This window comes from Prionailurus viverrinus, chromosome A2 (genome assembly GCF_022837055.1).
Source record: "Prionailurus viverrinus isolate Anna chromosome A2, UM_Priviv_1.0, whole genome shotgun sequence".
Classification (NCBI taxonomy): Eukaryota; Metazoa; Chordata; class Mammalia; order Carnivora; family Felidae; genus Prionailurus; species Prionailurus viverrinus.
This window is the reverse complement of record NC_062562.1, coordinates 117,550,688-117,668,462: the sequence shown is the minus strand read 5'-3', so window position 1 is coordinate 117,668,462 and position 117,775 is coordinate 117,550,688. Positions and strand designations below refer to the sequence as shown.

Genomic DNA, 117,775 nt, shown 5'->3' with positions numbered 1-117,775 from the left:
ATGACAGTTTTTGTCTCATTCCAATACCCTCCTTGCCTCCAGAGGGTGACAGGAGAGTAGGAATGAAAAGCTATAGTCTCACATTTCTCTCACCTGCCATAGTGATTCAGAAAATCTGAAGATTCTTTGAAGGCAATTTCCCAGCTTCTCTTTAACCAGGAGATAAACTGTTACTCTGACAAGTTTCCCAAACTCACGACTCCTCTGTTTTCTCATCTGTAAGATGGGGCTAATAACACCTACATCACAGTGTGGTAACAATTAAATGAGATAACCTAAGTCAGTGGTTCCCACATAAGGGCCTTCAACCGGCAGTGTTGGCATCACCTGCCAGCTGGTTAGAAAGACAAAACCTTGGGACCTGCCCCAGACCTACAGAAGGAGAAACTCTGGGGTTGCCCCCTTCCATCTGTGTCTTAATAAGCTCTCCAGGGGATTCAGATGTACACTAGAGTTTGTGAACCGCTGACAGATGAACTCAATTGACACTTGTTTAGCCCTAATGTCTGCTTTTCACTTACTCATTCAGATTCACTAGCCACCCAAACCAATCCCAGCTAAACTGCAAAATTATTTCTCCTCACCACATTTGGCTGACGAGAACAATGCGTGGGAGACCTCGGAGCAGATCCTGCTCTAAACCCAAATGTAAATGCTTATTCTGGCTGTTGTTCCTCTTCTCCCCAGTTATCATAATTTGGCCAATGTTACCTAGGTGTTTATATTTCTGTCTCTCCCGGATCTTTTATATTTGTTGAGGAGTTGTTTCAGTAGACCATTTTATGCATACATGAGTGGCCCAATGGTTGCCTGAACAGGCAGGTGCTAAAAAGGCCATAACACTGGGGTGAAAGAGAGAAGAGCATGCGCTTCAGAATCAATCAGTGCTGGGCTCACACCATCCAGGGAGCACTGGACAAGTTAGCCATGGTGGAGCCTGAGTTACTCAAATGAAAAATGGGCCTAACAACAAGAAAAACCTCTATTTATTGAGGATCTCCTATATGCCAGGCACTAAGCTAGGCATCTTACATTTGTTATATATTATCTCATTTAAACCAAAACCATGAGTTATTTTTTTTCTCTCTTTAAATGTATCTTGTTTAAATACTTCCAACATTTTCAACATGATTTTGCAACATTCAGGGCCCATCAATTTCTTTTCCAATATAATCAAAAGATAATAAAGACACTTTGGGGAAACAGGACTTAATTAATAACTAGTTTTTGGGCAAACACTGTTAGAATTCCTCAATTCCATTAAGTGAGTGATATCAGTTGAAAAATGAGGCTAATTTTGCTGCAGGTTTAAAGAAAGTGGAAATAACCTCTAAATGGTAGTTTATCTGTGCTTTGCAGTAAAGGTTCTTAGTTCATACTTAATTGAAAAGGCAAGTTACAGTTGAGTTTTGAAAATCCTGAAAGAGTTTTTAAAAGTAATTTAATGTAGCATTTTATGGTTGCTTTTGTAGTTTAGAATTTGCGATGGATATCGAGGGATGTGTATGCCTTCTGATCCCTTAGATTTAATCAGACTTCTCGCTTGCTTGCATAATGGTTTATGGTACCTTTGATGATTTGCAGCCAACCTAGCTCTTTTAATAATTTACTGTAGAAGCATTTAATTTTTAATGGACAAGAATGGGTTAGAGGTAGCTTTTGCATTGGTAAGTGCTCTCCTGAAGACTGGAAAAAAGGAACAGTGTATTTAAATTCCAAACGTTATTGAAAAACACGCGTCTTTTATTACCAAAATCAAATGCATAATTGAAGAACATACCAAGCCCAAAATTATTGTTCATGCTTTATTTAACCAGAAGATAGCATTGCTTTCACGATGCTATCATGAGGACATTTTTTCAAATGGCCCCCACTTTTTTTTAACCTTCCTTGCTGCTCTTAATATTTTGTCCCACTAGATAAAGTGTATCTGCTACAGGGTGAGAATATACATCATTTTATTACATCTTGCTCATCAAGAAAAGCCTAACAAAAGAACGGTTTGTAATGTCTGGTACATAAAAAGAAATACCGTCTTATATTCATTTTCCTTAAAAGTTTTTCTAAGATCTCCATATAATGTGCATACCTAGGAATGATTTCACATCTAGTCTTAAAAATATCAGAGTTTCCATGTGGAAAGAAAAATGGGAAGATGCCAGGATAAATATTTTTTAAGACTTGATGGAGGACAAAACATATCTTGCCTTCAGAGGCACATAAAACAAAAAATGTTGCAATTGCTGAATAACCCCTTTTTCAGCTCTGCCATATGTAAAAATAAGAATGCCTTCACAGAACTACTTTCTGGGGAATCAACTGTTAGTTGCTGTTAGCACACAGCCCTGGAAACTTATTCTCTCCTCTCCTAACATTCCACAGTTGACTGTCCCCAAGCTTACCCTGAAATGGCCTACTGGGAGAACTCTGATGGTCAAGGGTCCAAGTCTGAGCTCTGTTTCTAAAGCACCTTTGGAACTCAAACATCAGAGCAGTTATGAAAATGGGAAACCATTCTCTTTGCTTTGGCCTTCAAACAATCTTGAGATTAACACCTGCTACAGAGATTGGTTCCCAAGAACCTTTGGTTCTTAGCCAAGAAGTTTGTGCTCTGTCAAAAATTGCCCGATCTAATGATGAAAGTTTGAGGATCCAGCCACCATTTCCATGAGGATCCAGCCACCATTTCCATGCTTGGTTTCCTGGGGTAAACCTGCAGGTGCAAGACTTACCTGGTTAACAAGGACTCTATCTACTGCCCACCATCTTTTGGCTTCCTAGCAGGGGTTATATATAAAACAGCTTATACAACATGTTTCTAATATTAGCCAGATTCTCATCTTGACCCCAGCTAATGAACAGAAACTTCTAGATTTAATCAATTGTCCCCCTTATTTGAGGAAGCAGGAATTACTCCTGAGCAGACAAGTTCTGGGGCATCTGACTTGGGTGACCTTATTAATCACATACATGTATATCTTTTTCTTCTCTCCAGCTCTGTTTATCTCATATCATCAACATTGACTTTTATTTGTTTGTTTTAAATATTTATTTTTGAGAGAGAGACAGAGCATAAGTGGGGGAGGGGCAGAGGGCAAGGAAGACACAGAATCTGAAGCAGGCTCCAAGCTCCTCACTGTCAGCACAGAGCCTGATGCGGGTCTCAAACTCAAGAACCAGATCATGACCTGAGCTGAACTCAAACACTTAACCTACTGAGCCACCCAGGCATCCCTCAACGTTGACTTTTAGAGGTAAAGAGTCCCTAGTGATCATCCGGCAATCCACGAACTTTTCTGTGAAGAAACTAACTTAGGTATTTGCCCAAGAACTAACTTAGGTATTTGCCCAAGGTTACACAGAAGCCAGAAACTAGAATTTTCTAAATTGAGTGCTTTCAAACTAGAGTGCTTTTTGCTTTTTGAAATCTGCTTTCTAAATTAAGTGTTTTTCCCATTACATCATAGTCTCACTCTCCCCTTCCTCTCCTCCCTCCCATCGCCTATCCCCTAACTACTGTCATCACTTTTAATTTTGTTTTAGGTCTTTCCAGGGTGCCAGGGGTACCCATGAGTGTCACTTATCTGCTGTGATAGGCTTTATTCCAAAAAAAAAAAAAAAAATTAAGGGAAGGGGAAGGGAGACCAATAGTGGGTGCTCCTGATCCCAGTCTAACAACCTGTTTTCCTCCTCTTCCAATCAAGTGTTCTGCCTCTTTTTTACATTCTGACAACATCGTAGAATGAGCCGACTTAACCTTAGCTAATTTTCCAGGCTATTCTCCATGACGGAAACATAATTAAGTTTCTTGGGCATATTAATTCTTCTTAATGTCCTTACCAGGCTGAGGCTATGTGAACCATCTTCAAAAGAGATTAAGGAGGGGCGCCTGGGTAGTTCAGTAAGTTAAGTGTCTGACTTCAGCTCAGGTCATGATCTCACAGTTCATGAGTTCAAGCTCCACGTTGGGCTCTGTGCTGACAGCTCAGAGCCTGAGGCCTCCTTCAGATTCTGTGTCTCCCTCTCTCTGCACCTTCCCCTCTGGCACCCTATCTCTTTCTGTCTCTGGAAACTGAATAAACATTAAAAAAAAATTTTTTTAAGAGATCTAGGAAATGTAGAAAAGAATGTTATAAATGTAGCCTTTTAACCTCTATCCTGCCTGGGTCCTCACCTCCCCCCCAAATTTATGCCAACCAAATACATGAAGTGATACATACACTAAAGTGTTAACATTCGTCACTCCACAGGTGTAGACCTGGAGTGGGGTAGAACCAGAGAGAGAGGTTATTATCTTCCTTCTAGTAACATCTTTTAAAAAATGAGAAAAAAAAATGAAGGAAAACATGCCTAAGCCACAGTAAAATTTGTAAGCCTGAAACCTAGAGTAACTCAGGAAAAACATTTTTTAAATATATATTACAAATAAAAAGTTTATAGGCATAATATAGTCAAATCTATCATTCTTTAAATCTATAAGGCTAGGTTTTTAATGAAAGGTGAAAAGATCTACAAATTCCATTTTTTTTTTTAGCAGTTAAAAATAGGGAAATTCTGAGTTATGGACTGATTGTGGGTAGAGAAGAAAAATGTCTCTGTTATGGCTGGGTGCTAGAATTTTATACATATACCGCCCATGTCTATATAAGGGGGAAAACAGATGGAATAACAGTCAATCTTGTATTTTTGTCAGACTAAATGATTAACCATTTCACATCTGAGTCAGTCTCAATCCAATCAACTGTATGGAAATTAGTCACTATAATGGGAAAAGTACTTAACTCAAAAGGGTTCATTCATTAATCACATACCAACACACCAGAAAGATAATTTTTCTGCCTAAGTTCCCAGACTCTACTTGTTCATTCATTCCTCCAGCAGATATTTGTTGAATTCATACAATGAGTCAGGTACTCTATAGGGCACTGAGAATAAAAACATACTCCTTAAAATAAAGGATATTGTGGACTGGAAGGGAGAAAATAAAAAATAAATAGATTAGCTCATGATCTATAAACATTAACATAGATTTTCCACACTGCCCCCCCTCAAAAAAAATCCTGTGGAGTTAGGGGGCAAAAGGGAATGAACAATTATATACCTATTCTAGGGCAAGTGGAAAAACCTTCACAGAGGAAGAGATACCTGAGCCAGGACTTAGGGAGAAGTTGGAGTTCATTGCAAATTTTCCAATGAAAATCAAAGCCTGAAACTAGAAGAGGCCAAGTTTATGAATACCTCCATTAGGCCAGCATTTCTCAATGTGTTTATAGACCTTATTTGAGAGGGGGAAAAAAAAAAAAAGGATTCCATGGTCAAAAGAAAGTTTAAGAAATTGTGGATTCTACAACATGTAAGTTTTCTTTACAGCAGGACTTCTCAGAACCTTTACACCCTCAAAATTTATGCCAACAAAATACATGAAATGATACACCCAAGTGTGAACACTGGTTACTCTATGGGTATGGAACTGGGGTGTAGTGGAGTTAGTGAGTATTACAGTAATCGAGAAAGGAGGGACATAATGCTCAATGATTCCCAGGCTGAAGGAAAGACCCCTTTTCTTTTTTTAATAAAAAAAAAATTTTTAATGTTTATTTATTTTTTGAGAGAGAGACAGAATTTGAGTGGGGGAGGGGAAAAGAGAGAGGGAGACACAGAGTCTGAAGCAGGCTCCGGGCTCTGAGCTGTCAGCACAGAGCCTGATGCAGGGCTCAAACCCACAAACCGTGAGATCATGACCTGAGCCATAGTCGGATGCTTACCTGACTGAGCCACTCAGGCACCCAGGAAAGCCCCCTTTTCTTGATAGAATTTGAGGGTCTACTTGTCTGTGTATACACTTTATATTCACAATCTGTACTAATGGATTTATTTTCATGTGTGTTTTAGCCTAAGATAAGAAAAAGTGATTGTATGCTGCACAAGTGAATGTTCAAATCCCTATTGGGTAAAGCAGCAGACAAATCTTAACATTTATTATGACTGTTATCAACACTACAATCATTCTCATTGCTGAAGGCTGTCATTGTCTTATAGAATTCTAGAGAGGCTATGCCACCATTTTGTTTGGTGTCAGTGTCAGAAGACCTGAAAACCCAGAGGAAAATGACTGAATAATACATATGCATATGATTGGTAATTATGTCTGAAATAACTAGACCAAATAGCAACCCGGAAATCACTTTTCTTCTTTGTATAATGATCAACAGATAGATTAATAATCAGATCTTCCCTTTATACTCACTGCAGGTATGTGTTGAATTATGCTTTTTCTATTTGTGAAAAAAAAGTATAATTATGTATATTTTAATAAGTAGTAAATATTAATACAAGGGGGGAGAAATGCAGATAGTCTAGACAACATAGTAAAAGATGAATGGACTCACTGGGTCACTGTTTCTGTGAACAGAACTTCAGACACTACAGATAAAGAAAGACTCCAGGACTGTTATATGACACTAGTTAAAGCATGTACCACCTGTATAATAGGCTGGGAAAGGGCTGATCCAATTGATGAAGGGAGCTTTAGATCTATGACTTACATTATCATGATGAATCCTATATTAATATTAAAGTTCTATCCATCACACTGGAAATTTCCCTAGAGAGTTTTTAACAGTTCCCTGGTGGCTGCCTTAATATGTAAATCACTGCCATCCTGGGAGACAAGTGCAGAAACTCTGCTAAAACTTCTTCTACATTACTTTTTTTTTTTCATTTTATTTCTGTGCAAACTGCGTCCTTTTGGGTTTTATTAAAAAGAAAGTCCCTCTCTCTTCAGATTACCTGAATTTGTATTACTCTTGCAAGTGCTCTCATTCAACTGTTCTGTATTATTTCCTATTTCCCTTTTGTTTGCTGATAGTAAAATCAGCAGCAGCAAGGCGTCTGCTCTGTAGGCTTAGGAAACTTGGCTCGATTTGCTAGCACAAGCAATAAATGTTGGCCAGCTTAGATTTTGTAGCCTGTAAAATGTTGGATACTCTAGCTCGGATTCTTTGGTCGGTGGCCACAGTCTGCAAATGTCACTTTGCATCAAAATCACTTCAGCAACTGTTGTTCACAGGCCTGACCAAAGGGAGAGAGGGTGATGCAATCAGATCACGTGGGAGAGGAGTTAGAGTCTCGTGGTACTAATTTGCCCTGTGTTAAGAACAGTGCTGCCACAGGTTCTCAGGTGTGACAAAAATCTGGGGGTCTCCTTGACCCTAATTACAATAAGTTCCAAATTCAACTACTTTTGAGATTTGGGATGGGGAGTGAGGGGAAAAAAAAAAAAGATAGACCCAGAATTATTCACTTGCCCCGATTCTCTCTTCCGTGCCAGAAAAAACCTTGAATATAGAAGTTCATCTTCTACCAGCCTTCCAGTTATGCTCTCCTCTCTCCCAGACCACCTCCCTCTTCCTCTTTCTTCTACCCCACAATTAACTCTAGAGGATAGGGAGAATAAAAGCAGAGCAGTAGCTGTGATCAGTAACCAATATTTTGGAGGAATTTTTGGAGCTGATGACTCAGCCAGCCCTGCTGAGCATTTGCTCAACTTTTTTCCCAAATGAGTCATTCAGAAACTTCGGGCAACTGAACAGAGAGCACATGGACACTGACTAGCTGCCCTTCACCCCACACCTTTCATTTGTTCCAGAATGTGGCCAACCCAGACCATCCTCCCTGGCTCCAACTTTTTTCAGAATCCACCCCTCAAAAGGCTTCCAGGAGGGGGGGGTGACAGAGGAGGATCCTGAACTTCCTTTACTAGTGTGTAGTTAGAGGAGAGGGGTGTAGAACCAAATGGTCCAGCCTCTTAGAAGGAGAGCACCTACTGCAAGCATTAGAAAGGAGAAATTACCTGGCAGATTTTTCATTTGAAAAACTTTATAAATTTTTTAATCTTCCTCTTTCAAAATGAGCCATAAATGGGTCAAATGATACAGAATAGTGAAATGGATGTGGTATGAATTCTTTATAATTATGGAAACGGCAGCTTCCTTATTGGTTACATGAGTCACGTAACATGTAATTCCCTGTCTTGAGTTATTAATAATAGATACACGGTTATCAAATTGTTCTAATGAACACTTCTAAAATACTTTCTGCCACTGAAAGAAAATATTTTATTGTAGACAGATATACTTGGAGGACTGAACTAGGATGTCCCATTATTACTACTTCCAATTTAATGTAAATATTGTCAAAACATTGACATAGAACAATGAAGCTAATTATCAAAAGAATATATGCTTCTAGTTGGAATAAGAGTCTTATTTTTACTATCTCCAAAATAACCCTTACCAATCTATTATTTAAGGAAAGTTCATTATTTAAGGAAAGGGAATTTTGGAGGGTTTCCAAAGATTACCCAAGTGTCAGACAGAGAATGGCAAATCTGCCAACCTAATAGAAAAATAAACTTCTTTGCTCAAAAAGCAATGAACCACTCTACTCTGGGTCATAGAATTCACTCAACCTTAGTAAACTCAGTGGGAAGAAATGAAGCAAGCCAGTATCACCACAGAAAAATAAAGGGTGTGAAACATTTAGCAAAGAGGCCCAAGTTAAAAAGAGTTTAGGACCATTTAGGGACCAAACCACCTGGTCTTGAAATTCTCAGGACAGTGCTTCAAAGCTTGTGCTGAGCATAATGGTGGAAACAGGAGCGCCTCCAAATGCCAAAGAGAAACACCTGAGCCAGGGCTCTCACCTGCCAGGGGAGAAAGGGAGTCTTACAGGCTCTCGAAGTTGGCACTGCTTTTGATGGATATATGGAGAAATAGCTGGGAATTGTGCCCTCAGCTGCCCCTGGGGAAGAAGATCTAGAATTTGTTTTGTTTTGTTTTGTTTTTACCATCAAAGCCCCACATGAGCCACAAAAATATCTCACAAGAACACCTGCTGGCAAAAACAAAGGCCCAGATGGCACAGATGAAGGCACTGTCTACTGGTATCACTGAGCCAGGATAGAGACCTCGTCAACATCTTTAAAGAAAAACAGAGAAATGCCCACCAATAGAATGGTCAAGTTGTCCTCTGACTGTAACTCAGCACCTAAGTTTTTCACCAGCTTGGGAAGCAGTTTTCCCCTGCATGGGGAACTGGTTTCAGGAAGAGAAGAGTCCAAATTCCCCCTCACACTGTATCTACCCAGCCACATTAGACACTTTTGTACTGCCTTCCCAGTAGCAACACCCACCCCCAACTCTTACACAGGTGTGCAATAGGATCTTCAATGCTGGTGCAATGTGACCCATCCCTGGCCATAAATGATTGGCTCGGGATGGGGCACCTTACCTAGACTGGGCCAATCAGAATCCTTCCCTGGTAATTTTGAATCTGGAACTGAGATAAAGCAGCTTCTCATGAGGTGGCTGAAATTGAGGATGTGTAAACTCAGAAGGCATTAACAAATGGGCGGAGAGGTGGAAAAATCAAGACAGCAGTAGGAGGGAATAATGAAACTGATGCACTAAGAGAAGAAATGAAAATCCAGGAGGAAGCCCCAAATGTGATTTGAGTCCTAGGCTCCAGATGTTCTATAGGCCCCAATCCCATTCATAAGACATCCCCATATCCTCATAATAAATTCTCCACTTTGCTTAAACACATTAGAAATTTCAGTTATGTGCAACCAAGGAGCTCTGAGTAATATATCAGGTAAAGGAGAGCCTAGTTTTGCAGCTGTACCTATATGAAAAGCTTCAACTACAAAACATTTACAAGAATAGGAAACTGCTCAATAGGCAGGGAAATCCAAAGCAAGTCTACAGTGATTTCTCTACGTTTGCATCCCTCACCATGCCCAGGATTCAAGGATTCCTTCTTCCTAGTTATTTTTATCCAAGTTAGATCAGGTTAAGATATTCATTAAGGGAAGTTTTGAAGTGGTAAATTTAAAGTAACAAATCAACCCAAAGAATATAGAAGCATAGGAAGGACAGATCTAGAGATTAGGGAATGGGGTAAGGACAGAGATGGTATTCACTGAAAGATCCACATCAGTCTCCTGGCTGGATGCTTCTAGAGTATGGATCATCGATTACCCCTTATCAATGAATCAGACAGGGCTCCAACAGGGCCCATCAGCCAAATCCCACCATCATAAAACTGCTCTGGTCATTCAAGCCTGTGTCTATGATAAAGCATTGTCCCTAGATATGATATGCCTGCTTGCACATCTAAATATGTTCTAAAACCTTTACCAGCTTTGTCTATTTTCTTTATTATTGTTTCTCAAGGGGGAAATACCGGATTTCTTCAACTCATCTGGTATAAAACCCAGTATAAAATTAAATCCATTAGGTATTTAATAGGATTACATTAACATTTATTTTGCTCATTGAATCTCAGTAAGTACAGAATTTTCTGTCTAGATCTCACCTTTTAGAATCAGGAGGTTGCCAGAAAAATCTTCTCTTAATTAAATTGATACCCCGAGTCACTACAGGTTTAAAAGTATGCTTTTAAGTGCTTCCCCCAAAGACAACTATTTGACTGAGGGTTTTTTCTGTTTGCTTGCTTGGAATTGGTTGAGTTTTATTTATCATGGAATCAGCTGAGTTTAACCAGCAGAACGCCACCCTGTAATTCCTGGCTATGTTGTAGACACATCCTTTTGAGGGTCCAATAAAACCAGTGTCGAAGGAAAGTGCAAACCACTCCTCAGTAATGAAATCCAGCCCCTGTGATCTAAGGGATACAGGTGCCCATTAGTATGAGGTACCCACATGAGCTCAGATCTAGAACAGAAAGGCAGGCAGAATGGCCAAAGCCAAACAACTGGTAACAGAAAAGAATAAAGTCAAAGTGCCAATGTGTTAATGCCAGGGCGGTCAGAGCCAGGCCAGCTTCTGCTCACAATGGCAACTACACGGCTTCTGTGGGCCTTTGAGAAACTCCTACCAATAGTACTCAGGAGCACAGAAAACACATGATCCCTAATCAAAGAGAAACAGGCAACAACCCATTCACATGTACATTTCAAGTAGCCCCCTTATCATCTCTTTTAATCAGAGATGAAAGAGCATCTAGAAAGGCCCACATTTAGCGATGACACTCATTTTTTATTAGTTACTCATCTGTCCTTATTCCTGTTTTGAGATGAGAAAACAGTTGTGCTTATAAACATCCTCCAAAACTCCTACCAATGTAGGTTTAAGTAACAAAATTTCCTCCCCAGTGAAGGTGTGTTCAGGCTAATGGAAAAATCAGGCTGGTGGATTAGGCTAGGTCCTTCCAAAACTATTAAAAGTCGTGACTTTTCTCTTCATTAAAGCAAATTATTATTAGAAGAACACATTCCACATTTTAGAGCAGAATCCTTCATAGATAAAACAAAAACAAGATACTGAAAAGGCACACACTTTGTGAAAAACTAAATTATTTTGCTCAGTTTGGAATAACAAGATGGCTGCTTGCTTATTTTAAAAATATCAAAGGCAAAACTGGCCCAAAAAAGAGAAAAAAAAAATCCCAGGAAAGGTCTTGGTTTCCATTACCTATATTTGTATAAAAGCTATGTGTTGTTTTAACTAAACATCTGGTCTTTGTCCCTCATGTAGAGAATTCTGAGTTTTCTTGACACTTTGGCAAGAGGTACCATAACCCCCTGCCAGGCCAGTAAAAATCACACATTTTTCCTGCAAGGAAAAAAATGTCAATAAAAATGAAACATTAAAAAGCGTAAAAGCTTGAATTGGAAAGCTGTGCTGTAGACAGGCCGCTTCCTAATCAGCCTTGCACAACTGCTTTAAAAATTCTTTAAAACATTACCACTCCATATCACTTGAAAGATTTAATACTGAAAAGTTTGTTCAGTACATTGTTCTAAAATATATCCTTTAGACATAGGGAACTTGCCATTTAATCAACCTTCTAGAATAAATCATTCAAATAAATCATTTGAATTAATTTTTATAATTACTTAATGTGTATTCTTGTATTGTACAAACTGATTCTTTAAGTTACTCCAACTAGAATTGAATTTCAACTGCTTTTACTACATGGAGGGATAATCTTTGTCTCATGTTCACATCAGCACCTTGCAAGGCCCTGGCATTGTAATCTGTCATAATAAAAAGCATAGAAGTAAATACAATCCTGCCATCAAAATATGACATGCTCATTATAACAAGCCGCTCATAAATCTTGAAACAAAGGCACCACCACACATTTTTAAAACAGTAATTTTATACAATTTGCATAGGACAATTTTATTTGGAACCAAGGCAGACATTTCTTTCTCTTTGTACACAATAGACTGAGATGTATTATACAGTAATACCATCACCCACCTCTAAAGGGGGCCTGAAATTCGTTAACAAATGGTTACAAAATACTTTGCAAACATGCAATGAAAATAATACGATAATGCCATAAATTCTTGTGCATAGCACAACAATTGGACTCTGCTTATATGGAAAGAAAGAAAGAAACTGTAAGAAGGTAAATAAATGCCCTGAAAATAAACTGCTTGGGTGAGGATGAGGAACAGGGTTGTATAAGAAAATTCTTCCATATATTAATATTCAATACCTCTTTGGCAGACGTCACCATGGCCTTAGGGGGCATGGATCAATGTGTGGAGGAAGGTAGCTCTTCTGTATAAAAATTGCAATAAAAACTTGCAGCCCATGGCACAAAAACAACCACGTATTTTAAATATTTTCCTAGAGGGGCAGATAAACCGGGACATTACAAAGTCCTAAACCCAACTCACATCACCTCAGTTCCTGACTGGCAGAAATGATTTGTCCCCTACTCTAACTGCCTGGCAAAGGTCAGGGACATCTATTGGGCATGGAAAAGTAACAAGTAATCAGAGAGCCCTTTTCTGCCCTCAGTCAGTGGAGCCTATGAAGTCCGCCTAATGGAAGACCCTGAAGCATGGTCAGGAAGCCCCTCTTAGGGCTGAGTAGTCCCTTTTCACACCCTTCCTGCTGTTTGGACACAGTAACACAGCAAGACCCATCAGGATATATTGAACTTATCAAACTGCATATTGCACTGTAACAGGATAAAACATACTTGCATTCAACCTACCTATACTTGACTGTCCATGTATGGGTCTCAGTCAGGGAAAGCTTTAGATGTGAACCCTCACCGGGAGAATGTTAAGATGGTAAGATTTCAGGATAAGCCAACAAACTTTAGCTCTAAAAATGTATAAGTCACACTAAAGAGGAAACTCTGGTCAACAGCCAAAACTGGGAACAACAATTAACAAGCACCTTCAGTTTTAACTCCTATTCCTAACACCAATGAAAAATATATTCATTCATTTAGAAATAAAATGTTCTGAGCATCTGTGATATAGACAATGGAAATAGCACCGTGATGTGCAAAAACAAGGCTCTGCCCTCATGTACGTTTCCAGAACAATATAGGAGGAGGGAGGCCAAGGTACAGTACAGGACAAGACAGAATGAAAAGGCCACAATTGGCTAAGAACAAAGAGCCATTTATTGGAGCTGGAAGTCAGGAGAGGCTTCTCACAACATGTAATGTCTCAGCTGAGACCCAAACAATGAGGAGGTGTAAGAAGGAGACAGGGGAAATAGACGAATATTTCATGCACAGGAAAATCATAAGCAAGAGGCCTGGAGGCAAGAGAAATCGCATCCATTTGGAAAACAGAAAGAAGTTTATCATAGAGGCTCCTGGGTGGCTGAGTAGGTTAAGCATCTGACTCTTGATCTGGGCTCACGTCATGATCTCACAGTTTGTGAGTTCAAGCCCCACATTGGGCTCTGCACTGACAGCATGGAGCCTGCTTGGAATTCTCTCTCCGTCTCTCTCTCTTTGCCCCTATCCCACTTGTGCTTTCTCTCTCTCAAAAAAAAAAAAAAAAAAAAAAGAAAAAAAAGAATAAACTTAAAAAAAAGGAAAGAAGTTTATCATAAAGCACAGAGGTGGTGGGAAAGATGATGTAGGAGAGGTAAGAGGACTACTAGCAATGAAAAGTGGGCTATCTAAGTGATTCCAAGAAAAATGGCAAACCACTGAAAGGTTTTAAAAAAGAAATCATAAATATGTTCTATTTTGTAAAAATGTTTCTGATTACTCTGTGGAGGAAGAATTGGACAGGACCAAGAAAAAGGTCTAGATAAGAGAAAATGGTGAACTGAGTAATGGCAATGGGGATGGAGAGAGGTGAACAGATTAATTAGAAGCTAGAAAAGACCAGGCTTGACTGGGTGGAGTGGCAGAATGAGAACGTGTTCGGAATGCTTGGGTTCAAATCCCAGCCCTGCCATGTACAGAGAAAATTGTTTCACCCTTCTGCACCTTAGTCCTCCTTTCTGAAAAATACAAATAATAATAGTAAATACTTATGAGATTATTGTGGAAGATAAACAAGTTAATTCACAAAGTACTTAGGACGGTTCTTGGCATGTGGTAAGTGCTCAAGAAAATACTATCTATTATTACTGAGTATAAAGCTCAAAACTAGAAACAGTTGTTCATTAACTATAGAATGGGATGAGGGAGGAACAGGGAGGAAATAGTCATGGTTCTCACAAAGGATTTAGGAGTGGTCCTATGGATGGATGACTGAGCCAGTTATCTATCTATTGCCTTTCAGCTCCAAATCCACTCCTCATTTCATGCTCTGAGATAATAGAGATGGACCCAGTAAGCATTTATCTTTTGGGGCTATAATAATTTTAGGCTTTGTTAGTAAAAGGCATTAGAAGGGTACTATGGGAGGAAGGGATTTCTCTTTCTGGCTCAAATGGGTTTCCATTTGCTTCTTTTTGTTCCTACACATGGCTGCCCGTGGTGCATGTTCGGGACATCTGGTAGCACTCATCCCCGTGGAGTTGATTCCCAGCGAGTCTCAGAGATATCCCAGAAGTTGCCTTCCCAGCCTTGGCCCATCTGCACCCTGGAAGAGTATCTCCCACTTGTGAGTGTAGACAGGATCTGGCCTGGGGTGACCCAGCAAACTTCTCTGCCATCCTTACTTTCTCCAATATGGTCTGAATCCCAATCAGCTTGCCCTTTCCTTGGATACTCTCCCTTGGCTCTAGTGTATTCTTTACCCCTTTATAGTTAATCCCCTTTATAATTAATAATGCTTTATATTAATCAAACTACTGTTCAAATTACTATGTATTTTCTATCTCCTGATTGGACCCTGACAGAAAGAATACTGTTCATTGAAATGGGAAACATAGGAGGAGAGACCGGTGTGAAAAAGATAAATTCCAATTTGGACATACAGCATTTAAGATGCCTGTGGGGCATCCCAACAGCACTGTGTGGTCGGAAGCCAAGGATGTGGGGGGTCTAAAGCTCAGAAGTGTTCAAGCTGGAGAGAGAGGCTTAGAAGTGAGTTGATTTCAGGTTCCTAAAATCTTAGTGAAGCATGTATGTAAATGCCACGTGTCCGGGAGATAGATTTTTTTCATTTTTTTATGCTCATGTCTCAGCAAGAATCCCTAAATATGCTATGTATGTGGCAGCACATTTCATCAAAAGATTTATGATGATTTCATACTGTGTATGTTAGGTCATGTTGTTTTATAGCAACACTTTCGAAGCTAACTGAAAATACGGCTGAAAAAGTGCCAAGCCCTATATTAATAAGATAATTCTAATTATACTCCAAACTTGGAAGTTTGAACCTGGTGGAGACAGGGGAGTAATTAGTCATATCGGCTACTCTAGATGCTGACTGCAATCAGAAAAACTCTAATAGATGTGTCAAAACCTCAAGTAGCAGTACTGAAAATGGATGCACTGCTAACATTTCAAACAACCAGATAACAGAACGTACTTTGAAAGAGACCCAGGTGGATCGTTTCCACTTTTTCCAGGGTGTGAACTCGGCCAACATAACTTGCTCCTTGCGTCACCCATTTCTCAAAAGTTTGGATCTACTGACCACAAAAAAAGGAAGTTCCATCAGCAGTTTGCAAAGGAACAATTTGAAAGAGAAATGCATTAAATCCTCAGGGAAATTAAACCCAAATAATCCAATAACAGTGTTACAAAATTAACCCTAGACTATGAATTGAATTAATTGCCTCCTACTGTGGGGCTTCTTGGCTAGCACAGACTAAAACAAATGAGGCCAATGATGTCAACTGCCTTTAAGAGAGGCTGCAGGCAAGTGTGACCTTGGGGTACTCAAGAGTTTAACCGTTGTTGTTTTCCTAATTTATTCTGGAGATCTATAATATAGAGAAAGGTCTTCACTTCTGCCCATCGCAAACCTCAAATCATGGTAGGTTGTGGAAGAGGCTCAAGATGGCACAATCCATGACACAAAAAGATGTGATTTTATAATTTGCTCTTTTGTGAATTCACCTCTAAGTGTCTGTATCTAGAAGTAGCTAAAAATCAATCACTATAAGGTCTTTTTTCCCTGAGAGGGCTGAATGGGCAGATGGGAATAAATAATGATTTCTCTAGAACCTAGGTAGTCTCATGATAAGACAGCTGTTTAAGAATACCAGTCATCTGCTCCAAAAGAGACTCGCTTTGGCATTTCAGTAAATAGCCATTTATTTCTATAAATTCTTTTCTTATGTCACGATGTCAGTATGCCTGTGGCAATGTGAGATTACCTAAATAATATGGGCCAGGGGACCAACAAAATTAGCATGTGTGTGACTTACCAAACCTCTGCTAGGGTTCTTAAGGGCTCTGAGGAGGAAGGTAGGGTGCAGCAGCACCACAGAAATAAAATCCCAGTGATTTATACGGTTTTGCCAAATAAGGCCCACAGGGCAAATACAAAAGGCCTGGAACTGCCTCCAGCTTCTCCTGAGACAGCCAGTTTGTCAAAACGCCTAGCACATGGTCTGATGCCCACCTTTCACGTCGCAGCTGACATTTACTCCTGAAGCTTTTTCATAACCAAACAGCATTTTACAAAAAGTTAATTAATGGCATTTATTTGGGTATTATGTGACTTAGAATTCTTTTCACATTCTTAATTTTCTTTGACATTTTGAAATTACTATGCCTAACTCTTTTGTGTGAGTAAAAAAAAAATGTGTTTTTTTTTTTGTTTAACATAGCTCGCATGTATTGAATACTATTTTTTTTTCCTTCTGAAGAATTGACGCAAACACCAAAATATTTTTTATTTGAGCTCAGAGAAATGAAGCATTCTGTTTGTTCGGACTCGTAATTACCATGGCCCCAAACTTATCTAATTAGAAACTCCTTCATAATGAGGAAAATTATTTTCAAAGTTAATGAATTTGCAAACAGGAACATAGCTGTCTTTCCAGAATGAATTACCCACATTCCTTAAATACATAGTTTAGTTAAACACTCTAATTAATATTAGTACTTAAAACATGTGGGATTGGTTTCACTGTTAAATCAATCTTTCCTTTGTTTTTAGACAGTATAAAAAGACCACGATTCCCCATCTTGCAGACATCAGGCTGCACATAGAAACTTAATTCTAGATTCTGAACAAAATGAAAGTTATTTCATCAAAATGCTTTATTTTATTGACTTTGGCCACTTCAAGCTTGTTAACATCAAGCATCTTTTGTACAGATGAATTAATGATGTCCAATTTTCACAGCAAAGAAAATTATGACAAATATTCTGAGGTAAGTTTTTTAACTCCATCTAACATGACTAGCATTAACTATATATATGTCCTAAATCTGATGCCTTTTTGTATTTGGTAAAGAGTAAGGAATAAGTTAGTTTGTGCTTTGTTGTTTGTCAAACTGCAGGCTTCCCATGACAGTGCACTGATATAGTTTGTATTTTTTAACACAACAGCAAACAGCCTGGCCTCTCTAATGACAATTTATGTACAGGGTATGATATGTAACAAGTATAAAGGTGCATTAGGAATTTTCAACGGACTCAGAAGTACACAGTTGTAATAAATAATTGCTGATATAAGATCTGGATATACTTCAGCTGAACATTTGAATGGTCTTCAACTACAAACAAAAAATACAAGGGTTGTATTTTCTACCTAGCAATTATGAGCTGATAAGTTTATGGTAAATCTACATCTAAGTAACATATTTGTCCCTAGATGGTGGAATTGCAAGTTATTTTTATTTTCTTCTTTATGCTTTTATACATTTTCCAAACTTGCTGAAATGAGTACATATTACTTTTTACAATCAGAAAAACAATCATTTAAAAATCTTAAGGGGGCACGTGGGTGGCTCAGTCGGTCAAGTGTCTGACTTCAGCTCAGGTCATGAGCCCCTTGTCAGCCTCTGTGCTGACAGCCAGTGCCTGGAGCCTGCTTCAGATTCTGTCTCCCTCCCTCTCTGCCCCTATCCCACCCTTTCTGAACTAAATAAACATTAAAAAGCAATTTTTAATCTTCTTAGGGACACATTTTCATGGGAAAGCTAAATTTAATTAAATATTTGTTGTATTTTAAGTGGTTCTTTTAATTTTTTTAATGTTTATTTAGTTTTGAGAGAGACAGAGAGAGACAGGATGCAAGTGGGGGATGAGCAGAGAGAGGAGACACAGAATCTGAAGCAGGCTCCAGGCTCTGAGCTTCAGCCCAGAGCCTGCCACAGGGCTCGAACTCATGAATGGTGAGACTGTGACTGTGCCACCCAGGCACCCCTTAAGTGGTTCCTTTAAAGTTGGTAGAGTAGTGGTGCAGTAACCCACAAACCAATCACTGCTTTAATAAAAATGTAACTTATATACTAATAAAAATGCAATCGGTTTCTTGAGCAATGCTTTTAGAGTGGAGCTCTGAATGTGAGCAGGTAAGAAAGAAATTCAGTGGAGCCTCCTCTAGCTATACCCCAAAACCTAGCTAGCATCTCTCATTGCATTTATCCACCACTTTGGCATTTAAAAAGAGGAGAAGCAAGAGACATGAAGAGGCCGTGTAAGGTTCCTCTAAAATCAAAATATAAAAATATATGAACTATTTCATAAACAGCATGAATCAAAAGCTGAAAGAGAATAACTTCAGCAAAATAAACTTTGCCTCATTTCAATACTTTATTATGTTCCTGCTGCTCAAACACATTGCTGTATTCACTATATGTTTTTTATTAATATTTTATGGTTGTCTTACAATAGTCCAGGGACAGAGAAACTAGATTGCTTTAAGAAGCCTAATGCAAACGCTTTACTTAAAAATTCTGCACATTAACACAAACTTTGTTTATAGCTTTAACAATTCTGCAAACCAAAGTCTGGACTTAAGTTAATTTGGGGTTTATACCTACTACCTAAAACAATAACTTATTTTAATATTCTTTTCTAATCGTAGCCTAAAGGAGACCCTGAGGGAGAAAAGGAAAGAAGTCTCAGTTTTGAAGAGCTCCAAGACTGGGGTCCAAAAACTGTCATTAAGATGAGTGCACCCACAGTCAACAAAATGCCACACTCAGCTGCCAATTTGCCATTGAGATTTGGGAGGACCATGGAAGAAGAAAGAAGCACTGGGGCAATGGCCAACCTGCCCCTGAGATTTGGAAGAAATATAAAGGAAAGTATCTCAAGACATGTTCCTAATCTGCCCCAAAGGTTTGGGAGAACAACGGCCAAAAGCGTCGCCAAGACACAGAGTGATTTGCTCCAACAATCCATGCTTTCACCATCTGCCAGTGAGTTACTCTACTCCATGAACTGCCAGCCCCGAGAAATCCAGAATCCTGATCAAAAACACCCATGGTAAATACCTGAAAACCAGTTAAAATGAATGGGCAGTTATATATAGCTGGTCCGGAAACATTAAAAAGGACTACCTCTTTTCAAAAGTTTCTAAGAAAGTTAAGTTTCTTAGAAGGGAAAAGGTAAAGAGACAGGGAAATGAATACCTGAACTGAGAACTATAGAAGTGCCAGATATAAACACGACCACAGGCATAAAGTAATGAGGTGGTTTCCCCTAAGCCACACGTGGGCATCGGTCTCATCATTCTATAGCCACATACTGAGTAGGAAAATCCTGATGACAGGATTGGGAATTTAAGCCTATGACATACTGTCCAACATTTAATCTCTTTAATGTAAAAGATCCCATATGAGGGAACTGTCTGCAAGTACACAGGATTCCATTTCAATACACCAGGTCTCAAATTCAGAAGGTTTTCTTCATCAACTTTAAATCAAAATTTTTTCTCTTTCTGGATCTCATTTTATAAATGAGTGCTATTACTATCATTGTATTAATAAGTATTTATGAAGTATCTACTATGCACAAATCAAAAAGCAAGAGTTTCATAAAATTAATAGGCAAGCTACCTCTTATTCCTTTTTTATTTTTATTTTTTAGTGTTTATTTATTTTTGAGAGAGACAGAGCAGGAGTTGGGGAGGGGCAGAGAGAGAGGAAGACGCAGAATCTGAAGCAGGCTCCAGGCTGTGAGCTGTCAGCATAGAGCCCTGCTTGAACCCACAAACCGGGAGATTGTGACCTGAGCCGACGTCAGACACTTAACCAACTGAGCTACCCAGGTGTCCCTCTTATTTTCTAGTAGAGAGTATATATAAAAACAAAAAAATAAATTTTTATATAGAGTAGAACATGAAACTTTAAGGCCTGTAGAAAGTCAGGTAGCAAGCTCTGACACCTTATAAGTGAGACCTTTTCAGAACATTCCTAGTTTATTTTTTATGTGGCTCTTATTACCATCTGACATATTTTCTCCTTTACTAGAATTTGGGGTCCATAAATTCCATGCTTTTTGTCCACAGCATGGCACAACAGACTGTGCCCGGCGGGGGTGGGGGTGGGGGTGCGGTGCTGGGAGTATTTCTACACATAGCACTCTGGGAAAGTTTCATCAGTTAGACTTTGAAAGGTGGCTCTGTTTTGAACATTCAGAGACAGGTGGGAAAAGAGAAGATACTTTCAGGCAAAAAGAGAAGTGTGAACAATGGTACTAAAGCAAGGGTGAGCCCCGCACAGCTAAGGTTCAGTTTGGTGAGAGAAGCAAGGGTGCAAAGAAAAGAGGAAAGAAGGAGACGAGGTTGGGCTAAGAGCTGACAGTGCAAACCCAGGGCCAAGTAAAGGACTTTGGATGTTATTCATTAAGAAAGGGATGGGGCATCTGGGTGGCTCAGTGGGTTAAGTGTCCAACTTTGGCTCAGGTCATGATCTTGCTGTTCCTGAGTTCCAGCCCCTTGTCGGGCTCTCTGCTGACAGCTTGGAGCCTGGAGTCTGCTTTGGATTCTGTGTCTCCCTCTCTCTGTCCCTCTCCTGTTGTTTATGCTCTCTCTCTCTCTCTTTCAAAAATAAGTAAACATTAAGAAAGAAAAGGAGAACTACTGACATTTCTGCTGAGGTCCTGAGATATACAGGGGTAGAATTTGGCAACTAACCAGATGTTGCGAGTGGGGCAGTGTGGAGAGAGAGAAGTGAATCCAGGGTAAGCTGGTAAGTCTGAGTACCCATTACAAATTCAGGATCTCATCAACATGTCACTCATTTGAAGTGCAACACAATTCAACTCAAGTATAATTAAGCAGTTAGGACCATGGCTTGTATTTTTATATGCACTTATGCTATTGCTATGATGGATGAGAACATGTTGTACTGCTTACATTTTAGGAGACTGGGATTCAAGAAAATAGACGATACAGAACTGAAACAAGAAAAATAAGAGATTCAGAGCTTGTCCCTAAAGATGATATAAAGCTGTGGCCTATAATCTGTAAACAACTCTACAGTGAAGACAACAATGAAGGAAGAGTCACGGTACCCTTTTGATGGGTTATCACTGACAACAATTTTTCCTTGTCACTAGAGCTGGTATCTTAAAAGTTATTTTAAAAAATTTAAAGAATATTGTAATGTAAAAATGAAATAATTTTTGTCTAAATAAAAAGAACATTGCAAATACTTAAGAAGCCTCTGGTAATGGAGAGAATGGGGGAGGCTGGGCAGGGGGAGGCTGAAGCTATACCACTATCTTATGTAAATATCATGGACACAGCCACAATGAAGTAAAAAATTAAATAGAAGAGTAACCTGACAAATATTATTATGAAATTTAAATAATTTAAGAGAGTAATATGGTTGACATATGAACCAGAATAACAAATCACTTACAAATTATGTTTTTATACACCCATTTTTTTCCATTGCATCAATTGTTTGTGACTCTATGCTAGGTTAAAATTTTTCAAAAAAGAGAGAGAAAAAGGCAATTATTAAATACCTCTTTAAGTGCCTCTCTATCTGTATCTGGAAATTTGCCTTCTGGTATGTCTCTTTTCTCATTTAATATTTCAAGTTTATTTATTTGCAGAAAAAATCTGGTCACTCCTAAACTAACAGTTTATAAACACAGTACACCACAATATAAATGCATAGTTACTCGACTTTAGTCATAATAACAGGAAGTCCTTAATCAGATATAGCTAGTTTATTGAACAGTCTCAAATCCATAGGGTGCAAATAAGAAATAGTGTTATTTTTCTCCTATGCTGCCCCCAGCTGGGCTGTTTTGAATCTCCTTTCCCTGCTGGGTAGTGATCCTTTAATGATACCCTGGACAGATTCTATAACTTCCTTGGTCACTTCCTGAGATTAAAAAACTCAGTCAACTCCACAAGAAACAGACTCTTAACTATAGAGAACAAACCGATAGTTACAAGAAGGGAGGTGGATGAGAGGATGAGTGAAATAGGTGACCGGGATTAAAGACGGCACTTGTGATGAGCACCGAGAATTGCACGGAAGTGCTGAATCACTTAACTGTATACCTGAAACTAATATTATACTGTATGTTAAGTAACTGGAATAAAAAAAAAATAACCTCAGTCAAGTCCAGTGGAAGATGCCAACCTCATACCCAAAGCAAAGTTCCCCCTCCCCCACTGCTGGCTGGGCTGGTGGCTGGAAGGACCTGAAATGGGAAATGGGCATCTTTCTGCTCTTCCTCTCTTCCTCCCCTTCCTCATCTCAGAGGTAAGGTGGTAAGAGGCAAAATGATAGCCCTCTGGAAAACAATCTCCCCTCCCATCTTCTGTCTAGCGTGTCTGAATGGGCAAAGGAGGGATGGGGGCAGGGCATCAAGGGTAGTCATTTTGTCCTCTCTATATGTTACTGCTTCCACAAGTGAGTTCTTCAGGAAACCCTATAGGGACCTTCACTTGCCCAGGTCACTGACTTTAGAGTCCTGGATGCTACTTGATCTCCTCCAACTACTGTTATCTCACCTGAACTCCCCACAGCTTCTGATTGCCAGAAAGAAAGGCTAGAGCCAGCTACCTTCTCAGTGTCCACTTGGTCCACAGAAAACGCAGCCATCCTCATATGCCAAGGGCTAGGCTGCATGCTAGCCCTCGACTGCTCCACTGCTGCCCCTGTTTGTCTCCAACCCTCTCTGCCCTGCTTAGGAGGGGCAGGGGCCGATCAGTAAGTCTACTGCCTAGGCAAACAGCCAGTCAGAAGCGAACCGCCAGTGTCCGCTTCATGACCTTGCTCTCTATGAGGGATTTTCCAGGAGCCTCTCTTGCTTGGCTTCAGGGTGAGAAGCAGCTACAGCAGGCCTCCTTCAGGCCAGCCTCTCATACACAGCTGGGTGGGGCAGGGGCCAACGCAGGGGCTGATATGGCTCCACCACCTCTTTGCAAGCCCTTGAGGGGTGTCTGCCCCCCCATCCACATTTTTCATTATATTGTTAGGTATTTTGGCACACCTTTGTACATCCAAGTTTGGCCCCTAGTTACCAATTCTGAGCAACAGAGAAAATATCATGCAACATCCTGATACACTACTAAGGAAATAACAAAAGGCCATTTGATCCTTGATACTATATGACATAGGGAAATTTCTTATTGTATAACATGGGTTCTTTACCTAAACCTTTGAAATATATGGAAAGTGTTAGGTAAATAACCAGCCATCAGCTGTCCCCTTACCTACTTGGCTTACTCTGTCTTAGCCCCTCACCACTCACCAGCCCCTTTGCCAGCTTCCACAAGAAGTAAGGGAGTGTGTGATTTTCATGTAAGGGAGTGTGTGTCTCTTTAACGGGACCACTAATAAGTTCCTTTCCTCTTCTGATCTCTTTTCCTCACCCCAGGGTAGCCTCATGGTTGGGTAACATGCAGACACAGGGCCCTCACTTGGTTAAATGCTCTGTTGGTGCCTATTTGAAATTCATAATAATTTTCAACAAGGAGCCTATATTTTTATTTTGCACTGGGCCCCTCAAATTATGTAGCATGCCCTGCTCCCCCAGACTTGGCCCTTCTGTCTCTTCTTCCCACATTCCAAGTATTCAATCCCTCCCCATGTTATTAATCAGAGGAGTTCCCACTTCCCTCTTAAGACCCAAGGGCCAGTCTGCCATGTGGGCTGGGGGGAGAAGGGGAGTAGGGTCTGCTTATGTCCTACAGTGGGTATCAATATAACGGCACAACTTGTGAGATGTGGTCAAAATGCAAATTTATTTTTGCATCCCATACCTGTGCTAAAAATGTAAGGGACAGGGAAGAGGACATACAGCAATTTTCCCCTGGCCCTGGAGGGAACTTAGACAGATGCCATGAACTTCACAGCTCTTGAGTGATGTCAGACCCCTGGCCTCTCTAAGTCAAAAAGGCAATCAATTCCATTGTAATCAGCATTTCAGTCTGTGTTTGGCCATCCATCCATTCATTCTCCACTGTTCCCGTGTGAGGCCCGAGGTCAGAATTATACTCAACTTCTGCTTTTCTTCCAGCCTCACCTGCTTCCTTACTCCCTGGCTGCTTTGTTTTGGATTGGCCTGGGGTGGAAGACCAGATGAGAAGCAAAAGGATGAGACAGTTCTTACTGGGATGGATGGATTCACGTCTGGGACCCATTGCTGGCCCTCTCCCTCCAACTTCTGTTCCCGTGATGTATTTCAATCCCCAAGCTGGCCTCAGCTCTTGTCCTAGGACACAGGCACTCACTCTAACACATGCCCATTTCTCCTCTGAGGATCCTCTTCAGTAGAGCTCGAAATGGCTCTCTCAAACTCTCTTTACCAAAGTCTGGTCACACACAGCTCACCCTCCGTGCTGGAAGCCCTCCAACATGCCTCTCTCCAGAAGCTTTAGCTTTTTGGCCTAGAGTTGAGGACCAGTCCTTTGTTTCTCTCAACCACATGGAACACATTTCTCCATCATATGGAAGCCACCCCTCACCCCCACCAATGAAGAGTAAGAAACAGTAATCTCTGACACCTGGACATGGGTAGGGGGCATTAACAATGAGGTAACAAAGCTCTCTAAAGAAATCTCTTCATAAACCCAAATCCTATCCCTTTATAGTCTCTAAGTAGGTAAGGGAATTGAAAACTGGTAGAACCTCTTTCCAGCCACTTCCTTCAGAGTCTGCAAATGGTGCTCTTGCTTTAGAATTTTATGTCTGCTAGATTTTGGTGTTTGGTTAAAACTTCATTTTTGACACCCTTTGCAAAAATGATGAATCAATCTCTCCTTATGAAGAATGCATACACCTCCTAAAAATCATACTTTCTCTGAATCACTACACATATATGTACATTTTTCTGAAGAAGAGTTCAGAGCTCTTGGATAAACTGTCAGTGGTTTTTGTGATTCCCCATAAAGTTTAAGAATCACTTCAATGGAAGATTCTTATTTCTAGAATTACTTGAAATTAATATCTAATTCGGTTTATAAGTGAATGTTGTTATCTGGTCATTTAAGTGCCGAGAACATAATGCCAAACCAATCAGAATCACCCAAGTGGTTTAACCTGATCTTCCTCCAAATTCTGACTTTTTACAGTAGCATAAAGTGGAAGTGACATGGTAATTATGCTCTCCTCCTCAATGTGTTTTCCTAGGCACAACCCCAAAACATCCCCCGTTCTATACCCCTCCTCCTCTCTTCCAACACTTCCCTTCTTTCCCAAGGATATACTATTTGGATTGGTCCTAACCTAAACCTCAGCCAGCCTGTAACAGAAAGTAAAGTATAAGAGCTTCAGAGGAAAGTTGGGGTTGACAAAGTCAACGATTTTCATGGAAGGCAACTTCCATGCGATCTGAGGTCCACATTTCATACATCATACTATGACAATGACCTTGAGAAATACAAAAAGGAAAAAAAAAAGTACTGACTCTGGGACCAATTTCTCAGGAGAAAAATGAAAGGTCAGTGTTCACCTAAGTGTGACCGACAAAATGAAATAGGCAAGAAAGGTGAGAGCACTGGCCTCCACTTACTTCATGTGTGTTTTTTTCTTTTTTTATCCTAAAGCTCCTCCTGCAGACATTATGTGACACTCTTCCTTTGAAACTTACCCTATTATTTAATGAACATACCAAACCACATGTTATTCCTAGAAACACTTTCACCTTTTCTGTACCTCTCCCCAGCATAATAATAATGACAATGTATTGTTATGGTAACTATGTCTGTTTTAACATTTAATGCTGTTTTAACTATTTCTGTGATGCTCATTTAAAAAAAATTTTTTTTAATGTTTATTTTTAAGAGAGAGAGACAGAGAGACAGAGCATGAGTAGGAGAGGGGCAGAGAGAGAGGGAGACACAGGATCCAAAGCAGGCTCCAGGCTCCAAGAGGTCAGCACAGAGCCCAACGCGGAGCTCGAACCCACAAACCACGAGATCATGACCTGAGTCAAAGTCGGATGCTTAACAGACTGAGCTACCCAGAAGCCCTGATGCTCATTTTTATGCATGAGAAGTAAGCTTAGAGAGAACTTTCTGAAGAAATGTGAGCTAACAAGTGGCCAAACCGAGATCTGTCTGACTTCAGAGTTTGTGCTCTTCCTTCTCTATCCACCATCCCGTCCACCACCACAATCACCTTCAATCCAGACCCCAAACATTGTAAGCATTCAGGAAACATTTGTAGAATTAAGCTTTAAAAAAAAAAAAAAACATGCGGGGGCGCCTGGGTGGCGCAGTCGGTTAAGCGTCCGACTTCAGCCAGGTCACGATCTCGCGGTCTGTGAGTTCGAGCCCTGCGTCGGGCTCTGGGCTGATGGCCCAGAGCCTGGAGCCTGTTTCAGATTCTGTGTCTCCCTCTCTCTCTGCCCCTCCCCCGTTCATGCTCTGTCTCTCTCTGTCCCAAAAATAAATAAACGTTGAAAAAAAAATTAAAAAAAAAAAACATGAGTGCACTGGATCCCAGGAATAAATCCAGAGTGTTTTATGTACAGATTTTATAAAGAGGGAGGGAGGTAGGAAGGGAAAGAAGGAAGGAAAAAAGACCAGAGATTCCAGGACAGCTTTCACTTACTTGTTCCTTAAAGTATCTACCTTAAGAATAGGTAAGGAGGTGCCTACCTCATCACTAATGAATGACTATAAAGGGTAAAAAGATCACAGAATAAGTTCTAAAGAAACATTAATTATTATTTTTCCCCCATAGCAGACCAAGTGCTATTGTTGATGACGAAACTCAACTACCAGTTTCTGCTTCAGTGGGAGAACCGAACTGGTCAAGAGAGCTGCTAAAATACGTACTCATTGGCAAGTGGACTGGGGGAAAAAAGTATTGGTAGGTAAACTCATCCTGATAGATCTTTCACTCCCTAGGCTATTTGCAGCCTCTTACAGATCTCATTCAAGAACTGGGACAAAGCAGTAAAGGCATTAAAATTAATCAGAAGGAAGTGTGCCCTACCCTACCAACATGAATCATAGGTATATCCGGGTGTTACAAGCCTTCCCCTTCCTCTCACCTAGACTGATGTTTGTCACTAATCACTTTGCTTTTTGGAGTCCGGCTGGAACTAGGAAAATATTATGTAGTGAATGTCTGTCCCTCTTTATTATATCCAATGTTTATTTGAACTTACTATGTATTAATCTGGCCCTGAGTTCCTAAAAGCTTATTAGATATTACACATTTTATTCATTGTTGTGAGAAGTATTAAAAAAATCAGGGAGATTTTTCTTTTTATTGTGGTAAAATGTACACAACATAAAATTTACTACTTTAAGCATCTTTAAGTGTACAATTCAGTGACATTAAGTACATCTCAAAGGTGTCTTTTTAAATAGTCTAGCACTATTCTCTAATTATACTCACACTATTAGTACCTAATAACCACATCCAAAGCTTTAGCATGGCTTTGCCTACCCAAAAAGCTCCCATCAACAATAAGGTTGATGTTTTTAGAGATGCTGACTCTGACAAACCCTTATATTATTTAGTAATGTCGCATTTTTCACCAGAACATTGAGTTTTTTCTACATTCCCATTATGCTTGTCTTGAAAGGAGGCAATTGTTGCTAATCTTTTTTTTCCTCCTGATCTACTTTATCATCTCACCAACTCATAACATATATGTGTCCCGTCTGGGGCCAGAGCTAATGCTTCTCTGCAAATACCTGAAACAGTAAAGGTCTCTTTTAGCAGTCAGGTATGAGGAAACATTTATTTCAGAACAATAATGAAAATGAAGAGTTTGGTTAGTTTAATTATCTTAAGAAATAAAGAATGGTCAACAATCATTCATATGCTTGCTATTTTATAGCCTTTTTCTTTGAACCTCAGGGCTCTAGCACATTCTTCCTAATAATCTATTTTTCTCTTTCGTATATCATGAAGTTTTCCTCTGATAATATAACACTAAGATAATATGTATAATTCTATGCTTAGGAAGTGGGAAGTATTATCACCCATTATTTTCTTCTTTAATATAGGAACTATGAAAGAAGTAAAACAGGAAAATAGCTGTTAGAATCAGGAGTGGAATTAAATTATAATGGGATCAATGCGAAATTAATACTCTCTTCATAGAGGTAGAGAAATATTACTTTAATCCAGAAAAAAATTATCTCAAAATTTATTTCTCACCAGATTTCCAGGAATTGCTATACTGTGGTCAATAAAACATAAAATTATTTCTCCTTCTTAAAATATGCAACTATAGTAACTGCCTACAGAAATACACCCACATAATTTTCAAGCCGCTTTTTAAAAAAGTTTTTTAAATGTTTTTATTTATTTTTGAGACAGAGAGAGACAGAGCATGAGCAGGGGAGGGGCAGAGAGAGAGGGAGACACAGAATCTGAAGCAGGCCCCAGGCTCTGGGCTGTCAGCACAGAGCCCGACGCGGGGCTCGAACTCACAGACTGTGAGATCATGACCTGAGCTGAAGTCAGACGCTTAACTGACTGAGGCACCCAGGAACCCCTCAAACTGCTTTTAAAGTACCATGAAATATCATGTAGCTTTTCTCATGTAATTTAAAGCTCTGAAATATAACTGATATTGCAAAATTACTTTTAACCACTAGAGGGCAGAAAATGCTCCACATTGTACATTACTATTTTCGTCTCATTTTATTTTATAAAGTTTATTTATTTTTGAGAGAGAGAGAGAGTGAGAGAGAGGGGCAGAAGGAGGAAGAGAGGGAAAGAGACAGAGACAGAGAATCCCAATCAGGTTCCACGCTGTCAGCACAGAGACCGACACAGGGCTCGATCTCAGGAACCATGAGATCATGTCCAGAGCCAAAATCAAGAGTCAGACGCTTAGCCAACTGAGCTACCCAGGTGCCCCTTAACTAATTTTAAATTCTTACACCAAAATAATAACCACCACCACCACCACCACCACAAAAAGTCCTTAAGAGCCTCTCGTTTTATACTGTACAGTATTCTGTAACTTAAGGTTCAGTTAACTTAAACCTAACATAAAACTTTAACCTAATGTAAGACCACCTCAATTCAACAGTTTTTAGGAGGCCAAAGTAAACAGATTTCCAGTCTCAGTCTAGCTATGAGTTAAGGATTATTAGCAACAGAGAATCCATACATCCTTAAGGAAAAGGAAAGTCCTAAAGTAACAACAAACAGAGCCAAGAATCAGCAAGATTCTATGTTAAAATACCTGCAATGAAATGCAAAGGTTGTATTTATTATAAAATTGAAATAGTCACTGAAGTCCCAAAGTGATCAAATATTAAAATATTTACATTAGGCCATTTAATATCTATATGTACTTTCTTTAGCCACAAACCGACTGTAGATCTACTTGAGGCAAAAATGTTTTTAGTATCTTCTTAATATATCTTTTGGATCTAATTAACTTTTGCTTCCCTCCCAATTAAGCCATTTGCATTTCAGTAACTAAAGTGTTACTTTGTTTGATTAGAAACCATAACCTCTTCACTTTTTCACTCTCATTAATTAAAATGCATCATGCTGAATTAAGCCATTTGGATTTCAGTCTGAGTGGGTGACATTTTAACAACTGCCCCTTCAACCTTCTCTCTCTGTCAATCTTGGCCATGTCCTACATCATAGGACAGCAGGAGGGCAATGGTGGCAGCCTGATAGAGGATTGGGGCAGGCACGGAGCCAGGGATTATACATCACTCAAGTCAGTGATTTCTCTGATGCATGAGCCTTTCACTTGCCAATCAAACCGGATAAGGCTTTTACCTTGTAGGATTATGCATGACCTTACTCAAGACACTAAATCATTTCTCAAGTCTTGTTTCTTACCCTAAGCAAACCTGCTCTCCCCACCTTTCGGGTCTATGGGCACTGATCGCTCTAACACTAATAAGCAGAGCACAGTGGTACAGAAAAGCTGAGGGGTAAGTCAGGGTATAGGTGTTACTTCTTTTAAACTAATGAAAGCAACACACTTCTAAAATCGAGGCTAGTCAGAGAAGAGAAAGGCTTCTGTATTATTGCCTATTAGTGGAAGTTACAAACTGGTAAGTATGAAAGAAGCTTCTAACAAGTATAGCTGCCCAGTAATTGATCTGACTGATATGGGCCATGGAAAAGTGTGTAAGCAAAGACTGGATGATTAAACACCAGGAATATCACAGGCATCATTTCTGCATGGACTGTCAAGTTATACTAATTGGCTTCTAAATTTTATGAGTCTTCTTTTAAGATTAATTATATGTTTAGAAAGAAATAGGTGTACAAAGTTTAAGAAGTCAAAAGAATTCTACAGGATTTGTAATTAGGGTGACTGCATCCCCGTTTTCCAGGGATAATTCTAATTTAGGTTTATTATCCTTGTGTAATTTTAATAGTGCCCCCCCTTTCACTCATAAAAGGGCTCCACCTGGATGAAGAATAACTGTCCCAAGCCCAACCTCATCCACTTCCAATTTCTATTCCTCAAAACCAACTACTTTCAATTTCTTTAGGACTTTTTCTATATGTTGTCAAATTTCCAAACAAACAAGCATGATTATAGTATTTGCATCAATTAAGAAGTACCTGTGGGGGCACCTGGGTGGCTCAGTCAGTTAAGCATCTGACTTCAACTCAGGTCATGATATCCTGGTTCATGGGTTCGAGCCCCACATTGTGCTCTGTGCTGATAGCTCAGAGCCTGAAGCCTGCTTCGGATCCTGTGTCTCCCTCTCTGCCCCTTGCCTGCTCATGCTCTGTCTCTCTCTGTCTCCTAAAAATGAATAAGAATGAATGAATGAATGAATGAATGAATCATTTTTTTAAAAGTGCCTTTGAATTCAAAGATGGGTGAGGTGGGTGGTATCACTGACTTAAACAAACTGAAAGAGATTCTGGGGAGGTTTGAAGACTTATTAATCAAAGAATAACTTCTCTTCCTTCACACCGTTGGGATTTTATATCCATCCAAACCCTCCACAAAGTGCAGGGATAAGAAAAGTAATGACAGGCCATGTGCTCCATAGCTCCCCAGAGGGTTAGCCAAGGTTTTGTCAGGCTTGAGACAGGCAGACTTCTCCCTCTGCCCAGTCCTGCTTCCTTTCCTCCCTTCCACAGGTGTTGATTTTTAACAGAAACCTTGTACCCCAAACTCCCTCTCAGCATCTGCTTCCAGAAAACCTAACCTACAGCAAATAGGTAAGATGTTCAAAATTCAAAGGGTACAAAAAAGGAATATGGTAAAATACCTCCCTCCCTCCCTCCACTGAGTTTCAGTTACTAGTTCTCCTTCCCAAAGTCAACCAATGTAATGTGGCCGGGTTCTTGTGCATATTTCTAGAAATACTTTGCATATGTAAGAAATGTTATGTGTATTTGCAACTACGTGGATGGAACTGGAGGGTATTATGCTAAGTGAAATTAGTCAGAGAGAGACAAAAATCCTATGACTTCACTCATATGAGGACTTTAAGAGACAAAACAGATGAACATAAGGGAAGGGAAACAAAACTAATATAAAAACAGGGAGGGGGACAAAACAGAAGAGACTCATAAATATGGAGAACAAACTGAGGGTTGCTGGAGGGGTTGTGGGAGGGGGGATGGGCTAAATGGGTAAGGGGCATTAAGGAATATACTCCTGAAATCATTGTTTCACTATATGCTAACTAATTTAGATGTAAATTATAAAAAATAAAAAATAAAATTAAAAAATAAATAAACATTAAAAAAAGAAATGTTATGTGTATACATATATGTATATATACATGATTTATAAGAAAATACATAATTTTCTTTCATTGACTAACAAATAGCATACCCTGCAACTGTTCTACACTTAGATTTTTCCTCCCTTCAGATAGATCTCAGAGATTGCTTCAAGACAATAAATTAAAAGTATCATCACTCTAAGGGCGCCTGGGTGGCTTAGTCAGTTAAGTGTCTGACTTCAGCTCAGGTCATGATCTCACAGTTTGTGAGTTTGAGCCCCGTGTTGGGCTCTGTGCTGACAGCTCAGAACCTGGAGCCTGTTTTGGATTCTGTGTCTCCTTCTATCTCTGCCCTTCCCCCACTTGTGCTCTGTCTCTCTCCTCTCTCTCTCAAAAATAAATAAATGTAAAACATTTTTTAAAAAGTATCATCACTCTTTTTAATGGCTGCATGGTATTACATTGTATGGATGTAATATAACTTGGCTGATGGACATTTAGGTCATAGCAAATCTTTTCCTGTTACATACAAGGCTGCACTGAATGCTCTGTGTGTGTGCTTGAGCCCTGTGTGTGTGTGCATGTAGGCAGGAAAAATTCCTAGAAGAGGCATTCCTAGTCAAAATGCTGTCAAATCACAATTTTGATAGATGTTGGTAAACTGCTTTCCATTTATGTTGTACCAATTTAAAATCCTGCTAAAATAAATGAGAGGCTATTTCCCCCATACACTTCCTTTATGCACACCAATAAATTAATAAAGTCCAGTATAAAATATAAGCAAAAGTAGAAATTTTAAATGTTGGGATAAAAAAATATAGAGGTTCTAATATTTTTCCCATGCCCTATTGTATCATCTGGTTCCATCTTGAAGATGCTTCACCCTTCTTTGGAATCTAAGTTACTAAACTGCAGATTTTCCGAGATCAAGGATCAGACATTTTCAGCTTTGCATCCCCTACGGTAAAAACACAGTAGTTGTTCAATTGACATTTACAGAATAACAGAAATAATGGAAAAAAGAGAAGTCTGGTAAGCAATAATGATATAAAACCTCTCATTTTAATGTGTATATTTTACCACCAATATGTGTTAAGAGTTGTGTACATATGTATACAGTTCATTCTTGAACAACACAGGGGTTGGGGTACCAACCCCCACGTGGTTAAAAACCGAAGTATAACTTTTGACTCCCCCAAAACTTAACTACTATTAGCCTACTGTTGACCAGAGCCTTACAAGTAATATAATCAATTAACAGGTACTTTGTTTGTCATATGTGTTATATACTGTATTCTTAAAGTAAGCTAGAAAGAAGAAAATGTTATTAAGAAAATTGTAAGAAAGTACTGTGCTGTGAAACATTTTCATATAAGTGAACCAACAGTTCAAATCTGTGTTGTTCAAGGGTCAACAGATAGTAGATTGATATTGGTAGATGTAGTAGATATTGGGAAAGTGTATGTGTATGTGTGTGACATATGTGTATGACTAAAACACACGAGTAATTCTCAAATTCTTTTTACTAATTCCATTTTACACACACCACATTTTCTTTATCTATTCATTAGTCAATGAGCACTTATGTTGTTTTCATGTCTTGGCTATTGTAAATACTACTGCATGAACATGGGGGTCTAGTATCTTTTTGGAATCATCATTTTATTTCCTTTGTATATATAATCAAAAGTGGAAATGCTGGGTCATATGGTGGTTCTATTTGTAATTTTTTGAGGAACCTCCATACCATTTTTTAGTGGCTGCACCAGTTTGCATTCCCACCAAAGGGCAAAAGTTTTCCCTTTTCTCTACATTCTTACCAGCATGTGTTATATCTCATCTCTTTGAAAATAGCCATTCTAACAGGTGTGAGGCCATTTCTCACTGTGGCTTTGATTTGCATTTCTCTGATGATTAGTGATTTTAACCATTTTTTCATGTACCTGTTGTCCATTTGAAGGTCTCCCTTGGACATAATGTCTATTCAGGCTCCTTGCCCATTTAATAAGATTATTTAGGGGGTTTGCTTTATTGTTGGTTTTTGTTTTTGTTTTTGCTATTGAGTTTTATGAGTTCCTTATATATAGGATATTAACCCCTTATCAGATATGAGGTTTGCAAATATTCTCTATCATTACGTAGGCTGCCATTTTGTTTTCTTTATCATTCCTTTTGCTGTGCAGAGCTTTTTAGTTTAATGTAGTGCCCTTATTTATTTTTACTTTTGTTGCTTGTGCTTTTGTGTCATATCCACAAAATTGTTGCCAAGACCAATGTCAGGGAGCGCTTTCCAGGTTTTCTTTTAGGAGTTTTATGGTTTCAGGTCTTAAGTCATTAATCCATTTCAAGTTAATTTTTGTGAATAGTATATAAGGGTCCAGTTTCATTCTTTGTGAATATCCAGTTTTCCCAGCACCTTTTACTGAAGAGACTATCTTTTCCCAATTGATTATTCTTGGCTCCTTTGTCAAACAGTAACTGATGTATATGCATGGGTTTAATTCTGAGCTTTCAATTCTGTTCTGTTGGTCAATGTGTCTGTTTTTAGGCCTATACCACACTGTTTTGATTATATAGCTTTATAATATAGTTAGAAATCAAGACTTGTGATGCCTCTGGCTTTCTTCTTCTCAGACTTGCTATGGCTACTCAGGTTCTTTGGTCCTTCCATACAAATTTTAGCATTGTTTTTGCTATTTTTGTAAAAAATGCCATTGGAATATTGATAGAGATTGCACTGAATCTAGAGAATCTAGATCTACTTTGGGTAGTATGAATATTTTAACAATATTAGTTCTTCCAATCCATAAATATAGGATATCTTTCCATTTACTTGTGTCTTCTTCAATTTTTCATCATTGTCTAATAGTTTTCAGTATACAGATCTTTCCACCTGCTTGGTTAAATTTGTTCCTATGTATTTTATTTCTGATGCTATTGTAAATTGAATTGCTTTCTTTATTTCTTTTTAATTTATTTCTAATGCATAGAAATACAAACAATTGGGTATGTTGATTTTGCTTCCTGTAACTTTACTAAGGTCATTTATTAGTTCTAACAATTCTTTAGTGGAGTCTTTAACATTTTCCACACATAACATCATGTCATCTACAAACAGACAATTTTATTTCTTCCTTTCTGATCTGGATTCCTTTTACTTCTTTTCTGTGCCTAATTGCTCTGGCTGTGACTTCCATTACTACATTAAATGGAAGTGGTGAGAGTGGGAATCTTGTCTTTTTCCAGATTTCAGAGGAAAAGTTTTCAGTCTTCCACCATTGACTGTAATGTTAGCGTTGGGCTTGTCTTCTATGGCCTTTATTATGTTGAGGTAAATTTCTTCTATATCTAATTTGTTGCATTTTTAATCACGGATAAAAGTTGAATTTTATCAAATGCTTTTTCTGCATGTACTAAAATTATGATATGATTTAATCTTTTATTCTATTAATGCAATATACCACATTTATTGATTGGTATCTGTTGAACCATTCTTGCATCCCAAAGATGAATCTCACTTGATCGTGGTATATGATATTTTACTAAGTTCCACAACTTAGCTTTGTAGTATTTTGTTGAGAATTTTTGCAATTATATCTATGAGGGATATTGGCCTATAATTTTCTTGTCGTGTCCTTATCAAGATTTGGTACTGAGGTAATGCTGGCCTGGTAAAATAAGTTTGAGAGTGTTACCTCTCTTCTATTTTTTGGAAGTTCAAAAAGGATTCGTGTTAGTTCTTATGTAAATGTTTGGTAGAATTCACCAGTGAAACCATCTGGTCCTGGGTTTTTCTGTGTTACAAGGTTTTTGATTACTGATTCAATCTTCTTACTTATTATTGATCTTTTCAGATATTTTACTTATTTCTGATTCAGTCTTGGTAGTTTGCATGTTTCTAGGAATTTATCCATTTTTTCTAGGTTTTCCAATTTGTGGTTGTACAATTATTCATTCTTCATTGTAGTTTCTTATGACCCTTTGTATTTCCGTTCCATCAGTTATAATACCTCCTTTTTCATTTATAATTTTATTAACTTGGGTGTTCTTTTTTCCTGGTTAGTCTAGCTAAAGGTTTGTCAATTTGGTTTGTATTTTCAATGAACCAACTCTTAGTTTTGTTCATGTTTTCTATTGTTCTTCTATTCTCAATTTAGCCCATTTCTGCTCTAATTTTTATTATTTCTTCTGATTACTTTGGGCTTAGTTTGTTCTTCTATTAATAGTTCCTTGAGGAACTAGTTAGGTTGTTTATTGATGTGTTTCTTTTTTCTTGATGTACTCATTTATTGCCATAAACTCTTAGAACTGTTTTTGCTGCATATCATACATTTTGCTAATGTTGTGTTTACATTTTCATTGTCTCAAGATATTTTTTATTTCTTTTTTATTTCTTCTTTGACCCATTCATTGCTCAGAAGTGTACTTTTAATTTCCACACTTAGGAATTTTCCAATTTTCCTTCTACTATTGATTTCTAATTTCATACTATTGTCATCAGAAAAGATACTCAATATGATTCAACTCTTCTTAAAGACTTCTTTTGTGGCCTAACATATGATCCATTCTAGAGAATATTCCATGTGCACTTGGATGCAATGTTCTTTATATGTCTGTTAGATCCATTTGATCTATAGCATTGTTCAAATTGCTATTTCCTTATTGATTCTCTATCCATTGTTGAGAGAGGGATATTAAAATTCCCAGCTGTTATTGCATTGTTGTTTATTTCTCCTTTTAGTTCTGTTTGTATTTGCTATATGTATTTAGGGGCTCTGATATTAGTTGCAAAAATATTTACACTTGTCTTATCTTCTTTTTTTTCCAGTCTTTTTTTTAATCTATACCAATCTACCAAAGCTCCCTCTTCCCAGATTATTTTGAAGCAAATCCCAGATGTTATATATTTCATCCAGAGATCTTTTAACATCTTTTCTCTGAAAAATAAAAACTCTTTTTAAAAATTAAACATAACCACCATATCATCATACTCAAAATTTAGAAAGAATCTCTTAATATCAACTATTTACTAAATGTTCAACACTCTCCATGTTATATAAAAATTTTTATATACTTTCTTTATTCACCTGAGCATCCAAAAGGAGCTTTTTATTGCAATGAGTTGCTATTTCTTCTAAGTCACTTTTAATGTATGTTTCTCTCCCCTCTGTGCCTTCTTTTTTTAATTTTTTTCCTTATAATTTTCTGTAAAGAAAGTGGGTCTTTGCCCTACAGCATTTCCTAAGGCCTGGTTATTGCTGATTGTATCCCCATGGTGTTATGTAACATTTTCTTCTGTGTCATGCATTTTCTGTAAATTGGAAGTTGGATCTAGAGCAGTCATTCTCAAAAGTAGCCCATGGGAATCATCTGGAGGAGATCTTAAAAATCCTGAAGCCCAAGCAAGTTCCAGACCAACTACATCAAAGACTCTGGAAGTGAAACTGGGACTCTGGGATTCTTTAAAACTTCTCAGATGATCCCAATATGCATATACTTGTTATATCTTCTTGATGAGTTGACACCTTTCTCATTTTTGTAATGACCTTGTTTCTTTTGACCATTTTTGGCTTAAAGTCCATTTTGTCTAAGTAAAGCTATGCCTACTGTCTTTTGATTATCACTTGGTTAAAATATCTCCTTCTAGCCCTTCCCTCTCAGTCTATGTGTGTCCTTAAAGCTAAGTGAGTCTCTTGTGTGCAGCATATCACTGTATCTTTTTTTTTATCCTTTCAGTCATTCTATATCTTTAGATTGAAGAATTTAACCCATTTATTAAAAAAAATTTTTTTAATGTTTATTTTTGAGGAGGGGGCACAGAGAGGGAGACACAGAATCCAAAGCCTCCAGGCAGGCTCTGAGCTGTCAGCACAGAGCTTGACGTGGGGCTCAAACCCATGGAACCACGAGAACATGACCTGAGCCGAAGTCACATGCTTAACCCACTGAGCCACATAGGTGCCCCTAATCCATTTATCTTAAAAGTAATTATTGGTAGGTAAGGACTTACTATTGAAATTTTGTTAATTTTTTTCTCTGACTGCTTTGTAGATTCTTTGTTCCTGCTTCCCCTCTTACTGTCTTCCTTTGTGACTTGATGATTTTTTGTGGTAGTATGCTTTGACTCTTTTACCATAATCTTTTATGTATCTATTATAGGTTTCTCTTTGTGGTTACCAGAATCCTTGCACAAAATATCTTTAAAGCATCCTATTTTAAGCTAATAACAACATAACTTTGATAGCATACAGAAACTATACTTTTACTTCCCCCACCAGCCTCACATTTTAGGTTACTGATGTTATAATGTACATCTTTTTATGTTGTGTATCCAGTAATATATTATTGTAGTTATGGTTATTTTTAATATATTTGTTTTTTTAACTTTTAAAGTAGACTTATAAGTAAATTATGCACCACCATTACAATATTAGAAAATCTGACTTTGACTATGTATTTACCATTACCAGTGACTTTTACACATTCACTTGTTTTTATGATGTTAATTAGCAACCTTTTAGTTCAGCTTGAAGAACACCCTTTGGCATTTCTTGTAAGTCAGTCTAATGTGATGAACTCCCTCAGCTTTCATTTCTTAGGGGAAGTCTTTCTTTCTCTTCCCTTTATAAAGTATAGCTTTGCCAGGTATCGTATTCCTGGCTGGCAGTTTTTTCTTTGAATATTTTAAATATATCATACCACTCTCTCCTAGGCTGCAAAGTTTCTGTTTAGAAATCTGCTTATAGTTGTATGGGCCTCCCAGGTACATGACAAGTCATTTTTCTCTTGTTGCTGTCAACATACTCCATCTTAAATTTTGACAATTTAATTATAAGGTCTTAGTGTAGCCCTTTTTGGGTTCAACCTATTTGGGGTTGTTTGGACCTCACGAATCTAGCTGTCCATTTCTCTCCTCAAGTTTGGTAAGTTTTCAGCCATTATTGCTTTAGAGAGACTTTCTGTCCCTATCGCTTTCCTTTCTCCTTCTGAGATTTCCATTTTACTGTTTGTTTTGATGTCATCCTGTAAGTCACATAGGCTTTCTTCACTTTTTTTCATTTTCTTTTTCTCCTCTGACTGGATAATTTCAAATGCCCTACCTTTAGTTCACCAACTCTTTCTTCTGCTTAGTCAATTCTGCATTGAAGCTCTCTATTGAATTCTTCAGTGCAGTCATTATATTCTGGTTCTAGGATTTCTGTTTGGATTTTTTATGGTTTCTATTTCTTTGTTAAACTTTTCATTTTGTTCATGCATTGTTTTCCTAATTTTGTTTAACTGTTTGTTCTTATATTTCACTGAATTTCTTTAGAGGGTTATTCTGAATTCCTTGTCAGATAGTTCATTGATACCCATTCCTTTAGGGTCAGTTATTGTTTCCTTTAGTTATGTTTCCCTGATTCTTTGTGATCCTTGATTTCTTGCATTAGTATCTATACATTTGAATAAGTAGCCTCTTCTCTATACTTTACAGGTTCAATTCAGCAGAGAAAGACCTTCAACAGTCAGCTCAGCTTGGACTGAATGGGTCAGCTGGTACAGACTGTGAGCAGATGCGCTTGCTATCAGGGTCTCTAGTTAAGCAAGGCCACTTCTCATGCTCTGAGGTTGGCTGGCAGGAGGGTGCCACTGGTTGAGTTCTAGGCTTGGGTAGGCTTCCTTGCTGGGCTACATATTAAGCAAGGTAGTTGGGTGGGCTCTCTTATTGGGTGGGGCTGTTGGCTGTGCTTCAGTCAGATGTGGTCACTAGCTGGGCTCTACAATCATCTCTGGTAAGGTGAGGTCACATGTTATGTTCCATGGCAGGGTGATGCCACTGGTTGAACTCCACAGTCAGGCAGGGCTATGGGCTGAGCTCTACAATTGCTTGTAGATTGTAGATTAGATCTCAGACTGTTCTCTCCAACTGGATGATGCTACTGACTAGACTCTGTGCTCAGGTGGGAATGCAGGCAGAGCTAAATAGTTGGTCAGGTTTCAGGCTGGTTCCTGTGATCAGGCAAGGCCATAGGCTGTGCCCTGAAGTTGGGCAGGACAACAGGTTATGCTTCATGATTAGGTAGACTGCTGGCTATGCTCTCTGATCAGGAGAGGCCTTGGCTGTATCCTGCAGTAGGGTGGGTCCAGATAGTGAACTCTGAGGTCTGGCAGGTTCACTGGCTCAGTTCCCTGCTGGGCAAGGCCATGGACTTGGTTCAGCAATTGGGTTGGGCTGTAGGCTGGGCTCTGCAGCTGGATAGTAATGTAGCATTGGCTCCAAGCCTTGCCAGGGTCACTGTTCATGCTCCCTGGTTATGGGAGCAGATCTATACTTACTCCCTGCCTGGGAGCCTCCATCTCTGCATGGCTGTAGGATAGACTCTGTGGCTGCCTGGATTTCCTGATCAGGCAGGAGGCTATACTCAGCAATTGGGACTGCAATGTTCCTTCCCTGCCTGGGGATTAAGGGGCATAGAACAGGCTCAACAGCCAGTAAAGCCTGTTAGCTCAGGACCCAAATCAAGTAGAACTGCCAACAAAGTTCCCTGTCTAGACTGGTTTGGCTCTGCAGATGGACAGAGCCACTGACTAGGATCTTTGCAAGCAGGAATAGGGTTTGCCAAGTTCTGAGCTTTGGCTGCTGTAAGCCCCACTATCTTCTCCATCTCTATCTTATCCTCAGTGGTTAAGCCCCACAGATTCCCCCAGTGATCTCTGTGAGGTAAGACCCAAGTGGGCTTTCTGGGAAGCATCCCACAATGCTCAGAAGCTGGATGTCCACCTTGGGTTCTATATTTTTCCCCACTGGAGAAACTATAGGCCCTGGGGGGACATCAGTGCAGCACTATGCCAGTGAGAGAAAGACAATACAGTCAAAGTGCAGTCACTCCTACTCTCCTAATGTGGTTTTTCTCAATCTTTATGGACATGGGAGGTGCTTCAGCCTTATCCCTGGGTTCTGCAATTTTTACAATGATGTCTTGTCTATGGATAGTTGCTAGTTGGTCTTCTTATATGGGGACCGAGGTTTAAAATGGCCTATTGATCATGTCACTCTGTCTGTATTTAAATAAATGGTATGGTGCTTTAGATCTCACTGTGTTTCTTACTTTTTTATTCAACAGTTTTTTCTTTTCTATGTGTGACACAATATGAATAGTTAGGAAAACAGAAACCAAACTAGGCATTTCAGCAGAGGGAATTTAATATAGAAAAGTGATTACACAGATGTTAGAGGCCTGAAGGAGCAAAAAAGAATAGAAAAATAAAAAGAAATAATAATGACAATAAGCTAGGGAAGCAGAGGAAAAATCAAGGGTTATCAAATCCTGGAAGCTCATGAATCTTAGACTCAGATCTATGAGGGATCTCAAACACACAGCAAAACTCCAGGAGCACTAGCAAAGAACAGCTGCTGAGGACACAAGAACTGAACAAGGATTCTGGACACTGAACAGGGCCAGGAACACACCGGAATTCAGGCTAAGCAAGAGTGGAGACTTTGGTGAACACTCTGGCCATTCAGCTAAGGCCATTTCATAAAGGACGGGGGTGGGGGGGGGGAAGAGGGGGATTGAAATAGACCCACCCTAAAAAAGCACTCTAAAAAAGCATAAAACCAAGCCTCATATATGCTGGTAATTTAACTCCTGCTAGAACAAAACTCAAAACTCTTTAAATACCAATAACATAATCCACAGGATGATTCCAAAGTTTCTTACTTGAAAGACTAACAGAAGTAGGAGCACCTAAGTGACTGAATCGGTTAAGCATCCAACTCTTGGTTCCAGCTCAGGTCACGATCTCACAGTTTTGTGGGTTCAAGCCCTGCATCAGGTTCTGCACTGGCAGGACAGAGCGTGCTTGAGATTCTCTCTCACCCTCTCTCTCTGCTCCTCCCCCACTCAACATTGTCTCTGTTTCTCTCAAAATAAATAAGTAAACTTAAAAAAAGAAAGAAAAACTGACAGAGGTAGAATTTGAACCTAAAGGAGATTTAACGGAATGGCCAACAGCAGAACCTATCCATGACTGTGAACTAAAATTGTACCATTTTATGATGGGCTAAATGTTTTTTAGGAATCAAACCTTTCCTATGCACAAACATATAAAAGAGATTTTAAATTGACAGTTTCTTATCACATTATGGTGTTAATAAATAAACCAAATTATAAAATAAAATAAAAACAAAAAAGGCTTTCCCTATTCCCAATATTCAACAAGACCTTACTAGCTTATCCAATAGTAAATACTCAACCCAACTCAAGAGATTTACTTAGCACCTACCTATATGTTTCCAGAGTTATCTAGCTCACTGACATTGGTTTCAAGGAGGGGACATCCAAATAATTATTCTTTTCATGAGTATTTAAGTACTAAGTACTAAAGGTAGGCACTGGGAACCCAAAATGAAACAAAAAATACGATTCCTGCTTTTCTTTTTTTTTTTTTTTTTTTTGCTGAAAATACATTTTTTATTTATTTATTTATTTTTTTTTTCTCTTTATTTTATTTTATTTTTTTTTCTGAAATTTATTGACAAATTGGTTTCCATACAACACTCAGTGCTCATCCCAAAAGGTGCCCTCCTCAATACCCATCACCCACCCTCTCCTCCCTCCCACCCCCCATCAACCCTCAGTTTGTTCTCAGTTTTTAACAGTCTCTTATGCTTTGGCTCTCTCCCTTTCTAACCTCTTTTTTTTTTTTTTTTTTTCCTTCCCCTCCCCCATGGGTTCCTGTTAAGTTTCTCAGGATCCACATAAGAGTGAGACCATATGGTATCTGTCTTTCTCTGTATGGCTTATTTCACTTAGCATCACACTCTCCAGTTCCATCCACGTTGCTACAAAAGGCCATATTTCATTTTTTCTCATTGCCATGTAATATTCCATTGTGTATATAAACCACAATTTCTTTATCCATTCATCAGTTGATGGACATTTAGGCTCTTTCCATAATTTGGCTATTGTTGAGAGTGCTGCTATGAACATTGGGGTACAAGTGGCCCTATGCATCAGTGCTCCTGTATCCCTTGGATAAATTCCTAGCAGTGCTATTGCTGGGTCATAGGGTAGGTCTATTTTTAATTTTCTGAGGAACCTCCACACTGCTTTCCAGAGCGGCTGCACCAATTTGCATTCCCACCAACAGTGCAAGAGGGTTCCCGTTTCTCCACATCCTCTCCAGCATCTATAGTCTCCTGATTTGTTCATTTTGGCCACTCTGACTGGCGTGAGGTGATACCTGAGTGTGGTTTTGATTTGTATTTCCCTGATAAGGAGCGACGCTGAACATCTTTTCATGTGTCTGTTGGCCATCCGGATGTCTTCTTTAGAGAAGTGTCTATTCATGTTTTCTGCCCATTTCTTCACTGGGTTATTTGTTTTTCGGGTGTGGAGTTTGGTGAGCTCTTTATAGATTTTGGATACTAGCCCTTTGTCCGATATGTCATTTGCAAATATCTTTTCCCATTCCGTTGGTTGCCTTTTAGTTTTGTTGGTTGTTTCCTTTGCTGTGCAGAAGCTTTTTATCTTCATAAGGTCCCAGTAATTCACTTTTGCTTTTAATTCCCTTGCCTTTGGGGATGTGTCGAGTAAGAGATTGCTACGGCTGAGGTCAGAGAGGTCTTTTCCTGCTTTCTCCTCTAAGGTTTTGATGGTTTCCTGTCTCACATTTAGGTCCTTTATCCATTTTGAGTTTATTTTTGTGAATGGTGTGAGAAAGTGGTCTAGTTTCAACCTTCTGCATGTTGCTGTCCAGTTCTCCCAGCACCATTTGTTAAAGAGGCTGTCTTTTTTCCATTGGATGTTCTTTCCTGCTTTGTCAAAGATGAGTTGGCCATACGTTTGTGGGTCTAGTTCTGGGGTTTCTATTCTATTCCATTGGTCTATGTGTCTGTTTTGGTGCCAATACCATGCTGTCTTGATGATGACAGCTTTGTAGTAGAGGCTAAAGTCTGGGATTGTGATGCCTCCTGCTTTGGTCTTCTTCTTCAAAATTCCTTTGGCTATTCGGGGCCTTTTGTGGTTCCATATGAATTTTAGGATTGCTTGTTCTAGTTTCGAGAAGAATGCTGGTGCAATTTTGATTGGGATTGCATTGAATGTGTAGATAGCTTTGGGTAGTATTGACATTTTGACAATATTTATTTTTCCAATCCATGAGCAGGGAATGTCTTTCCATTTCTTTAAATCTTCTTCAATTTCCTTCAGAAGCTTTCTATAGTTTTCAGGATACAGATCCTTTACATCTTTGGTTAGATTTATTCCTAGGTATTTTATGCTTCTTGGTGCAATTGTGAATGGGATCAGTTTCTTTATTTGTCTTTCTGTTGCTTCATTGTTAGTGTATAAGAATGCAACTGATTTCTGTACATTGATTTTGTAGCCTGCAACTTTGCTGAATTCCTGTATCAGTTCTAGCAGACTTTTGGTGGAGTCTATCGGATTTTCCATGTATAATATCATGTCATCTGCAAAAAGCGAAAGCTTGACTTCATCTTTGCCAATTTTGATGCCTTTGATTTCCTTTTGTTGTCTGATTGCTGATGCTAGAACTTCCAGCACTATGTTAAACAGCAGCGGTGAGAGTGGGCATCCTTGTCGTGTTCCTGATCTCAGGGAAAAAGCTTTCAGTTTTTCCCCGTTGAGGATGATGTTAGCTGTGGGCTTTTCATAAATGGCTTTTATGATCTTTAAGTACGTTCCTTCTATCCCGACTTTCTCAAGGGTTTTTATTAAGAAAGGGTGCTGGATTTTGTCGAAGGCCTTTTCTGCATCGATTGACAGGATCATATGGTTCTTCTCTCTTTTTTTGTTAATGTGATGTATCACGTTGATTGATTTGCGAATGTTGAACCAGCCCTGCATCCCAGGAATGAATCCCACTTGATCATGGTGAATAATTCTTTTTATATGCCGTTGAATTCGATTTGCTAGTATCTTATTGAGAATTTTTGCATCCATATTCATCAGGGATATTGGCCTGTAGTTCTCTTTTTTTACTGGGTCTCTGTCTGGTTTAGGAATCAAAGTAATACTGGCTTCATAGAATGAGTCTGGAAGTTTTCCTTCCCTTTCTATTTCTTGGAATAGCTTGAGAAGGATAGGTATTATCTCTGCTTTAAACGTCTGGTAGAACTCCCCTGGGAAGCCATCTGGTCCTGGACTCTTATTTGTTGGGAGATTTTTGATAACCGATTCAATTTCTTCGCTGGTTATGGGTCTGTTCAAGCTTTCTATTTCCTCCTGATTGAGTTTTGGAAGCGTGTGGGTGTTCAGGAATTCGTCCATTTCTTCCAGGTTGTCCAATTTATTGGCATATAAGTTTTCATAGTATTCCCTGATAATTGTTTGTATCTCTGAGGGATTGGTTGTAATAGTTCCATTTTCATTCATGATTTTATCTATTTGGGTCATCTCCCTTTTCTTTTTGAGAAGCCTGGCTAGAGGTTTGTCAATTTTGTTTATTTTTTCAAAAAACCAACTCTTGGTTTCGTTGATCTGCTCTACAGTTTTTTTAGTTTCTATATTGTTTATTTCTGCTCTGATCTTTATTATTTCTCTTCTTCTGCTGGGCTTAGGCTGCCTTTGCTGTTCTGCTTCTAGTTCCTTTAGGTGTGCTGTTAGATTTTGTATTTGGGATTTTTCTTGTTTCTTGAGATAGGCCTGGATTGCAATGTATTTTCCTCTCAGGACTGCCTTTGCTGCGTCCCAAAGCGTTTGGATTGTTGTATTTTCATTTTCGTTTGTTTCCATATATTTTTTAATTTCTTCTCTAATTGCCTGGTTGACCCACTCATTCGTTAGTAGGGTGTTCTTTAACCTCCATGCTTTTGGAGGTTTTCCAGACTTTTTCCTGTGGTTGATTTCAAGCTTCATGGCATTGTGGTCTGAAAGTAAGCATGGTATAATTTCAATTCTTGTAAACTTATGAAGGGCTGTTTTGTGACCCAGTATATGATCTATCTTGGAGAATGTTCCATGTGCACTCGAGAAGAAAGTATATTCTGTTGCTTTGGGATGCAGAGTTCTAAATATATCTGTCAAGTCCATCTCATCCAATGTCTCATTCAGGGCCCTTGTTTCTTTATTGACCGTGTGTCTAGTTGATCTATCCATTTCTGTAAGTGGTGTATTAAAGTCCCCTGCAATTACCACATTCTTATCAATAAGGTTGCTTATGTTTATGAGTAATTGTTTTATATATTTGGGGGCTCCGGTATTCGGTGCATAGACATTGATAATTGTTAGCTCTTCCTGATGGATAGACCCTGTAACTATTATATAGTGTCCTTCTTCATCTCTTGTTACAGCCTTTAATTTAAAGTCTAGTTTGTCTGATATAAGTATGGCTACTCCAGCTTTCTTTTGGCTTCCAGTCGCATGATAAATAGTTCTCCATCCCCTCACTCTCAATCTAAAGGTGTCCTCAGGTCTAAAATGAGTCTCTTGTAGACAGCAAATAGATGGGTCTTGTTTTTTTATCCATTCTGATACCCTATGTCTTTTGGTTGGCGCATTTAATCCATTTACATTGTGTTATTATAGAAAGATACGGGTTTAGAGTCATTGTGATGTCTGTATGTTTTATGCTTGTAGTGATGTCTCTGGGACTTTGTCTCACAGGGTCCCCCTTAGGATCTCTTGTAGGGCTGGTTTAGTGGTGACAAATTCCTTCAGTTTTTGTTTGTTTGGGAAGACCTTTATCTCTCCTTCTATTCTAAATGACAGACTTGCTGGATAAAGGATTCTTGGCTGCATATTTTTTCTGTCTAGCACCCTGAAAATCTCTTGCCAATTCTTTCTGGCCTGCCAAGTTTCAAAAGAGAGATCAGTCACAAGTCTTATAGGTCTCCCTTTATATGTGAGGGCACGTTTACCCCTTGCTGCTTTCAGAATTTTCTCTTTATCCTTGTATTTTGCCAGTTTCACTATGATATGTCGTGCAGAAGATCGATTCAAGTTACGTCTGAAGGGAGTTCTCTGTGCCTCTTGGATTTCAATGCCTTTTTCCTTCCCCAGTTCAGGGAAGTTCTCAGCTATGATTTCTTCAAGTACCCCTTCAGCACCTTTCCCTCTCTCTTCCTCCTCTGGGATACCAATTATGCGTATATTATTTCTTTTTAGTGTATCACTTAATTCTCTAATTTTCCCCTCATACTCCTGGATTTTTTTATCTCTCTTTTTCTCAGCTTCCTCTTTTTCCATAACTTTATCTTCTAGTTCACCTATTCTCTCCTCTGCCTCTTCAAGCCGAGCTGTGGTGGTTTCCATTTTGTTATGCATTTCGTTTAAAGCGTTTTTCAGCTCCTCGTGACTGTTCCTTAGTCCCTTGATCTCTGTAGCAAGAGATTCTCTGCTGTCCTGTATACTGTTTTCAAGCCCAGCGATTAATTTTATGACTATTATTCTAAATTCACTTTCTGTTATATTATTTAAATCCTTTTTGATCAGCTCATTAGCTGTTGTTATTTCCTGGAGGTTCTTCTGAGGGGAGTTCTTCCGCTTGGTCATTTTGGATAGTCCCTGGCGTGGTGAGGACCTGCAGGGCACTTCCCCTGTGCTGTGGTGTATACCTGGAGTTGGTGGGCGGGGCCGCAGTCAGACCTGATGTCTGCCCCCAGCCCACCGCTGGGGCCACAGTCAGACTGGTGTGTGCCTTCTCTTCCCCTCTCCTAGGGGCGGGATTCACTGTGGGGTGGTGTGGCTCGTCTGGGCTACTTGCACCCTGCCAGGCTTGTGATGCTGGGGATCTGGCGTATTAGCTGGGGTGGGTAGGCAAGGTGCTCGGGGGCAGGAGGGGCAGGCTTAGATCGATTCTCCTTAGGTGATCCGCTTCAGGAGGGGCCCTGTGGCAGCGGGAGGGAGTCAGATCCGCTGCCGGAGGTTTGGCTCCGCAGAAGCGCAGAGTTGGGTGTTTGCGCGGAGCGAGCAAGTTCCCTGGCAGGAACCGGTTCCCTTTGGGATTTCGGCTGGGGGATGGGCGGGGGAAATGGCGCTGGCAAGCGCCTTTGTTCCCCACCAAACTGAGCTCTGTTGTCAGGGGGCTCAGCAGCTCTCCCTCCCTTTGTCCTCCAGCCTTCCCGCTTTCCGAGCAGAGCTGTTAATTTCTGACCTCCCAGACGCTAAGTCGCGCTTGCTGTCGGAACACAGTCCGCCCGGCCCCTCCGCTTTTGCAAGCCCGACTCGGGGGCTCTGCTTGGCCGGCGAGCCGCCCCTCCGCCCCGGCTCCCTCCCGCCAGTCCGTGGAGCGCGCACCGCCTCGCCGCCCTTCCTACCCTCTTCCGTGGGCCTCTCGTCTGCGTTTGGCTCCGGCGACTCTGTTCTGCTAATCCTCTGGCGGTTTTCTGGGTTATTTAGGCAGGTGTAGATGGAATCTAAGTGATCAGCAGGATGTGCGGTGAGCCCAGCGTCCTCCTAAGCCGCCATCTTGCCGCCACTCTCCGATTCCTGCTTTTCAAGGTCTCCTACATTACCGAGAGAGGTAGACACACAAACCAAAAGGTACTGCAACATAAGTGCTGTAATACAGAGGCAAGTACTAAGGGGGAAGATAAGAGGGCACATTTAACTTTCCACAGAGAAGAAAAGAATATCAGGATGGCAGAGAAGAGCATAGCTTTAATGTCCAGACAAAAGTGGATCATTTTTTGTATATGTCAAATGAGGATATCTACTTCACAGGGCTGCTGTGGGTTTTAAAATTATGTACACCTACAAACACACACACACACACACACACACACACACACACACACTCTTCTATCACAGCATCTGGTACACAGTGTATGTTAAATAAATTACCATTACTAGGGTGTGCAAGTTATCAATTTATTGGCTTTCCATTCCAAATCCACTCTTCTTTACCCTGCACTTTGTGATACTGGACTTGGATCCTGCAAAAAGTTCTCCGTCATCAGGTGGCAGAATTTTAAGTTTCATCAATAGAAAGCACTGGAATGACCCCCTGCAAGGCAATGATAACAGTAAGACACTTCTGTTTCAGTTACTGATCCCTTATTATTACTATTCATCACTAGAGCCTGGCATCCACCTAGAAGCGTTCCAACTGGCCATTAGACCACTCTCTCTCTCTACCAGCAGCCATATCCAGCACATACCCTCCAGCAATGGCAGGCCACTTCCAGAGGCCAGTCCTGGCCAACTCACATCCTCTAAGACGAGACCACTTCTAGAGAACAGTACTAACCTACACCTCTAACAGGTTTCTTCTCCATCCGAAGGCTGTGTGTACCTATGACAGACACTCTGTCTTCTAAGAAGTTTAAATCTCCCTCTTTTCGTAGTTAACCAGCCTCTACTAGTTAATAATCCTTTATATTAAGTTTACCCTGCTCAAATAATAAGCATGGTTTCTGCTCCTTACTGCAAGTAAGGTCAATATAATTGAAGGGTGGGCTGCTGTGGGACAGGATTGAGAAAGATTAGATTAGGAAAATTTTTTTCAAAATCAGAAGTCAGCCTTCATGCTGTGAATAACAGGGGTCCATGGTGGATTTCAAGCAAGACACATGTCAGATTTGCATTTTACAAAAATCTCCCAGGTGGTAGTATAGAGAATGATAGGGTGAAGGTAAAACTGGAGGGAGGCAAAGTACTAGAAGAACACTGTGACTGACGTTACTAGAATTCATTAACATTTCCCATTCCCTAGACACACAGGAACATGACATATTGCAGGCCATGCCCTGCAATTTCCTTGGCCATAGGAATGTTTATAAACTGCTGTGAATCACTTGTGAGTAGAAACAGCTAAGAGCTGGTGCTTAATTACCTACACTCCCTTCTGCTGCTGCAAACCCTGAGGCCCCACATTGAAATGGCAGAGTTAGGAGACAGCAGCCCTTGAATGACAAGGTGCAGGGTCCCCTGCAGTACTGGTTTATGGAATATAAGCAGAAACAAGCCACTGAGATGTTAGGCCACTTAGATTTGGTGGTTATGTGTTACTGTGGCATCAACTAGCCTACGCTCTACTCCTTTGACCCTAAGGTATCCACAGACACACTTCTACCCATATTTAAATGTCGATGCAACAATTACATGGCATGCTTCCACCTAAATGATGAAATTATTCTTCATACAAATGAATATCCCATCACTCACTCCCCCACTCCCCAGATGACCCTAACAGTCACTATTTCTATTTTTGGATGATGTTATTTCGTCTCCTAGTTTAGTTACAATGCCATCAAAATATTCTGCATCCTAAATACTACATTGTAAAGTCAACCACCAACATTCTAGCTAACATTAAAATATTAAAACATTCTAATATTTAGGAAGGTAAGAAAGAAAACAAATTATGTAGTATGTACAAACATTATACTATAAGTGGTTATCTATCATTGCACAGGAAACCATACCAGGACTTGGTGGTTTTAAAGAACAACTATTTTATTACCTCTTGTGATTCTGTAGGTTGTCTGAGATCATGTAGGCAGTTCTTCCACTGGTCTCACCTGGGGCTTCTCATCTGGTTGCAGTCGGGTGACACGTGAGACTGGAGTCATCTCTTCAGATAATGGGGACATTATGACAACAGGGTCCCTCTCCCTCTTCATATAATCTTCCCACAGGGTCCCTCTGGTAAGGTAGTTAGACTTATTTCATGGTGGTTCAGGTCTCTCAAAAGTAAGTGTCCGAAGAGTGAGAAAGTGGAAGCGACCAGTCCTCTTAAAGACTAGGTCTAGCATTGGCAGAGCATACTTCTGCATTCAAGTGGTTAACACGAGTCACAGAGCAGCTCATACAGATGTAGGTGGCAACTACACATAAGCATTAATAGCAGGAGCTGTGGTTCATTAAGGGCCATCTTTAGAGCCTAGTCAACCAGAGGCCAGGAAGAAAATATCCAATATTACTATAGTCCTTATTTCCATAATTCTTGAGGCTAGAAGTGCAATGGGTGCCATCTTTAGAGGCTAGTCTACCAGAGGCCAGGAATAAAATATCCAGCATTACTGATTTCCATAATTCTTGAGGCTAGAAGTACAAGGGTGTTTGCTTCCCAAGGTAGCACCTACCTCATTGGATCGTAACTGTTTCCGGTTCCGTATCCCCAGAGATTGCAGGCACTGGGGCAATCCCTGACACACTCTGGGCAATTGGGGATTATTTACCAAATAAGGACATTTTATAAATATCTGCACCTATGTCATTGCAATGAGTACACAGTTCCTTACCTACTCAAGGCAAAAAAAACCTCAATTTAATATTAAAGTGTCATTAAACTCATTTGTAATCAGTTTAATTTTAAAGCCAGAAGAATATGTAGTTTTAATTATCATCCTAGTAAGTAGGATACATACATTGGAATCAACGAGGTTTTAAGTTTTACAGTTGTTTTTTAATGTATGTTTTAAAGTCACTGAAAAAGACTTCCCAACCCATCTTCTAGGCAAGGAATAACACTCAAACTTTTTCCACTTAAAAAATACTCATGAAGTATGCCTGGGTGGCTCAGTCAGTTAAGCGCCTGACTCTTAGTTTCAGCTCAGGTCATGATCTTGTGGCTTCATGGGTTTGAGCCCCACCTAGGGCTCTGTGCTGACAGCGTGGCAACAGCTTGTGATTTTCTCTCTCTCTCTCTCTCTCTCTCTCTCTCTCTCTGCCCCTCCCCTACTTGTGCTGTCGCTGTCTCTTCCAAAATAAATAAACTTTTAAAAAATATATTAAAAAAAACTTAAATATTCATAAAATCACTATGTCAAAGAGAGATCTACACCCCATGTTCACTGCAGCATTATTTATAATAGCCAGACATGGAAACAACCTAAGTGTCCATCTACAGATGAGTGGATAAAGAAAATGTGGTACACGTGTGCTCACGGAAAAACTATTCAGCCATAAAAAAGAAAGAAATCTTGCATTCCTGATATGTATGGATCTCGAGGGAATTATGCTAAGTAAGACAGAGAAAGATAAATACAGTATGATCTCACTTATATGTGGAATCTAAAAAAACAAACTCATAGAAAAAGAGATCAGATTTGTGGTTGCCAGAGGCAGGGGGTGAGGGGTAAGGGAATCAAGCGAAGGTGGTCAAAAAGTACAAACTTCCAGTTTATGAGATAAGTAAGTACTGGGATATAATGCACAACAGGATGACTATAGTGAACAAGGCTGTTTGGTATATTTGAAGTTGCTAAGAGAACAAATCCTAAAAGATTTCATCACAAGGGGAAAAATTCTTTTTTGAAACAATATGAGGTGATAGATGCTAATAAATAAAATTTCTGTGACAGCCATTTCATAATATATACACATATGAAGTCATTGTGTTGTACCCCTTAAACTTATACAATTTTATACATCAATTATATCAGTGAAACTGCGAGGGGTGGATTAAATACCCATATCTGCCAAGAAGTACGAGATCCCTCAAAACTTTATTTGGTTCATTATCAAATACCACTTTAATTAAAAGTTTTTATAACAGATTTAAAATAAAGGTTATAGAGTATAGCTTACATTATTATATACTTCCTGTATATTATCTCCTTGAAGGCGAAAGGTCTAACTTTAGCGGTTTGGAATTTTTGTCAACCCAGACACAGTATTCTATGCATACATTTTTTTCATTCCCAAATTTCATCTTCTCTGCTGGCGGGATTACTAGTGACTCAAAGAATACATTAAGGTAAATGAAGTGGTGACGGAGAGAACAGTATGTCAGGAGAGATAGAAAGGTGATCTGACTCCACAGGAAGTGGTGACACACCTAAGAAATCAGTTATTTTGAGCATCCCAAGGCAGGTGCTTACTTTTGGTTGGGGTCACATATACACACTGATGGCTGAGGAGTGTGGTCAAGTAGACCCAGTTCTGACATCCTCAAGAACCTTTCAGATGGGGAAGCATTTCCAAAGAGAACACTTGTTTTACAAAGATCTGACAATGAATTTTTTTTCTTGCCTATAAATTTTATTTGGAGATAACAAAGTTAAAAATAAGTAATGCTATTTTCCTACTCTTTACACCGTTTGACAGAAAATAAAATTTCAAACCCACTAGAACCTGGAGACTCTCACCATATATCCTGGGTCCCATTGTGGCCCTAACTTCCCTGGTCTCACAACCATCCGTATACATACAAGCCCATGGCTTGTGATGCAGCTTCAGCAGATATCCCTGATTAAATCTATTGTGTTCAATTATTACCACCCAGGAAGAATCAAGCCATGAGGAAATGGAACAAAGGTCAAGCACAAGAGAAAGGTGGGATACAGAAATTACTGGAAGGCTGGGCACATGAAATAGGCTAAGTTGACAGGGAATTCAATGGGAAGGAATTTAAAAGGAAATCCTGAAAACCCTAGAGCAACAAAAAGGCAAAAAAAGATTAGGATGGACTTCCATGAGAAGTTATTTGGGGGGGGGGGGAGGGATAAAATGTATAAAGGGGAAAGATGAGGGCACACTTCACCTAATTCACAATTCTGTCTCCAGCAGTATTTACTCTTGCAAGCTTAGTGGAATTGGGGGAGAGGTGCAGAGACTATGAAGTTGACCAAGAATATAAAATCCCGACCTTGCCGATTCCAATGCACCTTTCTTTCTCGCATGTCACCTAACACTCACCTAGAAAGCACAGCACAAAATGAATATCCACTGGTCGGCTGATTAAAAAGCTGTTTTAAGAGTCAGAGAACAACTCCCTTCGCAGAGGTGATCTCTCTACCTCCGCATCCTTCTGTGTTCCTACAGGCTCAGTTCTAGCCTCTCTCAAAATGTAAGCTTCCCACATACATCCCCGTCCTTCGGGGGTGGGGGAGGTGTCTCAGTCATCACAGAAACCCAGGGCTCTGTAGGTGCGGGACCGTGTTCACATTAGCTTCTGGGGGAAAGGGGATGGAGGTGGGAGGGCAGGGGTTGCGGGTAACTGAGGTCATCAAGGTGGGGCTAGGTCCTTGGGAACTGGGTAGGTAAGCCGCAGCCAGACCTGCCCGTTTGCCATGTCCGCACCCACCCGAGGAAGGAAGAGCCAAGTCTCCCACAGGGCACAACTCCGGAGCACGCGTGCAGAGTCCAGCGAAGCCACCTTCAAAGCGGCCGCAGCCCCCCATTCCAGCAATAGGAGGCGGAGGAGAAGATGGGCAGGATGCTCTCGCCTCACCAGGGTGTCCTGCCCTCCATCCTGGCGCTGAGCCCGTCCTCCGCGCAGTCCACACTGGGAATGCTAGGGCCGGAGAAAAACCCTAGAACAAGCAGACCAAGTAGAACTCGATCTTCCACCAGAGGACGCCTGGGGGCGGGGCGAGATGTGGGGGCGGGGCCGAGGGCCTGGAGCCCCGGAAGAGCCCCTTTCACCTCTAGACTGGGCGTCTTGTCCTCTCTCTACACTTCCAGTCCCGTTTCGGATTACTACCAGTCGCAAGGCTCCTAGGCTGGCTTCCTGCGAAAACTCTAATAGCCTCCTGCCCCTCCGCAAGAATGCATTACCTAGTGCCACGGTCACGGTTGCCGTCATAGGCACCCTCAACCCCACCCCTGGCCTGCCCGCGGTCCCTCTCTCTCCCCACCCGCACCTGCCCGTAACCAGCAAGCTCCCTGGGCCCGCAGGTGTGGACAACGGCGGGATTCCACGCCCCGCAGAGGCCCACCAGCTCTGGGGAGGGCAAGGGGAGACGTGATCCAGGGCCGCCCCCAGGCTGATGTCCCAGGTGCGTCCGAACCCCTGAGTCACCGCTAGGCAGGACGCTAATGGCCTGGGAGGCCCGCGGTGCCAGCCGGGGCGCCTCCTTGGCTTCCCCGTCCAAGTCCAAGGGAGGGAGCGGGATTCTAACCCTTTGGGGTCCTGCTGCACCACTGCTTCTGCACCTCTCTGCAAAGCTCTTCTCTCATTCCGGATCCCTGAAACCCTTAGAAGCACAGCTGCTGATTCTGCTGTGTGATTCTGCCTGCTTTTAAGAAATATTATGGGGATGGGGTGGGGGGTCAGCTGAGTTTTCTTGAATAGTTATGGTAAACTTTGAGGCAAAAATTTAACCTCAGTCGATGTCCATGGAGGAGTGGCCTTGTATGGATATGGACCTGTCGTTCAGTAGTGTTTAGATTGTCCTTAAGAACGTCTTCCACTTCCACTTTCAATTTCCCTTGAAATTCACTTCCATAGAATTTAAGTTACTATTTATTACTGATGTGATATATGAGGGTCCACAGATGGTTTCTTGGTGAGAAAGGAAACCCCTGATTTCTATGCAATGTTGAGTTGAACAATTTAGCAGTATAAAGTATGTTTCCTGCCTGCCCTGAGGGAGGGTCAGAGTGTGATAGTGACCAAGTCAGTTGACTATTGGAACCAACTGTGCCCTTCTTTTCTTTCCAGTCTGTGCCTTTCAAGAAACATGGAGGTAATTCATGGCAGGCCCTACTGTTGCAGAGAGCTTGAAGGAGCTGACCTATTGTCAAACACCTTTTACTCTAATGAATTGCACACTCCATTACAAACAGCTACTCGCCCAACTGCCTCGGAGGACAGGTAAAACGTAAATAATTACAAAACGTACAAAACGTAATTACAAAACGTTACAAAACGTAAATAATTACAAAGGGCTTTAATATATTAGTTTATTTTTATATGTGAGAAAAAAAAACACTCAGAGGGCTCTTCTGTTTATCACAGCTTAGGGATGGCATAACATGACAATTAACTAAACTGTAGTGTCCACATCTGTTAGGAACTTGATCAAAAGTAAGTTGCTGTGCATCTTTACAAGGCAGACATCAATTTTATTCACAACATTCTAAAATTCCAGAATGATCACTTCCTTCATTTGAAAATTAATCTGATTTGATCAAACTTTTTATTTTATCAGGAGTAGTATAAGTGGTTCCCTATCATCCCCTGACACCATCTGTTCAAAAACACTCCCAGAATCCGTTGTTCAAGGTTGATTTAAATCTTTGCTTCACCAAATTTCCTGTAACACACTAATTACAAATTATTATTTAAATTGCATCTAACGTATGTTCATTGATTGCTGTTTATGGACACTGTACCAAATGCTTTGTATATAGCGATTCTTTTAATCCTCACAACAACCCTATGAGATAAGTACTATTATTTTCACCATTTTACATATGAAGCAACAGGTGCAAACAAGTAATTTTCTAAGATCTCAGTGCCAGCTCTCTGTATTGTATTTATTTGAATCATTTTGAGGAAAAAGAAAAAATCTCAAAACACTTCAATGGTTAAAAAAAAAAGCGCCTATATGGTTATTTTGTTCAGTTTGGTTTGGTTTTATTTATAATTTCACTTGATCAAATCTCTCGTTTAAGAATTCCTTCTTTAAGAAATCATTCAGAAAGCCACCCAGCCTCAGTTTACACTTCCAAAATGGGACATCACTACCACACAGGCAGTCCATCCCAATTTTGAATGCTATTGGTTATCAGATAATTTCTTTCTACTGAGGACATTTTTCCTCCTCATAATTTCTACCTGCTGACCCTGGTTCTTCTCTCCATGCAAAATAAGAATAATCTACCTATCATCTCCATGACAGCAGCCCTTCAAGAGTTCGAAGATCTTTTTGGCTCTGTAAGAGTTCTCTTTGCCAGGCTAAATACTGCTGCTCTGCAAACTTAACTCTTCTTTCTTGAATCTGGGCTTTCACCATCTTGATCAGACTTCCATGGATCCAGTCCAGTGTGTAAACATGCTCTTTATATGAAAAAAGAAGCTTTTCTTTTCCTAATTATAAAACTAACACATTCCTCATAAATAATTTAGAAATCCTGGAAATCCACAAAGAAAACAAGTTTTCCATTTTTCTAACAAAAGGAAAAGCTATGAAATTAAAACAAAAGGAAGAAAACCTCTGTACTTCCTTTATCCAGAATAACCACCGTTAACACCATGATATGTGTCTTCTCCATTTTTTTAACTTAAAGATCATATTTAACATATTTTGTAAACTGACATTTTCATTAAATGAAAAGGAATATTTTCGTATTTGTGGGAAAGAGGACTCAGCTCACTTCTACTAAGTCAGTCCTTGCTACACATGCTCTTCTGTTCCCTGATTCCCCAAAATGGCTTGTCGGTCCTAAATTCCTACTCAGCTCCAAGAGTCATCAGAATCGGACGGGCTTCCCTTGAGTCAGAGGAAACTCTTAGCAGATTGTTCATGATCTGGGGATAGACAACTGTCCCTAGCTCAAAAACAGCAACATAAAATTTTATATTTGGTCAAAAGGAATCTGAGTAGGAATTTAAGGCTGTCATATCTGACTGAATTCACTAACAGCATGTATATAAGGCTTTTCACTGAAATTTTTATCTCTTCTACCTAAATGGTCCTATGGTTGGTTAGTAATTGGCCCCAAACCCTTTTAAGTAGCATGAAATTTAAGAGAAGCATCTTTGAGGGGTGCCTGGATGGCTCAGCTAGTTAAGCATCCGACTCTTAGTTTTTGCTCAGGTCCTAATGTCAATGAGTCTGAGTTCTGAATTGCGATGACAGTGAAGAGTCTGCTTGGGATTCTCTTTCTCTCTTTCTCTGCCCCTCCCCTGCTCTCTCTCTCTTTCTCTCTCTCTCTCAAAATAAATAAACTTAAAAAAAAAAAGGAGAGAAGCATCTCTGAGAAAATATTGCTTTTTATTAACTGCCTATAAAATTAAATACAATATATGTTCAGTTACCTGCAAACTACAATAAGGTACTCCTTGAAGCAGTAGGTAGGTACAACCATGTTCCTGACTCCTAATAACTAAAATTTGCTTTCCCTTTTATTCCATATGAATTCTTTCCTATCATAGTCCCCAAATGGGAAAGCCAGGATGATCATGCATTCTCAGAACCCCCCTTTTTAACCCCCTCTTAAAAAGCAGGTGGGCAGCATACAGAAGTTCCCTTTTTCTTCTGAACTGCTCTGAAAAGTGTCATCATGGTAACATTGGAACCTCTACTCTGTCAATGCTGAGGCTTACTTCTTCAGAGGAAGTTCAGGGTCTGTGGCTCCCAACTCAAACCTCAAGGTATCTCAAAGCAAAACACAACAAAAGTTCCTGGCCTTTGGGGTTTACCCTTCATAATGATAAGGATGAACATGAGTCCTAGCATATGTTAGCTCTCAGCAGTTTAGTCTTCTAAACTTGGATGTACTTAAAGGGATGCCTTTTTAAAATATCATAGTGTATTCTGAACTCCGCAATTTTAACAGCAACACAAAATGACTTCCTCACATCAGTGTACTTTTTCTTTTCAGAATAGGCAGCCTAGCTCCAGTGTTATCCAGCACTGGTATGCAGACAGAACACATCAGAACTACCTGAGCAGCTTTTTAAAAATAGAGTGTCCTGGGCTCTGATGTGAGTCTAGGAAATCTGCATTTGTAGAAGTTTTTCAGCTTACTTGGAGAACCAGTGGGCTAGCAGAAAGCACTGAAAACAGTAAGAAAACCAGGACTATGGTTGTAACTTCCCCACTGACCAAAAGCGAGTTACTCTTCATACTTCAGTTACTTTCTTCACTGGTGTATTTTAGAACAAGCATAGTAGTCACTATTATATATACTCTGACTTGATCTTCTTTAAAAATATTAATAAACAGATGGTATTCTTTTGTATTTCTTCCACTGAAAATTTAAGAATGGCTGATACTGCTATTTAGAATCATGACAGAGGTCTATCTCCTTTTTCCATTCAGTTGGCATCTCCTTATCTCTAGCAAGTTCTCTAGCTCATTAAGCAAACAAACATCAATTAGAGAAGTGCCTTGAGAATTGCTTAAGATTTCATCATTGGTTCTCATTTTGTTTCTGAATTCATTCCACTGCTTTTAGATTCTTTAACTTTTTTGTTATTGTTACTACTAGTTCTCTGCCAACTAAAAATGAGAAAATGTTTGTTCTGAGCTTCCTTTAATCATTCCTTCCAATAATTACTGGCTAAATTCAGCTCCCCCAAGTAGAATGTAATACTCAAAACTCCACAGTGACTCCAAAGCAAGATGCTGGTTCATCCTTAGGAAACACATCTTTCTCAAAAACAAGTAAACATTTAATTTTATGTGGTCACAGATTGCAGTACTAATCATTTATTATTATTTTCTTTGTTATGGAGACATGTATTATTTAAGCTTTCACATTACTTAATCCTAAAACTTCAATATTTATGTTCCTAGTTCCTTCTATACAATGCTGTCAATATTAAAGCTAAGGGGGGAAATGTGAGACCCTAAAATAAAGGAGAAACAGGACTTATTTTTGCATTTGCCTTCTATTTTAAATGGATTCCTACAACTTACTGGCTTTAGATGGATACCAACCCAAATGATTGATTAACATTTTCTACTGGCTCATCTTCCTAGGACAGTGTAATATATGGAGGTCAGATATTGAGAAATTGACTCATCTAATTTAAATATAACTTTTAAAACTTAGATATTAAAGCTTAGGTTGTCATTAATCAAATGTATTTAAATATTTTTCACTTGTCATGTCCTCCAAACCGTGTCTACTGATCATAGCCATAAAGCTGGTGAAAGCCTCAGAGGTCTGAGAGCTGGATACCGCCATCCCTTCGACAGCACCCTAAATCAATGGTCACCTACATTCTCCTTGACGAGCAAGCGCAGAGATGGGCAAACTTATTCTGTAAAGGGCCAGACAGGAAATACAGGTGGCCATTGAACAGCACAGATTTGAACTGCATGGATTCACTTATATGCAGATTTTTTTCCAACAAATACAGTATGGTAATGTAAATGTATTTTCTTTTCCTTATGATTTTAACACTTTCTCTAGTTCACTTTATTGTAAGAATACAATACATAATACATATAACATACAAAATATATGTGTCCACATGTGTGTACACTATTACAAAATAGTGTAATCAACTGTTTATGTTATCTGTAAGGTTTTTTGGTCAACAGTAGACTTAATAGTTAGGTTTGGGGGGAGTCAAAAGTCATATGCTGATTTTCAACTGCATGAGGGGTCAGCACCCCTAATTCCCATGTTATTCAAGGGTCAACTGTACTTTAGGCTTTAAAGTCTCTGTCGAACTACTCAACTCTGCTATGGCCAAAAAAACAGCCATAGACAATAGACAATATATAATGAATGATTGTGGCTGCATTCCAACAGAATTCTGACAAAAACAGGCAGCAGGTTGGATTTGGCCTATAAGCCATGGTTTACCAACACCTATCTAGTGACTTTATGAAATAAAGCATTCCATTTATAAAAGACAGTGTTAGTTCTTCATTCCATTCAGCAGATATTTACAGGGGATTACATTAAGCCAAGTGCTATACAGGTACAAAGAAGTTCCACAGTCCATACCCCTCTCTCTGAGCTCCTCTCCTGTGTTTCTAATTGGATCCCGCTGCTCAGACAATACAGTCCAAAGGGCTTACAAGGCCCAGAGGCTCTGGTTCTTGTTTTCCTCTCTTGCTTTATCTCTTACCATAGCTCTTCTCTACTGTGCTTCAAATTCCTGAATTCTGTATTATCTCTACTGATTTGGCCCAAAATTCCACTCCCATTTGCTCAGCCCTTAAGATCTGGATAAGTTCCACTCAAATCTTTATACCTTCTGAAAGTCCAAAGCCTTCCTCAAAACTTTACAAATTCCCAGGGTGGGGTGGAGGTGATCATTACTGACTTTCTGACTTTGGTTTTTCCTTTGGTTCCACTTAATACTGCTTCTGTTCAACAATACTTTGACCCAGACATGAAACACATTCTTCAGTTTCCTCCAAAGACCTCATCCACACAGAGCATCTGTGAGCCTGGTAAACTTCCCTGATCAGTTATAGGTCAAGAGGAAGAATCACATCACACCATACAACACATAACTTAAAGTCCCTTATTAGCTGTAACCTCTGTATTCTTAAAAGTCCCTGAACTCAGTTGTCACTAGGGTTCCTCACTGACTTTTCACCCAAGTGCAGTGTCCAGTCTCCTAATATCTTGATGGCTTCTCCCTTCATCTCCCTGTACTCCACTTACCTCTCATCTTCCTCTCACAAGAGCAAAACACCAAATCCCTCCCACAGCAGAGCAACTTAGTCAGTCTCAGGTGGCTTGGTATCATACTGACACCCATACTCATAGAGTCTCTACCTCTATATCAAGTGGCCTAACAAAATATTTTATCAAACAAAACAGATCCTTTCCTAAGAAGGGTTCTAGAGCCAAGGCTGTCAGAAATTTTCAATTCCATAATCTTTTTAACCTCTTAGCCTTTTGACATGTTATTCCCCCACCTAAATGTCTGACTCATTCTTTAGAACTCATTCCCCCAACAGTCTTTCCTCCAAAAAGGAATCTTGTTGGTCCTGCAAGGTACCCGGGGGTATGCAACCTATCCTGGACCACTGAAATCCAAGGTCAGGTGGTGGGCAGATGAAAATTTGGACAGAAGATAATAAGAGAGGTTGTTTACTTCTAATTTAGCTCTAATATGAGATAGTAATCTTTTGGAGCTTATTGTAGAGATGCTCTCCTTTAGATTTCTCACCTGACTGATTTCTGTACTGCTCATCCCACAGCATCCTTAAAACAAAAATGAAATTGGAAACGATTGGCACTGCCTTAAGGGCAAAAGTGGCTCCTGTGCTTTTTTTTACCTCTCTGTTTCTTTTTTTTCTAATTTTTTATTTAAATTCCAGATAGTTAACATATAGTGAGTATTGGTTTCAAGAGTAGAATTCAGTGATTCACCACTTACACACAACATCCAGTGCTCATCACAAGTGCCCTCCTTAGTACCCATCACCTCACCTGTCTAGCCCATCCCTCATCCACCTCCCGCCATCAACCCTCAGTTTGTTCGCTATCTTTAAGAGTCTCTCAGGGTTTGTTTCCCTCTCTCTTTTCCCCCCTCCCATATGTTCATGTTTCTTAAATTCTACATGAGTGAAATCATATAGTATTTGTCTCTGACTGACTTATTTCACTTAGCATAATATACTCTAGCTCCATCCATATCATTGCAAATGGTAAGATTTCATTCTTTTTGATGGCTGGGTAATATTCCATCATGTGTGTATGTATATATATGTATATATGTATGTATATTTATATATGTATATATATGTGTGTCTATATATGTGTGTGTATACACACACACACACACACACACACACACACACATACACACCACATGTTCTTTATCCATTCATCAGTCAATGGACATTTGGGCTCTCTCCATAGTTTAGCTATTGTTGATAGTGCTACTATAAACATCAGGGTACATGTACCCCTTCAAATCTGTATTTTTGTATCCTCTGGGTAAATACATAGTAGTACAATTGCTGGATCACAGGGTAGTTCTATTTTTGAGGGGCAGGGGCCTCCATACTGTTCTCCAGAATGGCTGCACCAGTTTGTATTCCCACCAACAGTGCAAAAGGGTTCCCCTTTTTCCACATCCTCGCCAACATTTGTTGTTTCCTGAGTTGTTAATTTTAGCTATTCTGACAGGTGTGAGGTGGTATCTCACTGTGGTTTTGATTTGTATTTCCTTGATGATGAGTAATGTTGAGCATCTTTTCATGTGTCTGTTAGCCATCTGGATGTCTTCTTTGGAAAAGTGTCTACTCATGTCTTCTGCCCATTTCTTAACTGAATTATATGTTTTTGGTGTTGCATTTCATAAATTCTTTATAAATTTTGTATACTAACCCTTTATTAGCTATGTCATTTGCAAATATCTTCTCTCGCTCTGCAGGCTGCCTTTTAGTTTTGTTGATTTCCTATTTTCCCTCTTATGGAGCTCTGGTATTTCCTATCTTGCTAACAACTAGTCACTTTCAAAAAGGTATTTTTCTTCTTTTTTTTTCAGCATTTTGTTTTGTTTTAGTCTGTCTCCTCCAGGTAAATCAATAAGGTCAGACAGAAATAGATTTTAACTTCTCTAAGAAAATTTAACCCAAAAGTGTAATTGATTCCCTTTTTAAGATCTTCATGTCATTGTCTTCTCTCCAGGAAAACCACCTAGACAATAAATATCTGTATCCCATCATATATTTGCATTATATATTTGCAAGACACTATGCTTTATCTTGGGGATTTTGTGGTGAGTATGGCAGAGTCCTTGTCTACAGTGACTTGTCCTTTTTGCTGTGCTATGGAAACTGTGATGAATCAATGTTCTTTGTTCTCTACGACATTATACTGTTCATCTCTTGGCAACAGATTACCAGCTTATTAAAAAAGGATAAAGCTTTGAAACAGCTAGGTGAAATACATGCATAGGACAAGCTATGTGGAAAGGTACCCAGAACTTCCACGCTCTCTGAGTGCACTACTCTCCCCACATTGCCATGTATTCATCAACCCAGAAGCTCCCTTCTCAGCACTTTTGGTTGTTTTCAGTGGGAAATATATTCCAAATAATCTAGACAGCCATAACTGGAGACTTAAGTCATTAAATCCTTACTAATTAGGAAGCAGATTTTTTGTCACGTATTCTTAAGTGTTTTGTGAGGCCTTCTTCTAGGCAGAAGCTTCCATTCTTGTGTCAATGGCTACAGTCCAGGAAACAAATCCATCTCTCTGGTTTCACTCATGCATGCACTCATTCAAAAGACATCCACTGGATATGTTCTATAAAGCATGGTTACAAGAGTGAACTGGTTAGAGTCCTTGCCCTCCACTTCCCTGTTAAGAACGAGCAGGAAGAGCCATGTGAATTACCACTTTTTAAGATCAGAAAACCCTACCAGCCAACTTATGAAATTTCCACATCTCCAGCCCACTGAATGGCACAGTTATAAGGGACGGGAAAACTTTAGCATGCATAACAATCATCTAGAGGGCTTATTAAAACAGATTACAGGGGCCCACCTCCAGAAATTGTGATTCCTAGGTCTGAAGCAGAGCCTGAGAATTTGTATTTCTAGCAAGCTTTTAGAGAGATGCTGATGCTTGGTCCATGGTCCACACTTTGAGAACCACTATGAAAGGAGCTCTAGATAAAGCTTAGGAGCAAATGCTTCTGCTCCTTTGCAGGACTCTCCATTTTTAAAAATCAAAAGATAATCCATAGCCAAAACCATTCAATGGGGAAACAATATTCTTTTCAACAAATGGTGCTGGGACAACTGGATAGCCACATGCAAAAAAAAAACAAAATGAAGCTGTATCCTTATCTCACACCATGTATAAAAATTAACAACAAATCAACATGGATCAAAGACCTAAAGATAAGAGTTAAAACATAAAAACTATTAAAAGAAAATAGGGGTAAATCTTCATGATCTTGGATTTGGCAGCATATTCTTAGATATGACACAAAAGCACAAGAAATAAAAGAAAAATTGATAAGCTGGACTTTATGAATATTAAAAACTTTCGTGCCCCAAAGAACACTATCAAGAAAATAAAAAGACAACATATAGAACAGGAGAAAATACTTGTAAGTCATATATCTGAGAAGGGACTTTATCTACAAGTTTTATACCTCAGTAATAAAAAGAAAGCTCAGGGCCCCTGGGTGGCTCAGTCGGTTAAGCATCCGACTTCGGCTCAGGTCATGATCTTGAGGTTTGTGAGTTCGAGCCCCCATTGGGCTCTGTGCTGACTGCTCGGAGCCTGGAGCTGCTTCAGATTCTGTGTCCCCCTCTCTCTCTGCCTCTCCCCTGCTTGTGCTCTGTGTGTGTCTCTCTCAAAAATAAATAAACGTTAAAAAAAATAAAAAAAAAGAAAAAGAAAGCCCAATTTGAAAATGGCAAAGGACCTGAATAATACACATTTCTCCAAAGAACATACATGAAATGGCCAATAAGCACATGAAAAGATGCTCAACATCATTAGTCATTAGGAAAATGCAAATCCAAACCATAAAGAGATACTACTTCACATGCCCTAGGAGGGCTATACAAGAACCTAGAGATGGACAGAAAGTAGATTAGTAGTTGCTTGGGGCTAGGGTGGGGATGGGCAAGTGTGGAAATAAACAATGGCTAAAGGGCACAAGGTTTCTTTTTGAGGTGATGAAAATGTTCTAAAATTATCGTATGATGGTTGTACATATTTGTGAATATACTAAAAACCATTTAATTGTATACTTTAAATGGATGAATTGTATGGTATGTATATTATATCTCAATAAAATGATATTTAAAAGAAAGAAGTACATGGAGTACAACTACAAATCACCATCATCGTCATCATCATCATCTGTAGGCCCTCAAAAATTTAACCTCATTCCTTCAGCAATTCGAGGATGCCCAAGTAACCAGTATCTATCATAACGTACCCAACACTGAGAATTCTGTGTTTTAAAAATGTAATCTAAAAATAATTCTAAAGCTGTAGGAATTTTAGTTGTTTGTCTTAGTGTGTTCGGGCTGCTATAACAAAGTCCTCCCGACTGGGTGGCTTCTTAGAAGCAACATTGATTTCTCACAGTTCTGGTGGCTTGAAGTCCAGGATCACTGTGCCAGCATGGTTGCATTCTGGTAAAAGCCTTCTTCCTGGTTTGTAGCTGGCACCTTTTTGCTGTATCTTCACATGGAGGAAGGGGATGGCAAGCTCTCTGAGGTCTCTCAAGAGCATGAGTCCCATTCATGAGGGCTCCACTCTTGACCTAGTCACTGAGTAAAGGGCCCACCTTATACCGTCACACTGGGCATTGGGATTTCAACACACGAATTTGGGGGACACAAACATTCCGACCATAGCATTCCATAGTATTCCATGCTGAAGTGATTTCAAAAGTATCTCTTTTTTCACAGATATCAGGAATTAAGGGAGTCATTCCAACAATGTAGACTTCCATGGGGTGCTGACAGAGAATATGGTGGGGTAATACCCATTTCACTCCCTGAGGAGCACAGGCCAAAATGTGAACCTCCTCATGTCATGGGCAAAGGACATCAGCATTATGGATTTGGTGGAGAAACCTGGCCAAGGTAAATAAACTTCCTGCTTTACATAGAGATCTTTATTTTGCATTTTTCTTTGTTCTTTGTTTCCATTGTGAGTCTTGTTGTTAACTTAAATCTACCTCCAAATTTATTTCTTTTACTATTTATGAAAAGACACAGATGGAAAAACTAATTATATAATTTCTAATTGTGAAATCTATAAAAAAAAAAAAATCTGTTTATGGATGTCTTTGCTATCCTGAGAGATGTTCAATTATTGTGATCAGAAATTTTGATTAATTCCCTTGCTAATCACATTTTATCTAAAACTATATGAGAATATTCCAGAGAGATATTAAATTTAAAATCTTTTTGCTTGCGCAAATAGCTGGCCTCATTTGTGTAGATGTTGTTGATTTTTGGAACTTTTGATTTCTAATTTGTTCATCAATCTGTAGTCATTAGAATCTACTGGGCATTGTTTTCAAGTAATAAAATATTTCAATAATCACTTGTAACTCTTAAAGTCACTCAGCGACTTTCTTCAAAACATATTAAAACTGAAGAGAAAGCAAAAAAAAAATCTGAGCAGCAAATTAAATGTCACATTAACTATTTAGTAAAAATATGAAATTTTAAAAAACTATGAAATTTACTCAAAGCACAATCTATCAAACCTTCCCACAGAGCCTACCTACTCCTGCTTTATCCAACAATCCTGCTTACCTGGCTTACTAACAATCTAGCTAACTAGTTTGTTGTTCTAAAGCAGTTTCAAAAAATACATTAGGAAAGACAAGCTGCAGGTAGAAAGAGAAACAATAATGACATGTGGCAGCTAACGACCTTACTGAATAAAAAGCAGACAAATGAAAAGGCCTGTCAGTCCAATGGGAAAGCTGCAAATACTGACATGTTACAGATAGCAAGGACCTCAAGATCATGAATTCATCCAACAGATTTCTTCAAGTCCCCACTCTCATGGAACTTACATTCTAATATAATATAGAGAGATTTATAATATCGTTGTACAGTAGCCACATTGTTATCCTGGTTTTACAATACATGGAGACCCAGAAGATTCAGTACTTTTCCCTGGATCACACAACTGTGAAGTTGTGGAACAGGAACCGGAGTCCAGATTTATTTGACCCCAAAGACCAAGTTCTTTTCATCTGTCCATTCTGTTCATCATTCACTCCAGCTATTCATTTATTCAGCAGTTTTGAGCATTGTTCTAGACTAGGGTTGTATGTATCTCTTTACGGACTCTGCATCTATTGTCCTCAAAATTTACATATTAAAAAAAACACACAACATTCTAAAAGGATCAGAACTGTACTCACAGAATTCAAGAGTATAAAAGAAGAGCCAAAGACAGGTTTTTTAAGGGACATCCAGCTTGAAATGAGAGGTTTGTGTCTGGTGCCTCACTGAATGCAGCCCTAGGCCACTGGGAGATAAAGTACTTGTTCCAATTAGAATGCCCATCATCCCTGGCTCAGAAATGCAGGTTGCTGTACTCTGTTCTCTTCACAACTACGTTAAACGTTATCACTTTGGCATATTTATCTCTTAAAAATATATTCAGGACAAAGTCCTATTTTCTGATACAATGCACATTACTTGGCAAACAACTACAGAATAGGTTTTACTTGTCTCCTAATAGGGAATAACTTCTGTCACAATGTTTTCCTTTCTCCCCAAAAAGGGCCTTTTGTTTAATAACAGAATATTTTCCAGCTCTCTGAGGGGTCAAGCCTCATCCCGGTCCATATAAAATCTTGCTCTAACAATCACACCCTACCACCTTCCCTAATGGGGATTTTCAGTGGGGTGCTGTGGTGCCACACATTCACCCCATCCTCATGGGGAACAGGATCACCCCTTTGCCTCCCTCCACTCATATGACTTTATAAATTGAAAGTACCTGCTTCTTTTTTTTTTTAAGTTTATTTATTTATTTTGAGAGAGAGAAAGAGAAAGGGAGGGAAAGGGAAGGGGCAGACAAAGAGGGAGACAGAGCCCCAAGTAGGCTCTGCACTGTCAGCACAGAGTCTGACATGGGGCTCAATCTCACTTTGTGAAATCATGACCTGAGCTGAAATCCAGAGTTGGACACACAACCCACTGAGCCACCCAGGTGCCAAGTACATACTGCTTAGGAAAATGTCCAGTGAGAGGTCCTATGGTATGCCGTGTGAGGTTAAGAAGTTAAAAGAACATGGCTTACTAATGGCAATATAATCATATGCATTTATATATGCATGTTCCAATGTAATGTCCCTGTCAACATCAGTATTCCTTCCGGCATTTCATGACATAACCTATATCTAATTAAAACACTTTTAAAGGAACTTAAACAATATCTACTTAACCAAGCTTCGGAAATTCAAAGTGAAATTGTCATCACCTAACTCAGCATCCATTCACTTAGAAGAATGAAGTTACAAAGTAATAACAATTTATAGCTTTGTTTTCACTTCCATAAACACTTCTTCTTATAACTTTGATAAAGTAGCAAAGTTTTTACTTTGTTTAAGAAAAAGGAAATGGGGGCACCTGGGTGGCTCAGTCGGTTAAGAGGCCGACTTCGGCTCAGGTCATGATCTCGCAGTCCGTGAGTTCGAGCCCCGCGTTGGGCTCTGTGCTGACAGCTTGGAGCCTGGAGCCTGTTTCAGATTCTGTGTCTCCCTCTCTCTGACCCTCCCCCGTTCATGCTCTGTCTCTCTCTGTCTCCAAAATAAATAAACGTTAAAAAAAATTAAAAAAAAAAAAAAAAGAAAAAGGAAATGAATCTTCCTCTAACAACCTGGCAAATGTTAAAAAGCTGTTCAATAGATATACAGTGGTCTGTGAACTAACGAATACTTTGAAACTCTTGCTAACCAGCACCCTTTAATGATGACACAAGTAGTAGTGGTGGTGATAATGCCTGGAAGTTAATGCTTATGAAACAAAATCACGGAATATCCCTCTCCTGTTACCTAACAGAGAAATAAACAGGAAATTCACCAGCAGCCCCCAAATAAGAAAAGAAGAACGCCTTTATGCCATTAATTTTAATGTTATGTCAAGAATTACAGTTTGTAACTAAATGTTTCTCAAGAGGGCATCTGGAGCAGGACAGTTCTTTGTCCCGTACACTGCAAGATATACATCATCTCTGGCCCTCAACCTGTAAATACCAGTCTCGTTCATTGTGACAACCAAAATAAAACCAGCCACACATATTTCCAGACCCCTGGAAGTGCTGCAGGTCCAGAGAGAAGACACACTGTTGGTTGAGAGGCATTATACCTAACCCCATCCCTATATTCCAAATGCATACTGAGACGAGTCAACAAAATCCTGATAATTCTCCAATTTGAAGAGAAGATTAAAAGACTGAGCAATCCTAATAGGTAATCTTATTAGAACTGAAGAAAAGCCTCAAGAGTAGAAGCCTCTATTTTAAAAACAACAAGATCTCAGGGCGCCTGGGTGGCTCAGTTGGTTGAGCGTCCAACTTTGGCTCAGGTCATGATCTCACAGTTCATGAGTTTGAGCCCCGTGATGGGCTCTGTTCTGACAGCTCAGAGCCTGGAGCCTGCTTCAGATTCTTTGTCTCCCTCTCTCTCTGCCCCTTCCCTGCTCATACTCTGTCTCTGTCTCTCAAAAATAAATCAACGTTAAAAAAAATTTTTTTTAAATAAAAACAACAAGATCTCAAGAGAGATGAAGTTGTGCAGAATGTGTGCTCTTCCAGAACACTGTGTTGACCTGAGGGAATGAATAGAAGCCATGGGTATGGCTACTTCCCTAAATGAAAGGAATGAGCCTTACAGAGGACATTTAATAGGACCTTAGACAGCAGTACCAAGAGACTCGGATTCCATCTGACACAATCTCAGCACTGAACTCTCTGTCCCCTCCATCCCATCAGGCTAAAGAAATATGGAGAGAATAATATTCAGTCATCAAGCTTGTAGCACAGACAGAAAGACAAACTTATTTCAGATGACAGGATCAAGAATTCACCCACACTAGATCAGAGCAAATAGCTGCATTTAGACAGAGCTGTTCAATTAAATACATGTAATATGAGAAGAAATGATGAGGCACCAGGAATATAAAATTATATCTATATCTATATCTATATAGCACATTAAGAAACTAGTCTGAGAAAAAACATAGCCCAGGAAACAAAAGTAGATTCTCTCTTTTTTTTTTTTAAACTACATTCTTTATAAAGGGACTAAATAAGTATGTGAATCTCATAAAAGACAGGATGATTAGACAATAGAATATTATAAAAGGGAAGACCACAAGGCTTAGGGAAAAAATAAGAAAAACACACAAAAGCACTCACAAATCTAGTAAAAAAAAAAAGAAGCAGCAAGAAACAGAATGGATGTGACTGAAAATTGATATAATGGCATAAAGACAATAAATCACAGAGAAAGCAGAGAGAAAAGACAAGGATATTAAAGCAATAAAGGAAAAAGTTATGGCTATTAAGAACAAGCATAATTATCATAAGGAAAACTGATGTCCCAAATGCAGAGGATCTAACAAGTAAAACAAATAATAAGTAAATCTAACAGAAAAAGGTACTCAGAGATACACAAGAAAATTCCCTTGAAATTAAGAACTGAATCTGAAAATCAAAGGCATATACCATATAATGGCAAAAAATAGAGTGGAAGTACTGACATTGAGATACAACCTGGTTATTTTAGCAAGAGAGAGAGAGAGAGAAAGAAAGGGAGAGAGAGAAAATGTGAGTGGGGGAAAAGAGCACAGAGAGAGAGAGAGAGAGAGAGAGAGAGAGAGAGAGAATCCTAAGCAGGCTCCACACTCAGCATGGAGCCCAATGTGGAGCTCTATCCACAACCCTGGGATCATGAGTTGGGCCAAAATCAAGAGTCGGATGCTCAACCGCCTGAGTCACCAGGCGCCCCAATATTATTTTATTCATAAAGAAAGAGTTCTCTCAACATTCAAGCAGGAAAAGCAAGGCACCTACAAGGAGGAAAGGAGGCTGGCCTCAAGCATCTACAGCAGCATTCAACTCCAGAAGACCTATCTTCAAAGGTTTCAGTAAAAGTAAACATAACCCAAAGATATTGCATAACAATTGTCAATCAAGCATAAAGACTACATACAGGCAGAATTTAGAGTAATGGCACCCAATGAGCCCTTCTTAAAAAAAAAAAAAAATCTGAAAATGAAATTTAACAAACCAAAAAAATAAGTCAAAATAAAGAACTCAAGAACAGAGATACTGTGATAAAAGGGTTGATGATGAACATTGAATCCATTTAAGCATGAGATGTCTGGACACTAAATGGTGAGCCCTGAATCCATTCACATGGTTGGGAAAATTATCATCATACAATTAGGTAAATGTTATAAACCTTGGCAAACTACAGATTAACTAAACAACCAAAATGGAGAGATCAGAGAGAGAAAGCAGAAGCGAGTGAAATCGTCTCACGCCTGAGAGTCATAATTACCTAAGAAATAATAATGACTCCCAACATCCTAAATGTTTCAAAAACGTTTTCTTACTTTTACATGAATCTTTTAGAAATTTATGTCTATGTAGTGAAGAGATATACTTATGGTTCAGGAATTCCTACAGTTTTACACTGCTATCTGTTAAGTGCTAATTAATTTTTTTAAATTTAATTTTCTTTTAGAAATTGAATGAACATTCATCCTATTCTTGAAACTGATTCTGACCACAGCTGTCCATTCCCCCATTCTTATTTCCTTACATCTACTTTTTAAAGAGAGACAGATATCTAGAATCATGTTTTACATGGTAGTATTTAATAATGTACTTTTTTGTAATTACTTAAACCTTTAAAATGAGAATGATGCCATTTCCATAAAAACAGAAAACAATCTCTTTTTAAACAACAGCATTAATCAAGTACTTGTACTTGATTAGCCACACATTGTGCTAACTGCTTTATAGACATTATCTCATTTAAATTAAATTATATTTGACTTTTTCACAGTAAAACCACTTTTGTTCTTTTTTAAATTAAATGTTAATTTCACAAGTTATCCATTTGTATGTGTCAGGAGTTTTAGTTGCAAAAACAGAATCGGTTCTGACTAGTTTAAGAAGAGGATCTACCAGAGGATATTAGGTTAACTCACAAAACTGTGGGAGGGCTAGAGAAATAGGCTAATTGCTAAGCTTCCGGGAATAATATCCAGACTCATTCTCGAGACTCGCCTCATCAGGGAAGAGCTTCTGCTAAAACTGGGTGGCTCTGCTGCTACCTTATTAACAATATGGATGCCCCTCTTGAAGCCTGTGTTTTTAGGCTACTCACATTCAAATCAAAGTCTGGTTGCAGATATGGATGACTGGCTCGCTGGTTGCTCAAGGGGCTGGAAAGTTGATTCTTCCTGGGCAAGTGGGATATTCAAAATGTGAAAAACTAACAGAATACCGAGAGGGTACTGTAAAGATGTCAGCCACCTGTGCCAGTTGACTGTCACACTAAATAACAGCAGCAAAAACCGTATCATGCTTTCCTATTCAACATGTGGTCCATGCACCAGCAGCATTGAGTACCATCTAGAAAATGATAAATGCAAAATCTTGGACCCCACCCCAGATTGACTGAGACAGAATCTGCATTTTAATAAAATCCCTCAGGTAATTCTAACATGCAGTGAAGTTTGAGAACGGCTGCCAGTGTAAGAAAATGTAAGACGTTTTCATGAAAATGCACTCACCTCCCCCAACGGGGAAACCCAGAGTCTCATCAGTGCCTGCATCCAGCTCCAAGTCCAAGATCTCTGGGTGATGTTCTCCTCTAGTTCAGTCATAATCTTGCCCTGACAGTTCACAGCTACACACTTAATGAAGTAAACCATCACCAACACCCTATATAGAATAATAAGGAAATAAGGGAAAAGGGTGAATGAAAAAATAAAATTAGTTAATATATAAACATATTATATATAAATATATTATAAGCTTTGTAGTAATTATATATTATGGTATATAAAAACATATAGAAAAATATATTAAGTGTGTGTGTATATATATATACATATAGAATATATATATAGAATATATATATACAATATATATACACAATATATATAGAATATATATAGAATATAGAATATATTCTATAGAATATCTATAGAATATATAGAGAGAGAATAACATAATTATATACATAGCCAAGTTCACTTGCCCTCAGCAAGCACCTGGGCTGGTACAAGTTCATTACAAGTGGGGTACCCCCCAATGTTGTTCCTGAGAGATCTAAGCAATTAGTGGTTTTACCTGTGTGAGGCTGCTCCAGCATTCCATTAAATTTATGCCACTAGAGGCAATACTAAGAGGTGTCCAAAAGATTCTTTAGGTTCTAAAAATACTTTTCCCCATGACTGCACAGCAACAGTCCTCTTGCCCTTGACATTCAGAATCAATCATCCCAATCTACTTCTTGCCTGTTTTCTCCAATCATAAGGAGCCTCCAATTACCACATCATCAATTCAACTTCCAATTCAGTGGGACCATTGTGTCTTCTCATGGTAGCATTTCTCCCTTGACCTCAAACCCAGCAAAACTCAAGGGGGTTGGGAAGGAAGTAACATTTTTCTCAAGTGTAACAGTAAGTATAATAGTGAGAGGTTCCACTCCGACCCTTTGCTTTTTAGACCATCCGTTCTGGCTATGAGAGACACCACTTCTTGGCCACTGGTTCAGAGCATGTGCCACACTCTTTAGGACAAGCTGCAGCCACAAATGAATCTTCAATAAGCTATTCTACATTCTGTAAATAGGAGACCAGTAAATCCTTTAAATGCAATCATTGTCTTATTTCTTTTGTGGTAAATTGAATTCCTTAATCGAAAGTAGTATTTTTTAAGATAGCGTGCAGTGAATAAGGCTCAGGAAGTCCACTGGTGATGTAACTGGCAGAAGTATATAGAGAAAGAAAGGGAAATCTGTCTTTAGAAGTGTCTACTCCTGTGGGGATAAATCACCTCTTTCACGATGTAATCAACCTCCCATCAGGTGGCTGACTAGTACACCCAGGGAGAGTTTTCTCTATGAAATACTTAGGGTTAGGGGCACCTGGGTAAATCAGTCAATTAAGTGTCTGACTCTTGATTTTGGCTCAGATCATGACCTCACCGTTCATGAGTTCAAGCCCTGCACTGGGCTCTGTGCTGGTAGCACAGAGCCTGCTTGGGATTTTCTCCCTTCCTCTCTCTCTGCCCCACCCCTACTTGTACTCTCTCACTTGCTCTCTCTCAAAACAAATAAATAAACATTTGAAATACTTGGGATTAGTAACCTCCACTGGCAAACTCAAATGTTGCCAGGTCAGTTTGATGAGAAGTTCACGTTGTTGAATCTACCTATAACTTCTGTCCTGCCTCCATGGTAATTTAATTTATGAAGCCACCGAGCAAGCACTGTGATGACTGGAGAAAGCCTGACACTCACAGAGTTGGTCACTTTGTTTGCCTAATTATGAAGCACATCCTCAACTGTAGGACTCTCTTGGTTAGGACTCTCATGGATACAAATAACCCTCACTACTCTAGGGCCATTCTCAAAGACTGAGAAAGCAAGCTTTTTAGAACTTTGGGTAGATGAGATAAAAGATGGGTGTTTAAAAGATACCTGGAGCCACAAGTGACAGTTGAGCACTACAATGTATATTAAAACACTATAAGCACCAAGAGCAAAGGCTAATGTAAACCATGAACTTTAGGTGATAATGATGTGTTGATGCAGGTTATCAATGGTAACAAATGTACCACTCTGGTGAGAAATAGTAAAATGGGGAGGCTAAGCCATGTGTGGGGATAAAGGGTATGTGGGAAATCTCTCTACCTTCTCTCAACCTTGCTGTGAACCTAAAACTGCTCTAAAAATACAAGTCTCTCTTAAAAAAAAAAATTAAAAAAAAAAGTCAAAGACAAGGTCCAGTCTCCTTTGACCACTGTCCCACCAATTCCAGTTTCCTTCCTAGAAGGAACCATTGCTGTCACTTTGGTGTACATTCTTTCACACCTTCTGCACATTTATATAATTATACATGTACCCCTTGAAAATATATGTATTATACAGTTTAAGTGTGGAATCGCTGGATGTATAGTATTAGGCAACTTGGTTCTTTTTTCGCTCTCTGCAATCTAAAGACTGTAAACACAGATCGATCTAATTCATTTTAATTTCTCATTGTGCCTACAATACAGATGCATCAGAGATTATTTAGCCATTTTCATATGGTTTCCCTTTTTTTGACATTAACTATATGTAACAAATATCCTTCTTGTACAGTTGTGCAGGCCTCCTTGAGCTTATGCACAAATGTTTCTCTAGGGAAAATCCTAAGTGAAAGTTATGAGTCACAATATATGAGTATTTTTAATTTTATTTTTTTAACTTTTTTTTTTTAATTTTTTTTATTTTTGAGACAGAGAGAGACAGAGCATGAACGGGGGAGGGGCAGAGAGGGAGGGACACACAGAATCGGAAGCAGGCTCCAGGCTCTGAGCCATCAGCCCAGAGCCCGACATGGGGCTCGAACTCACGGACCGCGAGATCCTGACCTGAGCTGAAGTCAGACGCTTAACCGACTGAGCCATCCAGGCGCCCTGAATATTTTTAATTTTAGAGATATGGCCCAAATGCTTTATATTTTCATGGTAGTGTGTAAAAGTATCTATTTACCCACACTCCTGGCCAAATGTGTTATATTATCAAACTACATAATTTTTGCCCATCTAGTATAAAGATCTGGTTATCAAAATTCATTTCTCTGGTTGAGTACTTATGTTCATGTTTTCTTATGTATGGTCATTTACATTCCCTTTTCTGTTCTTACTCTTTGCCCATTTGTACTGTCTTTTAGCTATAGGTTCTTACTAATTATATTCTAGATAGTAATCCTTTATATATCTTTATTGCAAAAATTTCTTCCAACCTTTGTTTTATTTGTTTTTTGTTTTTTTTTTTGTTTTTTTGTTTTTTTAAAGTAAGCTTCATGCCCAGCATAGAGCCCAATGTCGGGCTTGAACTCACAACCCTGAGAGCAAGACCTGAGCTGAAATCAAGAGTCAGACCCTTAACCAACTGAGCCACCCAGGCACCCCTATTTCAGTTTTATTCCATCCCGTATTCAAAGGTTTTCTTCTGATGTCATAAAATTTCCTTTTGGATTTTGAATTTAAAAGAAAAATCTCATTTAAAATGTTTTCCCCACCACAAAGAAAAAAATACATTCTTACATATTTTATTTTAATATTTGTATGTTTTCCCCCAAATATTTAGATTTTTAATCCATCTGAAATTATCTTTATGCATAACATGAAATGGAAATTTACTTTTTTCCAAATGGCTAGTGATTTTTCCTGCATTGTTTACTGAAAAGTAAATCCTTTGCCACTGACTTACAATGTCACCTTTTCATATACTGAATTTCCATAAATACATGGTTGTTAGCCTATTTATCTTTTTACTATCTGATAATCACTGTATTAATTTAAAAAGATGTTCTATTTAATCTTTCTTTTCAGAAAACTTCCTATTGAACAATTCTATTATTTGACACAGAACAAAAAAAGTGACATCTATGGAAATGATTCTTTGTAAGTTTGGGGTTTCTTTTCATCATAATGGACCAAATAGCTTTTTTAAGTGAAAATGTGTTATATGAGAAATAAAAAAAGCTCCCAAATGGGAACTTTTAGAAAAACAAAAGTGTTCTTTTATTTTTCCAACAGAGATCATTAATAATAGAAACAAAGACCAAAGAAATAAAAATTTAAAAAATAAACCAAAACCCACAAAAATAAGCCACAAACTTATAGTTTGTAGCAATTAAACAAAGAAAAAAATACAAAATATGGAATAGTAATTTTCAAAAGAATTCAAACAAGTCATCTGGGTCCATTTCTCTGCCTTTGACCTAGTTAATCTAATAAGAATCTGTTAAATTTCTTAAAAGTTTCATAGGAAATGCCCCAGCGCCCTCAGCAAAATTTTTCATCAGGATATTATGAGGGGAGAGGATTATCATGACAATTTACAAATAATTTGTAATAAAGTTACTCCCTAAGTCTCCTTTTTGGATAAGGAATATTTTTTAATTTATCCTTTGCTTAGAGGAATTACTTTCCAGCATATTAAATTATCTTTCTCTCTGCAGTAGTCCATTATATATATTTAAAAAGCATACTTCTTAATTTTCAGATAAAAATAAAATACTGACAACACTGAAGTAACAAGGAAAATATCACTTCTTTACCTTTATTAGAATTGTAAGGAATTTGTGTAGATAAGAAGTTAATATAGAGTTCAGCCACAAGAGGGAGCCAAAAAGACGTGAAATTTGTGGTGGCTACTAGGTCCTATTCATTTATCCCTTTGAGATCAGTAGTAAATGTAGAGTGCAGCAATAAAATAATGGACTGGTTTAGGTCAAGGGCCTGGGTCTCTGAGCATTTTTAATTTTCATTTTATCCTTTCAAACTTGAACTTTTTAAAAAGTTTTCCTTTTTAAAAATGTTTTCAATTTTGAATCCAACTGATTTTAGATAAACACTTGTCAATATCATAGCTAAATTTGTCACATGAGAAAAATTTTAGATGCTGATTTAACATTTCATATATTGTAGCCAATCTAGTAACTCGGAATTCCTTGGATTATTAATATTAATTGCCCCGCCTTCCCCAAATCAACCATAAATATAACTGGAAGACATGTTTTTTGGTTTTGTTTTTTAGTCCCAAGCCTGCAAACTTGGAGTCCAAATAAAGAAAGACATAAGCCTGTTAAGATTCATCTGAATTATGTGTTGATAATACACTGTGGAATCAAAACATAATATAGCTTACGTACCACTTTCTAAAGAAACATACAAAACTTAACCAGCACACTCCATTTTGTTGACCTCTGCTATCAACAGATAACATTCTATTCACTTTTTTATGCCTGAAATATTTCAGAAATATCTGCATAGGCTGAAACTAACTGTTGAATCCAATAGAAGTAGGTGACAGACCTGTAGTGTGGACTTTGTTCCTGGGCTTCAGTATTATTTCTTGGCAGGCAGGGCTCAGGGTAAATAGTAAAGACATAACTTTCAAATGAACTGATTCAGAAAAGACATGCCTTCAGAAAGGTGTTCAGGTTTGCTCCAGCCTTTCTGTCAACGGGGCAACATTTATGATCGTGATAGATCAGCAATCCTGGGCAAAGGGACAAAGCACACACAGTACTTCTATATCTTGTCCCACCAGGCCACACTGAGGTCACTTGAGGTCATGTAATTGCACCACATGCATGGTGGCAGGCTGCCTGCAGCACTTTGGCTACTGCCTGATTATGAGGGTGAATGTCAAAATCAGAGCCGCATTATCATTGGAAGCAGTCAGTCCTGCACCTGCACTGCAAATAGGAAATGCAAAATGGGTGGTGAGTGGGACTGAAGTTAGATTGATCAACAGAACTGAGATATGAGGATATCATCCCTCTGACTGGTATTCAGTGTTCCAGAAAGTCAATCGAGAATGTTATCTTAAAGACACTGTAGTTTGAAAATGGGATACATCTTTATTTTTAAGCAAATTTCTAATAGGAATGTAAGCTTTGAAAAGTCCTTAATATAAATTAGGATTTGTTTCCTGTTTTTACTCTAGGATGCCCAAACCACCTAATGCAACAGTACAGTAAGTATATACTTAACATTTTCCTTCCATGTTATAGTCAAGTAAAAAATATTGGCAATCCATGTCTCAGTGTGAGTACAAATGTGACTTTTCATGAAAGACTTTAACAAGTGGGAGAAGAGGATGGTATTATATACTCTGCTAATCCTTTCTTAATAAACTTTTTAATTTAGTACAGTTTAAATTTGCAGAATTATTTGAAAAACAGTACAGAGTTCCTATATACCTCATACCCAGTTTCCCTTATTAGCAATATCTTACATGTAAGGTGTATTTGTTACAAATTCATGAGCCAAAATTGATGTATTGTTATTAACGAAAATCCATACTTTATTCAGATTTTTAACAAAAATAGCCTTTATACTATATATATAAAATATTGAACGAAATCTCATACATAGATTCAAGACAGAGTCCATAGCTTTTGAGTTTTAGAGTAAAATATGTTTTGCTAAATCATTACCAGATATAACTTAATATTATTAACTAGGAAATAGTTTCTAGAATCTGAGGGGGAAGAAAATTCTGCCTCAATCCCAAATGATCAGAATTAAGTGGGCCTCTCCCTGCCTTTGTAACTTCCACCTTTTACCCCTTCTTCTCAAAGCAAAACCCTGGCCACAGACAAAACCAGAAAGACCCAATAACTATGTATACACTTTTTGCAAATTTACTTCCTATTAGGGGAACCAATCCCCAGGAAAAAAAATGTCTTGCGAAATTCTTTTGGTTCTGTTTTTGTAATTTAACGTGATCTTGGCCTTTGGAATTTGTATTCTAAATTAAGAAGTCAATCTCTACTTTCTGGTCATGTCTTTGTGATGAACAAGATACAAGATACAATGAAAACCAAATGCCTTTGTTGGGCAGTCCTAGCCAACATCAGATTAGTACCAAATGGGGCCACCCTGCCCTGGCCTCTGGGTGCATGCTAGCATTTAGCCTCTTGAATGATTCTCTGATAAAGAGGAGAGATAAAGCAGTTAGCATAAAGCCAGGAACATAAATGCTTTATTGTTGTAGTTATTGTTGTGGTTAACAACATCTCAAGGCAATGTCCCCTGAGTATAATTCCTGCTCCTGTAGTAGTTACAATGTCTCAGGACCTCCCACATTAACCACTGAGATATTTTCTAGGGACAGTGGACAGACATGACCATTTTATGAAATATTCATACCACATTTCCTTAAACTACATCATCAAGTCTAGGGGAAATGGCATTGGAAGTTCAAAAATTAATCCCACTGATTCGCCATTCCCACCAATTCTTACATCTTATCTCAATCTGACACATACTGGGAAAAATCCAAGAAAATTAAAATTAATCTTATTCCCAGGTAAGTTAATTAGCATAGACTGAGACAATCATTATACTGTATTTACTCAGCCATTCTTTCTAGTATGATTTGTGACTAAATGTCTCTGTTGGACAATATTTGAACCCTGGACTTTCTCATTTCATTCTTTACTGTCCCCAGGGTCTCTATCTTTCTTACCTAGGTCCCCTGCTTTCTGACTACTACACCTGAAAGTGAATGAAGCAAACACTCAAGGCTCTGAATGTACAAGAACTTCTCTTATAACATGGGCTTTTTACTAGACCTCAGTAAACTCCGTCCTTTCCTAACTTAAGTAGACTGGACATTCTCCCCATGAGGAAAAATGTGTTCATTCCTATTTTATTCACAGTTTGCTCCAACTATAAATGATCGTTTATTTTCAAGCAAATTTATAAGGGGAAGTTAATTTGAGGGAGATGGTTAACTATAATATCCACTGAATTGGACAATGGAAATGTTTATTTAGAATAAGTGGAAATCACTGTGCTGTATATAAAAGGAAGTATATCCAATATTGCTTCAATGAAAGCAGTTACTAGGCTAGTGTTTTTATGACTCTGAGGTACATCAGTGAGTTGGAATTCAGGAATGAATGTCTTGATTCTGTGTTCTAATATCATCACGGAGTTGATGACCTCGTGCCTTGTACCAAGCCATGTAGCCATTGATGTGGTGCTTTTTAAGCAAAATAAATACATCAGAAAAGTTTAGTGATTCACAATAAAATGATGCCATACCCAATGCAAAAATGTGTTCAACTGAGGGAGTTTGTGACAAGGGCAAGAAAACCAAATCTTTCCACAAAAACAGAACGAGCTGGCCTTCATAAATGACTTTTGCTTGAAGTCTAGACACTTTCTCTTACAAATCAGCCTTAACTTCTTGCGGTATCTACGAGAGATCAGGAACTTGTTAAGAATCTTGGACTGCTAGGTATTTCAGAGAGCCCGTCATGATGACAAGGCTGCTGAATTCAGTACGGATTTGCATTAGCGGGCCGAGTAAGCAGTAAGGGGCCAGGATCTGGGCCTGGGCCACCGCTGATTGCCAGCTATCAGCTCTCACAAATCTCTGCTAGTTCTTTTAAGAACTCTGCTAGTTTTTCAAATCATAGTAAAATTGTATCCCCGTGGTCTTTTTAACTTGTTGGTTTTTATTTTTCCCATCAGTTTATCAGCTATTTTTGGCTTTTTGATTTCTAAACAGTACTGTGTACATAAACAGGCAGTATATTTTGTTGATTGACTACTTAAAAGAAACAGATGGCCTAGGTTGAAAGTTCAAGGCAAGATGGTTGGATATCACTTTGCATACTGAAGCTGAATGCCCAGAAATGATTCCATAAAATAAAGCACTGGGATCCTGTTAAAACAAGAGGCAGGAATTGAAAGCAACTAGAAAAACTACAGATTTCATGTATCTTCTGCATTAGTTGTGAAAATTATTCACAGATAAAGAATTCAGTTATGATTTATTTTAAAAAGTAACTTTTATTTGTCTAGCAAAATTAGGAAAATATGTTTCGTGGCACATATTCCACCAGAAAGCTAACTCCAGGAGTATAGGGGCCGTGCTTGGCTCACTGTCGTATCCTCAGAAATAGAACAGTACCAGTCACAAAGAAGGATCCCAATAAATATTTGATGATTAATTTTTTTCAATTGCATTTCTTTCTATTCTGTTTTGTTTGCTCAACTAAATCTCAGAGAAACCTGCTTCCCATATCCGATTGAACACCCCTACCACACACACATCTCACGTGGTGCCATGTTCCCGACCTTTACATCACCTAAGGATCCTTACACTGGCATTAAAGCCCGAAGCCAACGACCGTTTCCTCCCACTGTGCCAACGAAGGCTTACGATACGACGATTTTGAAAACAAGAGGTAAAATGTGATTTGGTATCAGAACAGTATTAATTCTTCTCATATTTGAATTGTATTCAATTAATAAAATCAAAGAAAGGAGGGCAAAGGACTCAAGACACAAAAGTGTGACCCATCAGATTAGGAAAGTTGTTCCTAACTGTGGCTGTGCTTTAGAATCACCGGGAACCCTACCACAAACCAAGTAAATCAGATTTTCCGCAGGTGCTCTTAACTTTTCTTCTTTATACAGCCTTCCATGCTAGAAGCAGAAACCAAACATTGTAGAATTAGTTGTTTTTATTCTACCTGTTCTTTTCTATTTTTATTTCCTTCCTGCTTTCTCTTATGGCTTAGCTTTTAAAAATTTTATCCTAGCTCAGGTAATTAGCACAAGGGACAATATTTGGTTCAGAGCATCAGGGTCTAGACATAGGTATAGCAGTTGTGATGAAACTGAGAGAATGTCATTGAAACAAGACTCAGAAAGTAATAGGAACAATTTGTTTAGGTCCTCTTAACACCTTGGGGCATCTTCTTGCAGAAGCAAACCCTGGGGTCTTTCCAGATGTGTTGTATTAGGATGGTAAGCCCATTCACTAGTCATCAAGTTTCTCCCACACTAGATATCTGAAAACAGAGAAGAAACCTATGGAGAAAGACTGAAAATACTACAGAAGAGGTAACTGAAGGTGACAGAAAAGGTGCATGTTAGGCAGAGAGAAACATTTGTTGAATGAATTTAGGCTGTGACGTAGGTAAGACCCAAGAAATGTCCTATAATGCAGTGCCACTAGTGGTACATAAATATTTGGACCCAAATGTTTGCCATCATTAGTATCAACCTCCGTACCTTACTAGGAGACAGCAGTAATATTTTGAAAGACAGTACAGTGGAGTGTTTAAACGTGGACTATGCAGTCAGATGGCATGGGTAGAATTCTACCCCTGCCACTCTGCCGCTTACTCCCCATGGACCATAGAAAAGTTTAACTTCTTTGCCTCCACTTCTCAATCTATAAAATGGGACTATGAGCACCTACTTTACAGATACCAGAGATAAGTATTAGCAGTTACTACTTTATTACTCTCTACCCATATAATGATTCCAGTATGTGTGCCACATACTGAATTTCTCCATTACCTCTCAGTCCAGTCATGGATAAAAGGTAGTGAAATCTGTATCAAATATATAGATATATAGACATCTACATACATATAAATACACTCAACTCTAAATGATACATATACAAACATATATACATGTAAATACATGGGAGGTTGGGGTGGGAAGAGCTGTGCAAAAGAACTACAAGATAGGATGCCAAGCAACTGAAATTTGTATGATCTTATTAGGCAAAGTGTTAAAGTTATTTTTTTCAATCCCTGAATTAGATAATTTCTAAAATTACATGAAGTGCATAGAGTTAACAAGAAATCAGAGAAATGTGTGCAGAATTTATAAAAACACTTTTCAGCGCAGTTGTAGGTCACAGACTAAAGTAAGTTACCACCACCATTACCCACTCTTCCAAGCATCCACCTGTTCTGACCAGTTAGTCACTCTTAGAGGACCTTAAAAAGATGAGTATATTGGGGCGCCTGGGTGGCTCAGTCAGTTAAGCCTCCAACATCAACTCAGGTTATGATCTTGCAGTTGGTGAGTTCAAGTCCTGTGTTGGGCTCTGTGCTGACAGCTCAGAGCCTGGAAGCCTGTTTCAGATTCTGTGTCTCGCTCTCTCTCTGCCCCTCCCCCGCTCATGCTCTGTCTCTCTCTCTCTCTCTCTCTCTCTCTCTCAAAAATGAATAAACATTAAAAAAATTTTTTTTAAATAATAATTACAAGGCAGGCTAGCAAGTTGTGAAAAATATCTAGGACCAAAAATGCAAAATTTGTTCTGATATGTAAATATTTTATAGAAATCCGCAAGAAAACACTAACATGTTTATCAAACAATAAGCAAAAGACAAGGGATGACAATTTAATTACAAAAGACCGAAAGAAATGTTTTTAAAAAAGAAGCAAGTTCAGGGGTGCCTGGGTGGCTCAGTCGGTTAAGCGTCCGACTTCGGTTCAGGTCATGACCTCACAGTTTGTGACTTTGAACCCCGTGTCGGGCTCTGTGCTGACAGCTCAGAGCCTGCAGCCTGTTTCAGATTCTGTGTCTCCCTCTCTCTCTGCCCTTCTCCCACTCGCACTGTCTCTCCCTCTCTCCCAAAACTAAACATTAATTTTTTTTTTTAAAAGATGAGTATATTGTAATAACCCTTCTAAAAGACCTTTCTAGGGGTGCCTGGGTGGCTCAGTTGGTTAAGCACCTGACGTCGGCTCAGGTCATAATCTCACGGCTTGTGGGTTCAAGTCCCACATCGGACTCTATGCTGACAGCTCAGAGCCTGGAGCCTGCTTCTTATTCTGTATCTCCTTCTCTCTCTGCGCACCACCCCCCCATGCTCTCTCTCTCTCGTTCTCTCTCTCAAAAATAAATAAACATTAAAAAAATTTTTAAAAAAGACCTTTCCAAAAACTACTATACCACCACATTAGGTTTTCTACACTTATTTGAACTCTTCTTTAATAGAAAGACATAGAAGAGTGCCTTAGTACCAGACTGCCTGAGTTTGAATTATTCCGCTTACTAGCTGTGTGATCTTAGGCAAATTGCTTATTTTTGTTGTGCCTCAGTTTCCTCATCTGTTAAAGTGGAAGTAATTGTACCTTATTCATAGCAATGTGAGTGTATATATAAAACACTTAGTACAGTACTAGCACACAGTAAATGTTCAATATATGCCAGCCTTTGTTCTTATTACATATGAGGATGGATGTTCAGAACATTCTTTTTTTTTTTTAAGTTTATTTACTTTGAGACAGAGAAAGAAAGAGACAGAGAGAGAAAGAGAGACAGAGACAGAGAGTGAGCTGGGGAGGGGCACAGCAAGAGAGACAGAATCCCAAGCAGGCTCCACACTGCCAGCGTGGAACTCACAAACCTGACCCACAATCTATAGTCAGACACTTAACCGACTGAGCCACCCAGGCGCCCCAGAGCATTCTTTAATGTGGAACTTCTTACAGGACCAGAGGAGACCATGCTATATCTGATAAAGCTTATCAAACCACCACTAATACCTAAGAAGCTACATTCTTTAAAATGTTCTCTTTCAGTACCTTTTTGGTAAGCAAATACTAATTCTATTTCTTGATATTTAGGCAGGGAAAGCCCAAAACAAGTAGTACAGAAATGTATTTACTAAGCCTTCAGAGACCAAAAGACGACGTAGGAAAATTTAAACTTAAAAGTTATAACTTACCTAAGAATCCCTTTCGTTAACAAGAAAGGTACATTTCCATTGCCCCCTCATATTGCTGGCAACACTCGGGTTAGAGACTCATTCTTGCTCTGTGTGGCCCACATGCTGCTCATGAAGGGGAGCAAGAATTCAAGCAATGCTCTAATACACTAGCTAAAATATGCACCCTCATTCCTCTCTATCTCCTATCATCTTGTTTCTGTTTATTGCACCCCAAAATCCCATTCATAGAAAACTGTTATTGCTTATTCAGAATAACAGCACTCTTCCTGAAAATTTCAGGTAACCCTTACAGATATGAACTGCTTGATTTTCCAATGGATTCAAAGAAGAAAGCCTTGAATTGGCCAGGTCAGGGTGTATATTATGATGTAAGTATCTTTTAAATATGTGTTTAAAACAAAGCAAAAATGTTTTTACTCTATACATTTATGAAAACCCAAAAGATGGACTGTTTTATTTTCTATCTGCTTAAAAAAGTTGAGATTTTGACCATGATGCACATTTTTTGTGTGTGCGTTTCCTTAGCTGATTTCACATACTTTGGGCAGTAAAGTAACATTTCCACAATTACTAAAAAAAAGAAAAAATGCTCCCCACTGAAAGAAGGTGGAAGGCTGCATTTCACTCTCTGTGTATCCCCCAACCCTATTCTTATAATTCACAGCGTATTAAGTAACTCCAAATATACATAGGATAAATGAAAAATTCTCAGAAAGGTTTACAATTATTATCCCAACCGTTATATTTGTGTAGAATCAAAGATAAAAACAGCGGCCACTGTGTACTGAGAAACTGCTACACAATGACCATTCTGGATACAGTATATCACTTAGCCTTTGTAATAACTTAAAACGGTTAGTATCATCATCCCCATTTTATAGATGAGGAAACTGGGTCTCAGAGAGTTTGTGGCTATCTCATAATCATTGAACTCAAGCTTGTCGGACTCCACTCTCTGCTCTTAAGCTCGGTACCACGACTCCATGTGGGCAGGGAGAGAAAATTTTTAATCGTGAAGGAAAAGATCCGGACATTTGAAAACTATAATAGCCAACATTCATTGACCAATTAGTTTGTGAGAGGCAGTACCAAGTGTTTTCCATATATTATCTTCTTGCATTTAACAATCTATGAGGTAGGCAAGAAATAACTATGCAAGGCCAGAAACATTTGAATTTTAGTTGGGATAACCATTGTGGCAGGCCAGAGAGTGGTCACTGCGGTGTCACACAGTCATCTATGAAATACACAATTTCCTATTTGTTTTTTGTAAAGTTATACATCGGGAAAGATCCTTACAGAATCATCCATCATACTGGACCTCTTTAATTCTTTCAAGCAAAATCTATATCAGAGTATATGAAGAAATATGAGAAGTCATTCGAGAGACCATTCCGTCAATACATGTTCTTATGGCCAAAGTCTCCAGTTCAGTGGTTTAGTTTCTTCTTTTAATCTCCCTCACTTCCTCCTGCTCATGAAAATGCCACTGTCCTCATATCTCAGCCCTCTGCAACAATCTTGACTAGCTCTCCTTTACCTAAGTGTAAATTCCAAGGGTTAACTGAGCTCCGAAGACCCTTCGGAGTCTGGCCTTCCTTCCTTCCTGCAGCCCGGCTCAGCTCGCTGGTCCTTGAACAGGTGGATGGCCATCTCCCACTCTTGGAATGCTCTCCTTTCACGGCCTCTCTGCCTATGCAAAACCTGTTCATTCTTCAAGGCTCAGCTCAACTCTGGTTGTTTCTGCTGCAGAGCAGAAAGTGAACCAAATAAGGAGACCTGCATTCTAGTTATTCCTATACCTGCCATTTGTTCTCTTGGTAATATTAGCAATATCATTTCTGTTCTTTGAGTTTACATTAATAAAATATACCTGTATAATTTCACTAAAATCTGTCCAACAGACTTCACAGGATATGAGGATTATATGAAGGCTATAAAAGCACTTTGAAAAATGGAAAGTGCTATAATTTATAAGCATTATTACTCCAACAGAAGTGATTTCCCCTCTTCTGAGTTTCTACAATTATTATAACCAATAACTTTTTACACGTATTTTATATCTTATCAACTCAATTACAAGCTCTCTGAAAGTGGAATCTTTTATAATATCTATATTCCCCACAGCACTTTGTACGTAAATATTTTTGACTGATTTATCTGACTCTTCATCCAATGATTAATCCAACTTTCTTAATCTCTTCTAATCTTAATTTTCAATCTTTCAGTTATTCTTCTGGTTTATCCCTAATCCTAATCAAGTTTTGTACTTCGCTGGACAGAAAAATAAAATAAAAATAAATTTGATACTGGGCTTGAGAGCAGTTATCTCTTGACTCATCCATTTTTCCCCCTTTAGGATAATACCTATTCTTGTCCTCCTTGCGTTTCACCACTTCACTGGGGAGAGTGGCCAAGGGGTCTTCAACTTTATCTGCAATGTTCTATCTCTGTTAAAGGAGAATATTTTGTATAGTATTTACCTTTCCTGTTGTTAGAGCAGTGGTTCTCAACCTTGGCTGCACATTAGAATCACCTGGGGTGTTTTCAGAAATCCCAGTTCCCAGGCTGTACCCCACCCACATTATAATTGATTACATAATTATAATCAGCATTCTCTGAGGGTGGGAGGAGGCAGAGGGACACTAAGAACTTAAGTAATTCCAAGGGTGCCTCGGTGGCTCTGTCGGTTAAGCATCTGACTCTTGGTTTCAGCTCAGGTCATGATCTCCCGGCTTTGTGGGTTCGAGTCCCACATTGGGCTCTGTGCCACCAGTACAGAGCCTGCTTAGGATTCCCTGTCTCCCTCTCTCTACCCCTTCCTCACTTGTGTTGTCTCTGTCTCTCTCAAAATAAATAAATAAACTTACAAAAAATAACTTAACTAATTCCAGAAATATATCTCCTGGTTATAAAAAAGAAAACTTCCAGAAACCATATTTTAGTACTTTCTATCTAAGCTGATAAGACAACATGTATAACATTTTGTAAAGAGTACAAATTTTGGGGTGCCTAGCTGGCTCAACTGGTTGGGTGTCCAACTCTTGGTTTCAGCTCAGGCCATGATCTCATGGTTTGTAAGTTCAAGCCCCAATTCAGGCTCCATGCTAACAGCATGGAGCCTGCTTGGGATTCTCTCTTTCCCTTTCTCTCTCTGCCCCTCCTCTGCTCTGTCTGTCTCTCTCTCAAAAATAAATAAACTTAAAACAAAAAATTTTTTTAAAAGTATAAATTTTAAAGTGGCTCAGCTCCTGGTTCTAAAAATGTGTCAACTGTAGGGGTGCCTGGGTGGCTCAGTCAGTTAAGCACCCGACTTTGGCTCAGATCATGATCTCACGGTTTCTGAGCTCGAGCCTTGCTTCCGGCTCTGTGCTGACAGCTCAGAGCCTGGAGCCTACTTCAGATCCTGTGTCTCCCTCTCTCTCTGCCCCTCCCCTGTTCATGTTCTGTCTCTCTCTCCCTCTCAACAATAAATAAATAAATAAATAAATAAATAATAAACATTTAAAAGTAAAATAAAATTTTTATTTTTTTTTTAAATTTTTTTTTCAACGTTTATTTATTTTTGGGACAGAGAGAGACAGAGCATGAACGGGGGAGGGGCAGAGAGACAGGGAGACACAGAATCGGAAACAGGCTCCAGGCTCTGAGCCATCAGCCCAGAGCCTGACGCGGGGCTCGAACTCACGGACTGCGAGATCGTGACCTGGCTGAAGTCGGACGCTTAACTGACTGCGCCACCCAGGCGCCCCAAAAATAAAATAAAATTTTTAAAAAAGAAAAAGAAAAAATGAAATAATTTACCAATTGTATAACCCTTGATAATATATTTAATTCTTCAATACCCCAGTCACCTCATAGATAGAACAGGAATAATCATAAACTCTACCTCATAGGGTTGTCTTGAGAATGAAATGCATGTAAAAACACTCAGCACCATATTAGCAGAGAGTAAGCTTATAATAAGTGTAACCTTCTGTCAATGTTATTATTCCAATGATTACAAAACTTTGTTGACCTAGAACATTAAGAAATGGGTGGTCTTGGAAAGGGGAATATTCTAAATAAGAGTTTAACCTTTTAAAAATAAAGTTCTGGGCCTTAATTTTAACACTATTTTTTTTAATTTTTTTTTAAATTTTTTTTAAATTTTTTTAACGTTTATTTATTTTTGAGACAGAGAGAGACAGAGCATAAATGGGGGAGGGTCAGAGAGAGAGGGAGACACGGAATCTGAAACAGGCTCCAGGCTCTGAGTTGTCAGCACAGAGCCCTACGCGGGGCTCGAACTCACGGACTGCGAGATCATGACCCGAGCCGAAGTCGGACACCCGACCGACCGCCACCCAGGCGCCCCAATTTTAACACTATTTTAAATGTCATTTTGCTTTCATCCTTTTACATTCCATATATATGAAGCCTGTGCCCTCAAGAGTCACAGAAATCTAGGTACCTCTTTCCCACCCACTCCCCAGAGCCACCTTACCTTTTTATCTCTTTGGCCTGACCTAGTTTTCCCCACCAGAGTCACTAATCATTGCACTGCCCTTACTCTAGCCATGGTCTCTCCTCCTACCATTCTCTTTCCTCGGTAACCTCTTTTCAATGGCCATTTCTAGACATTATGCCAATCAGAACGTTCATTTTCCTTTCATAAATGGCAAACAGATAGGTTCAAATATTTGACTCTTCTGGACTGATTTTGTCTCTTCCTCAAATGGCCAAAGATCTTTTGTTCTATTTCTCAAGAGCCAAAGCATCTGGTCTTAGCTTTTGCAATATGAAAATATTCTTTGGGATAATATCTACCTTGTAATCATCTTTTGAGTAAGATAAAATATAATAACCACAGAGGTCAAGTGACATAAACTTCCCTAACCTTGGACTATCTGAAATATTTTAATGAACGATTTTAAAAGCCTAACGGAGCCTACTATCCATTATTCCTTATCTGTAAATATTTGGAAAGACCTTTGGCTTCTCTTGCAAAGAGGATCCACTTATATCATCCTTACAGAGGAATGTGGTTTCCTTCTTGAACCACCAGCCCTCTTTCTAATCTAAAGTGCCCATCCCCCTCCTAGAGATATATTTCTCATTCCTAGGACAGTTCCATCTCTATATTGAAAACTGGCCAAATCTTCACTTCAAATATCCCTGACTCTTTAAACTCTTCCAAAACACCACAGGTTACAATACAATTTCCCATTCCCTATTTTCTTCCTCTGTGCCCTTGCCTGCATTTTAGTAGATCACTGCTGTTACTTAAACTAGATTAAGACACAAGATTAATCCAGCCCCTCAGAACAATATTTGAAAAAAGTCCTTATTTCTAAGCTCGCTTTGCAAATAATTGTGAAGATAAAGAGAACAGAAAGGGTTTTCTTTAGCCCTGAATAAGCAAACCACATATTAGTTAAAGGTTTATAGAGGTGGTTATGGAATACTTGAGACAGTTTTCTAACAAGTGCCTTTTACCATGACTATTCTATATGTGGAAAATGGGGAGCACTCCAACCTCACAGAGTTGCTATAATCAGCATCACCCTTAGGTCCAGGAATTTTAGAAGGCCCCATGCCTTTAGAGCCCAGCTCTGTCCTTCCTCTGGCTATACCCCTCCCTATGGGACAGGATGTTTATGGGAACAAGACAATCTGTCCATCTAGAGCCCATGCTCCCCAGGCTCCCACCCCAGACTGATGTTACACTGCAGAATTCCCTAAAAAAATGGCTTTGAATGCAGTACTAGGGCCTTCATGAGGTCTCTTCCCCAGGTCCGTCCTCCCAGGGGTTGACAGTGCTCCAAGCCAATATCTACCACAGGGCCAAAGCAGTTGCCAAGTGATGGCTGTTTGCTGGAAGTAGAGGTAATAGGTATAATGGAGCTTGAACTTGAGGGCCAGGGTACCCTTATATATAAGGCACTTCACAATTTGGGATGGAATTGGGGGTAGGAAGAAAGCAGCAAGTGATGCTGAGGCCAGGGGCCAGCAGCTAGCTCTTTTTGAACCAGTGTCCCCACTGCAGTCTAATAAGTCTAAATTTGAACTTGGTCTTCCAAGTTGTCATGAAGGTATTTTGTCAAGGTAGGAAAATGGAACATATTTATTTAACAGCTTATTTGCTTGATTTATAAATTAAACTGTTTAGGAGCACCTGGGTGGCTCAGTCAGTTAAGTGGCCAACCCTTGATCTTTGCTCAGGTTATGATCTTGAGGTTCATGGGACTGAGCCTTGCACTGGGCTTCATGCTGGCAGCATGGAGCCTGCTTGGGATTCTCTCTCTCTATCTCTCTCTACCCTCCCTCCTACATGCACACATGTACATGCTCACTCTCTCTCTCTCAAAATAAATAAACTTAAAAATAAAATAAAATAAAATAAAATAAAATAAAATAAAATAAAGTAAAATGAAATAAAATAAAATGAAATAAAATAAAATGAAATGAAATAAAATAAAATAGACTAAAATAAAATAATTTAGACTAATGGAATGCAGGGTCTCAATATAGCCCCAGGACCTGCAAACGTTAAGGATAGGCTTTGTTCAGGACAAGTGCATAGTGTTCATGAAAGTTAATTCCATACTTTCCACCACCATCCATACCTCTGCTCTTGCTGTTCCTTTGGCCTCCCTATCTCTGCATGTCCTTCAAGGCCTATTTTCTGTGGTATGACATAACATGGGCTCTTGTCTCCTCCATTCTTCTCTGCTCCCCACCTTACTTTCCTGTTCAGTTAGAATCAATCTCTCCCTCCTCAGAACTTACCAATACTTCTTTCTTGACCTCTTTTATAACAGTTACTTTTCATCTTAGAGTCATTTATGTTCATTTCTTCTCTCCTCTTCTAGCCAATACATCCCTGGATGACTTGTTTCTGTTCCATCCTTGTTCCCTGCCACTACCTTGCATATATATGTGCTCAGTAAATATTTACTGAGTATGCTCAATCTGAGAAAAAGGTGAATTTCTAAATACCCAAAGAGACTTCAATGAACCTCATTCATTCATTCACTTTTACGTACACCTCCTTTTGAAAATACAAAATAAACTCCATTGTAAAGTTATACTGATCGAAGGAAAAATTTTATTTGAATTTAAATGACTTAAACTTCATCAGAAATCCATAAAATATATCAAATGGTGCCATTTCTGACAAGGAAAGAGAAGTGGGAGACACACAATTTTGGCTGAATTTAGCCAAAGGAGTACCTCAGAACACTTATCTCTAATAAAATTTTACTGGAGGTAGAGTATTCTCAGGGACATTTCTCCAAGGTTTATTATCAGATAGAGTCCCTGCTAAAGCAAAAAACTCATCATTCATGTGATAAAATACTGTGTTTAACTCTAAATATGGTTAAGTTGCAGAATATTAGTGATTAATGAAGAAAAAAATCATATCTGACTTCAGCCTAGAATTTCCTTTATGCTCCTTCTTGCTAAGATAGTGAATCAGCCCTATTCTACTAGATGGCATTAATAACAATAAACTTTGATGTTCATATTCTAGTTTCCTAAATGTGTTGGAAAGAACAAGCCAGTGTTCTACCCAAAACCTCCTAAAACCTTCGCTCCTAACACTTCTTTAAATTCGTGGGACCCGATTAACTCTCTAAAAGAAGCCAATATACAAAGAAATCTTGAGAGGTCCCACTGGATCACTTCATATGCTCATGATTTTACAGGTATGAGTTTACTTTAATACAAGTAAAAAGAAGAAAATTAGAATATTTGACAAATGCTGTTACAAGCTTGCATCTTCTAATATTTTCCCCTGTTTCTTAACCTGAATACTAATAGAAATTAGGGTGGGTAGTAAGCTTCTCTTAGCGGGAAACTGGGAGGTAAAACTGTTTTCAATTTATTCATTCTAATTATATTACAAAGGGAAATGGGTAAGTTTTTCTATAAACTGTCATTTAAGAGCCATCCTTCATGAACTCTAACAAAGTAATAAGATGTGATGTTTCCATTAAGGTCTGGGGCCCATGAGCCCCCTTGAACTGGATGATTACCATGAAAAGGAGAGAGCAGAGTTAACTGGACAGATAGGATTTGACCCAGAGCCTGTAAGTAATTGCAGTCAACTCGCAGTTACTTAGGGGGAAAGTATCCGAGTGTTAGGCCCCTTCTTGCTTTACCCACTTTTTATTTGCTTCATGAGTACTGGTGACCAAGCTAACAAAAGAAAAATCTAACTCATTATAGAAGTTAGTTTTGAATTGATCTGAACTGCTTTAAATACCTTTGCCCACTATTTCAAAGAACAAGCGAGGTTTCTTTTCCTATTCCCAGTGCTGGTGTTTTGAGGGTTTGTTTTTTTGTTTTTTTTTTTAAGTTTATTTATTTTGAGAGAGAGAAAGAGCATGAGAGTGCATGAACAGGGGAGGGACAGAGAGAGAGAAGGAGAGAGAGAGAATCCCAAGCAGGCCTGCAGTGTCAGTGCAACCAATGCAGGCCTCAAACTCATGAACTGTGAGATCATAACCTGAGCCGAAATCAAGAGTTGAGAGGCTTAACCAACTGAGCCATCCAGGCGCCCACTGAAATTCTGTTTAAAAAACAGATTTTCTACTATGCTACTGTTGCTAAAATTTAAAAAGGAATAGGTTTACAAATGCTTACCCTTTAATGAGATTCTTAATAATTCTATGAATGTTTATATACTTGTATATCTTGTACATTACCACTGCTTTTGAAGAGATAAAGCCTGATATTCACAATTGAGAGTTGGCTAAATTGCAATTGGAAGCCAATAAATTCTCTGCAAATATCAATACAAATTTCTTAATTGATTATGTGAAATGGCCTGAAAGAAATGATCAAGCCCGTTAGTGACAGAAATTATAGTCTGTTGGATTATTTATATATACATGAAATAAAATAATTTAACAATAGACATATATGCTGTTTTATTTGGGGCCTAGATTTTATCCTCTAAAGCTACACGGTTTTTAAAACAAAATTAGTATTTCCGAAGATATAAACCATAGAACTTAGACTGAACTGAACACATTTATTTTACATTAGCTTTGGTATTTCCCAAGGTGATAAAAAAAATCATAACACCTGAAATAGTTATACAGACTGTGCTTTATCATTCACTGAAGGGTTTTTTTACTTTTCACTTGCAACAAATATTCTCTAAGGCTAGAAAGCACTATACATGTACTACAACATTGTCAAGTGTGTTCATCAGCTATCCAGGTTTCCACAGATTTGACGCTGTAGAGTCCAGCCCTTCAGGAAGCAGTTTTATCATTTTTACAAAGAAATACATGTACAGTTATATAAAGAATGTCTGCCAAGTATATTATATGCAAAATTATTGTGCAAGTAAACCATCAACTAAATTTTTATTAATAATAAGATAAAATATGCCTAAAATAAAGTTTAAAAGTTTTAGGGGTGCCTGGGTGGCTCACTCAGTCGGTTGTTTCCAGCTTGGTTTCAGCTCGGGTCACGATCTCACAGTTCATGGGTTTGATCTTCGCATCAGGTTCCAAACTAACAGCACAGAGCCTGTTTGAGATTCCCTCTCCCTGTCTCACTCTCTGTCTCTCTCTCCCCCCATCCACTCTCTGCCCCTCCCCCACTTGTGCATGCATGCATGTTCTCTCTCTCTCAAAATAAATAACTTTAAAAAAATAAATGAAATAAGTTTTAGTGCCTCTTTCTGGTTTCTGACTAAGACATGAATAACAGACTCTGGGAAGGCATGTTTTAGTGGTAATAAGTGTATGAAGTATTTTGTTACAGTAGAATGAAATAAAGATACTAAAAACTGCTTCTTGCATAAAGGGGTCCTGTCCAAGGAGGATATGATATACCCCACACTTTTTTGTTTATGACAAATTTAACAAAGTATTTTAAAGAGCTGGGGTTTCTTCTAGTATCTACTGAAACCTAACTAGCTAAAGGTTATAACAGATTTGTTAATAATAGATGGAAATTCCTCCAACTCTGAGAAAATTAGGATCCAAAAAGACACTCCTAACTCCGTTTTGTTTTCTATATCCAAACTCGAGTTACTGTTTTCTCACCATTCTCATTTTTATTGCCTCTGCTATCAATTCCATTATCACCATCCATCCATTCTGTTAGTTTTTCTTCAACATACTATCTTAAAAATCTTGACAGTTATGGAACGTTGAAATAATTTCACAACTAACATCCATGCACCCGCCACCGAGATTCTACCATCGGCATTTTGCTATACTTACTTTATCACATAATCTATCCATCTTTCCATCTCTTCAGCCACCCATCAATACACTTTATTATGTTTTATGCATTTGAGAGAAACTGCAGACACTAGGATACTTCATCCTTAAACAATCAGCATGCATATCATTAAACAGAGTTCAATCTGTTGCAGCTTTTAAGGCAAAATACACATTCAATGAAATTGTACATATTTTAAGTGCATGTTCACTGAGTTCTGACAAACGCATACACCTTTGTAACCCAAACACCTATCAATACATTAAATATTACCATCATTCCAGAAAGTTTCCTTATGCCCATTTCTTTTTTTTTTTTTTTGTCAACGTTTATTTATTTTTTTGGGACAGAGAGAGACAGAGCATGAACGGGGGAGGGGCAGAGAGAGAGGGAGACACAGAATCGGAAACTGGCTCCAGGCTCTGAGCCATCAGCCCAGAGCCCGACGCGGGGCTCGAACTCACGGACCGCGAGATCGTGACCTGGCTGAAGTCGGACGCTTAACCGACTGCGCCACCCAGGCGCCCCTCCTCATGCCCATTTCTAATCAACTCCTCCCTCTTATTCCTATACCCCCACCGACATATATCTATTACTAAACTTGTAAATACACTACTTTTGCAGTTACCAGACATGATTCATAATATCTGTAAAATATCTCAAAAAGCACAGATAGAACAAGCCCCCTGCAGACTGCTGTTTAAGCACAGCACATCACTGGTCTCAGCATCACCCAAGATGTTTGTTACAAAAGCAGATTCCTGGAGCACCTGGGTGGCTCAGTCAGTGAAGCATCTGACTCTTGGTTTCGGCTCAGGTCATGATCTCACAGTTCATGAGTTCAAGCCCCACATCCTGCAGTGTGAAGCCTGCTTAGGATACTCTCTCTCTCCTTTTCTCTCTGCCCCTCACCCTGCTTGTGCTCTCTTGTTCTCTCTCTCTCAATAAGTAAATAAACTTAAAAAAAAAAAAAAAAGCAGATTCCTGAGCTCCACTGCAGAATCACAGTCTCTGAATCACAGTCTCAAGTGGATCAAGCTTAGGAATCTCATTTTCCCCAGCTCCAAAGCTGATTCTGATTCAACCGAGGTTTAAGAACCCTTGCATTGGAAAGCTTTCACTGAAATTTAAATAACCACACATAACCTTCAACATCATCTGTTGGGGATGGCAGAAATTCTGCTCAAGTGATTCTTTTATATCTTTGAACATTTGAAAGCAAAGAGTTCCTACACAGAGGAATTTTTCCATAGCCAAGTGAAAATATCCCCTTTCCCTATCAGCAAAAACCAGTAGAAGAGAAAAACATGTGTTTATTAGGACCCAAATGTCAATGTCTGTAAATAAATAAATAAATAAGCAAGCAAACATTGCAATGTGCACTCCTACACCCATTCTACATTTACTCAGTGAAACGGGTACAAATTTGACCTGCCGTTTGTGGTGATACCCTTACAATGCCAGATTTATTAACTGATTTTCTCCTTTTTATCCCACCACTACAGCAAGAAAAATTCCATCCTGTCTTAAAACCTCCAAGACCCCTAGCAGGACGAATTGCTCGACTGATGCAGAACCGACGGCCTCTGGAGGCTGTTGTCCAGCAGAGACCACATTCCTGTCCAGATTGTACCCCTAGAGTTTTGTGTAATTTTCATACCTTTGTACCCAGTTCTACAGAAATGATGGCACTTAGTGATAACACACTGGCAGGTGTCACCCATAAAAAACAGGAAATTGAAGACAAGATTAAGGAAGAACAAAGTTTGCTATCTACCTATGCATCCCCACCTTGTTACCCAACAAGAGATCTGACTAACGTTTGCGACATAAAAATATCTCCAAAAATCACAGATACTAAGAAGATAAAAGATTTGTACTGGAGACAGCTGGCATTAAAACCCCAACCTATACCTTGCTATAGCCCAAACCATTACATTCAGTATGAGCATCTAAAACCTGCCATACGTGACCCGTGTACTATGTGTCAAAACTCTGTTAGCTTTAGTAAGCCTACTACTTTAGAAAGTAAACCAGACTTGGAAGCTTTTGATTTTGAACATTTTTTAAGTAAGCCAGAAGAAAGGCTGACCTTGAACACAGCAAACAATGAGGAGACAAGACCCATTCTGGGTTGGATTCCTAGAGCTGGAGTGGCCAAGCCTCAGACTGACCTGCTAGGGCTTAAGAACTCTTTTTCAAAAACTGGTGCACAAAAACGTTTCCATAAATCAATTCTAGAAGACCATAAAGACCTCAGGGATAAGGAGCATTCAGGGATGAAACACCAATTCTATGGCTATAATTCCTATTATTTCTATAATTGAGATTTTCATCCTTTCCTTCAAAACCCAGCCTCTTGCAAGAAAAGTAAAAATTTAACAGAATTTCTTCCATGTTGTTGGATTCTGTTTTCTAGAAAAGCCATAATGACCTTGTTATGAAGTTTATGTTTTCAGGAATTTTACGTTAGGATCTAGTCAGAGGAACCCATAAAAAGGGGATGTTCTTACTTCCTGAAAAGTTTAACAATTCAGCAATAAAATATTAGAACCAGAAAATTTTATAGTCTTTAATCTCATTTTCAAATTATACTCCAAGGTAATTTTCCAAAATCATGAAAAACAATGTGTATGACAAAGTTTACATCATTGTTTTCCAGAAATGAGTATTTCAAATTCATATGCCCAGTAATTGACAGATGTCTATACAAACTATAGTACCTTAATAAAATAAATATGTGAACATTGTCCCCTTTTGTAAATGTTTGTACAAACTAACATCAAATACAAAAGACAAAATTCAAATGCCCAGTGAATTGAGAGATGGGCAGCTCTATAAACTACATTACCTTAATAAATTAAATATATGGGCCCTTTTTTTTTACGTAAACGTGGACAAATTAAGTCAGTAGAAAAAACGAAACCCAAAATGCCTTGCATGCACACATTCAAAGTTGGATGTTTCTTTTCCATTAACCTTCTGATAGAGAAACATAACCAATTTTTTTACGCAGGAAAAAAATTTTATTGTGAAGGTCTAGCAGTGGCTTTAATTAGTAACTGGTGAGTTAATTGTGGCAAGGAAGGAAGGCATCTTAGTCTACTTGGGCTGCTAAAACAAAACACCATAAACTAGGTGGCTTATAAACAACATTTGTTACTCACAGTGCTAGAGGCTAGAAGTCTAAGGTTATATAGCACTGGTAGATTTGGTGAATGGGAAGGGTCTGTTTCTTCCCTGCAGCCATCTTCTCACTATAACCTCACATGGTGTAAGGGGCAGGGGATCTCTCCGGGGCCTCCTTTATGAGGGCACTAATCCCATTCATGAGGGCTGTCTTCATGAACGAATCACCTCCTAAAGGTCCCATCTTCTAATAAACCTTAGGCTTTCAACACATGAAATTTGGGGGGACATAAACATGGACACCATAGCAAATGGCTTGATATCAATTATTCTAAAGCCAAATATCATTTTTGGAAGGTGTCTACCAAGAGGCTAGCTAACTGTCAAATGCAAGCCAACTCATTTAATGTGCCAACAGGCACATTTTAGACATTGTTTATCATGAAAGTTCATAAGGAATTTCTATGAGTGTTTTGTTGAGATGTCTTTTAATTTTTATATTTCATGATCATGTCATTTAATTACACCTCCTTTCAAACTTTCTGGACTAGGGGTGCCTGGGTGGGTCATTTGGTTAAATGTCTGACTCTTTCTTTCTTTTTTTTTTTTTTTTTTTTTTTTTTTTACTGTTTATTTGAGAGAAAGAGAGAGCGCGCATGCATGCAAGTGTGCACAAGCAGGGGAGGGGGAGAGGGAGAGGGAGAGAAAGAATCCCAAGCAGGCTCCACACTCAGCACTAAGCATGGAGCCCAACTCTGGGCTCAATCCCATGACTGTGAGATCATGACCTGAGCTGAAATCAAGAGTCAGATGCCCAACTGACTGAGCCACCCAGGTACCCCTGAACAATGTTCCTTTATATTCAACCACATATTTATCTATTTTGTTGCTCTTTATTTTTTCTCTTCATCTTTGATCTCTTTATCTGTAATCATTCTCCTTTTGTATAAAGAACACCCTTTAGAATTTCCTTCATTGTGGATATGCTGGTGACAAACTCAGTTTTTGTTTGAAATGTCTTTCTTTCCTAAGAGATATTTTGCCAGATGAAGAATTTAATTTGACAGCTACTTTCTTCCAGTATATTGAAGATATCCGTATACAGTTCCCTGAGTTCCACTGTAGCTGTAGAGAACTCAGTGGTCAGTCTAAGAGTTCTTAGAATGTCAGTGTTTTTCTCATTTTGCTTTTACACTGTTACCGTATTTCTTTTTTTACTGTATTAGTAATCACTGGAATTCTTGAACTATGGATTGATATCTTTCACTCAAATATAGTTTCTATCCCATTTTCTCTTCTCTCCTTCTGGGACTCCACTTAAAAGTACATTATACAGGGGCACCTGGGTGGCTTAGTCAGTTAAGCATCTGACTTCAGCTCAGGTCATGGTTCATGGGTTCAAGCCCTGTGTTTGGCTCTGTGCTGACAGCTCAAACCCTGGAGCCTGCTTCAAATTCTGTGTCTCCCTCTCTGTCTGCCACTTCCCTGCTCCTGTTCTATCTCACTCTCAAAATAAATAAATATTAAAATTCTTTTTAAACAGTACATTATACGTTATCTTGGTATCTTCTTCATTTTGATTATTTTTCAGTTCTAAAGTTTCTATTTGACAGGTTGTTCAAATCTGCCATTTTATTTTATATATATACTTTCTAGTTCCCTTCTAAAATATTCAAGCCTGGCTTTTATGTTTAGAACACAAATATTTTACAGTCTGATAATTTTAAAATCTGGAATCCCTATGACCTTGTTCTTGCTTCTGCTAGTTCTCACTCATATCATGGAGTTAAAAATTATCTTTCTTTCTTTGCTGAACACTTTAAAAACTTTATTTGTAAGGGTGCCTGGGTGGCTCAGCCAGTTAAGCTTCTGACTCTTGGTTTCAGCTCAGGTCATGATCTCACAGTTCGTACATTCAAGCCCCACACCAGCCTCTGGAGAGCCTGCTTGGGATTCTCTCTCTGCCCTCTCCTCTCTCTCTCCCTCCCCTCCCTCTCTCTCAAAAATAAACATACATTAAAAATAAATAATTTGAGATTTAGGGTGACATTATAATCTTCCTTAATTTTCATTTGGTTCTGCCAGGTGCCTGAAGACAACAGAATTCCTTATTCCAAGTTCAAAATTTGAGGTATCCTTGGCCAACCACTAAAGTCGGGCTGCAGACCTTGTAGGATCAGTGTTTCTTCCAGTTCACCTTCATTTCCAGGCTGCAGGCCTTTGAAATGCTGACCTACAGCTAGGGTTGTTTACCAGGTACCAGGTTCGACAACCTCTGCAAGCCCTGAATTGATACTGTAGATATCAATTTTTTTTTTTTTTTTTTGAGAGAGAGAGAGAGTGCATGCAGGAGCAGGGGAGGGGCAGAGGGAAAGGGAAATAGAGAACCTTAAGCAGGCTCCATGCCCAGTACGTAGCCCTACACAGGGCTCCATCTCACGACTGTGAGATCATGACCTAAGCCAAAACCAAGAGTTGGACACTTAACCAACGGAGCCACCCAGATGCCCCAAGACACATACATTTTCTATATACAGATACAGATAGTGATATATCTAACGACTAATAGTGTATCCAATGATCCCTGCAGCCTAGTATTTACACCCTTTTGAAGGCTCCTTTTACATTGTACCAAAATCAATGACCAATAAAACAAGTATGTCACTTCTAAGATTTACAAAAGGTTATAAAGGACTGGCATCTACCTTAGCTTCTCTAGCTCAGTTTCTGGGAAGCAAGCTTCCATGGGGTAAGTGGTCCCATCCATAGGCCTCTAACCAAGAGCCAACAAGGAACTGAGGTCTGACAACCATATGAAGTGAATTGGAATTGAATTCTCCAGCCCTATTTGAGCCCTCGGATAACTGTATCTCTGTTCAACAGTGTGACTACAAATTCAGACTCTGAGCCATAGCCAAAACCCAAATAAGCTGCTTCCAGAGAAGCTGTAAGATAATAAATGTTCTGCTTATCATATTGTATGTAGTTTATTTCAATGACTATTATTTTTATTTCTACAAATCAGCTTTGGCTCTTTTTAAAATCGGCCTGGTTGTTTTGGATAGTCTCTTATTCATTGCAAATGCTTTTGTTCCCTGCTTTTGTCTACATATTTTAAATGTTATTTCATATTACACATTGTAAAGGTAAATAAAAATTATTTTGTTTTTAAAAGAAAATAAGACCATTTCTCTTCTTTCCCCCTTCTAGGAGTGTTTCCTATGAAAATCTAAAGGGCCAGAGTCCTCATTCTAGCCTTTAAGAGTATAAAAGAGTCTCTCAGAGGTCTGGGTTTTATGCTTTTTGGTAGGTAAACATGAAGGAAGGTAGAGTGTCACCTTGAAGCTTAATGTAAGCGTAACTATTTGTTTCTCAGGAAAATAAGTTTTATTATTCTTTTGGATGAGGACAACAAATGGCTACCCCAATTCCTGGTGAACTTAAGGTAAAAGAATGTGAAAAAAAACCCTCAACCAAGAAGGATCTGATCACAAACTGTGATAAGTTCTCCTATGGAAAAAGGGTCACCATTAATACAAATAATAAGCAATAATTGTGCTGCCCAAAAGGAAATAGGCTACTATTGATCCTAAAGCCTCATGTTCTATGCTAGCTAAAAACAGCATGGTATAAAAGGATTATAATTACTTTAGCTTAATTGTGTGAGATTTTATTCTGATTTAGTAGTTTCTTGTGGACTACATACGTACAACCACTTTATTGTGCTTACTCAACAGTGAACGAGTTTTCTTTCCTCATACGGTGATGTGAGGAGATATCTTTCTCAGTAAGATTTTTACTTCCCCAGTGACATCTAATAGTTCCAACACCTATGGTCATCTGTGGTGTAACTTTGCTCTTTGTTGTTTTTTCATAATGATCTCATGCTTGGCACTTCTTAAGAGTACGGGAATCCTGAGGGCCTGGGTTAAAATATTCCTCTGCAGATTTATGTTTTCTTCTGTGAGACACCAGAACATACTGCTCATCCACGACTACTGTATTAATTTTTCAGCGAGAGTTTCTCAGACCATGCAGGTAGGGTAAAATCAAACCTGCATGAGGGCTGACCCGTGGTTATGAATGCACAGAGGATACTTCTTCTTCTCACTCAGTACTTAAGGCCAAGCCGGACAAGACTAACCTGGTTCTTCCCTTTTCCAGGGAGATTGTATTTTATCCTTTAGGTTCAAGTGTTTCAGCATTATGCAGGGGACTCAGCCAACCTTACCTCTCCATCCCCCCTACTGTCACATTTTATGAGCTTTACTCTCATTCTGCTGAGCTGCTCCTAAAGCCTAAAGCTCTTTTACTTCAGCAAAAGTCCCTAAGGTGGTCCTAAAGTGAGCTTAAGCTTATCACATTCCTTTTCAGTGCCTGTTCCCCACGTCAGCCCTGCCTCCAACCAGGAGATTTCCCTTTCTTTCTTGCGACCTCGTATATGTTTTGATTTGGGGGAGGGTGGTATCTTATTAGATCTTTTTCATCAGGAGGGATTTTTAAAGTATGCCATCCATTCTACTGCTGGAAGGAAAAAGCTACGGCATTTGCTTTGTAATAGTTATACTCCTTACCAGCCACTAAACGGGATAAGAGGGAGATAGACTGAACAGATATAACATATGAATATAACAGAGAACAAGTGCAAAATATTGTTGTTCCCAACTAATTCTCTCAGGTATCCTGAGTAAACTGTAAATACTATGAGTCTCTTCCAAACCTAAATACATAAATATTATAACACATAATTTAAGGTATCTGCTTTACTACAGCAATGTGCCAAGTGTTTACTTTTGTTTTCTTTTTCCTCATCTTCCCATTACATTCAAAAACAAGGCTCTTTATCTACAATGTCCTTAATTAAAAGTACTAAGAACTTTGCTTTCCATTCTCCCCTTCATAGGAATTAATTTTAAATGACATCAATTCATTTAGCCAACTGATTTAATGCTACATCTATATGATCTGCGGTAGCAGCACAATATGCTCCATGAGTCAACTCTTCTACAAACAAAGACTAATAACTTCTGATGCCATGAACAAAACAGATTTTGAGAGGACTATACCTATTTAAGGACCACACATTCCTTGGAGGAATATGGGTGACGCTATCAGTACTTAGCTTCAAAAGAACAGGTGTTCTAAATTTGCAAGGTGTTGTTAAGTTTGGTCTTTTAAAAACTTGGTTAGCCATGGGGTGCCTGGCTGGCTCAACTTGTAGAGCATGCAGCTCCTGATCTCAAGGTTGTGAGTTCAAGCCCCATGTTGGGTGTAGACATTACTTAATAATAAAATCTTAAAAAAAAAAAAGATTATTTAAAATAAGTAAATAAATACTTGGTTAGCCAAATGATCCTACTTCAGGAGTAAACCTAAATGATCACTATCTTGGTCCCTTCCAAAAGCCACAAATGATCTTGAGTAAGTGTGACTTCTGCTGTTTCATAGCACACTTCTGGAGCAGTAGTGTGTGCAATTAGAGAGAGGGGGAACTGGAAGTCAGGACACAAAACAATAAAAAAAAAATCCAGTTCTACAGGGAGATGCGTGCTCTGGAGCAGAAATCACAGTATCAGTGGTTGGGAAGGAGTGTAAGGTAATCTAGCATCTATTGCTTAAATTGGGAGCAGGAAGATTGCTAGAATGTAAGCTCCACCAGAGAGTCCTCAATGATTTACACCAGGTACATAATATGCACTCAACAAACACATGACTGAATATGGCAGTGCTAGAATATGAGAAAGTTGGAAAAAAATCCTTCAGAACTCGGGGGCTGAATTAGAGGGCCACGGGAGTCCAGAAGAAATTTCCCAGTGATATAATTGAGCATGACAGGAAGGGGAGCTAGTTCGAAAGGAAAAGTATGATAACTGGAAACTGGGTTATCAAACCTGCATTTCTAATGTGACTCCAGCCCCGTATCTTATTTGAACATGACATGCAACCCTAGGTTAAATGAGATGCAAATCCGCCGTAGATTTCCAAGAATTCTCTAACCATGTAAAAATTGTTACTTCCTAATGTTGCCTGAACATCCTCCTTGTTCTGCACATGGACGCGAGGGAGAGACGGGTGTTGGCAGAGAGCAAACAGGCAGGTGACGGGCCAGAGCTACAATCTAGTTTTTGCCGCAGCTGCTGCACCTGCCCCATTCCTCGGTCTTGGGGCATCCATTAAGGGGATATCTGAAAGATGACTCAAAGTATCAGAATGGAGGCGAAACAAGAACACGTCAGGAGCTCGGGTCCAACTCTCATAACTCCGGTTCCAGGGTATTCTTTGTGGGTGCGGCTGGCGCCAGCCGTGGAACCACGACAGACGCTGGGTAAAGGTCGCCAGCTGAAAAGATGGTAGCCAGGAGACCTCTACGTACAACAGATTTGGGGCGTTCCCCTCTGGGCAGGCAAAACGCCCCCCTCAAGGCGCATTACGTCAACGAGCACAAGAGCAGTTACCTTAGCAGGATAACGCCCTCAGTCCACCACGCGACTCGGCTCCACCCTCCCCGGGGCACCCGCAGGCACACACAGGCCGAACGGTGACGTCAGCCCTTCCTGGCACCGCCTCGATGTCGTACTTCCAGTGGCCTGTCGTAATTGCCGGCAAGAGAGGCCTCGAGCAGAAGGGCACGCTCGCGGTACACCTTACCCTGCTAGCCGGCAAACGCGCAGGTCGTTGGCGCAGGCCCTGGAGACCGGAGCCAATGAGGCGCGGAGACATCACTGCGTATCAGGCGGCGCAGCCGCACTCGGGCCGCGAGGGGGCAGAGCGAGTTCGGTTGCACCAACACCGGTACTTAGGCGCGGACCGGCGTGTCCTTGGACTGAGAGAGCTGGACGTCCGGCTTGAGAGCGGGCATCTTCTTTTCGCGCGCAACCAAAGAACGGTGAGCGCAAAGCGGGGAGGCCGAAGCGGGCGGGAAGCGCAGCCGTAGGAGCACGCAATTGCGTTGGTAGGTATGCGGGCGGGGCCGAGGTCAGTGCCCGGGTTGTGCGAGTGGGGCCCACGCGGGGTCAGTAGGCCCAGGAGTGAAGACCCCGGACTTTGGCCAGCCAGACCCTGGTGGGCTACGGCTTGAAATGGGGTGGAATCCCAGCTAAGTGAGGGAATGGGCTCAGTCAGGACTCTGAAAGCCCAAGGCGACTTGGTTGCGGATCCGACGGAGACCCCAGCTCGCGTAGTCGGGGCTGAGGGTTGTAGACGCGACCGACGGGACTTCCCGGGATGAGGGCGGGACGGTGCGCAGCGCCTCACGTTCTTCGTGGAGAGGAAAAAACTGCTCCTCCAAAAAGGGGTCATTTTTCTTCTTGGTTACCTGTCGCTTCTCCCCTTAACCTTCCTAAGCATCTCGGGAAGTTAAGTTTCATCAGTCTCCTTGAAACCTGCCTGATTGGGTGACCTCGTGGTCGCTTTCAGAGATCCCAGAGCGGGGTTCCTTGCGAGACCTCAGCCCCCTGCTGCCCTCCCACTCACAACAGCAAGGCAGTTTATAGTGACCTGAGCAGGCCGAATCAACCAGGATTTCTATTTTTTTTTAATATATTTTGATCTCTCCTGAGACGTGGCTTCAAACTGTAGTATGAATAAATAGCTAGGCTTTATTAAACGTTGAAATTTCGGTAGTTTGGGTTTAATGTAATCATGGTTTTCAACGTATTCAGATTTGTGACTTTTTGTGACCTTGACCTCAACTTTTGAAATGGTTTTGAACTAGGTTCCCTCTTTGCTTACTTGGGTTTTAATGTGTTTTTAAGGAAGTTCTCCTTCCACCTAGTGTTTTTGGTACTAAAGAGTCTGTTGCAAGTGTACCAATAAGTAAAATGGGATTTACCCTGGTGCTCAATATCATATCATAGATTCAGATTCGCAGTGGATGAGTAAGTGTCCAGAGTGATCACTGATTTCCATGGGACTTTTACTTGAAGGAAATAAGTAATTGGGTCTCTCGTTTTTAGATTTAAAAATGGGTGATGTTGAGAAGGGCAAGAAGATTTTTGTTCAGAAGTGTGCCCAGTGCCATACTGTGGAAAAGGGAGGCAAGCACAAGACTGGGCCAAATCTCCACGGTTTATTTGGGCGAAAGACAGGCCAAGCCCCTGGGTTTTCTTACACGGATGCCAACAAGAACAAAGGTAAGGCGGGACAGTTGTAAAATTACAGAAGCACAAATTGCATGAATATAACCAACGGTAAGACCTTCATCAGGAGTGTAAAATACTTAACATACATTCCTCCTTGTTTAGGCATCACCTGGGGAGAGGAGACACTGATGGAGTATTTGGAGAATCCCAAGAAGTACATCCCTGGAACAAAAATGATCTTCGCTGGCATTAAGAAGGCAGGGGAAAGAGCAGACTTGATAGCTTATCTCAAAAAAGCTACTAAGGAGTAATAGTTGGCTGTTGCCTTATTTATTACAAAACAAAAATGTCTCATGACTTTTTTTATGTGTACCATATTTAAATTGATCACATACACCAGAATTCAGATCATGAATGGCTGATAGAATATTTCATTTGAACAGTCCTGATTTAAATAAGATTGGCTTGTGGTTAAATGAATATGATTCACTTTTTGACCTTTGATAGTAATTCTGGTTCAGCAAGTGCTGTCACTCTTTTCCCCTTTGAATATGATTGGAATTGATTAGATTGTTGAGCTTTTCACAGAGATGGTAAATGCCATCTCTAAACTTACAGGAGATTGGTTTTATATTTAGATTTATATAACTGGTTATATTAATATATTTAAATACTGAGGAAATCCCTTCACTGTATCAGAACAGCAAGACTCAGCTGTGTTTCAAAAGTTGTGTTAGCCTGTTAAAGGCAAGGGCTGAAGATAAGCTGGCAATGTCCACTTTATCTTTTTAGTCTTAACTATGCCAATTTAATTAAAATTCCCTGCATTTAAAATGTTGCCTTTTGCTTAATGAAAGGCATTTTAGTGTGGTTTATGTATAATATTAAATAAACAATAGTAACACTTCTCATGTTTTATAGATGATCTGTAAGGTCAGATGCTTTTAAAATTCAGTGTGATAAGTTATAGCAGCAGATTTGGCCTGTGAATTCTTTACTAAGTTATAATTCAGGATTGTCTTCTAAATAGCTACTCAAAAATACAACTGTGGAATTACCATATATGTATGATTGGTAATGGTGCTTTTGCTAACTCGTTAGAAGGGTTAAAGTAGAGGAGATATATCATCAGCACAAATTTGTAAATTATTGATAAGGCTTAAGATAATTAAAAACAAAATCACAGATCATGATTTTTCTAATGTGCTTGATTTAATGACTGATGCCAGAATTTAAGTACAACAGCCCTAAGTGCTGATGGAGCAGTGTTACTAATAGTATTAGATTGTATACTTATTCCTCTAGGACAGTCTGAACTAGAACAACACTTCAGTGATTCGTCCTTAGAGTTTCTGTGGCCAGAATGAACCCTCAGACTTTCATACGTGGATAAAACAACATGCTTCTGGTCACAGTTTTGTGGTGTGTGACTATAATTTTTGTACAAGTTATTTCATACATGGTCCATGCCCTAACAATTAGAGAGACCCTGGCCATTTTATGGAGGTGGTGAAATTCTCAGTGAAAGAAACTGACAAGCTATCTCTGAGACAATAAGGAAACTGGGAAGAGGCCTTGTCTGTCAATGGTTTCAAAGATGATGGGGATGATTAGATAGCTTATTAAGGCCTGGCAAAGCAATTTGTCATTTAATCTTACTTTCAATCATTGGAAAAATGTAAGTAAGCAAAGAAGTCAGGAAACAATTTGGGAAAGCAAAAGAAGGCCTACTGTAATCAGAGGTAACACCTTTGTAACACCTTGATAACTGCAGAAGTTAATGGTATTCAGAAACAGTCTAGCCATTTAGCTTATAAGAATTCTAGATCAATATGGGAAGACATGGAGTCTAGGGGGCTGATTTACTTCTGTGCCTCTTACATCAACAGAAGCCTATGTTGACAGAGATACTTGAGTACCTGCTGTCTTCTAGGACAGTTATACTCAGTAAGTGCATCTGGTGATTCATACATAATGTAAATGATCCTAAAACTAATTCAAAAGAAATTCCCGGTTATGAGGTATACATGCTCTTTTAGAAATCAATAGGATAAAAACACTTTATTTTGAGAGACAGAGGGAAAGAGAATTTCAAGTAGGCTCCATGCTATCCGGACAGAACCCAACACAAGGCTCCATCCCAGGAACCATGAAATCCTGATAAAGCCAATATCAAGTCATGCTCAACCAACTGAGCCACCAGGTACCCTGAGAGCCAGATGCTTTTAAGTTTTTCTTCCCAGTTCCATCTACACCATGGATTTCATCTAGAACAGCACTGTCCTATAGAATTTTCTGTGATGATGGATTGTACTTGTGCTATCCAATATAGTGCCAGTAATTACATGTGGCAATTAAGCCCTTGAGAAATGGCTAGATTTATATAGCTATAAATGGCTACCTTCTATGACTGTTGTTGAGCATTGACATCTGTGAAAGCTCTGGACTGGTAAGCACCAGAATACTTTACATTCATGTCAAATTCCTTGAAAGTCACAGTGAAAAGTTAACCTCTTCCAAGGTTAGCAGTGACCTAATTGTCTTGTCTAGTTCTTTTCTGTTCTCAATAGTTATGATGATCTCTAGGACTTTTGACACACTTGACTTCTCTTTTACACTCCCTTGGTTTAGGTTTCACACTCAACATGGAATAAAATACAGGCATCATAGAATCTTTATGCACATGTAGCTTTAATATGTTGGTAACTCATATACATTGTTTTGCATGACATTTTACCCAAATTCTAGCCCTATGAATCAGATTGCTTTATAAAGTCCATTCACTTTTCAGTTTAGCTTCAGTACCTCGTAAGGTGTATCATCTAGTAGCCTCTTTACAGCACTCACACTTCCTTTTCTTACTAAAGACCACATTCTCCAGGCCTCTAAACCTCTGCAGTCCTCACAGGTGGAGACTGCTTGTTCTTTCACACTGTCCACAGCAGAGATCATTGTGGTCTTGGCACCTTCCAGACTCCTCTTACTCTCACAGACAGAACTACCTGTGTGAGATTGAGGACATCTTTGTGGACCCTTTCCTGTTTTCCGTACTTCAGGACCTTCACTACATTTGCTAAGAATTTACATGCTCCATTCTCACTCCTTTGAAGAAATAAAATTATGCTGGTAAGAGCTACATAAAAGTGAATGAATGATCTGTCTTTAATGCCACTATAACCTCAAAACTTTTTACTTGATTTTAACTCTTCTCTGCTGCTCTCCCATAGCTGCAACTTAGACTTGTCGTTGCTCCAGAACTTCTCCACTTCTGAATTTTGAAATCCCATTATACAACCTCATACTACATGTCTCTCTTCTTCGTGTCTCTCTATTTTTTCCTTTTACTCATCAAAATCCCAGTCCCTACTCGTTCCCTTGTGGTTTCCTTCCATAGCCAACTTTTCAGCATATCTTTTCAGTCGGTGCATTGCCTACATCCAATACCATTGTCACCGGTTGCTTTCTGTAGCATCTCCCCTGCACACACCCAGCCTGGAAGCAGCCCAGCCATCTGCTTTCTCCACTTCCACATCTGATCTGAGCATTATTGAAGAAAATCACATACATCTGCCAACTGGCACCATTGTAAACATACCTCTGATTCCACGGAACTAGCAGAAACTCTGTGCAACTGTTTTTTTATGTAACCATTCTTTCCCAGTCTTCCTCAGGGTTAATTTACAAAATCATGCTCCTCAAGCTTCTCTCACCTCTCTTCTCCTGTTCTCACAGTAGATGGCCTTGCCTCCCATTTCAGATATGAATTCTTTACCCCTGGCTACAAGGAAGGGTTTTATTCCCCACCCCCCACCTTCAGCCATGTTCTTAATTCAGATATGTTTCAGAATGTTCAGTTACATCAAGAGGAGCTCCAGATGTTACACTTACTCCAGCATGGTCCGTGTAACACCCATTCCCAACCCTCTTGTCTTCTGCTTCTCTCTCCCATAGAAGTTTGAAGAGCTAACTGCTTGCTTTCAGTTCAGTACAGGAACTTCACAGTGCAGTGAGCCACAATTCAACATAACAAATATCACTAAGTTCTGGAAATTACAGCTTTCCTTACTCAGTTTAATGAAAGTGTAACTGGGCATGGGCAATACATCTGGACCGAGAAATTTAAAAAGAAAATCTTTACAATTTGGAAATATGCAGGTTTTCTAAGGCACCAGCCCGAGTTAGGGCATATCAGATTAAATTTTTTATACTTTTTACTGGTGAGAGTTGGAAGAAGACAGCCCAGGGATCTGAGCCCTCTGTGGACCCTGCTTGATGGAATTCTGTACAGTAACATTTGTGCCTTAAGTTAACTCATCTGTAAACTCATTAATTACATTAGCCCTGAGGGTTGTAAGGATTAAACAAGAGAATGTGCTTGGCATATTGCCTAGCACTCAAACACTCAAATGTTAGCTAATTTTGAACTGGGTGGGCAGTATAGTTTGTCAAATTAACAGCTGGGCAGATTGTATGGAAGGGAGGCCAAGATGAGGCTTCTAAAGAAGTGATATAATGGAAGAGAAGTGCCTGGAATTAGAGATTTGTATCCGTGACTCCGGCCCATAATTCTAATAACTGACCAGGTGATACCTCATTCCCTTTTAGTGACCAGGACCAAGAATGCATGAAGTGCAATATCCAACTCCATTTAGCTTTTCCAGAGAGGTCAGAGACATGTGGTCAAAAGGTTAAATGGGCACCTAATTTTCATACACTCATCTTGTGTGTCTAGTTTTTCTAGTAACCTAACAAAGACATAGTTGTTAATACTATTTACTGGGATTATGCTGGCTCTAGTCAACTTCCGAAGCTTTAATCTCAACAAGGAAGGAGACATTAAGATGGGACCATGTGCATTAAAGGCAGTTTAGAGGGTAATGTTTAGTAGACTGACTCCAGCCCTCCATGGTTGCACCTCCCAGGATTTATCTGGAGGCCTAATCCAGGTCATAGTAGGGTACCACCTGCAAGGCCCCTGTCTAAAGAACTAGTGCTTCTGTTTCCTGTCTTGGCACAGTGGTTGCTAACTTGTCTTGAGCGATATTCCATAGTTGTATTTTTAAAGAATGTTGATAATGGAAACCAACGCCTTGTATAATTCTTGGATGGGGCATGTGTGATGTAACAACACTATTCTAACAAACACTTATGTGCCTAGAGATAGTATGGGAAGAGATCTGTGGGGACAGTTTCTAATTTGTGAGTCTCCTGAATCAGAGTAGGTTAAGATATTTAGTTTCTTGGTATGTACATAAGGGGGAAAGGGATTTTAAAGAATGAATGCTTGGTGGAAAAAACAGGAAGGGCTTGCCTGTTTTGCCCCTTCCCAACGAGGGTATCTCTCAAGATAAAGTAAGGAAGGAGGAAGGAGGGCCTTTTTTATTGTAAATCAAGGTCAGGTAAAGACTCCAGTACTGTTTTATAGCATAATAAAACAAAATGAAGCTTGCAGATGCCAGATATGTAGATAACCTGTCTGAAAATTCTGGTAGCTCTCTTTCTATTCTCCACCCTGAAGTTGATCAAGCTGTTCACAACCAAGGCCTCTGTTAGAAGATCCGAGAGAATTCAGACAAGGTGTAAGATTTTCTAACAGACCTCAGCTGGAGAAGTCCCCTTTTACCCCTGCTGGTTTTCCAGCAGAATCTATTTTGAAAGTGGACAGCCAACCTATACCCTTGGCCTTCATGCAAGTACAATTTCTGAATCCAAAAATTTGACAGGGAACTGTCCTTCAAGACACAGCTCCAAACTCCCCACCCTTGGTTCCTTTGCTCTTCTACTGATCATTCCTTCTCAGTTTCATTTATAGAGTCTTTTGGGTTTTTTGGTTTTGGTTTTGGTTTTGGTTCATTCTCAAAGAGACTACTCTTTATGTATTTGATACCCATTCTCTCCTACATTTTTAGGACCAGAACCTTGATTTTTTTTTTTGTTTTTAGGGTGGCAATATACTTATAAAAGATTACACTCCAACTTCCCTAGGTGTGGTCAGTGGGTCAAATGGAAGTCAGTTGGGTGGGTCTTACAGGAAATCTTTTTTTAGAAAGATCTGACTCAGCTAGGAGGACTGCCCTTTTACCCCTTCTCTTCCTGCATAGAAACTAGATGGGATGGTAAAACTCCGGCAGCCATTTCGGACTACATTGCATCATCGAAGATGGAAGCCATACACCTTAGGATGGTGGAGCGGAAAGATAGAAGGAACTAGCACAGTGATGATGTGGTCAAGCTGCCATTCCAGCCCAGACTTCTTTAATAGTTTGATAAACTTCCTTCTTATTTAAGCCATTGTTACTTTCAGTTTCTGTTATATGCAGCTGATTCTCATCCTAACTGATGCCCACCCCTTATGTGATATTGGTGCTCCCACAGTTATTCCTTTCATAATATCTTTCTTTACATTCCCCCCCCCCCCCCCCTGCATATCCACACACATCCCAGTAACTTCTTATCTTTATCTACAGTCCAAATCCCTCTTGAGCTCAAAAGCCATATACTCAACTGCCTTTAAGACATCTTTATTTGCATTACCCCCTGGGCACAGTGGTAGTATGAATAAAGGCCACCTAAATATGTCCATGCCCTAATCCGTGGAACCTATGAATGCTACCTTATATGGCAAAGGGGACTTTACAAATGTAATCAAGTTAAGAATCTTGAGATGAAGAATTTATCCTGAATTATTTGGGTAGGCTTGATGAGTTAGAGAAGAAGGCAATATGACAATGGAAACAGAGATTGGAGGGATGTGGCCACAAACCAGGGAATGCTGGCAGCCTCTAGAAGCTGGAAGAAACAGAATGTGGATTCCCTTTTGGAATCTCTAGAAGGAAACAGCCCTTTCAACACTTTGATTTTAGCCTGCCAAGACTCATTTTGGAATTTTGACCTCCAGGACTGTAAGATAATAAAGTTTGAGATAATTTATTACAATGGCAATAGGAAACTGATACAGGCACCTCAAACCTGACATATCCCAAAATAAATTCATTAACTTTCCCCCCAAACCTGATCCTTTTCTATTTCCTATCATGATTATTATATAATCCAAAATATGAAATATATGAAATCAGTCATATATTCTCGATTTGTCACACTCTACCATCCTTCACTTATCACTTTGTATTTTCATTTCTATACATTAATTGTCACTCAAATCAATACCTAATTTGTCTGCATTATCTTCCATCTGTACTGTTGGAGTAGTACAATGGTTCTCGGCTGGGGGTGAATTTGCCACCTTGGGCAGGGGAGGAAGACATTTTTGTCTCCAAAAATGGAGACATCTTTGGTTGTTACCACTGTGTAGGGGTGCTGTTGGCTGGCATCTAGTGGGTACAGGCCAACGATGCTACTGAACACCTATAATACACAGAACAGCCCCACAACAAAATTTCCTAGTCTAAAACGTAAAGCCAAGATTGAAAAAGCCTGCTGTAGTGTTAAAACTAGTCTCCCTGCTTCACATATTAAACCACTCCAGTCATCGTCATTATAATTTCCAATTCCCTAGGGAAATGTACAGGTGTATCTTATTGCACTTTGGAAATACTACATTTTTTTTTTTTACAAATTGAAGGTTTGTGGGGCGCCTGGGTGGCTCAGTCAGTTGAGCCATAGACTTCAGCTCAGGTCATCATCTCAGGGTCCATGAGTTTGAGCCCCATGTCGAGCCTGAAGCCTGCTTGGGATTCTGTGTCTCCCTCTCTCTCTGCCCCTCCCCCACTTGTGCTCTCTCTCCCTCCCTCTCTCTCTCTCAAAAATAATAAACATTAAAAAAAAGAATTGAAGGTTTGTGGCAACCCTGCATCAAGCGAGCCTATTGGCACAATCTTTGCAACAGCCTTTGCTCACTTTGTGTCTCTGTATCACATTTTGGTATATCACGCAATATTGCAAACTCTTACTATATTATTACATTTGTTACAGTGATCTGTGATCAGTGATCTTTGATGTGTAATTGTTTTGGGGTCCCAGAAACCACACCCATATAAGAGAGAGAACTTAACTGATCCATGTGTGTATTTGGACTGCTCCACCCGTTGTTCCCCTGCCTCTCTCCCTCTTCGGCCCCTTATTCCTTGATACAACAGTATTGAAATCAGGCCAATTAATAACCCTACAATGGACTCTTAAGTTTTCAAGTGAAAGGAAGCAGCTCATGTCTCTCACTTTAAATCAAAAGCTAGTGGGCGCCTGGGTGGCGCAGTCGGTTAAGCGTCCGACTTCAGCCAGGTCACGATCTCGCGGTCCGTGAGTTCAAGCCCCGCATCAGGCTCTGGGCTGATGGCTCGGAGCCTGGAGCCTGTTTCCGATTCTGTGTCTCCCTCTCTCTCTGCCCCTCCCCCGTTCATGCTCTGTCTCTCTCTGTCCCAAAAATAAATAAACATTGAAAAAAAAATTTTTTTTTAAATAAAAAAAATAAAAAAATAAAAAAAAATAAATCAAAAGCTAGAAATGACTGAGCTTAGTGAGGAAGGCGAGTCTCAAGAACTAAGCTAGGTCTCTTACAGCAAATAGCCAAGTTGTGAATGCAAAGGAAAAGACAAGGAGTTGCTTCTTAAGGATTAGCAAAGAAAGTAGTTACTTAAGATGGAATCTACTCCTGGTGAAGATGCTGTGAAGATTGTTGAAATGACAACAAAGGGTTTAGAATGTTACATGAACTTAAGTTGATAAGCAGTGGGAGGGTTTGAGAAGATTGACTCCAATTTTGAAAGTTCTACAATTTTACAGTGGGTAAAATGCCATCAAGCAGCATCGAATGCTACAGAGAAATCATTCCTGAAAGGAAGAGTCTGTGCAGCAAACCTCACTGTTGTCTTATTTTAAGAAATTGACATAGTGAGGCACCTGGGTCGCTCAGTTGGTTAAGCATCCGACTTTTGATTTTGGCTCAGGTCATGGTCTCACTGTTCCTAGATTCAAGCCCCTCGTCAGGCCCTGTGCTGACAGCCCAGCACCTGCTTGGGATTCTCTCCCTCTCTCTCTGCCCCTCCCCCGCTCATGCTCTCTCGCGCGCTCTCTCTCTCTCTCTCTCTCTTTCTATCTCTCAAAATAAATAATTTTTTTTAAAAAAGAAAAAGAAATTGCCACAGCCATGTGACCTTCAGCAACCACTACCCCATCAGACAGCCATCAGCAGCAAAAGGATTATGACTCACTGAGAGCTCAGATGATGGTTAAGCGTTTTTTAGCAATAAAGTATTTTTTAAGATTTTTTAAAATTTTGTAATGTTTATTTTTGAGAGAGAGAGACAGTGCAAGCAGGGAAGGAGCATAGAGAAAGGGAGACAGAATCCAAAGCAGGCTCCAGGCTCTGAGCTCAAACACACGGGGCTCAAACACACGGACTGCGAGATCATGACCTGAGCTGAAGTCAGACACTTAACCATTTGAGCCAGACAGGCACCCCAGCAATAAAGTATTTTTAATTAAAGAGTGCACATATTTTTTAGACCTACTGCTATTTCACACTTGATAGACTACAGTATAATGTAAACATAACTTTATATGTACTGGGAAACCAAAACACTCATTTGACTTGCTTTATTGTAAATTGCACTTTATTGGGATGTTCACTTTATATTTTCAAGTTACGCCTTTTTGATGTTGTTGTTGTTGTTAATTGTGAGACTTACAGAGTCCTTGACCAATAGTGTCAATATCTGGGTCACTTACAGATGTGTTGTTTTTTTCTCCTCTCAGTTTTCAATCCTTTTGACCTTTCTCTTGGCATGCCGAGTAATTTTTAATTGAATACTAACATGGAGTATTAAAAATTACAGTGGCTCTGGATAATATCTTCCTCCAGAAGAAGTTCACCTTTTCTTTGCAAGGAGGCTGATTATCTCAAGCCATTTAGAGACTGAGCTGATTCGAGGCTAGGTTGAAACTCTGGAAAGGCTTTATCTACATCTGGCTCAACCCTGCTGTTAAAGTGTAGCCTTTTAGGGTTCCAGGAGATCACATCTCAGCCTTTTGGCTAAGATTGAGAGTAGAGTTGGTTCCAGCAGAGCCTGGGGAGTTGACTGGGCTCATCCCAAGGTGAGTCTTGAACTGACACAAACTCCATCATGCTCTTTGTTGTCTGCTTGGCTTCTTAGCTTTGGTCAGCTTGAAAACTTGGAAGATGTCTTAAGGGCAGGATGTTGGGTACACATTTTGCCCCTTCTTGCTGAGATATTCACCCTTCTGTTCTCTACTTTTTGTTTCTTCATCCCTGCAGAGTTTCTTTACCTTTTAGTAGAGACCCTCTGCCCAAGCCCTTCCCCTGGATTCTTTGGCTTTTGACCCAAAATGAGTAATGGCCCAGAAGGAAAATACAGCTACACACTGTAGTTTTACCTCTGTCTCAAATTTTCCTTTCTCCCAGATTTTATCTTGCCAAGACCTGATTGCTTCTGCATTATCTTTAAACAGTAACTGCAATCTACTTAATTGCAGCTCTACCTGTGAGAGAGAGGTGACTCCCAGGCTTCCTCAGCTGCTTCCCCAGGCTCTATTCTGTGACCTGCCCCTGTAAAGAACTTGCCTGGCATCCAAGCCCTGCTTTAATGACAGGCTGACATTCTTTTTCTTTCCCAACAATCTAACAGTATCTCTCCCTGGTTTAGTTCCCTACCCCAAGCCCCAGGTGCTTCAAGCTGCATCCCAGGCCAGAGTGAATAACACTAGGGTTTTCGTTGTTTTTTTCTGAAAAGCAGGATTGCCTGCTTTCTAAATCCTCCTCTCTCCTTGTTGATAATTCTGGAGTAAGTGCATTGCCAGCTCCAAATCAGGCATGAAAGAAGGCTCACTTTGACATTCATAGATATGTTGCCTTCTGTTCTTCAAATTATTCCTGAAATAAAAACTTTAATAATAGCCCTCTTGTAGGTTGTATTCTCTTCTATTAAGTTATAAATGAGTCAATATGTGACTATTTTGGTAAGCAAGGTCAGAGATATTTATTAAAAATAATAACTAGCTATTTTATAGTTCTGATAT

At 39.3% G+C, this 117,775-nt stretch overlaps 3 protein-coding genes and 1 long non-coding RNA gene across 8 annotated transcripts; 3 read left to right on the top strand and 1 right to left on the bottom strand.

Annotated features, from left to right (window-relative positions):
* The first annotated feature begins 17,438 nt into the window (after positions 1–17,438).
* On the top strand, positions 17,439–21,716 carry NPVF (neuropeptide VF precursor). The gene is made up of 3 exons (XM_047849774.1): positions 17,439–17,576; positions 19,238–19,641; positions 21,522–21,716. The coding sequence occupies exons 1-3, from the start codon at positions 17,439–17,441 to the stop codon at positions 21,571–21,573; spliced, it is 594 nt and encodes a 197-aa protein (XP_047705730.1). The 3' UTR covers positions 21,574–21,716.
* Positions 21,717–49,067: 27,351 nt separating this feature from the next.
* LOC125160634 (uncharacterized) lies at positions 49,068–105,262 on the bottom strand. 3 transcript variants are annotated; one of them, XR_007150321.1, is made up of 5 exons: positions 105,158–105,262; positions 72,846–72,996; positions 72,437–72,512; positions 50,675–50,785; positions 49,068–49,216 (listed from the first exon to the last, which is right to left on the bottom strand). It is a non-coding gene; the product is annotated as an uncharacterized LOC125160634 (long non-coding RNA). The 3 variants fall into 3 exon arrangements; XR_007150319.1 differs by lacking the exon at positions 72,437–72,512 and having other exon boundaries at positions 50,675–50,856; XR_007150320.1 differs by lacking the exon at positions 72,437–72,512.
* CA2H7orf31 (chromosome A2 C7orf31 homolog) lies at positions 54,580–98,323 on the top strand. 2 transcript variants are annotated; one of them, XM_047849771.1, is made up of 10 exons: positions 54,581–54,935; positions 55,601–55,753; positions 65,973–66,149; positions 76,663–76,734; positions 78,788–78,817; positions 81,865–82,046; positions 85,623–85,711; positions 92,860–93,034; positions 93,327–93,418; positions 97,079–98,323. In XM_047849771.1, exons 2-10 carry the CDS (start codon positions 55,620–55,622, stop codon positions 97,898–97,900), a joined length of 1,773 nt encoding a protein of 590 aa, XP_047705727.1. In that variant the 5' UTR covers positions 54,581–54,935; positions 55,601–55,619; the 3' UTR covers positions 97,901–98,323. The 2 variants fall into 2 exon arrangements, with proteins under 2 accessions (XP_047705728.1, XP_047705727.1); XM_047849772.1 differs by lacking the exons at positions 76,663–76,734; positions 78,788–78,817 and having other exon boundaries at positions 54,580–54,935.
* A 185-nt stretch (positions 105,263–105,447) lies between the features above and the next one.
* Positions 105,448–107,690, top strand: LOC125161133 (cytochrome c). 2 transcript variants are annotated; one of them, XM_047850767.1, is made up of 3 exons: positions 105,448–105,588; positions 106,658–106,834; positions 106,946–107,690. In XM_047850767.1, the coding sequence occupies exons 2-3, from the start codon at positions 106,666–106,668 to the stop codon at positions 107,092–107,094; spliced, it is 318 nt and encodes a 105-aa protein (XP_047706723.1). In that variant the 5' UTR covers positions 105,448–105,588; positions 106,658–106,665; the 3' UTR covers positions 107,095–107,690. The 2 variants fall into 2 exon arrangements, with proteins under 2 accessions (XP_047706723.1, XP_047706722.1); XM_047850766.1 differs by having other exon boundaries at positions 105,483–105,654.
* The last annotated feature ends 10,085 nt before the right edge of the window (positions 107,691–117,775 follow it).

Coding starts and splice junctions, on each gene's coding strand:
- NPVF (XM_047849774.1), top strand. CDS start 17,439: ATGAAAGTTATTTCATCAAAATGCTTTATTTTATTGACTTTGGCCACT. Junction 17,577..19,237: donor ATTATGACAAATATTCTGAG/GTAAGTTTTTTA, acceptor TTCTAATCGTAG/CCTAAAGGAGACCCTGAGGG. Junction 19,642..21,521: donor CCTGATCAAAAACACCCATG/GTAAATACCTGA, acceptor CTTACATTTTAG/GAGACTGGGATTCAAGAAAA.
- CA2H7orf31 (XM_047849771.1), top strand. CDS start 55,620: ATGGAGGTAATTCATGGCAGGCCCTACTGTTGCAGAGAGCTTGAAGGA. Junction 66,150..76,662: donor GGTGGAGAAACCTGGCCAAG/GTAAATAAACTT, acceptor CTTTCTTTTCAG/AAAACTTCCTATTGAACAAT. Junction 93,035..93,326: donor ATATGCTCATGATTTTACAG/GTATGAGTTTAC, acceptor GTTTCCATTAAG/GTCTGGGGCCCATGAGCCCC.
- LOC125161133 (XM_047850767.1), top strand. CDS start 106,666: ATGGGTGATGTTGAGAAGGGCAAGAAGATTTTTGTTCAGAAGTGTGCC. Junction 106,835..106,945: donor GGATGCCAACAAGAACAAAG/GTAAGGCGGGAC, acceptor CTCCTTGTTTAG/GCATCACCTGGGGAGAGGAG.